The following is a 144,179-nucleotide window of genomic DNA, read 5'->3' on the forward strand; positions in this document are numbered from 1 at the left end:
TCCGAATTAGTTTACATACACATTTTCTACTGCTGGATAGAATCTCCCGACCGGGGCACCTATTGTAGGCAGTATTATTCACTGCTACACTCAGGCATTTTATGCTCTATGTGCCTTATCGCACAACAACTGTAATGCAAATCACAGAATATAATTTGTTAAGCCAATCGACGAACGTTTATCCATTTGCGCCCAAGGATTAGTATGCGTGTACGATTTCATATATGTGTATATATATACATGTATGTCCGTATGCATGTACGCATCTAGTATATATCGTGTTTATACACATGCATACATATATATGTGTCTACGTATGTATATGTATATACGTGAATGTGTTTTATGGAGATGATAAGTCGGGTAGGTAGGTTAGTAGATCGAGGTTGCTGGTTCGTGATGAGACAACATCCAAAGACGTTATTCTGCTCGGATGGAAAAATCAAAAATGCAGCGATATCTAATCGGTAAGCTTTGGATGATACCGGACACGAAAAAAGTGCGCCGTGACATAAATCGTAGAAAACAAATCGTTCGCAATTTTATCGTGAATTCTTCGCAATGCGAACTCTTTAACATTTTCTAATCATATTACGCTGTTTATAGATTAGAACTTTCCACGCGCGATATTATAACAAAAATATCGATTATCTTGTATATTTGTTTTCTATGAGCGAGATAGCTGACATAGAATACATGATTATATTTGTATCATACAAATGATATCCGCAAAATATCAAATTCACGCATGTTTGATTGGATCCTTTCGATAAAAAATAGTTTTTATTATGTTCTTATATTCCCATTTTTTAAATTTTAATACATGGATCCGATATTTTATTCTGATTTTAATATTACAGATTAAAAGACAAAATATAACAGGCGGAAAATAGAAATAATAATGAGACTCGATTAATAACAATCAATATTTTTAATCCTTAGAATGCGAACAGATTATCGTTGACTAAATTTACTAATTTATATCAGCTTCATTTATTCTCGTTTTTTAAGTATTGATTTCAAACTCATATGTTTCGTACTCTAGTATTAAAGTGTGTTAACTAAACTCTTAGGTGTGAAAAAATTCTAAGTATCTTAGAATGAATCTATTTATATCTTGAAAAAAGCGCGCAAGACACAAAAGCTAATGCATCAACAATGAATGACATTGACATAATGCGGGTAATGCGGTGTGTCGTTTAGTGAATTCATGTCCCATGTAATAAGAAGCTCGAGAATCTCGCAAGTCCGCAGAAAGAGAATACAATAATACCGGTCTCTTTATCTGACCCGAGTGGACTCGAGTGGAGTGAAAACAAAATTATGCATCCCTCTTTATCTGCGTTAACATAACCGCGGTATGACACATGTAGGTATTTATCACTCTACTACGACTGTGCGAGTAGATAATGTATAATCGCCGTTGCACAGTCGTCATTATTTCTAACTGTCATTTCCCAATAAAAATATCTGCAAGGATGACTAAATGGTACGAATTTTTATCACCACGTATCTTGTCGCGATGACGCATTCGCTATGTTTTTTTGAAACGCACGTAACAATATAATCGATATGCAACTGCGAACGAGCATCGCACAAAGCAACGCTTACCTAACACCAGTTATTATTCGCGACATTCGCGGTAAACATTCTAAGTGCACGTAGTCAAATTAAAAAACGCGAAGAATTTTCAATGTTTTGTATAATCGTCGTAATCTTATCATTCTCTATCCATTACGATAACATTGTTGATATGTCGGTATATCTAATACTTTTGATTCGAGAAACTCGCATACGATTTCGCGCAATTTACTTTATTCAAAAAAATCTTGTCTCACTCGAAACTGACCCTATCAGGAGGCAGATAATTTCCCAAGGGGTAGAATCGGGCAGAAGGAGGAGAGGGGATTGACTTGAATGGAATTGCGGAAAAAAAAGGAAAGCGCAAAACGTTCAGAGGCTGCAAATAATTATACCATTATTATTCCACACAAAAATTAACGACAAAGAGCGCGCATTTGCAAACCGCTCTGTTACGAAATTTCGTCCCGTGCAAGATCCCAGGGGTTGAGGTATGATTCGCGCGCGGGGGCTTATTCCGCGACTGGATCGAAAGAGTACGATGTGACGCGCGATCAGCAATTATTTCCCTAATAATATAGTAACGCGACGATTGATATGTGCAATTCAAGCCTGGACGGGTGATAAGAGAACGATGCCGTATCGCGAACTAATATCGTTGACAAATGGAAGCGCGATGGGAGGGCTAGAAAGAGAGGGAGAGGAAGCGCGATCACGATAGGAGACACCCTTACCGTCGAAATATTGGGAGAACAGAACTCTGGTGTACGCAGTCATGGCGCTGCCCCAGCTCGGATTCTCAATGTTGTTGCAAGTGCCGTCGATGCTGCGGTACTTTGACATTTCGTCGCATTCCACGCTATACACCGTGGCGCAAGATTCACCGAGCGGGGTACCCTGCAGACCGAGCGTCGATATGTAGCGGGCGCAGTCATTCTTATCTAAACCAAACCTGCGATAAAATCACATAAATTCAGATACGAATGTCGATTAATTTCGGCCTGCAAGGAAAAGGATATCGAGATTCGATAATGATCGATAATAATAAATTATGTATTAACAATATTGCAGAATCCGTAATCTCTGTACAGTGGAATATCGTATTTGACGATTAATAAAGATAAAAATATTTGGAAGATATCTCAATTAATTAATCAAATGCGTACCTGCGGCAGTTTTGGTGCACGAGATACGACGATGCTTTCGTCGCTACGATGGCACCGATACTCCTCTCGAAAGCATCTGTGGATGGATAAGAATCCCAGAATTGTTTCTGAGCCGGACTCTGTGCCTGGAGTTCGATACCAGCATTCGCGATATTTCTCTCAAGAGTCCTCATGTGATTGATCAGCGTTTGCGCGAATGCGATCGAGTTGTTTAGAGTAGTTCCATCGATCCTGGGCAATCTTCGATTTCCGAAACGGCCCGTGTCCACGACGGCATCTGAGCCGTAGTTAATGGTTGGTAATCCTGAAAACGGTTCTTTGGAACATTCCGAGATAATGAGTGAACTATAATTTAAATAACATGCGATGTAAAATAAATTAAAATGCGATGTATCGAAAAATATCATTTAACAAAACTTTCGACGTTCAACTTGAACCTTTATTCCGAAATAAGACCGATCGAATATTGTCTGGCATGTCTGGATCATTTCCAATAATTGTTAAATCGACGCGAGCTTAAAGATAGATAGTACACGTAATAATGTTAAAATTACGAATTTATTTTTTCGCCGAAAATGTGCGATTCTGTAGAAAAAAGTAGTACAAAATATGTAAAATGTGTTTAAAAACAGGCCATAGAAACACGTTTCAACATTCCATTAATTATACGACAGTAATTTCAACCGAGATTTCTACCAAGATATTTATGGAAATATTTGCGGGAGCTAAAATCATAAAATTGCTCTCTCGACCTTTCATATTTCGCGGCGTGAGATTTTTGATTAAATCCGATTGCAGTGGATACTTACCAGCGGCAAGATAATTCTGCAGTGAGTCGGGCACCTTGTACGTGCCGATTGAATGAGAGTGCCCCAGGAAGCCCAACGTCTGCAGGGACACCCAGAGAATCGCCAAAGTGGCAACGGAGCCCGCCATAACACCACCGGCTGCACAAAACGAAATAACTTAACTAATAAAATCATTGAGACGAGATGCTCTACTCTATATCCCAACATGTGACTCACGCACCGGCCCTGCGTTTTAATTCGTACGCGCGATGCGCAAAGTGAGCGTCGTTGGCTCTCGTCGCGAATGAAAATGTGATATTAATATCGCGTAGCTCGTCCGAGAAAGGATGTCACCGCGCTTCGTTTGGCTCCCGTCCCGTTAACGAATACATATATACCAGATATGTATACATACAGTGTATTGAGTGATCGTTAATTAACGATGAATTCATGAAGTTATGCTTTCTTATTATACATTATTTATCACCGAATAATATTGCCATATTCATGTCGCACGTTTGTGAAAATGTATTCGATAGTCGGACTTTGATTCTTATCTCATGTTGATATTGAACGCAATTTCAAAACACTCCGATTAAATATAATTAGTCCGACTTGATTGCTCTAATCATCTACAATAATAAGGCTGACTGTATTTAACGCATCTAAAACATGCCCACGTGTATGTAAATTTGATCTTCAGAGCAGAGACTTTTATTTTCTTATTCGTAGTACTTAAAATAAAAATATCCGCTTTGTGTTCACGTGCTCGCTGAAATGTTACGGTTCTCATCGGTGTGAACTGAAACGTAAGATATTCTAAAAAACTTTCGCCGAGACAGTTACCGCGAACGCTTACCGACTTACGTCGTTTCGATTTTATGTTATCTTTGATGTTTTTCTCATTACGAAAATCATCAATATTTTTTTATTATCGTCAACATATTTTGTTAGTGTATAGTATGCAATATACTCCATGTGGTATTAAATTTTATACGATGCGATGCTGAGACAGACAAACTTCTAATCTTATCTTAATGAATTTGCAACGAAATGTATTTGCATTTCAATGAAATGAAAATGAAACATTTCATAAATAATATCAACATTTCAAAGATAAAGTGTAAGTTTCAGAAAGATTTAAAAAAAAATTCTGTAAATAAATTCATTAAGAAATCGCGAGAGTATAAAAAATAGAAATGCATCTTACAGGATGCAAAGTTAGGGTTTATCAAGTGCATAATGGTAAATGCGAGCGCTAAATGATAAACGGCGTATTTTTTCACGTTCCTTTGCGACCTTCGCGTATGTTGTTGGTTATTTATAGGCCGTGTTTTAGCGAGACTATATCGGTGAAATAGCATGTGTCTGTATGGAATTCATCCTATTCGTATCTCGTTAATACGGTAAACACGCGCTGTTCACGTGCATAACACATGGCCAGATGTACGAGTAATTCTATTCGTTATCACGTTGATAACACGCTCCTCCTTTACGATCGCATATAGCGAGTGTTTTGACGAGGTGACAAGGCAATGAGAGCTATTTCCGCCTGTCTGGAATACCAGATTAGACTAAAATTAGATAATAGCGGGCCTTTAATTTGATTAAATTATTAATAATATTTATTGCATTATGATTTTCATTTAAAATTATTGGATTCTGATTCTCTAATATTATATCACCACTGATATTCTTCTCGTAATTATATCGATACGATTAAGGATTTATTTTGATCTCGAAAGCGATAGCAACAATTTATGCAAAAAAATATTCTATAACTTGAAGAAGTTATTGACTCATAACACGTATGCAAATTGCAGCTGCTTGATGCGCAATCATCATCGGATCATTTCTATGTATGTCTATCGCGAGCAAGAAAACACTATAATTGACCTTTACGATCGCATATAGCGAGTGTTTTGACGAGGTGACAAGGCAATGAGAGCTATTTCCGTCTGTCTGGAATACCAGATTAGACTGAAATTAGATAATAGCGAGCCTTTAATTTGATTAAATTATTAATAATATTTATTGCATTATGATTTTCATTTAAAATTATTGGATTCTGATTCTCTAATATTATATCACCACTGATATTCTTCTCGTAATTATATCGATACGATTAAGGATTTATTTTGATCTCGAAAGCGATAGCAACAATTTATGCAAAAAAATATTCTATAACTTGAAGAAGTTATTGACTCATAACACGTATGCAAATTGCAGCTGCTTGATGCGCAATCATCATCGGATCATTTCTATGTATGTCTATCGCGAGCAAGAAAACACTATAATTGAAAATGCAAACGTTCATTCGTGAGACACGTGAACAAGAATCGCGACATGCTGGCACCACTAATATTAGCATATTCTGGTAAACAGATTTAACTCGTGTGTTGTCAGGAACGAAAAAAATATATATATAAGAAAATATTATTTTCTTATCTATTTCTTATCTACTTTTCTCTACTACATATTTGACGTGTTTATGAGATAATATGATGCATTTTCACGATTCTTTAAGCATACTTTATGCCTTTTAAGCATGTTCAATGATAACAATATCATTTCAAAATTTGTCGCGCTGTGAATAGATTATATATTTTTTTATTATATATTTTTCCAATTTTAAGACATCGACCCTCTACAGATGAAGATACATATCCCCTATCAATACTTCTAAATACATCTGATAAATTATTACCGGGCATATGATCCATAGGCTTCTCCAATCCGTGCATTGCGTAGACCCAACGATTATTATCGACCGGTGCGATGAGAAACATTCTCCGAAAACGCAAATAAATGCAGCGACAAGAAAATTCGCTATTTGTCGTTTTTCGTTGCGTATCAAATAAATCGCCAGGACAATTCGCAGGACGTCTTTCACAGTTTTTTATTCACGGCAAATTGCCGCAATTCCGCCGGCTCACTAAGAGAACAAATGTCAAAACTCACATAGATCTCGCGACAAGAAACAACACGAGTTCAGACTTTATTAACACCCCAGGTTGTGTCAGGTCAGGTGTACGCGTGGCGACCGACAGAAACGCACTTCGACGATGGCAACAACGACGGAGTTTCGTGCTGGAATACACGGATTCCCCTCCCCGTTCCTCCTTCTCTCTGTCTCGCTAAGTAGCCTATCAACTATACCTTCTCACACTCATTCAATTTCTCATTTAATTATGCGAGTAATCTCTGTCTCGTTCCTTCTTTTATCTCAGGTTCGACGTGAGTGTATGCGAAATTGCGGTATCGGTTAAGATGCTCAAGTATATCTATCGATTTCGCGAAATATACGTTACATCTTTGCCCCTGGCCCTGATTCATTCAAGATACGTTACTGAATATTCCGATATACAGTGTATCTTTCATCACGTTTCCTCTCACATATCTGTACGCGGCTCCGCTTTTACGTCTCGCTCGCTCCATTCATGCTCTCTCTCTCTCTCTCATTAATTCTAGCCTTCTCTCTCGATCACGTGCACACGCTACGCACATTGATTCCTCAAAGGTATTCTCCAGCTCGCTCTTTCCTTCAGTATTTTTCATTCATCTCGCTTTGCGCGCTGACTCGCCCGCATTTCCATTGGTTCGCCAACTTCCCCACCAAGAGTGAGTCATCTTATTTAGCTCGGAAAAAAAATTCTATCACTCGGTGAGCACGTGCTCGTCCACCTCCTTTCCTCCATCGCGCCCCGTTGTATGCCGGTTGTCGAAGCATTGCCGTAGGATTATAGTGTTTCTTTCTTCGGTAATAATTTAATTCATTCAATTTTATCCTACGTTTTTATCAGCATAGCCACGCGTTTGTGTGTACGATTGCAAATAGATATAATATGAAAAAAGTATCAGAATATTTATCCTGGAGATACTGACCCTTGTATTTTTTTACGCTATCTAAATGTGCAATTATTATTTATCATCGACTTTGATATTATGTAGGAATCTTGTTTCACATTATCATAATTGTATTAAAATTACAAAGATGCTTCGAATATAGCTGTTATTAGTCACAAATATTATAACCAAAGAGAAGAGAGAATGAGAATCTTATCTTGGATAGAAACGATAAAAGAGCAATAGGAGCGTGATGAGAAAAACATATGTATCTATCTATTTATATGTTAATATCTTTTATCTCTTTCTTTCTCAGCAGGAGTACAATGTCATTCTTATTATAGATAAGGATTGCAATTGCACTTTATATAATGTAACAAACAGAATTTTTGTGTATAAAATCTATATATATTTTTGAAGATGATAGGTAATTATATATTAATATATTTCTAAGGGTCTTTACCTTAGACTTCCTTGTGAAACTATACAGTTCTACCACTTCTGTGTAATCTTCTATAGATCTCGCAGTACTTTTCCATTACTTTCGCCGTAGCAATATATAGGGTGTAAAAAAAAACATGATTCTTTCTCTTTCTCTTTCGATTAAACTTTAGTATTTTTTATTAAATTTTGCTAGAGTCTTTTCTTTAGTAAAACTTTAATATAATACATATGTATATTATTAATGTTGACAAACAAACTTTTAAAATAGCAGCAATCTCTTTGCGTATCGAAAAAAGATAAGTTCGACAACGCTTCTGTACATATATAAATCTCCGGCACCAAAAAGAATTGCTCTACACGTGTATGGCACTTGGTGAGATTGACCCAACAAACCCATAATTAAATTACAGATAGAGTTTATTAAATTACTGCTGACAAGCAATTTGCGCAAAATAATACCGTATGTATAAGACTTACGAAACAAAGATAAACAACTTAATTGAGAAAAGTATTATTGTGAATAAAAGATAATATAAATGATAGATCGTATAAAAAACTTTTGCCACTCATTCGATTAAGCAAAACCTTGATAATAAAATTGTTAAGGTCAGTCAAAGGAAAATTTATAAAAAAAATGAATCGATCGATGCAATTTACTGAAACTGTAAGTTTGAATAAACTGCATATTTGGAAAATATTCTTTAAAATATCCTAAGGTATTCTTTTTTTATTTATTTGCATAAAGCTTATTGCAATTATTTATATAATTGTTCGGTAATTATTTAAAATTATTAATAAAATAGATAAATTAACAATAACAATAATAAAAGGCACATTCGCGATATCAATTATATATTTTATAATAGATATAATGAAGACATATCACAAACAAAAAGACTGAGATATTGCTTTTTTCTTGTTTTTTACTTTAAATTTATTTACTTGTGCATTTGACATAAATGCAAGATAAATGAAAAGAAAATAACCAGAGATTTCTCTTTTCTCTTTCAAAATATTTGGGCACATGTACCTATATATAGCCAAAATGCCGGATGTATTTTTATATTGTATATATCTATAATACAAAAGATAAGGATTTAATAAAAAATAAATTTTTTAAATTTGATGATGTTAAATTTAATTCTCGTTTTATCTTTTTTAAAGAATAAAAATTATATACTAAAAGAGATTAATTGCAAGATTGAAAGATATCTCTCTTATCATTTGAACTGTAAAGTAAATATCTTTTTTCCAACATTGCACAGTGGTTTATTTCTAGAACTTTAACGCAATTTAGATCGATCACTACAACTAATCGATGAGTATTTTCTCATTAAAATGCACGCAGAACTTTCATCGTGGCGTTCACTCGCGACGATGCCCTGCGTGTCATTCAGGTCGACGAACGCGGTTGTGTCGGGCTTACCTAAATACGATTTCTTGCAGCGTTCTATTCCCAGATAGTCATGTAGGCAGTAGAATATCTCAACGCCCATCTTTTTCCCTCTGGAATGAATGTTGAGAGGGCCTGCGCGGGAGAGGCCCTTGCTCGCGGAAGTTACACCGATGATCACGGCTATTCCTCGCGGGGGAATACGCGGCGCGCACTCTGCTTATATGTATATATACATATATCCACCCGTCAAATATCCACCCCGGATCAATATATACCCGAATATATCGGCTTACGCGACTTCCCTCTTTCGCGCTTCTGAAGAATCGCGATTTCGGGGCTCTTTTATGAATAAACGAATTCTACACCGGCACTATCATACGAATTTCTTTCGTGTGTTGAATTAACGGAAACGAACGGAGTCCAAGCACGGAGCAGCTGATTCTGCCGCATTGACTATCCGAATTCGGCTTGCTTACCCCTACCCTACTTTTGCTCGGTCGATCGAAGTCTTCTTACCCTCTCTTAACGCATGCGCTTTTCGGTCGCGGAAGTCATTGTGCGTAGGCGTGCGTCGCATTTGCGCCATAGACATAAGAAACGCAGATTACTCGTAAGCGAGAATCAGATATAGGAATGCAACAACAGGGATAGCGATATTTAATAAGCTATTTCTCTTTTTTTTATGAAAGATACACAAAGGACTGACTTACGTCCGAAAAGATAGCGAATTTTATTAAGTAGTTTTGTTCTTTCTATTCGAGTGAATACTTTCCGCTATAGATTGGATGAAAGCAGTTCATGCTTTCTATGTCTTTGATTTTTGCTAATACTCCGTATATCTTGTACTAGAAATGCGGTCAACATCATTTAACAATATGTTCATGCTAATTGCATTGCTTATTTAATCTTGCGACTTGTCTGGCGATTGTGTCTGAGTATTCAATGATGTAATATTAAGAAATAAGATTAAATCTATTACACAATGAAAATGTAGGTTCTCATGCAAAATACTAAAGATGCATCACGTCAATCACGATCGATGACCTCAATTTTAACAATAGATTTTCTGATCAATATGAAATCGATTTTATCTTGGAATGGCGAGGCATTAATAATTTTTAAATTACAAGCAATTGAAAATAAAGAAATTTTATAAGAATAAAAAATTACGAGAATTTCTAGGATACATTTAAGTGATAAATATTATCGTTTCTTCAAATCACAACAATAATTTTAAAATTTTTAATAAAAGCTTAGTACTTAGAATTCTTGGATTTTTTTAAATAGAATTATTTGCATAGAGATGAAAAAATGGCAACAAAAAAAATTTATATAAAATTAACTCGATACAAATTATTGCTAGAAGTGAGATGAAATGACGATAAAGCAGATTCGAGATAAACCGAATCTCGATCCGAATGCTTCGCAGATGCTCGTAGAGCGCTGAGAATGGCAAGAAACAGTAAATACGTAGGCCTAGCAGTTAAACTAGCATGTGATATGAACGTGATAATGAATCATTTCGTGCAATGTTCTTATAGATCCCGTTTCTCTCCTCATATCCTTCCTAATCTTGTCTTCCTAATTTTGTTTGGATATAATTTTCTTCCTTCCCTTTTGATGTCCCTCTCGATTTTGATTTTCCTCTCGATTTTGATAATCGAGATATATTAAAATTATGAATTTATGATAACTCTGATTTCTATTTTTCAAATAAATTTTTTTAAATATAGCTTTCTAATTGATACCAAAACAATATGTATTTAATTTTTTATTAAAAAAGCTTATATTAAGAATATAAATTTTTTATGAAGGAATATTTTATTAAATTGGAGAACGCATATAACAGTGTTAAATTTTAGTCTGATACAGCTATAATATGATCAGTACATACAGAGGCATCTAAAGACACAAATCGCAACTCTCTACTAATTTACATCTATCAAACAATGATAATAAACTGATACCTCCATGGTTCTAAATTTTGTAAGCATATTATGCATTGTCCTATACTATAGACAATATAATTTTAATAAAGGATTTAATATGAACGAGCAAATAATAAAAAAATTGTGAAGATTTTAGATTGTAGAATTAATATTCGACTATGAGAATTAATTTGAAGATAACACACACACAAGAATTTAAACACTTTATAAACGTTCATTTTTGATACAAATATTATATGCACATATTATATCGATTAGCCGCGAATGAATTTTTGGTGCAGATCTTGGCACAAATAAAAACCGGTTTTTTTTCGTATATTGATACACACAATACTAATAAATTATATGGTACTGAGCAATTTTTATTGCTTGTATCTCACTGAAGCAAGAGAAAATATCTTCTATTTTGTCGCAGAAATGCGTCTTACTCACCTAGCATTTCAAAATTGCGTCCAGTATTTTTGAAAATTCTGTATATTTTACTGTATATACAGTTTTATCGAATGCAAAACTATAATATAACCGCTTAGCGTTCTATACTCTCATCAGCACAATACACGTTACACACTTCAGAAATTACTGTCCTTTTTCGCACCACCAAACCGTTTCAAGTGCATACTGCGTCTACCCGAGAAGCGCATTTGATTTATTTATATAAGTAATTGTACTTACGTAAAACTATATTTTTCAGTTGATATCTTCACGAAAGAACGCTGATATTGTTGACGTGATAAACTGGTCCGTTTGCTGAGTAACGCGGTTTATATTGGCCAGTAGAAATTCCAGAATCACTGGCAACGCCGCTTCTGTTGCACCCCCTTTTTTGCGTTCGAAAGCAACAGTTATCTCGAGTTGTGACGCTTTCGGATAAGAAGATAGCAGGGTCGTTCCTGGTCAAATCTTTACCCCGAATCGGAAAGTTTATCACGACTTGTGATGCGGTTACATGCTTATATAGTCTTGTGAAATTGACGACAATGACGCCACGATGACAAATTGGAGGAAGAGACGCATAGAGAGGGAGATACTATTCGTAGAAGGCAACTGCGCAAACAAAGGGTTGGAGTTTTAATTATAAATGAATATAGCACACTCGCATACATTTGGTTAAAGGAGAGAGTTTTTTTTTTTTAATATAAAGATGAGGATCTTTTTCTCTCTTCGTTTAACTAACATAGTTTCTGTTATTTTTTCAGTTATCGAATAATATTAGCTAACGATATGGCTTTATAAGCAAATTACAATTACAAAATATATTTTTTATTTAATTTTAATAAGCTTAATTCTTTACTACATTTTTGAAATTTGTCAATCAAAATATAATATCAATCAAAATATAGTAAATAACGAAATAAATAAAACTACCCTCACTATAGTTGATATTTTTGTAAGCATTTATCTTTACTATTTTAAAGGATATTAGACGGAAATATGATACCAGAAATTAATAATATCTTAATAATGCGTGACGATTATAAACAAGAATAGGAGTAATGGAGGAAAAAGCGGTGGAATACATTGCATGCTTTGGTGAAAAACACGTAATCGTGAAATCCCAGATTTAATCGATATTTCCTAGTACGTAGCAAACTGACATCGTTAAGGCAAAAACATAATTAATCTGTGTATACTAGGAAAAACATTTGTTATGTTGACGACAATAAAATTATTCTAGACACGGAATGTTCCGTTCCATTTTATATTGCATTCGAGCGCATGACCAGTGACACATATCAACAATGGGGCCAACGATCTTCTTGACACTCAATCTTAGAAGTTATATTTATTCGGTGCAAAGTCTTCTTATGCTTTATGGGAAAACACGTGTTCTTTCGCAAGCCGAGAGTTTCAGAATAAAACTGCTACGCAATACTGATTTTAAATTGGAATTAAATGGCTTAATAGTTATTTATTATATAATTTGATGTTACATGTACATATATATCTCAATTCTTTAAAAACCATGCATTGTAATCGTATTTTTTTCTGATTTATTATTTTTATAAGACGTGTTATCTTATTATACGTATCATGAGGAATATATATTTATCGAGTAAATATATCTTTGTATTTATTTGCAATTCTGTGACATATTTTCTGAATATTATTTTTTCACAAAATTAAGAAGATTATTTTAAATTATACAAAATATATTAAAATTATTTTGCAAGTACAACTGTTAAATTGCAACTGTTAATTTACAACTGTGAAATTTAAAGTTGATCCTAACTTAGCCAAAGATTCTTTCATTAAAAGGACATTTTGACTTTTTCGATTTCTTTGGAACATCTTTTGTATGTTTGACGTTTTCAGTCCGCGAGATAAAATGTCGGGTGATTGATACTCTTTTACAGATAGTGCAAATAACGACAGGATTGATGTCGGAAATAAATTGCGCGTTCGTCGGATTAACTATAAATTATGCGGCGCGTGGCATATATTATCATTTGACGCACTTGCAAATGCTGCGATAGTTAATCGCGAATTAGATGTTCTTGTTTACGTACAGAGAGAATTTGCTTGAATATGTAATTCACCGAGCAGACATTGTTGAAACGATAACCGATTATAAGCACTTTTTCTATAAACGTTATTAATAACGGACATTTCATATGTTGCTTATTTGTTGCATCTTTTGCTAATTACATAATTCTATAACGTATATGGATTATCACTGATCACTGAATGAGTATTGATGGTTCGCATCTAACCAAGATAAATAACATGTTTACTGAGCAATAATCTTATTACGAGATACGCTTTAATGTCGCATTTGCATGTTTCTGTTTATTATCGAAGTAACGTTAATCAAAGCGAAAGCGAATTAAAAATGCAAATTTGTGAGCGATAAGCGAAAAGCTAATAAGTTTGATTTTTCCGTAGATGACAAAAAGGGCAAGAACTGTATACGTTAACATAAGTTAGCATACTATAACATACATTTCCTCAATTATGAATAATTCATCTAGTATAAAGTAATTTTCATCGATAGTTTCATCAGAAATACGTATAGAGAGATAGAGAGAGAGCTTGTTTGGATCATCCTGTACGAAGGAAAAGTTTACGACATTACGTGCTCTTTTTGTTCAGTCGCAATTATGATAGCGCGGCGCGGATCGTCATTTTGTAACACAATCATCGGTTTTTAAGCCGATTAAACCGAAGGTCACACGTAACTAAAGTCGAATAATGCGTTAAAATCCATTCCGTTTCTGTTTCTTCACAAATTACTAATCACATGTTTTATTATTATCCCAATTTATGTTCATAGATATGGTATATCATATCATCACACATTTACATATATCATTATATATTTGAAATACATAATTATCTCTATTTGTGTGTTTCTATCATGTGCATATTATAATGTTATGTAAATTTTTCTTTCCCGATTTTCTGTTTTTACACATTTATTGTGATTAAAAATATCAAAAATATTTTTATAGAAATTAAAACGCGCGTATTTTCGTAAAAGAATCGAAATTATTAACAGATATTTACTTGTTTATATAAAAGCATTTCATAAAATTTAAATCGTATTATATTTCAAAGATTATATTTTATATGCAAGATATTTTCGATATATATAATTATATTAACAATAAACAAACATTTGTAATATTTATCTGTGTAATAATTAATGCACAGATGTAATAATGTTTTTTTCTCGAGAAGCTTGTTCTCTCAAAACTTTTTGACATGACGATGCTGATTTGTCATATCTTGCTTCATGATAATAGGTAGTCTTCCGAATATCAATATTCAATTAAGCTCGAGAAATTACGAGAAATTGTGTTTGTACGTGAAGATAAGATAGATTATTATGTGTTATTTTAGAAAGCATCTCAAAACAAATCGTGAGTGATAGCTTTGCAAGTATAAATTTGGAATTTTACATTAAATTGTATTATAATTTATACGCTGAAACAATTTATATGTTACATATATAAGCGCGCTATTTAATCAACAATACATTCTGATCATTTTTCATTCATCTCATTTAGCTCATTTTTTTAACAGACTGTTCACGTACGTTATTTCGTCAGCAATAGGTGTTAATCATTTTTCATTTAACCAATCCATTGATCATTCTTCATTTAGATTATTTAGCTTGATTTTGACAGGTTGTCTCCATGCGACGGTTATTCCATCGCTTCTACGGCAGTTGAACACGAACTTTGGAAATGTACACGTTTCGGTATTTTGTATCTTTGTTTTCGGTATCTATGATTGTGACACAATCGTAAATGAAAGAATATAAGAATATACAGTCGCGAAGAAGATAATCACAATACAAATTTGGTGAAAATTGTGCGGTTATCATCGTTTTGTATATCGAGTTTTGATAGCACGGAACATCAATAATGTACAAGATCTATAACGCGATATTGATTTCGGTATTGTTGCTGCGATGGCATTCGAGAAAAAGTTTACGGAGAAAGAAGGATCCGCCGTAATGTGTTCGAGCGGTAAGACATCGATGAGAATCAAACGTATGTAAGATATAAATATCCATTGGATCCCTTCGTTTCTCTTGCTTGTACATCATTATAATATAATCATTATGCATCATATCCATTATTATAATATTTAAAAGAAAATTTTGAATTTTTACTACTATAATTTTTTTTGCATTCTTTTTTGATCGACATAATGTTTCGTGATAGTGTTTTTATCCATGAAATCTTGCCATCCTCGGCAGAGAATACACACCATGCACCAAGCATTAATTATCGGGTCGAATGTCGATTCTAAATCTTGTAACGCGAAATTCCACACAAGATAGTACAAGTATGTCTAATAGAGTTATAGAGACACAAAGTACTCTGTTAGAAAAACAGACGACACACACAGGTATCTTAACCAACATCCTAATTTCTCAGACACAGTTTTTGTATCTTTTAAAACTCTTTTGGTTCAAAAATTGATTATTATAAATGCACAATCCGGTGGAACCTGTAGATTTTGCGAGGCAAGCAAATGTTCGCGCTCGCTCTATCTGCCATCGAACGTTATTCGCCTGGTGATTTATGAGCGATAACAAGGAATCGCGTTGCAGTTTTCTTACCTGATCTCTCCTTCCTCCCCGTACGTGTACGTGCGAGACATGATTTCTTCTCGCCGATACGCGAGATTGTACAGGTTTTTTCAGGAAGCTGTTCCTGACTATCGCCCCACCGTCGTCAATCGTCATCGTTTTCTTCGCGCTTCTTTCGCCTCGGCTGCGTTTTTCTCGCGAATCGGCCAGTTTAGTGGTTGTCGCGCACTACTGCCAACATCCTAATTTCTCAGACACAGTTTTTGTATCTTTTAAAACTCTTTTGGTTCGCTCAAAAATTGATTATTATAAATGCACAATCCGGTGAAACCGGATAGTAAGGAATCGCGTTGCAGTTTTCTTACCTGATCTCTCCTCCCTCCCCGTACGTGTACGTGCGAGACATGATTTCTTCTCGCCGATACGCGAGATTGTACAGGTTTTTTCAGGAAGCTGTTCCTGACTATCGCCCCACCGTCGTCAATCGTCATCGTTTTCTTCGCGCTTCTTTCGCCTCGGCTGCGTTTTTCTCGCGAATCGGCCAGTTTAGTGGTTGTCGCGCACTACTGTACATGTACGGTTTAGGAAACATACCCCGAAGAACGTTCTCGAGGTGATGCATGCGCGGATTTTCAAGAAGACGAATAAATGGTGCGATAGTGCATCGCAAACTTGCACTCCCGATCGCTGCATATCTTGTTTTCTTATTCAGCAAGTCTTTCACGTAAGCGAAAGAACGATAGACGAAAACATTTTAATGAAGTCGGTGAAATCTAGAGGCAAGTTATCGCCAATTTATCTCAGACTCTATCTTAATGTTTTCCATTTTCTAATGTTCTATCTATCTATCTTAATATCTTCAAGCCCTTCCTGGATAACAAAATCTTGTTGTCTCTCTCTAACTTTCTCTGTATTAATTAATAACAATTTAATTTATATTAACGATTAATTTCTAACAAATCGTTGAAAAAAGTTATGTCTTTAATTATTTACATTTTTATTTATTATCTCTTGTATCTGATGTGTACATATTTTATATTAAGCATATATTTAAATAGTGAAACATTTTTATATTATAGGACTATCGAATTTTTTCGAGACGGTAACTTCCGCTTTTGCAGCAATGTTATTCGTCGCTTTATTAAATAATGTATATGATTACCCAGTAAGCGTTATTATTGGACAAAATATGAAATTGCACGTTTAAAAACATTTTGTACTGTTATGAGATAATATTGTCTGTTCCGGCATTTGAGGGAGTTCTTATAAATTATTGACTAATCGTTTACTAAATTAGTCCACAGGTTGTAGCGAGACTAAAAGGAAATCACAAATTTTAATTAATCTTCTTTGTTACATCAATAAATTTGTTTGATAGTACAAATCTTTTTTAATTAAGCAATATAAATATTTCAATATTCTTTCGGCTATTTATTTTACAGGCAGATTTTTTTTCGATTTTTCTTTGCTCTGAACTGTGAATCATGTGTAATTATCTTTTACATAATTATGCGTGTATTCTGATTGTAAAAAATTTAATTTACAAATGCAGTAATAAAAATGTGTGGGTGATACGTATTAATCCACGCACATCGCATAATATTTTTTCAATTGTGTGCGAATGTATAATGATCACGAGATACGTTACTCAAGTGTAATCCATTAATCACAATCGTTCATTATATGATAATGCGCGTAATGTTAAAACAAATATTGGTATTAATATTAATTCCTTTATCTGCATAAAAGCGCGGTTAGATATCCTTATATAACAAATTATTTCTATTATTTATTTTAAATTATTTTGCATTTGACACATTTTTGCAATAATAATATAAAATTTGCTTAATATATTTTAATGTATATAAAAATTGACGCTATATATATTTAATATATCATTTAAATCGGCCTCAAGATATTAAATTTATATTGCAAAGTATCGGACTTATTACTTAATACAATAACTCTAGTTTTCTATTCTATTTCTCTTTTCATTGAAAAAATGAATACGTAATAATGTGAATGTCTAAATGCGTTAAAAATACTTATGCGTTAAACAATTCTTAATGTTTGCTTTGTTTTTATATTTTATATGTATTTCAATATTTTTTAATTGTTCTACGAAATTCACGTTATGGAAACGGACACTTGTCTTAAGATTGCTATTTTTCTTTGCATTTTACTGGCAGTTCATGATGCAAAACACGAATTGTTGTTTATAGAACACAATTCTCCATGAAGGATGCATTAGGGAATGACGCAATTTTTAATCGGAGTTGTAACGCAATAGTTATGGACACGTTGATATACTCTTTAATAAATATTAATTGCAATGTATTTAGCATATGAGGCGTGGTTTAAAAATACTCCACTTTTTTATCCTACAAGAAATTAATACATGCAAAGAACAGGTTAGTAAGAAATACGTTAGCTTATAGATGTGACATGATTAATATCGTATACGCTGACATTCGTATGATGGAGACATATGCATTTTGCCGGAAACCGCGTCACGCTTATCAGAGTAATAGTCTCAAAACAAATTTGATTATACAAATGATACATATATTTTTATATCTATTAGTTGAGTAAATTTTTATATGTAAAATCATACTTATTTAATTTTAACTTTAATTTTTTTATTGTAATTTTTATTGTGTATTTTTATTGCACATTTTTATTTTTATGTGTGTATTATTTTATTATGCCTTCGAACAGTTGCGTAAACGTAACGTGATAATATTTTCCATGAATATAGCATGGCAATCAATGTGATAACTAATTAATTAATTATTTAATTATCTAATTATTTAGTAATATTTAAATATTTACAATATATTTAAAATTATTTTTTAATAATAAAATATATAGATTATCGTATAAAAAATGTTGTGCATGATATTTTGTTACTTATTTGCACCAAAATTTAATTCATAGAAATAGTTCAGCTCTAATGCATCTTAATGGCAAAAAGTACATAGACGTTGTCGATTATAGCTGCGATTTTTAAGTATTACTGTTAATGATAATAGAAATGAACATCTATCACTGCATTACATGCATTATATACTTAAATGCGTCTAAAATTACTTCAGTGTAAAATTATGTCATTGTTTAAAATATTGCAGCTTTTTAAATTAATTTCAATTTGTTATTAATTAAATAAATCGATTTTTTAAAAGATTTAAAATTTTATTTTAAAGAGAATTTTTAATGCTAAGGAAATTTTCGAAGAGTATCAGACAATTTCGCTAATGCTTGTAAATAATGGTGGGAGATTCTTAAGTAAATATTTTGGCAAGGACATTGATGAATCGCGTTAGTCGATCTCGTCCCGTCTCGCGATGTTCGCGTCGTCTTCTTGATGGTGCGTAATTTTCAATATCAAGATAATTACGACGTGCGATTGCTCGCGAGTGTTATCACGAAAATTGAAAGCATCTAATAAAACGTGCATTAGCATATTTTACTAATCCTACGGGGTGCGCTTTTCGCGAAGCAAGATTTATAAGACTCATGCATGTAGTGCCTCGGGTAAAATACGTTTATCGTAATTATATTATTTGATTGGTATATTGTGAGAATATATTACCCAGTTTTGTAAAAGAGCGATTAACTGTGCTTGCATTACAACGATTTATTATGTCTCTTATTTAATTAAAATAATAAAATAATATCGCATTAATGACGAATAAAGGAATAGATATATTGTGATACTATGATAACATACGATACCGAACGAAATTGATACAGGAAATATTAATAACATAAATATGTTATTAATACTTCCTATATCTATATAACATAAATATGTTATTAATACTACCTTTGAGAGTCTTAGCTTAAATAGAAATATTGTTTTCGACATTTTCAAACGTTGTGTGGCAATATTGACAGTTCCTCGTGATCGTATAAATATACCGAAGTATCAAAGTGAATATAAAACTAACTGCGAGAGAGTGACTGTACTGGGTGATAAGTGACAGGAAAAATGATTCTTGAACGACTTATTCATTTGTTTACACAATATACATCGGTTAAATACAGACGTATGCGTCGTAAATCAGGTGTAATATCAATTTTAATCCACATCAATCTGAAACAGGCTACATTTACGCCAAGATTTATCATAACTCAGTGCTGTGACTGTTTATAGGTGAGGACGCAAAATCCGAAGATCCGAGTCCGGCAGATTTCGAACGGGCAATTATAGCAACAGGTAAGTAAAGGTTTTCGTATAATTGCCTAAGTCTCAATATTTCGCGATATCGCTTGTTTAATTAACGTTTACCGGTGCGCGGATGTTCATTAACTTTGCGAAGAACAAAAGGTGTATGATGTATGTCTAAATTATTTAATTCAAATGCAATTTTTGATGAACCTTTATATCATAGTTGTTTAAATTTTTATTGGCAATGCATATAAGTATTGATCGACGCGATATTATTATATTATAATAGCAAATCATCAATGATCCATCATGTATCAATATGTATATCTTTGAACGTTTGACTCAATGTATCGGACAGAACTGATGAAATATACCAATATGTGTCTTATATTTGTTGCCAGGTTATGGAAAATTTAATTACTTGTTGCTTCTGGCGGTGCTCCCGGCCAGTTTCTCCAGTATTTTCTCGTCATCGGTAATGTCCTACGTGCTACCGTCTGCCGAATGCGATCTCCAGCTAACCATGGTTGACAAAGGACTGCTGAACTCGATGGCGTTCGCAGGTTGTATTTTCAATTCGCATAACAATTGCATAACAACAATTTATTACAGATGTGAGGGAGCTCGATGAGAGCCCTAGAGCCTCAGAGTTTGGCATACTTAAAGTGTATGATTATCGCGCGGTGTACACTGCCGGTTCGTTGTAGGCAATAATGTGAGGGCAAACACGAACCTACGGTAAATACCGTATCATTTTATTTATTGTCGCATGCGATTTCCGACCGGCCGAATTATTTTCGACCGGTTGTTTTCGTCCGCGATCGCTTACGATCCGCGCAAGCAACTTATCCAGTGGCGGATTAAGGTTCTTCATAAGCCCAATGGTACAGCCATCTCGGGGGCTCTCCTCGCTTGCAGTGACCTCGAGAGAAGTCTAAATCAATGACGAGATTTTCCATCTTGTATTGTTATCTATCTTATTAATAGCAGGAAAATGCGAGTTTATTATTGCAAAATTATTTTATTAAAAAAATTATTATTAATATTTATATAAGAGAAAAAAGAGAGCTTTACAAAATATACATCCATTCTCGTTTATCATTAATAAATGTCATTAATATACTTGAAATTTTATTATGGGAAAAATATAAGATGAATTATTAGGAAACAAAACATTTACATAAATATCTCTCTTGAAATTTAAAATATAAGAATGTCAGACGCAGTTGAAGAGTAGTAATTAATTTAACACTACACTCAAAGAATATATCTTGCGTCTCACGATTCCCGATTATAGAATTTCTTATGAAACAGAAAAGTTAAACATTTTTAGTTAAAATTCTCAGCTTGGAGGCCCCTAGGCGTGTGCCTATCGAATAATCCGGCACTGATCTTGTCGTAAGTTCACGGGATATCATAAATACGGAAACAATATCGTTTAACAAAAATAATGCACTCTATGTAAACGATTAATTTTGACTGTACGCTATCTTTCTCACATCTTCTGTCTTAAGATCCAATTTCTGGAAAACTTATACAAAGGCAGAATCGATTAATCTGTTAATCTGTTTCAGGAATGATTAGCACGGCGTTTTTCTGGGGTTGCATGGCCGACATGTTCGGTCGTAAAAAATTAATGTTCTACGGTTATTTGGTTACCGGTTTAATAAGTCTGGCGACGTGTTTTGCACACACCTCCTGGCTTTTAATAATATTCAAATTTCTCGACGGCGTCATGTAAGTTGGAATCGTTGGAATCGATCTGACCATGCCACATATATTATGTATAAGCAAACAGTAATAATTAATTACCAAATATTAACTATATCAATAATAACTGTAATATTAATTCTTTCGTAATTATAGATTGGAATATTTAATAAAAATTTTGTTACGTTTAATAAATATTCTATATTTATTTGCTCTGCATTTCTACTGTAGTAACACACACATACACACACACACACACACACACACACACACACACACACACACACACACACACACACACACACACACACACACACACACACACATGAATAAGAAAAAAAAATAAAAATTTATACAACACGAGAGTGTTACACAAGAGCTGATACCCTGATCAATAAATTGTAGCATATCTGGCCCATATGCAGCGCTTATGTCGTACTTGGCGGAGATACATAACGAAGTCCATCGATCGCGCGCATACATGTGGCTTGGCGCGTTCTTCTCGCTTGGAAACATTTCCCTACCATGTAAGTACAGCCTTGACACACCTTATCTGAGAATCAACGAGGGTTAAATTATAGAGCGGCCATTTTTAAGTCGGCGATACGTACAGTTATAATATGCGCATTGCTGATATTGTGAAATTTATTAAATACTAAAAGAATTAAAATTGATTCAAAAACTTAACAAAAATAATAAAAAATATGCGATTTTGACATGACATAAATATAATATTTTATAATAAATAAACAATTTACATTAAATAAAATATGTTTAAAAATTTTTTTTATTCTTAGGTATAGCATGGCTCATACTACCTCAAAAGTGGGAAATTACATTTTTCAGCCAAATTATAAAAATACATTCGTGGAGAGTGTTCTTAGCGATCTGTTCGTTACCAGAATTTCTAGCATGCGCCGCTCTTCTCGCTTTCCCAGAAAGTCCGCGCTTTCTTATCCTGAAAGGTCGACACGATGAAGCGTTGAATGTCTTTAAAAAAATCTACTCAATCAATACCGGAAAAGATCCTGACACATATCCAGTAATTATGTATAACAATATATTTTATTCAAAGATGATGATGTATTTAGACACTTTATTATAGTTTGAAAACAGTTTGAAAAAATTTTTTAAAAGATTTGATTCATATATATTTTAGAACGTAGCTCACAATCAGTTCCGATTAAAATCAGCGTGAAATTAAGTTTCTTGATCAAACTATTTGTTTATTGCCATAACTTTGCATCAGCAATTGAATAACAAATGAAATGCGATTAAAAATGTGAAACTTTAAGTTATTTTGATAAGGGTATAAAAGATGCACAATAATTGCGCATTGTGTTTGTGAGATCATTAAATTTATTAATAGTATTGCGGCTATCGATCGAGTTTTGCTAACAATGCTACTTAATTGACAGATAAAATCTCTCGAGGATGAATATTCCATAAAATCTTCCGGGGAATGTATGCAGGACAAGATGCGTAATTGCTTAAAGCAGATGAAACCTCTCTTTTTGCCACCCAATATTTTCAAATTAATACTTATATCGACGATACAACTGGGAGCAACGATAGGGTTGGTTCGATTGACTTCTCTTTCTCTTCTTAAATTCAATTTAAAAAAGAAATAAACGCAATTTATGAGATTTCTCAATTGCAACTATCAGATCGAATTCGCTGCGCCTTTGGATGCCACAGCTGTTTGCGATGATCGAAAGTTACAAGAGCACTCTTATGAAGGACGACGATCACGTGTCAGGTCTGCAACCTTCATTTTGTTATATGTTAGGTCAAGAAAAATCATATCTTAATTCCACTCGATACGTCAATGAAACAAGTAACAGCACAGTTGCATGCGTTCCGGTAAGCTATCTTTCTGACATGAATAAACTTTGGTTGCAATTTATAGAAAGCGAATCCGGGAAATAATATACATATCAATTTCAGGCGGAGTTGAATTCTCGAGTCTTTATTAACTCCATTGTCATTGCCGTTACAGGCGTAATTGGTTATACTCTGGCTGGTAATTTAATTACCATAATTGGAAAAAAGAAATTGATGGGTAAGATATCTATAAGTTATAGTAATCGATGCAGTAATATAAATAGATGGCGATTTTATTCATGAAATGAGCAAAGAAAGATAATGTTTGCGATATCGTAATTTTACTGCAAAATCTATATAATTATTTGTAATTGTATTATAATTATTATACTTTTGCAGCAATTTGTTTTCTCTCCGCTGCTGCCTGTTGTGGTTCGCTTTATTGGGCCGAAAGTACGAACGGTATTCTCGGATTATCTTCGGTATTCGTTGCTATGTCGAGTATAGGTGGTGCGACTGTTACTAATGTTATCGTTGACAATTTTCCTACATGTCTAAGGTATGACAGTAATTTAAAGCGTTTATTATATATATATATATGCAATTTAAAGTATTTAAAAAATATTAAATAAGTAATAAATGAGAAGAAATCGTTGTTTATCTTGTATTTATTTTATAATATTCTTATTATATTGTTCCATAAACAGAACCATGGCAGTCAGCATAACTATGATGATGGGAAGAATAGGCGCAGTGATAGGCAATTTATTGTTTCCCGTTTTATTCAATTTATCATGCCTAGGACCATTCATTATGATTGGTTCAGCTTGTTTTGGTATAGATTATTGTTTTCTTGCATCTACATACAAGCAAAAATATATTATAATTGTGCATGAAATTTTTGAAAGATATTTAAAATTTTTCTAGTGTCTGCATTTTTGGTCGGTGCGCTACCCCGTAAGAAAAAGGATGAGGACAAAGCAAAGACTATTGCTTAAATCTTTTGCAGATGTATCTTGTATCTAGGTTTCTTTCTTTATCGTAGTATCAATATGTAAATATATTTTTGTTGTTATATGTTTTAATAACTATCGTTATTTATTATTTTATATATCCATATGTGAACAATATTTTCCATCATATAGATAAAAATGCTTACATACGTCTGTAAGCCTTATTTATTCCCACCTACTGTAATTTATAATATCTGTATTTTATATATAGTATATATAATGTAGTGAATAAATTATATACTCGCACAATGTATATATGAAAAATGTATTTTTAAAGAACTCAGCGTCATTAAATACATCAGAATCGAGATTTCAACAATATTTATTTAATTTTAACTCTCCAAGCTTATAAAACTTATTTTATCCTGTTTAATCGATAATTCTATTTTTTATTTAATTATTGACTTACAACAAACTTTTGCCTATCCTTTCACACTTTTTTTTCAACATCATTTTTTTTTATTTAGTTCCCTAAAAGTCCGACTTTCGAAATATAAAACTACGAATTACAGTATAGAATCTGACTTTGTAGAGTTTAGAGTAAAACAATCTATATATTTTATACACATTTTTGCATTATATGTATAAAAGAATGTATATATAATGACAAAATAAATATATTTTATAAGAGTAATAAAAAAAAAATTAAGAAAAAGATATTTCTTTGTAGATTTTTAAAAATTGTAATTGTATTTTTGACATGTAATAATTTAATATTTTTTATCTATCCTTTTTATTAAAATTTTACTTGAATTAAATCGTAAATTTATAGATTTTATTACAGGAGGATTATAGTTAGTTTCTAGTTAAATTGAATATGTTAATAACGGGTTTATTTCAATTTTATTGGCTAATTATAAGATAATAATTTTTTTAGATTAGAGTGTAATTTTTACACATTTATTAAATTTTCTTCTTTATTTATTTCTTTATTAGTTAATGGGTTTTACTATTCTTTTATTTATATTATTATATTTTATATATGGAGAGGCATCGGGCATCGGTAGAGCAACCCTGTGGTAAGTAAATTATGATCTGTATATTAATTACTAATTGCATACGTGCAATTTAAATTGAGCAATTAATCGCGTAATTTGATTTGTTTTTTTTTATATATATGTATAATTTAAACAAGAGAGAATTAGAGGAAAAGATTTTTATAGGAAAGCTATAATCTTGTAAAAGTTTCTACTTTTAGATTATAGCTTTAATATGAAATTATTAGTTATTAGTAGTTTTTTTTTCAAAATTTATAAGATTATTTTATTAATCTGCATATTATTATATGCATTGAATATAAAATTCAATGCGTATAATAAATTTTTTGGAATATTGATTATTTTAAGCGCTGCTACAATTTGGATCTTCTATTTGTGTTACAGATCAACCTAGCGACCCTAACATCTTGAGAGGAGGAGGAGGCCTAGGAGAGGCATCCTGCACCGGCGGAGCAACCTAAGGGTGAGTATTATTATTTGTATATTAATTATAAATCCTGTACATGCATTAATTCGATTCATTTATTTGAATAGTTTAAACAAGAAAAACTCACATTATAAAAGCTTTTATTTAAAAAATTAATTTTTTTTTTTAGAATTTATAATATTATTTCATATTTATATACCTGCTTATTATTGTACGCATCGAATATAAAATTTGCGTACAATAATAATTTCTTGAAATATTAATTATTTGAAGCGTTGCTATAATTTGGATTTTATATTTGTGTGTTGCAGACAACGCAGCCTCAAGACCATCAACTCCGCCGTTGCGCATCAGTGCCGGTGAGTGACAAACTTTTATTTAATTTTAAGGTAATGGATTTGTATAGATAGTAGATGTAGATTCTAGCTTGTAGATTGTAGATGGATCCATTATCTTAAAATGGATGGACTAGAATAAGTGAGATCACACATATAACTTTTGACATATTCTTTTAATATAACCAATTTGCATTAAAGCTATTACAAATACAAGTTAAAACATAAATAAAGAAATATAGAAAAAGGTTTCAATTCTTTATCAATTCATTCTTTATCATTCTATAATCAATTATCTATCCATTATTTATTTTATTTAATAAAGAACGTGCCATTAATTTTATTAATATTATATATAATAATTTATTTTTGTAACGCACGCTAATTTTATTGTAATATTTTATAGTCTATCCATCTATGTAGTATAGCATATTATAAAACTTTGTTTTGACTGATACAATTTTAAATTATCGATTGATCAAATCATGTATAATATTTAAAGAGATAAGTGAATGATATTACAAAGTAAAAATATAGGAGAATGAAAAATATATAAGTCAATGTTTAATTAATTTTATTTTATGATAAAAATATTTATTATAAATTTTATTATGTAAGTATAATATATATTATATATTATACAAATTTTAATGAATCACAATTTTTAATTAATGACGACATTGTGTATCAGTTAAAGCAAAGTTATATTAAGACAACGTACAACAAACGGTCCTAACGTATTACGACCGTCAACGAGCGTAAAATTACGTTCATACATCGGCAAAATTAATTAGCGGGCAATGAAAGGAGTTTTCCTCCTTTTTTGATCTCTGATAGAGATCGAAACTGTTTTATTTCTGGCTAAAAGTAGCCAGATTAAATGCGGCCAGGAAAGATAACTTCCGCATTTTTACGTGCAATGGCACGTAAATAAAATTGCGATTAGGCCACATCATCGAGAACGAGCGTAAAATGTTCACGCTTACCGGCGATGATAATTAGCCGGCCACGAAAGGAGTTTTTCTCCTTCCTCGATCTCTGATAGAGGTCGAACCTACTTTATTTCTGGCTAAAAGTCAGATTGAAGCGACCAGGATCAACAAAAGGTAGGTCCAACTGGTCTGAAGAATGGATCATCTAAGCTAGGTGACCATTATTGGTCAAAAGACGTTAATGATACATATGAAGGAAAAGTTCATGTGTTTTCGCGTTTTTACGTGCAATGGCACCTAAAAAAAATCTATATAAAATAAAATAACGGGTCCGCGTAAAATAAACAATCATATATAAAAAATATATGGAGATGCGAAAAATGCTAACGGTGCGTTTGTAAATTAAATCCTGATTAGGGCACATTCCCCAAAAATCTCAAATAAATCGCGGATTCCCGCTGGCTTAACCAGTAAGTAGGGCGAATAGGGCTATTAGGATTGCTAGGGCTATTAGGATTGCTAGGGCTATTAAAATTGAGGCTATTAGGCTATTAAGAATATTAAGATTTTTACAATTATGAATATTATTAGGCTTTTCATAGAATATTAAAACTTAAGACTATGATTTAATCACAAAGTTTAACATAGTTTCAAAAAAAGTTGTACATTCAAGATTGATATATAATTCTATATATTATTCTTGAATTTTTTTTTGAGTAATATAAATTACATGTAATATAAATGTTTAATTAATTTTATATTGTATTTTTTTGTATTATAAATTATATTTTGTATTTATTATAAATATTATATTATAATTTCTTATATTTTTTAATTTGTATTATATATTTGGATTGTGTGTAATATTATATTAATCAATTTAAGCAATAGAAGTTTTGATACTATTGCTGTTTCTGAACATTTCGTGAATTATTTGCAACGTTAAATAGTTACATCAAATTATTTAATACTGATAGCATCAACTGCATATTGCTATCTGTATTATGAATTTATTTTATTATGTAACATATATTTATATTGTAACATATATTTATATACATATATCTCTGTATTGCATTTATATTATATCTACATTTATGTTCTAATCTATAATATCATAAATTGTAAATTACACAAAACTGTAAAATACGTGCGATAACACAAAATTCGTTAAATTACTATAATATATTTAATGAGTAAAATTTACTCTTTCTCTCTCTCTCTCTTTCTTTTTCTAGTAAAGTTTCTATTTTAAAATTATCTTAAAATTTAACATTTTACCGAGTCATCAATAATTACCGAATCATTTAATATTTGACTTTGATTAATGTCTTCGCGAATTTCATATCAAAATTAAATATTCGCTAAATGAATTAGCAAATTACATTGCGAACACCGCGTTTTTTTTTGTATTCTTGGACGCGATCACTGTTTCAACAAAGGAATTTTATTGCTGTTTTTCATATCAGATAGACGTTAGCGAATGCGTAGACGAATTCGTACGGACGAGAAATCAAAACGATCTTCATCGCGTAGAGTTATATATTTCTCGTCGGTTCTTGTGGGATCTATTCATGACGTCTAGTTCGGTGCTCCGTGGAAAACTAGGGATACCTGTTGCAGGGCTGGAATTAAACACGGATTTTTTTGACGTTTCCCGAAAGCAATGATTTCGAGAATGATTTAACGATGATCACCATACGATTCTTTAAAATCGGATTACGAAAATAATTAAGTAGTATATTTTAATATTATAATTAAATTATATATTTTGAAAAAAGAGTTCTTTTCTTGTTAAGAGTGTTCTTCCATTATTAATATTATTAATATTAATATTGTCTTTTAATATATAGAAAGAGACTCACATTATTAATAGAAAATGGATATAACCATTCTGTATGGATAAATTTCAATTTATTAAATAGTAAATTTAAATTGCAATCTATCTGCCTCTTTTTGGCGAATTTTTTAACAAACGGTTACAAACAAATATATTTTATTAATTGTGTTAATAAATTTAATTTTTAAGGAATTATTTTTAGGTATCGGACATCTCGCATTCCAAAGCATCAATATTTATAAGTATATTACATTAGATATTTTATATTAGATAATAAAATATATGCGCAAATTGTGCCATCTTATTTGACAAAATTTTTGTATTTTTTTAAAAATAGTATATTACTAATACACACAAATGCATAAAACAAGTGTACAAGTACTTAAAAAATTAAAGGCAAGTCAAATGGGTACCCCCATATCAGTAAGATATCGACAAAGTAAAAAATATCCAAATGTTATAGAAAAATCTATAATTTTCTATTTTATGTCACGAAATATTCAAGTGCAAAATTTTGCAAAATCTTGCTGTTATCGGGTTTGACTTGTCTCGAATCAGTTGGTACCCGAGAATTATTGTATTTGTACATTTAACAAGTAATTAAGGCGCATATATCTCATTATCCTTAAGTATACTTGTTTGTAACCAAATTTTCATAAAATTTGTTATATCCGTTTATTTTTCAATAAAAAGAAATATTTTTTAATAGTGGAAAACATTTTTTTCTCGCGCAAATTTTGATCTTGTGAATTGAGGATGATGTAATGATAGTAACTGTCGTTGATTCATTGAAATGTTGAAATCATTGCTATTGGGAGCAGTCCGAAAGATTCGGGATTCGTTCCACCCTGCAGCGGGATCATGGTTTGACGGGTCGCTTAACTTTTCTTCACGCATCGATCCCGCGGGACCCGATGTGAAAGCAAAGCATGTTGAGATCGCTCTTCACGTTTAAGATCGTTTTTTTTTTCTGTCGGATATTAACCGGCTTGCCATTCGGCGAAAGGATATTGATTTAATTTTCTAATTTTCTCTCAGATCAGTTATATCGTCAAATTATCCACGACTCGAGATATTTTATCTTATTCTTTTGATCGCGATTATTATTTTCTTATTTGATCGTTGATATATCTCAAAACTTTACCTATCTTATTACGCGTCAAATTCTTTTGAAAATTAAAATATCGTAATTTTATACAGTAGTCTAAATATTTTTTTTTACGATTGAGAAATATAATTGGTAAAGTTATTGATGAACTTTTTTTATCACAATTTGTTTGCATCATTTTATAATTATATTATATTTTACAAAATGAAATAACTTGTGTATTTAAATAAAATAATTATAATAAAAATTTTTTACCTCCTCGATGGTATCTCCACCTTAACGAAGGCGTTTGGCCGGGTGAGGAGGTTTGAGTATTCTAATGAACCTGAGAGCTATGCCGGCGGTAACGTAGTTACCGGTAGGGTCACCCATGCCGGACAGGTCTATGGCGAAGAATCAGACCAAGAGAGATACCATAGTTATATTTATAATAAATATTAAATTTATTATTAATATTTTTTTGAATAAAATGGAAGCAAAACAGACAATGATCAAAAGAATAGAGAATTTTTTAAGAATACATGAAGAGACAAATGAAATACCGTAGAAGATATTCCAATGAACATCATAGGAAGGAAGAAGCGAGACAGGCAATGCGACAGGTCATAACAATCTGAGGACTTGAAGAAGAGGATGCTATTGATTTCCATATCTTTTTTATAATTTTACCAGTTGTAATTTTTATCTTTTTTTATCATGTATAAATTTTAAATTGTAAATTTGAAAAAATTGAATTGTAAATTGTAAATTTGGTGTTTTAACCTGGCGCCTGAATTCGGGCTCGATTCTTGGTTGGATTGCCGCGATCGTGCGCAATGTTATAGCTTGCTTTTACCAGCTCTCCGACCTGCCAGTGTCGATACAGCAGCGGTGGTCGCTGGTCGGCCTCGAGCGACCCAGACGTTATGTGAATAATTAAATCGGAGCCCTGCTGGCTTTGGCTGGGTCCGTAGGTAGTTGTACGCATCATAAAAGGAATCATGGAAGAAGTGTTTCAAAACGGGAACTATCAGAGGGAGGCTAACGCCAACAACATGACCGCCGTAGAGACGCGAAAAGAGGTAAAGAGAGTTCCGGAGCTTGTTTTCCACATTCTCCTGGCAAATCGATACATAGTGCTTCGCCTTTCCAAAGTCGTGTCGCGTCTCGTGCTCGTCGTTGTAGAATCGTCGTATGGCTCCAGAATTTCAGGAAAAATGAGTGCTTCCGGTTTAGACGAAGAGATATTAGATTGATTGATTAATTTTTTAATTAAATTAGAGATTTTTTAATTAAAACAAATGTATGTCGCGCAGTGATCATCAGAGTTACTGCGCAGCGTTTCTCAATCGGTGTCACTGACTTGCCTCGTGTACGTGTATATATATATATATATATATACACACATAAATTCATACATACATATTCGTTTCTCAATCCTCTCGTATATCTCTGTATGTTCTTGATATGAGTACATCTGTTGCCTATCAATGTTTGTATACTTTTGTATCTCCAAACCACGGCTTCCGTGAATGATAACGAAAGGATAAGCAGTGTCTTTCAAATCTACATAACTATTTGGAGAAATCGAATTTATATTATAATATATTCCAGGACTGCTTGCTGGACCATATGGAGATCTCAATAGTAGAAGCTGAAAAAAGAGCAAATAAGGCGCTTAATCTAAGAGAATTCTACACGGTATATCTCATTGAAACTAAGTGAGTAAAGAAGTATAAAAATATAAATTGCATACATAACATTTCATTGCAAATTAAGATTATATAATAATATTTGAGCACATTGTTATATGCGTGTTACATTTTATCTTTTCTTTTTTTATAGAATTACTGATCCAGATTTCAAAAACGCTCTAACTAGGATAAGCTCATTATGGCGACGATATACCGAATTTGAATTGCTTCGCGCTTATTTGGAAATTTCTTATCCTTATATTGTATTACCGCCGTTACCGGAGAAGAAAGTTCTTTACGCGTGGCAAAAAGTGACGACTGATACATTCGATCCCGACTTTGTCGATCGTAGAAGAGCTGGTCTTGAGGTACGTTTTCGATCTATATTTCCAACGATAATATTACAGTAAGAATATTGGATAAATTTAAAAAATACTTTTGTATAGAATTTTCTTATAAGAGTGGCGTCGCATCCTATCCTTTCGCGCGATAAACATTTTATGGGATTTCTCCAGCAGAAGGATGGTTGGAGAGAGAGTGTTAAAGAAACAGGTATTTTATTGCTACGAATTATGCAGGTTAAAATTAATTAGTGGATCATTAGATTATTATATCTAATCACATTTATTATTTTTGCATAGGGTATCTGCAGATTGCAGAATCAAAACTAAAAGCGCTTAGTGTAGCAGTACGATTGAGAAAACCGGACAAACGGTTCGAAACTATAAAAAATTATGGAATTGAGCTGCAGGTATGCACTGAAAATTAAAATAATATTATTTTAATAATAATATTATTAAAATTAAATATTATTATTTTATTAAATATTTAATCAATGTATTTTAAAATACGCTTTTGTATAATTTAATATTCCGTGTATATATATATATCGTTGTATAGTATAGTATATCATATTATACGTAAAATATTTCGGCAATGAATTATCAATAACAGGGTATTCAACTTTGGTGGGGTATACAATAGTCAATAGCGCGCTAATGTTTATGTATCTCGGTCTTGTTATCATTCGCGCGGCGACACTCGAAAGAGAAATAGTGGTGCGAGACGCTCCGTCAAATTTCTTTTCTAAACGCAATCGCGACTAGTATCGGGAAATTATTCGCTGTAATAATATAATTAATGAGTAATTAACTTTTATAAATAATAAGTAATTACATATATCGTGACGATAGTTCTCGAAGCGCATAATGGGCGTTATTTATTTAAATAAGTATAAATCGTAATGACAGGAATCCAAAATAATAAATTATCGTTTCGTTGCGATCTTTACAAAAAATAATTATTTTTTTAATGTTACTTGGAGTTAAATATATTTCGTCCGCGATGCTTTATCGTTCTATTTTTCGACACTTTAGATATAATTTGGATTGAGAATGCGCAATAAAACGATCAAATCGCAGAATTGAGAAATTAATATATAAATTAATACAATTAAGAAATCAATATAATTACTATAATTAATAATTGAGAAAATAATATATTAAGATAAACTCCGTGATATATTAATCGTTTAATAAGTAATTGATTTAATTTAAAATACTTGTATAATTTAATATTCCGTTTGTATATACGTCATAGGACGTAAAATATTTCGGTAGCGAATTATCAACAATAACATGGTATACAATCTTGGCGGCGTAAACATTCGCGCGCTATTTTTAACATGTTACGGCTTTGTTATCATACACAGCAACACTTGAATAGTATTGTAATATTGGGGGAGACGCTCCGTCAAATTCCTTTCCAATTAATCATTTGCACGGTAACACTTGAACAGTGATACAGTAGTTCGAGACACTCCGTCAAATTCTTTTTTTAAACACGATCGCGATAAGTATCGGGAAATAATTTGATATAATTAATAATTAATTCTCTCTCTTTTACTTTCTAGACAACAATTATTTAAGAATACTTAAAATTAAATATATTTCATCCGATTTATCGTTCTATTTTTCGACACTTTCAGTATAATTCGGATTGAGAATGCGCAGTAAAACGAGCAAATCGCAGAATTGAGAAATTAATATATAAATTAATATAATTATATAATTAATAATTGAGAAAATAATATATTAAGATAAACTCCGTGATATATTAATTGTTTAATAAGTAATTGATTTAATTTAAAATACTTATATAATTTAATATTCCGTTTGTATATACGTCATAGGACGTAAAATATTTCGGTAGCGAATTATCAACAGTAACATGGTATAGAATTTTGACGGCGTAAACATTCGCGCGCTATTGTTAACATGTTACGGCTTTGTTATCATACACAGCGACACTTGAATAGTATTGTGGTAGTGGGGGAGACGCTCCGTCAAATTCCTTTCAAACTAATCATTCGCACGGTAACACTTGAACAGTGATACAGTAGTTCGAGACGCTCCGTAAAATTCTTTTCTAAACGCGATCGCGATAAATATCGGGAAATAATTTAATATAATTAATAATTAATTATCTCTCTTTTACTTTCTAGGCAACAATTATTTAAAAATACTTAAAATTAAATATATTTCGTACGATGTTTTTTCGTTCAATTTTTCGACGATCTAAATATAATTCGGAGACACTCCGTCAAATTCGAAACGCGATCGCGACAAGCATCGAGAAATAATTTGATATGATAAGTCATTAATTATTTTTTATATACATTAAATATTAAATAATATGTAACTATATCGCGATGATAGATCTTGAAGCGCGTATTTCGCGTGACGTGTTCATTTTATCGACTAATTATAAGAATCGAAGTGACAGGAACCAAAATTATAAATTACTATTTTATTGCGATTTTTATGAGCAATAATTAATTTTTTACCTATATTTAAAGTTAAAAATATTTCGTCCAATGCTTTATCATTCGACTTTTCGATGATTAAAATATGGTTCGTATTGAGAACACGCAGTAAACCAATCGAATCATAGAATCGAGTAGTTAGCATAACGAAAGGCTCCGTGATACATCACTCGTTTAATAAATAATTCGTTTATAATTTAAAATACTTGTATAATTTAATATTTCGCGTATATATATGTTATAGTACATAAAATATTTCGGCAACGAGTTATGGATGAAATTGGGAATTGGAATTCGGTCTTTGCGGTATATAACGCCTTATTGTTTACGTTTTTTGTTTATTGATTACGTATTGTTATTATTCGCATAGTGATCCTTGAGCAATAAAGTAGTGATAGGAAACGCTTCGTATATTATTGAATTCTATTCCTAAATGCGATCGTGATTACTATCGGAACATAATTCTATGATAATATTATAATTAACTTTTGATAAATGGCACAAAACTGTATTGCGACGATAAATCCTATCATAACGCGATCATTCATTTACAAGTAAAAATCGAAGCAATAGAACAAAAATTATAAATTTTGTTACGATATTCTTCGATTATCGATCTTTACTTTAGCTAATAATGCTCTCATTATGAATTAAATATATTCCAATATTTCAAGTTTTCCTAAAATGCAAGTATAAATTAATTATTAATTAAACGATTGCTATATAAAGATTTTTTATTACTTTAATCTTTCGATTCACGATTTATATTATTGCGCATATGTCTACATACAATATAACAACAGAGATAGCATTGCTGTCGAGTAACGCATGATTTTGGCTTTGTGTAATCGTCGAACGAATCATACTTTTCGTGTTGCTATCTCCTATGACTTATGATATAATAAAGTGCATATCTCGTGTGATTGTTCCATGATCGGGAGTGTTGTGTAAAGTGTTTTGCGATCGCATATACGACTAACCATAATTAGTCGTGTTTTCGTGAGTGAGTGTGAGTGCCATGAGGAAACAACAAAAGATGAGCAAGATTGGAAAAGAAAGTTTGGGCGACGGACAGACCAAAGATATGAGGTAAATAATTCATAAATTATTTATTAACGCTGTTAATGATTAAAACTCCTTTAAAATCAAACGAACACTATTTAAACTATAAGAAAATATAATAATTATAATAGATCTCTGCGTTTTGGAAATCACAATTTTTTGTATATCGTATAAAGATATATTCGTCTCAAGAGAGATAAATTTTTTATCCAAGAAGAAACTTTTTTTGGTAATTAAAGTAAAAAGTAATAAAAAATTTGATTGCGCGTAATAATTAGTTTTTCAAAATCAATTATTGTGGATTCTTTGCTTGATACAGAATAGATCTGTGAAAATATTAATTGATTGTATTTGCACTTAATTTGTGTTTGATCTTTGCGTTTGTAATTTTTTTTATTTTTCTCTCTTTTCCTCTCTCTCTCTCTCTCATATTAATGTTCAAATATAATCTTTTATAATTCTGGAATTATTATGGAACACCTTAATAATCAAGTATTGAGAATCGAATCAAATTTCCGATTTAGCCGTTATGTATCGATATTTTTCTAGCTTACGATTTTTTGGGAAAGTTTAAGGAGTTACAGTCTCTCAAATTGAGATTTTATATTTATTGGTACCGATTAACAAAGAAAAAATGTGCCAAGTGGATATAATTTACCAAGAAATTATAATTAGTTTTCTTGAAAAATATTCGCATTTTCGCGGTTGGTTTTTATTTGCCAGATATTTCTTTAATCGTGCTTTATTATACCGAAAAGGGGACATCAAACAAATGCGATAGCAAATAGTAACAATTTTTAAAAAATTAAAAGATAGTACACATGTAATTTCTTGTATGATTATTTTAATCAATTAATGTTGCATAAGTATCGTTAGTGCTGTCATGGTGCCGCGGACGGCTTTGTCGCGTCGTCGGTGCCGTCATCGTGCCGCGGACGGCTTTCGCGTCTTTCGCGTCGCGTGTCAACATTATTATTTTATTAAAATTAAATATTATTATTTTATAACATAACGTTGTACTATCTTGCAGAATAATTTGTGCAATCTTCTGCGAGTGCGTGCACGCCTCGTGGAGAAACAACATAGTCTATACAAGTTGCACGCAAATTACGGACGCGTCTTCAGCGAATGGAGTGCGATAGAGAGAGAAATGGGCGATGGATTGCAGGTATTATTTGTTGCATTATAGAACATTGTAGCTGTGTTGATAAACGAAGAAATCTTGATTTTACTTATTAACGTTGCAACTATAACAGTACGATAATAAATAAAAGAAAAGAAAAGAATAGGAAAGAAAAAAAACCTGTATAAGTATAAAAATTGCAAAACACCGCATTACAGCCTGTTTTCTTAGAAATCGGGACACTACTTGGACTCATTAGCGGCAACGATAGATACCACTCTCGAGGAGGAAGAGCTCATAGCCGATCAGTTGAAGGAATGGCTGTTTGGTGCTTCGGCATTGCAGGCTGTGGTTAGACGCAGGGAAGCCCTGCAACTTGCGAAGGACGAAGCACACGATGCCTTGACCGCCGCGTTCGAACAGAAGGAAAAAGTTATGCAAGGTATTGGAAAATGCTTGTGTGTTCGAAATAACATTAGAATTTTATTATTTTATTTTTTGTACGAAAATAATGAATTTTCCAGGTAAAGCCGGTCTGATGTCACGCTTATTCGGCTCCGTGGACACGGAGGAAGTTCGCGAGCTGAAGATTCTTCAGTTGGAACAGCGAATCGCGCAGCACGATGAAGCTGTAAAACAAGTGGACGAAGATTTAAAGTAAGAGACAGAGTCCTGATGATTATCCTGTTCGAAATTCATTCGTAAACGTGTAATTTTTAGTAAATCATTGATCCCTCCACAGGTCTTTCTCTATTAAAGCAATGATGGATATCGAGAGATTTCAACACCAAAAAGTCGTCGATCTGAAAGAGACTTTGGCAGCTTACTGCGTCTTGCAATTTAAACTAGTTAGGAAGGTTGATATTAAATTCAATAATATTCTTTACACTTATTTCACTCGGCGCACTTGAATTTGGAACGATTACATTATCTTTTTTATTGATACAGGGTCTCCAAGCTTGGCAGCACATTAAAGGTTGTCTCGAAAGTATGCCGTAAATGTGTTTATGGTGAAGCAGACTGTCACAGAACAATAATCGTTTCCGCATCTCTCGTGTGATACACATTCCTGTATCTGTAAGTTTACTCATGCCCTACGCTTATTATCATATCGATGTATATGATGGTTATTATTTAATGTTTTAGATTTATGTATAGGGAATATTATGTATGTATGTAATTCATGTTGGATATACATAAATATGTCGCAATACATTATTTAAATATTTATGCGTTTAATACACCGCTTATGTGCGGGCACGAATAATCAATTACAATCAATGATGCGCGAAAAAGAGATCGTACTTAATCGTGTACATCAAACCAAAACGCGATACGAAAATTTATCGTATCTGATCTGCTATGTGCAAATGATCGTAATATTGATGTCATTTTGTGTAAACTTTCTTTCTCTCTCCGTTATTAAATCGCACTTTGAATACATTTTCGCTATTAAATCCGATTTAATCTTTCCATGCAGAATTATATTAATTTTTGAATAAATGTGTACAACATATGTATTTGCGTTATCGAAAATTAATATGCATTATCAATACAAATTAATTATATTTATTACTACTAATAGTATTTATTACTATTATTAATAGTAATTATGGCGTATATTTTCAGTATTATTGTTATTATCAGATATTGTTGGTGTTTATTATACACTTTTTTCAATTCATCATATATGATCTCTGTCATATATATACATATATCTGGTAAGCTCTCTCTTTTGAATTTTAAACATAGGTATTTTGTATATTATTTTCTATGATATTATTATGCACAGATAAATGTATAATTATTTCTTCCCGTCGCATTTAAATACTCGAAAAAATGTACAATCTATATACACTTACTTTGTATTTATTTTCTGTATAGGCACGATTATATATTGTCATATATTATATATTTTTATACATAAATTTAGCTTTATGTTATGAGTAAATAATTAAATATATATAGTTCTATCTGTATTTTTTATTATTAACAGGCATATATACATATATGGTGCATTCTCTTCTTATTTCCTCTAAAAAAAAAAAATTTTTTAGAAGAAACTTTTTTTTTGTTCTGTATGGTAGAAATTCGAACGTGAACTTTGAAAAGTGCAATCAGAGGTAGAGCATTATACGGACAATAAACTTAATGTCTATATAAAGATTTTATCTACATGGTTGTATTAGTCAATTTGTATTTGTTATTTTCTGTGCAGAAGTATGTATTTTGTATTTTTTTAATATTCCACAGGAATAATAGAGAGATACACTCTATAGAATAGATTTTCCATTCATGTGAATTACTTTATATTTATTTTCTTTACAAGCACGATATTATATTACTATATTCTAGACATTTTATTAGACATATATCTGGCTTCATGTTATGAGCAGATAATAAAATATATATCTGTCAGTTTGTTTTTATCAAACATAGTGCTTACTCTATTTTATTTTTTAAAGTAAAAAATGTTATTTTTTATTTATTTATTAATTTTTTTTCGTTACATGTTACAGAAATCCACACGAGTGCGCGTGGAAAATTAAAAAAATGCTACTATTAGCTTTATAGAGAAAAAGCATTGCAGAGAATAAATTTAATGCTTGTTATTACGGATATTTTGTTCATATATTTCTATTAATCAGTTCGTTTTCACCACTTAATCATTCAATGTAGCAAAACGTGCGCGTTGTATATTTTTAAAATATTGCAAAGATAATAGAGGAATTATATCGTGGAATATATTTTCTATCGTTTATATGCGGTTTCAAAAAATTATTTCCTGTCAACTCAAATATATATCTGCGCATCTGTCAAAATATTAAAGATAATTATATCTTAGTAGCGAACTCCCGAAATAATTTTCAGGGATACGAATACGAAAATAGGTATGATCCTAAATACGGTTGCGTTATTTATGAAATTATAGATAGCTGTGTTATGATGTGCAAAATATAGGAACGCAGTAAAATTATTTTTACCGAGCAGGATTCACAGCTAATTTAATAGGAGAAAAGAGAATGAAAAAGCAGAAATTTTATGACATAGATGTCTACCTGTGTGTGTAATTATTAAAAATATCGATACTTGAAGTGTACATGCAGTTATTAACAAGTTTAAATAAAGGACATGCGATTAAAATTAATAAAAAAGACGATAGAGAATTTATTACAGTTAATTATTTACACTTATATCATTGACATAACAAATATCACATTTTCAAAATTCAATCGACATAAAGAGAGCCACAATATCTTACACCAAATTATACGTTACAAGATTACATTCTATACAATTACATAAAGTTGTCAATGCACTGAAAAAAAAAAATTGTTGATTTGACTAAATCCGTTCAACTAATTACTATTTTTTTAATTGAAATATTTATATATTTAAGGTAATCACATTAATGATTGATTGCTATGTATAATATGATGCGTCCATGTTTGATGATAATTATTTATTATATTTGCGTATTTAGCAAAATATTTGGCACTTTGTCACTCTTTGTTTCAGAAGCAGAGAATAAACGACGAAAAGATTAAATAACATTTTATTAATTCAGTTTGATATTTTTTATAGAGCTTTTTGTTTAAATTAAATATTTTTATGTTCAATATTTCAGTTATCCATTAAAAACACTCTGATATCGAAAATACGAGAATTCAAAAACAAAATAAAAAAACAGGATGATATATAATATGTTTATATCATCCTATAGTATGTACATATATATCATTCGTGCTCTAATAGATTGAAGTAATATAAAAGAAAATGTTTGGTGATCAATGAATGCATACTTGACAAGAGCGCATTCCGGAAAGATTTCTGAGTTGGAGAGATCGTAGTGTGCAATTTGATTTATTACCATGTCACTACGATATAAGACCGCAATATTTTTGACATTTTTATCATTTTAATTGAAATATTTATATATTTAAGTCAAATAAGACATATTAAATCTAACATGACGTATATTTGACTCAAATATATAAATATTTCAATTTAAAAAATGGTAATTAGTTGAAGGGTTTGATAGGTTTTAGTCAAGTTAACAATTTTTTTTTTCAGTGTGCAACCGTTTTTAAAGATTTCGATTTGCAATGGATTCGATATACAGTATATTCTGATGATCAGAAATCAACAGAAATAGCTTTATATAGATATATATATATATATATTTTTTATAGAGCTTTTTGTTTAAATTAAATATTTTTATGTTCAATATTTCAGTTATCCATTAAAAACACTCTGATATCGAAAATACGAGAATTCAAAAACAAAATAAAAAAACAGGATGATATATAATATGTTTATATCATCCTATAGTATGTACATATATATCATTCGTGCTCTAATAGATTGAAGTAATATAAAAGAAAATGTTTGGTGATCAATGAATGCATACTTGACAAGAGCGCATTCCGGAAAGATTTCTGAGTTGGAGAGATCGTAGTGTGCAATTTGATTTATTACCATGTCACTACGATATAAGACCGCAATATTTTTGACATTTTTATCATTTTGATGCTCTAAATTTATTTGTAGATGCAGTACGTCGGACGCCAACATTGAGCGATAAAACTCTCGTGGCAAATGTGGATGGTATATCACCGTGTCAAATTTTATGGCTTTTCTTCTGAAAATTTTCTTATCCTCTACGCTCATTGAATCCTCATTAAAACTTTTTTAAATTAATCATGAGAATCGGAGCTACAAACATTATTCTTGTTTCAGTCTTTTACATTAGTAAAGAAAGTTCTCAAAATCACAATCTTGGGAGAACTTTCAAGTCATAATTTTGGTCGTACTATCGTACTATGTCACATTATCTTTCATCAAGTAACGATTGTTAATGATGTTGCATCATCCACGGAAAATGCAGATCAAAAATATCAGTCTTCTCAAAGATTTTGAATCTTACAAAAACATTCAGACAGGTCGTTGTTCGTTGTTATCGCGGATATTCCACATTGTCATTGGCAGTTCCTCGCGAGGATTCCCGGTTTCGTCGAATACGCAATCCTCGGGCACGGTTGATCCACGAGAAAATTTGAAAACTTTAAAGCCAGGCAGCCACTTTAGAAATCTCGACCATTTTTTTCCTGAACCTCCTATATTGGACACGTGTACGCTCTTGTATATTGTTCTCTTCGTCCACGATGCGTCCTGGTTCTTGCGAATCGATCGATTCTTGCTACGTTTGCTTTCCTGCGACTTGTGATGCTCATTATAGAGCGGCCGCAAATTGTTATTGTTCCTCGTCTCTTTAGCATGTTCCTTCCGCACTGAATTCATTCTGGTAGACTCCGGCAATTTTTCTGGATTATTCATCGATTGCTTTTGACTGTCTTCCACAGAATTTCCTGAACCTTCCATGCTGTCCGCTATTATACCAGATCCTTCACCGGATCCTCCTTCAGATCCTCCACCGGATGCTCTTCCAGATCCTCCTCTCGATGCTCCACCGGTTCCCGCTGTCCTGGAACCATAAGCACCAATGGTTCTTTGTTGAGATCGCGACAGGCTTGAATATGAACGTTGCTCGTGACGTGCTGGCAATCCAGCAAGTCTGCAACTTTTCGATAGCGTCTCCTGGAACGGTTTGAACGATATTTATGACAAGTAAGATATATTGTGTAAAAACAGATAAAATTTATATATATATTGAAGCAATAACAATTTAAGAAGCTTGTTTATTATAAAAATATAAATTTGAGATATTTTTTTAAATTATTGTATCATTTTATCTACAATGTTGCAAAAAGTATTTTTATTTTTATTTAAATTTTAAATGTGTATGCATTGTTGTTATATTACTAATTTCAATTTCTTGTAATAAATGTTTTATAACTTTGATAAAAAAAATTAAGTTATCAAGTAAAATAATTTTCAGATAGCATCTAGTTTATTTCAATTTAGATTTCTTACCATAAACGCTTTGCGGAATTTGTTCGACATAATGTTGTAAAGGATCGGGTTGATCGTCGTGGATACATAATAGAAAACGCCCGATATATAGGTCATTAAGAGGTTGAGGAACTCCATCCACGGGCCGTTCGATGTGATATGATCCTCCGTATTAGTCCCATATATGGCGATTAATCGTTGTACATGAAACGGGGCCCAACAAATGAAGAATGCTATCACTACCGCGACTGCAACAATACAAACGTAAACGTTTGTATAATTTCCTCCAATCAGATGGAATTATTATTGTTTGACTATTTGTTTTACACCGTTGTAACAAATGTATGCGTCAGTATTATTACCTATCTCCTTTTATAGCAAATTATTATTCGCGATATAGAGATCGATCTTACCTCAGAAGCTTATAATAGTGAGTACAAGCTTAATGAGCTCAAGCTACTCGAGCTCTATCCAAGCCTGGAAGCTTTCAATTCTGGCTATTCAAATCTCTTGGGGATTTAAATAAGGGGACGTAATAATAACAGATAATGTTTAAATATTCGAAATATTAATATTACGGAGTCATTAAATAGTCTGTTTTGGATCATATTTTTTTTTTGTTTCTGATATATAAATTGTTTTTTAATCTTTTCCTTGATTTTATTACACTTAGATAGTTCAATCAATCACATATACACACACAATAATAGGTTGATGGAATGTAAACACCGGTGAGTAATGTATAATTTTATAATAAATAATTTTACTAACGCTAAGTGACGTCCAGAAGCAGAGATCAATAATTCATTGAATTAAATGTCATGGTTACATAATAAAAACATCCTGTATGTTTAAAAATTTCGTTAATTTCATATGCATTCTAAACATAAAAGAGCTAATTAAGGATGTTTTGGCTGTACAATAATAGCAAAAAACTGTCAAAATTAACAAAAAAAAGATATTTCTTACGTTTATACTGTTTGAAAAATCAAATGAATAAATCCGCATTAAAAAAAGAATTAAAGCATCACAAAATAATTAAAGCATCACAAAATAATATGGTTTTTGACGTCTTCGTAAAAAAAAATAGTTGTAATTAATATTTTTCTTAATTTATGACAAAAACTTTTGATCATGAATACTTCCTAAAATCAACTGCAAGAAACAAAAAAAAAAAAGTAATTTGCAGAAAGAGAAAGAGAGATAGATAATATCTTTCTACAATTTTTAGTAAATAACTTTTAAACGAGCAAGTGGATCTAAATCAAGTTTTGCACAAATATTTATTAGAGTTTTCTTAATATATGTGAAAATTTTTGTTTTGCTGGCAATGTTTTTTCCTTGTCAAATTTGTCAATAAGTGCTACAATAACGCGATTTTTCATAAGAATCAATAGTAACTTTAAATTTAAATAATTTCCAAACCATTAAGAGAATTGTGCTCAGGTTTTGCACAGATATTCAGAAGAAATAATAGAACAGCCTACGAAATTTTCATGCTTTTGTCAATGTTTCGACATATGACACATACATCCTTAATATCGCAAACATTTTTTTAATAAAAGATGGGAGTGGATAAATAATAAATCGGAAAAATTTAATTCGCGAATAAATTTAATTATGTTTACAAGATTAGAAATCTCTTTTATAAGACAGTTTCATAACGTTCCAAGTATCAAAGCATAATTAATATTGTCTGTATCAACAAATAAAGATTTACCGAACTAATGTAAATATGGGAGGAATCGCGTTAATAAAATTTGATATTTTACGACAAAAGCAGTACGATAAAGTGGATGCTATATGTACTTTGAATTTTTGCTTAATTACGTCGTTATTGAAACATGTTAAGAGAAATCTGTACGTTTTTCATTAATGACCTAGACATTTTCATGGAGCATAATGCGTTCGCTTTTTTAACAAATGTTATACTATGCTAAATTATTTTTTAATTAAATTTTTTAAAGGGGAAGAATTTATGAACGCGTATTAATAAAAATTTATTTCTTTGTCAAATTTCTACATTGACGTTTATTCATGCCACTCATACGAGATGTTCTGTTTTATTTTACTAAATTGTATGATAGTTATCTATAAATTTTATTATTATCTCAAAAAATATTAAAACCAAAGATAATATTGCGTTATTTATATTAAAATAACCGCATATTCCGCTCGCAACATAATTTGCAATTGCGCCGATTCGTTCTCTGAAGCTGGTTATCATTCTTCTGTATTATTAATTGCAGCATTAAATGAGTTATATAATACCTACTTGCTTTGTCATAATTAATATAACTTATTAAAAATAATACCAATGTATACTCTGATGTAACTCTGAAGATTGATTATATACTAAAAAAATTCTATTACGATCTATTAAAATCATCAATATGTTTTTCAAAAATATTTAATAAGAATATTGGCAAACAAATATCTTTTGATTTCTGAATTTTTCCGCATATCTTCCTTTGCAAATTATGTTTACAACTTTTTGAACTTCTTTTTTATTATTATATGAAAGAAAATGCGAGGTGCTTAAACGTGATTATTTCCTATTAGATGTAATTATATCTTATTAAATCTGCTTATTGCCCATTATTTTATACAAGTATAATTGTAAACGATAGAGTGTATCATTATAGTATTATATAACCTTGCAATATAGTTTTTTCTCTTTTCTTTTATATAGATTATTATAAATGTTCTGTATATATGTAAGAGTAAATAAAAATGTGTTATATGTCATTAAAATATGAAATAAAATGAAGAGGTGTTATGTAAAAATAATGTTTTTTTCCACAGAAAATAATTTGTTATAAAAAATTAAAAATTTTTTTAATAAAAATAATATATCTTTAAAGTGTAAAAAAATATATTTATTGTAAATAAAAATGTCTTTAATTAAGTTTTTAAAGAGAGAAAGAGATAAAAATACCTGAAATCATCTGCATGATTTACAATTAGTTTAGGTTTTGTTATTTTTTCTTTTTCTAATTTTTTCATAAATCATGTCATTCAGATCTGTGCTAAATATTTATATTTCACATTCTTCTTCTTATTATTCAAGATATGTAGTTTTTGTATTTTTACTAAAATTATTTTAAAATTTCTTAGATTATGTCTCATTTAATTTCTTCGTGTTATATATCGAATCATGTATTTCACATTTTATATATTGGTGATATATATCACATGTAATTTGTATATATGTGTAAACTTTGTTTATATATATATTTAATTGTTATTATTCTTGCTTTTTAGGTTATCATCTACTTTACATTACATATTAATAGAGAGCTAGTTGATATTTTATATCTTTGTATTTTTTTCATCACTTTTTCATTCGAATTTAACTTGTATTAGTTCCTATTACATATATATAATGATAGACTTTAGTAACAAAAGTATGGTGAATAATGGATGTAATGATTTATAAATTTTATATATTTTGACACGGTAATATATATCAAAAGGCAGAAAGAGAAGGATATCCCGTGACACAATCGATTTTCGATTTTATCTGCTCGCATGCTTTTCAGGGGAAAAGAAAAGCAGTGTCGTAGGAGGTGTGATAAATGTTTGGCATCGTTTGCTGAATACTTTACGTCCATTATGATTAATGCGCTTGTTTTGATTGAATCGATTATGCCTCATCTACACTGAGAAAAAAGAGTTGTTAACTTGAGTAACAAATGCGTTCAACTGATTACCATTTTTTAAATTGAAATATTTAAGTACTTAAGTCAAATATGTCATGTTAGATTTAAAGTATCGTATTTAAATACTTAAATATTTCAATTTAAAAAATGGTAATCAGTTGAACGCATTTAGTCAAGTTAACAACTTTTTTTTCTCAGTGTAGAATTTAATATAAGATCTTATAGCAAGCAATGTTCAAATTCGCGGAAAATTTAAGCTTGTGACTAATAGCATGGGGAAATACATCGTGAGGAAACACGTGTATTGAACGGCATAGCTTATTAAACTTGTACGGGCGGAGTTTGCTTTGTCAACACGATACGAATGCATTTGAGAGATACTGCAGCATGAGTACGCAATGCCCTTTGCATAAGCTCACCTACTTTGTAGCTTGTTGCAAGTTCTATGTAAATATCAAAAATTTGATTATCTTCTCGTCGGAAATAATATTTTATAATGTGATTGAATAATAATTTGTAGCGTATAAAAACAACAATTTTGCCGCAAAATTCATTTATGATTCATTTTCATATGCGTGAACTTATTATGCAAACATAAAAGGAACTAGATAATGATCGCGAGGCACGATGAAGAACGGCAAGATATAATTTATAAATATGCGTGAAATTGATTGGTGATATTTCCCGAAGAAACTGGTTTGTTTTTTTTTTTCCTTTTTTGTTTTTTTTTTTGCTGCGTCATGTGTAATATTCCGTAGTCAAATATATAAAATGCGACACTCATATAACTGATGAACTGATTCATAAAATTAAATACATAATATCTTTCAACATGACATAAAATTATGTTTGATATTATATTATTTAAAACTATAAGAAAAGAGAGAGAGAATGATATATTAAATTACACGGTTTAAATTACAGTTCCATTGAAAACTTTGAGGAAATTTGATTATTCGCTATTACAATATATTTAATGCAAAAATAATAATATGTATTTGATATGATTAGTGAAATTTTGCGGAAACACATCATCAACTGTTTAAATGCAAAGAGCCGCTGATGATCGAGTCAGTAGTGCTACATATAATACGAGCAAATATGCAAAAATAGATAACTTGCACTGTCATGTATTATATTATATTTTTAATATAATTTGTTGATTATGTTAAATTATTATAATGAAGCGATGATGATGAAGTGGTTTGTTTGATGTGATAAAGTGATTGAAGATGTTGGCGCGTATATTTTTCTTTTTCCATTTTAATAGACAACTAATTTATCAAGGTTTCAATAGTTATTAAAATAAATTATGCTTAATAATATATATTTTCTCTCTGTCATTATTTAAAGATATTGTATTAAATTATCTCCAATGCGCATTTATCATTGCAAACAATAACAAGTTAACGGATTGATCATCATAGGAAAACGCATTCTTTATTACGTTCAATATCTACGCCACATATGACGGATAATAAAAAAATATACTGCTGGAAAATCCATAGTAACTGTAAGAGACCCATTTATCCGGAAGGGCGCTTGGAGAATGATGTTAGATTCGTCAGAACACAATCAATCTATTTTCTTTTTGGATTTCTCCTCCAGCTAATTTAGGGCTGTCGTCATATCCGTGTTTTGCTTTCATCTGGAAGAGATTGATCGGGAATAAAGAATAAACTGCGATATTTTTGCTTTTGTTTCTTGAGATTGCGAATTTTGTATCTTGAGATTGCGGATTTTGTTTCTTTCCGTCTCGTATAAATATTATAATCTTGTGCGTTATAAGTACGATCAAAAATTTGAATTTTATTAAGAATGCATGTACGGCAGAATTCGATAAAGATTGGCACAGATATTAAATAAAACATTGAAATACAAATTGTTCGTATAAATGCGTTCAAAAATAAAAAATGTAACATGTATTTTCAAGAATGATATGTTTTTCACGATTGATATATGTTTTCACTTGTAACACAATATTATTTTTTTCATATTTACATTTATACAGTATCATTTAATTGATTTACTCTTTTTCCAATCAAAAATTAAAATTACAAGGATTAAATCTTTTTTTTTGCAATATTAACGCTGAAAAACAATTCATCTGATGATAATCATGCGTGATATGTTTGATTATTCGAATCACTGAAATCGAACGTTTCTCACGGCTATACGTGAGATATCTTGGAAAAACATTCACGATTGAAGATATCCTCCCTACCGTTTTCACAGCCGATAGTAATTCTTCTCTTTTACGACGATCTTCCGCAATTCATCCTTCTTGCTATTACCAGAAACCGACGATGATTTATCCCGCAGAAAGATTCGTTTTTCTTTAGACCACACCCCCCATTTTCCAGACGAAAATGATCGGTAGCATGTTACATTATATCCGGGACGCACATTGAATATTCAAAAGCGCGATATTCAGCGACGCCCGAAAAATATTCCACATCTTTGACATCGACGTTGACGATGTGCTTTATTTATCATGTTCTATTTCCTACAAATATATATTTCTACATTCGATCTCATTTTAATAAAAATGTAAATGTTAATTGTGTTGTAAACATTAAAAAAATATTTTAAGTATTAATTTATACGCAGAACAAAAGAAAAACGTTTTCTTTCTCGGCTGAATCATCAATAATTCTTCTATCTATGTTATCGAGAACATGTAATAATATTTATTATTGAGAATTGATGATGATGTCTCGTTGCAACATTTAGTCTAGGCCTATCAATAAAAATTCAATAAATCAATCAATCAAAATGATGAGCAGTGCGTATCCGTTCAGCAGAATGAGTTTGCCATTATATTGTCGGATATAATGTTCACATTATGCTCAGTTAGAGTGCGAGACATTTGGCCTCTGTATGTGTACCTGGTTATAAAAGAGTTTGCCATCAACCAGACGTTCGCATCAGATATTACCGGTGTTTTTGATAGATTACTAATCATAGAAGATACATGTGGCTCTCGTCTTCTTGCATCATTTTAAACATGCCGATCGTAAACATCGTCAGATTTTAGATCGCACATTAAAACGTACAAGTATCGTATAAACACGGCAATATGTGCGACTCTTTTATGCAACTGTCGATATATTGGTAACTCTTCAAGCTTAAATCAACTTTAAAAACTTCAAGAACTTAATTAAAAATCTACAAACGATATGAAAATTTTCCGCACTCGTTAGGAAAAGATCATAAAAACATATTAGATTAAAATCGTGTATGCACGCGCGAACATTCACTGACGAGTTCATTAACAAACTAATTACATCTTATCGCGCGATCAAGGAACTTCGATCACATTTATCATCCTAATGCTTGTACTTGTAGATATTATCAATTATTAGACAAAAGTATTTTTTCTCTCTCAAATACATATAATAAAATTAATTTCTAGTGCTAGATTTGAATTCCTATCGATCATCCTTAATTATTATATATAAATTTATTTGTATATTGTATAATATATAAAATTATATATAAAAATATTATATAAAAAAATACGTAAAATATATAAAAATAACTAAGGTTTCGATTTCGACATTGATAGTATTGTGTATTTTCAGCGATTTTGATAGAATTATTTTTCTTCGAGCGACTTTGATAGAATTTCAGAGAGGAGAAAAAGTTGAAGATAAAACAAACAAACGAGAAAGCAATACGTACTTTTTGTGTGTTCTTCTTATCTTAAATGTAATTTTTCTGAATGTTCGTGAACTCTAGAACTCTGAAGGATGATCGATGGATATTTAATTAGATTTCATTCGAGTGTTCTAATTAAATTTTCGTTTACTACAATCGTTTTACTTCTTATCAGACTCTATGAAAGAAGTACTTCTCATGATAAGCGACGGAATAAAAAAGTTAATTGAGCGCGTGAAACTTTCGATACTATATCGATAAAATGTAATTTTTTTCTCGCAGTATGTGTCTTTACTCGATGATTAAAAATTGACCGTGTCTGTCGGACAATATCTTATCAGTTACGATCAAATGATAATTTGTGATTATAGAAAGACATTATATATATATAAACTAAAGTTACGTTACCCCTACATTATCTCTTTAATGAAAAGGCTACGTTTTCAAGGATATGCAGTTGATATGGCTAATGTATTCGTGTATTATTAATTATCTTATTACAGATATCATATTATCACGAATAAATTTTTCATACATGTATAAAGTATGCATTTATTAATGAAAGATAAAAAATGTTGGGAAAAACGAAATGTATTATTAATAAGCAGCAGATTCTTATCATGTTTTTATTAAAAATTATTTCTTTGAATTATATAAAATCTTTCGCGAAATTTTTCATGAATTAGTTGAAAATTACAAAATATTATATTTCACTCGTAATATCTCGTTCATATTTTTCTCAGCGCATCTATGTTCTACGGAAGTAAATCCAGCGATTATTTCAATTTTCTATAGGGTATTGTCAATAGCTGACGCAGTTTCTCAGAGAATCGTTTCACATTACAGCAAAAAAGAATTAAATTAAATTTTTCGTCTATATACGTGTGTGACATATATCGCGCGTTTCATGTTACTGGCGTGTGATTACGGTGCCATTCGTCATGTTGATTGCTTTATTTATTTGAATTTGATGTATAAAAGTTGAGATGATTAAAGGGCACTCAAGGCAACATTAAAGTGACACAGTCATTGCATATATACGCGTGACAGCTATTAGTCCATGGAATTTTCCAACAATTCAAACAATTCAAACTTTGCTGGAACGTTAAATTGAATGAACTTTTCGAGAAACAAAATCGGATTATGCTCCACGAGCGGAAGAATCTGCAAGGAGTTGAAAATAACAATATTTACAACGTGAAAAGAATAAAAAAAATTTAATCATATCTGTGCGACGGATAGTAAAACTGTGATATCAAATGAACCTAAAGTCGCATTATGTCTAATTTGACACGACGTATTATGTTGCCATGTGTTTGAAATAAGTTATGCGAAAATAAATGTATTTTGAGACACTATGTATTCGGTGAAATGTTCCATATTTGTTTACTAGCTTTGAAGATGCCTCAAAGCATCGTACTAAATTCGGTGGGATGTGAACTTTAAGCTCTCCAGATCGCTCACGGTAGCGCCTTGCGGCTGTAAAACCACTGTGTCGCGTGATCCATGCGAGGAATATTGCTCTATGAATGTTAATTTTCTGTTACATGGTAACGAAGATATCAAGTATACGGAATTATAATTTAATATTTTAATTTGATAATATTTAATTTTAATTTAAAATTTATTTTGTAGGTGCAACGAGAAAGAAAGAGAAAGAAAGAGAGAAAGCTAGAAATAAGAAGCGGCAGAAACTCTAGTTCCTCCGATAAGAAGGTAAGAAGATTTTTGTATATTATGCAATATATATCTCTAAATATAAACAAATAGCATTTAATAAGAGAGAACGTTATAGATACAGCTACATCAGCGGCAGACGAATATATCTCTCGGAGACGTGGAAACATGAGCACGGCGCCATCATTCTTTCAAATATGTATGTACATAATAAATATAGTACGAATTCTATAACACTGCGAGCGAAATGATTTTTACTAAATTTTTAAATAAGTGAAAATAAACACCAGCGTTGAATTGCACGAAAATTTATTTAGCCATTGAAACTATGACGTAATAAAAGTTTAGATGTATAGGAAATAATATTAATGCTCAATTATACTACGAGAAGATCATAGGAATAAACATAAAAAAAACACTTATTAACGATCAAACAGTGATCATTTATTTTCGAACTTTTGCCCTGCTATGCGAATAATTTTGATAAAATGTAGAATTATAGGGCAGCCAATAAGAGAGCATTCAATAAGAACGTATCGACCGATGTAAAAATAACTGATACCATAGATTCTTCTTTCGAGTTTACACATTCGATATAGAGATAAACTTCCTCTGCTTGCCCGAAGAAGTAATACAAAGTACACAAAACTGTAATATATGCAGATGCATTTGTGTATTATGCAAAATAAATGCGGGCGGTGTTTGTTCAACTATAGTACAACTAACTGTAATGAAACGATTATCGCTGCGAATGATCTCTTTTTTTTACGCGTGACTTTTACACACGCAATTTACGTAGTAAATTTTCCGATTTGTGCTGAATTACGAAATAATTGAAAACGGAAAACGAATCGTTATTTTATCATCGATTTCAGTTAACGCGTTGATGACCGTGGGATAAAAATTAATTCATTCACAGACACATCAGATATTTTACGTCACAAAATTAAAGTCGCAGGTAAAAATTAGAAATTTAGATATGCAACTCGCATGCATAAATTTTGTCTCAAGCCAAATTAATCAGTCGAATCGAACGTGGACTGCATGTGTAATGTTATGATATAAAATTGTTACGGATGATAATTTCTCATTTTACATAACAATTTTGCGTTGCATGAAAAGCGAGTATTCTCGGCATATCTTTAATATTAATCATGCCGCATTTATATATCAACATTGAACAATTCATGGCAAAGTTTAATGTCTGACCTGAGATTTTCAATGGAAATTTTGAGATGGTGAAAAGTAGACATGCATATTTAAAACGCTGAATTAAACTCGCATAAGTAAACAGTTTTTTTCTGCCCAATCCTTGATGGTGATATATATTCATGTTGCGTAATATAATACTACGCCTTGTTATGTACTTGCTCAGACATGTGTAGTTTATTTCGGGAAACTTATTTAATGACGACAAGCCGATATTGTTTTTAATGAATCTTTAGGCAATCTTTTTTTTTCAAATATAAAATTTTTACCGTCTTGCAAAAATATTTTGACTTCTCTGGCAAATATTTAATTTTTGCTTTTATTGATTAATTTTAATGACAAACTATTGTTTATTTCTGAGCTATCACAAGCAGTTAATCGCTTTTATTATAATATGTTAACAATAATGATGAGATAATTAAACGAATTTAAGATATACAAGCGGCTGCGGTCTATTATTACGGATCGCTGAACAACATCGCGATATTAATTTGCGGTTTGCTGAATCATTAAGTGTACATATTTGTATCTAACAACGAGATCATTTATGAAACGATTCCAACATCTATCAAATGGCATGCAAACTACCAATAAATGATTCGCTCGTATCTTTATTTAATTGCGCAGTCGAGTATTGCGTGTTGTCGATCCGTTCTTCAATCGTCTCACCCAACGCAGCTCAATCCGAGCCGATAAATAAATTGTTTATTATCATTGCAAATTAAAAATCACGCCACGGATAAAGGGAGATACTTCACGCGGAAACTCACATAGCATCTTCAACACCCTCCTGGACGATCTGCCAGAATGTCTGCAGTTTTTCATCGACTCGGTTCTGCCCGGGACAGTCATGTTTGACTTCCTGAGCTTGAGGCCGATCAGCGCGTAGAGAAACGTGATGAGGCACATCGGCAACACAAAAAACAGGAATGTGGATAGTTCGAATGAGTGATCGATGATGATCCTCTTGACCGTGCACATGACCATGTCGGGGTGGTTGCTGTGCTGGACCACGCCGAATTGCAACGCCTGCGGTAGCGCGCACGCCACGGCCATCAGCCATATCACGAAGATCAGCTTGATCACGCGTGACAGATTTGACAGAGTCTGCGAGAGAAACGGATGACAGATCGCCACGTATCTCTCGACGGTGAAGGCGGCGATGGTGAGCACGGACGCGTTCACCGATGTCTCCGAGGCGAGGCCGCGTAGCACGCAGAAATCTTCGCCGAAGATGTACGGGTATTTGCACCAGACCATGTACATCTCCGCCGGCAGACCCGACACGAGTAGCAACAGGTCGGACATGGCCAGACTGAAGAGATAATAGTTGGTTGCAGTGTGCATGGACTTGTTGCGCGCGATCACGATGCACGTGCTAACGTTGCCGACGATGCCCGTGAGAAAGATAAGCGCGTAGATTATGGTCACTGGTATCACCACATATAGGGAATCCCGATATGGACCGAATGGCATGACGGAGAAATCAGACGTGTCGTTAAATAAGTATTGCTCCGATAACGCCAGGCCATCATTGTAGCTGGCCTTTGTGTAGGTGCCGTTTGAGAAGTTCGATGATACAGTGGGGGCCATCATGATCCCGATTATACGACGCGCACGAAAATACCTCCGTTCTTTGACATTTTCGGACCCCGAGTTCTTTCCCGACAGTTTGCGACGAAATTGATGCGAACTTTTTTCGTCTTTTTCGTCGACGGCTAGTTGGTCTCATACGAAGTAGATAAATGGAATTTTCATTGTTTTCATGCGCCGTTAGGTTCTAGCACTTCTTCTTCTTCTTCTTCTTTAGTGATAAAAGTTCTTAAGTTTTCCTCTATTTTCTCCTTATTTTGACCGCAGGATACATTGGCCTCTCACAAATAACAAGAGTGAGAGAAACTTGATCCCTGTTTGATTCAACTCCTGAATCAATCTACCGAAAAGAGGGTTGCTGAAGGAAATCACATATAGATTCCTCTTATATGTCAAAATTAGATTTCCTGGACCTCGCGTCTTTCGAAAGTTTGTTTTTCGACCGATAACTCGCGTTACCACTTATTTCATTATCGAAGCGATCACTTATTTCATTATTCAAGATCGCGAGGTGCTTCACGTAACTCGTTCGAAAACAAAAACAGAAACGCCATAGCGAAGTTTTTATTAAATATCACTTTTACCGTTTAATTTTTGCATCGACGAAACTTCTTTTTATTCGGACTTCTCATGCATGCGCGCGATCACGTGGTAGTCTCACTGGGGGAGAATTTCGCTTGTATCTTCATCGTGTTTGTTTTCCTCGGGCTGGGGGAGAGTTCGTTCACACTCTCGAGGAGCGGATAGTCTACCTGCCGCTACGGACGCTGGTCGAATCACGACTGCCGACGCCGCGACGCGCCGAAGGACGCCGGCTGTTCCTCCATCCGGCAAGTTCAGCGCTGGCGCGCCGATACGATGCCTTTAGATATCACTCAAGAATCGGTAAGATTCCCCGTTTTTACGTATATTTTCTTTTGACAATGCGAACAATGACTAGCTCCCCTCTTTTTTTTCCTTTTTTTTTTTTATAGCCGGCAGCTGTATAGCTAGGCTTATAGATCGGCCACGCTCGTTTTTCTTTTACGTTTATTTGCGGCCGAAATATTGTACGAGTTTGCAATGTCATCGCACATCCCTCCGGATTGGATTATATTTATATATTTATTTAGTAGCTGACATGTAAGTGTCCGCTCTCGCCATCTCGTCGTTCTCATTTTTTTTTCTTATAAAACTTATCTTTACCTTCTTATCACGCTATGCATTTATATCTCTATGATTTAGCTTTAAGAGGGAAAAATATCAAACTAAATATGCAAATATGTCAATTTTAAATTTTAGTTTCAACAAGGAAATATCTTTTCTGTTGGACGTTGAAAATTTAAAGAGCAAATGATTTTAGATATTTTTATATTACAGCAATAAACCTCTTGAGTGAGAGCGTAATTAATCTGTCATTTAGAAATGTTAACGTATTAATTAAACTCGATAAACTCGAAATATCAATAATTCCTATGGGAATTATTATTGGGAATAATCTTTGCTAGAAAAGTATAATTTTCTTGTCTCGACGAATTAATCTGATTCCCTGATTTTGGAGTTTTGCTTTTGCAAACCAAGAAATATTAACGAGTTCATACAAGTACTTTTTCATAATATATTTATGATTTATATTATATATTTCCTTTATTCTAATTTTTACACCTTTTTATATTTTTTTGTATTTTGTTAAAAGTTTTATTCACTCTTTGGATCATGAAACATTTCAATATATATTATAGTTTTATCGTTATATATATACTTTTATACATATATTTAATTACAGGAAAATACAAGTATCGCTGCAAGCATAAAAATAAATAAAGCTCGAGTTTAATCATATTTTTGGAAATGTATAGAAAGTAGCGACAATTGTCTCTAATATCGAATGACAAAACAATCGGTAGGTGGAATCATTCACAATTGCATGCACTTCTGTGCACGCCTCGCGTGCGCCTGGTTGTAATTTAAAACCGCATAAACTCAATGGAAATTCAAATCGCGCAAGACTCTTGAGTGAGAGCGTAATTAATCTGTCATTTAGAAATGTTAACGTATTAATTAAACTCGATAAACTCGAAATATCAATAATTCCTATGGGAATTATTATTGGGAATAATCTTTGCTAGAAAAGTATAATTTTCTTGTCTCGACGAATTAATCTGATTCCCTGATTTTGGAGTTTTGCTTTTGCAAACCAAGAAATATTAACGAGTTCACACAAGTACTTTTTCATAATATATTTATGATTTATATTATATATTTCCTTTATTCTAATTTTTACACCTTTTTATATTTGTAATTTGTTAAAAGTTTTATTCACTCTTTGGATCATGAAACATTTCGATATATATTATAGTTTTATCGTTATATATATACTTTTATACATATATTTAATTACAGGAAAATACAAGTATCGCTGCAAGCATAAAAATAAATAAAGCTCGAGTTTAATCATATTTTTGGAAATGTATAGAAAGTAGCGACAATTGTCTCTAATATCGAATGACAAAACAATCGGTAGGTGGAATCATTCACAATTGCATGCACTTCTGTGCACGCCTCGCGTGCGCCTGGTTGTAATTTAAAACCGCATAAACTCAATGGAAATTCAAATCGCGCAAGAGGCGATATTAATGCGTAAAGCGTTTGTCTTGCGTGCAAAATTTAATTATCTACGTTTTATCAAGCTGAAATTTAAAGGAGAACTTATTTTCACGCGCGTTGAAAAACGAATCAACGCAAAATTGCTCCTTGATCACGCACTTGTCACCCTTAAACGGATACGTAATTAATTTATCTCTCTTAAATTAATTTGCGAATATTATTAGATTACCGAACTTGTTATTACGCATCGAAATAGACTATCATCCTTCGTATTCGTCTCGATAATAGTGTCACGGGGTGCGGAGCGATTTGTACTCGAGGACGATAACGTTATCGAGGCAAACTGAAGAGCTATATCATTCCCCGGTGTGCTTTCACAATATTTTGCTCGCGACCACGAGAATGAAGCCCGTCGAGGATACTCGTGCGTTTAATGCAACACGACCACCTCTCTGCCGAGCCGATGGCTCGCTTCGTTTGAAGCATCAACCTCCGAGACCCTATCATTTACTCCACTTCGTTTCTTTTGTCTTTATTCTCATTGCCAATTACACTCCTCGTTTCCACCAACGGTTCCTGCTCTCAAGTGTCGACTGTTTACGTCGGCTTTAACGTTCGCAAACGTATAGACGTTGTTATGCTTGTCCTAGATTACCGTGTCGCGATGCACTTGAATACATCCTGTCGAGTGCAAAGTCGACTGCAAATAATAGCGCATGGCATGAAGAATGACAAGCGAACATTGAGTTGTGTGCGCGTGCGTGTCAATTTATTATACCAATGAACTTTACCAAGACATTAGCCTGTATATTATCCCATCTTGTTAATTAATATTCGCGCAACCATAGACAAGCGTTCGTACCGCGCGCTGTCATCCCTTGTCTTTGTCTTTGTTGTAATCTCGTCTTGAATGCGAAGTCCGGTTTATCCATATTACCTCACGGTTCGTAGCTATACAAATAAATAGTATTCAGTATTTAATCGTCGCGACATAGATCGAGTACATGGAAGAAGAGACGAATTAATCTTGGAGGACTCCGCAAGTGAAAATTGTATATATATATATATATATAAATATAAAATAATTATAATTAAATAATTATCTTTTTCATGCATAATTCATTTAGTTTATATTAAAAAAAGCCGCAGGTGGAATGTCTTTAAAATCACATCTCGCTTAAGGGAAAATCATTTTCTTCCAAAAGATCCAATTATGCTCGACGAAAATGTCTCCGAGGGAGACATGAACATCTTACAATACATTAACAAATGTTATGTTCTCGGAAATGAATTTACAATAGAATCTTTCTGATTTGCATCTTATTCAATGAGACGTAATTAGAGCATTAAACGTACTTATTGTTTGGAAATGAATTAAAAAATATAATTATATATATTTTTTAATTTATTATCTAAGTTAATCCTAAATATCTATTTTTGTTATATATTACTATAAAAGGAAGAAAATCGTGATAGTATTTCTTATTTGCATGCAAATCAGTGTAAAGAGACATTATACATATATAATATACGAGAAATACAAAGTTATATACGTATCTCTACAGGATACTCTGTCGCATTATGTGATAGAAAATTATCTCAACGATATTGCATTTCATGCCTCCAACATATGCATGCGGAATTGCAATATTCGAGATTACGAATAAATGTCATTATTATCTTGGTGCTCCGATGACACAAATTGCTTAGTTTTCTTTGCAGTGTATAAATAAAAATTATTACATATAAATTACTGTATTTATTCCACAGAGAATAATACGGTAAATAATAAATAACCATTCGTCGAAATTATTAAATAAAGTCGCTTAAAAATTAAACCATTTTATTGTTAATCACGTGTTGTAATTAGTTGATCGGTACGCTATCGATATTTTTCTATTATAAATTTTCTTAATTTAAGATTATTTATAAACACGGCGATTGTAATTATCACAAAAAAATTTGCATCGTTCAATTAATGTATTTATAGTAATTGGATATATTAATTTCATTATATTCAGCAATTAGAATGTGTCCCAGTGAAGTTTTTCTTTCTTCGGAGAGTCAGGAAAATTATTAGTTGAAGAAATTATCTTATTTCCGCTTTAAAGGTATAATTATTTTGTACAGATGAACACTCCACCCATAATCTGCGTTATCAATTACCAGTATACATGATATTGCCTAATAAAGTTCAAATGTACGTAACGTGCTGACACGGTAATGTGGTATGTAACATATGATACGGATCCGATGTACCTCAGAAGCACAAAAGTAATACCTGTTAATATGATATGTTCCCGGATTAATAAGTAGAATTATAATTTTGTATAATACAACTTTAATAATTATAAATAGAATAATTTCCATTGTGTACAGTTGCACACAAAACATTTCTGGCTTTTCTTGCGTGTAGAATATATTCCCTTCTTCTTTATTAAAGGTTTGAATGGTTTATTCGCAATTTTAACACATAACGTAATGAGCTCATTATATAAATGATAATATAAAACACGACCTTATTATATGAAATAATATAAATAGTTTTCAAAATAATATTTGAAACATATAAAAAAACTTCTATGAAAAGATGTTCTCTCTGAGCTTGAAGATTCGGTAAATGCGATATGCGTGTAGCAAACTTCTTGACTCAACTCAAATCGAAGTTGTCTTGAATTCCTAAAAATTTTCAGAAACAAAGATATTAAATCTTTGTAGTCTTTCGAATTCCTTTTAAATATATATTTTCAGAATTTTTCTGTAAAAGTATATTTTACTGTAATATTTTACTGTAATATTTTACTAACTTGTAATATTTTACTGTAAAATTCGAGAAATAAGATTCAATAAAATTTGATGAAATTCAAGAAGGTATATGAAATAATACACAATAATATATTAATTATTAAATTAATCAATGTTTTTACGGAAACAATTACTTTCTGTAATCAAGCTCGCGAAAATAATTTCAAATTTTATCTTACACTCAATTATGCGCATATCATGTGTAGTACATATTAATCATTCTATATAGAAAGATTCTAATAATATCACGTGACATTATTGAAAAAAGAAATACCACAATTATTTTATATATGAGCTTCCGTATATACACACACAAAGAGGCGTAATAATATTTTAAAAAAGATATATTCGCTCGTTCATATCCGCCATTTAATCAAAATAGAATATCTATTTACACATACGTCAATTACATGACGAAATTGATTCGATAGTAAATTAAGCGTAATGATTTCCTTATCGGCTAAGAAAGCACATGGGACGGTAAGGTATCATGTGGTTATCCATAATAACGTTTATGGATGTTGTGTAGTGCAGGAACTTCCACCTGTAAACATCATGATGAATAAAAGCAAATAAATGTATGCAATAAGCGATTATTTTATATTAACGCAAAATATAATAATAATACATTTTTATGACAATAAATTTAGTATATTAAAATATAAAATTGTAGAACGCAAATATGTATTTTTGCTTATCTTAATATGTATATATTATTTAATATATATATTGTAAAGAGACAATATATGTAAGAGAGAGACAGAGATCAGATGTATTTAACATGTTTTATGTTAACTTACTTGAAAATGATTGGTGACACCATAGTAAGGATACACGCCACCAAGGATATAACGGTAGTAACCGTTATGCTTAATGCGATATTCGCCCGGTTTAACGTCCTGTGGGATTTCCCATGTAATGGTCACTTGACTCGATCCCAATATCACGGAAGTTCTAGTCCATTGAAATCTAAAAGCATACATATACCCGATTGCGATTTAATACGATAAAAAATCAAAATTTTGTAGTTAAAAGAAATAAAATAATATTTTTTGTTTCAATTTAGAACATTTAATAATTATTATCGTATATGTCAGAATGATTTTTTATAAAATATGATATAATATACGTACTTGGTCTCCCAATCAGCGTCTGTGGCTACTGGCAACCAAACTTCATCGTCTTCTAATCGTTCCACAGTTAAGAAAGTGCTATCCGTCATTAAATTATTACGCGGATGCCCGGAGACCTAGAATACAGATAATGGAATTATCATTACATCTGATTGAATAATTATTTCATACTAATCTATTATTTCTGTTTCAGATATAATCAATAAGAGAGGATTTCGGCATTTGTACATCGCAACTACGTCACGACATACGCGAGTTAATTTGGAATAAAATCTCAAAGTGATGTGTTTTACCGCGGCTGATGCTGAAGAACGAGACAAGTTTTCTCGAATGATAAATAAAGTACGAAGGCAGAATAATTCTAAAATGACCTCGCACGAATCGCGTAAGTTACGGAGCTGTGATTTATTTGTGTCTGCTTTCACGATGCATCTCGCGCTTCCATCGCCGGAAATTATAGCCAGAAGGTAATTTACGATTACTTAATCCGTTCGCACACCGCGTCACCGAAGGCAACCTATTTTCCGAGCGTTACGCGAGCGAGCGCGCGGGAAAACGTCGCGTCGCTTTTTATCGCGTGACTCAATCGCGATCCGGTAAAAATGCGGATCTGCCATGATTAACGTCAAATGACGATTTCCGCCGATAAAAAACGTGACAATCGTTCTCCATTCATCCATCAAGTAAAAAAAATATAGTTAGAAAATATCCGGTATTTCTTTAACGTATAAAATATTAATATAGAAATAATTTTTTTTTTTTTTTCCATAAAATTTAGGACAAATATATTCGTAATATATACATATATGAGAGAAAGAAAGAGAAAGCCAGCATTTATATATTTAGATAATTACTAACTAGTTGAGAGATTAATAAATGCCATAATAATTTAAAAATTATTAAATAATAATTTGGAGTTATTATTTACAGAATTGTCAAGTAATGAAATAATTATATTCAACATTACATACAAATTTGCATTAATTTGTGGTAGATCGAAATCATTTGGCATATGTCTATTTATTAGTTTCTGCTAGTATGTAAGCATGACATAGCTTTGAGGGATAAAGAAGATAAGCAAAAAGAACAGACAAGCAAACGGCCTTCTGTATGGTTTTCTTTTGTTCGAATTTTTGTCATTATGTCTCATGTCATGTATGTAATATCGTGTTAGCAGTCGTTTGGTTCCTGTCAATCTCGGAAAATTCCGTGACAGAGAGAGAGTGAGAAAATCCCGATAAATATTTATGGTTTTATGATTTTTATATTTATAATTATTTATCCTTCCGTTCTGATCATTAATTTTAATTTGAAATTTGATTGCAACAACAAATATTGTATATGGCAAATTTTAAAATTCCAATGTAATCTTTATATATTTATAATCATGCTGAAGATGGATCAAAAAACGGTCCAAATCGTACATTTTTAATGCATGTGTTATTTGTTAATAAAATTTAATAATAATATGTTTACACACCAATACCCGTGCCTTGGCTCTTAGCTCTGCCAGTTTTCCTACTTTATTGCCCGATAAATATATTAATATCTTTTTTCAATATAAAAGTAATTTAAAAATACTCCAAAACGCGACTATATTGAAATTCTTTCGACAATAATATCGATTTGCAATACTGAATTTGCATGAAAAGTTGAAATATCCTAGCTGAAATATCTAAAATAACACGATTTAATTTACATTATCGCGGACTCGCAAATTTTCCTATTGTCGCAGCGACCTTGGATAACGGCATTAATTATTCACACGCGATTCAAAATGTGCTGCGTTATATCAAAGGTTCCTTGCGGTATTTACAAACAGTGCGCGCAAGTCGCATAGTAATCGGTCTATTTCGTAGCGTGCCATCGTTCAACGGGTCGTGAAACGTCATACCGTTATTTTCGAAGTGGAATTGCATGTATGCATTTTATGCAACCTATCAACCTATTCGAATTCAATTAGATGGCATGCCAGATAATATCTTTATACGACGTTGATACGAATTTCCGAGACGTATAGTCATCCCTTGTCGATTTTTCTATTATCGGAAGAACAGATGGCGATTTTAATTAAAAAACGTGAAAATTTTTTTCAAGCAGTTTTTTGGGATAAAAATCGCAGCGTAAAAATCTGAAAAAGAGATACTTACAAAGATTGCCGTAACCGTGTCACCTGGCAAAACGAATTTCGATGGCTGTTGGATCACATCGCCGAAGTTACGTCCCCATCTCGGAGTGTCATACAACACGGGGGGTACGAGAGTAATCAGATTGCTTTGCAGCAATTTCGAAGCTGGTGGTCCCGGTGAAACAGATTTTTTCTACAATACCAAGTTTGATGAATAATAGTGTATGTCCAATATCAATCTTACAACTCCATAAATATCAGCGAGTCCGATAACATAAAAAATAGTTTTCCGATGCAATAATATCGTGACGATAAAAATTGGTCGTTAAATCGTTTCTGAGACAGATATTGATATTTTTATATACATATATATACACACATATATATATACATATATATATATATATATATATATATATATATATAAACGTTATTTACTCACTTGAATAGCTGCTTGTACCAGCTCCTGGTATTGTCTCAAATAGATTGTAAGCGTATGCGGGCCATATATCGTTGATGCGCCTTCGTACCTCTGTATCTGAAAGTTAATAATTCAACAATTATATTATGCATTATGCATTAGAATGCGCTCCGCGAAGAAATAAGTTCGCGCGTCGGAATGCAATAAGAATCGTCAAATCGAGTTTTCTTCCTAATGATTTTACGCGTTACTTATTTTACCGCTTATATCACAAAAAAAAGCTGAATAAAGTTGGAAAATTTTACAAGAATTGTAAAAAATCGTCGTAGTAAATTTCGACGCTCTCCACGCGCCGGAAATTCTCAAAGTGATCTCGATGCTTTTAGTAGTGCTTTAGTAATAACAATGAGAATTTTACTTGATATTCCTCGGGCGTTGTTACGTAATCGCTGTAAGTATTGCAGAGCCCTGCGACTATTACGGATGTTTCGTCGGACGCATCATTCATGACTTTTTTGATAGTCTCTCGCAATCTTCTTCCGGACATTGTCGTGAATTCAGCGGGTACTCCGGCGATGACGACGTTTCCAATTATGGCTACTTGAGTCGAAACGATATTCGGCTGCCATTGATAGGGTAGCTTCATCTACAATTCAAGAGAGTTGATATTTACATTTTTTTTTTCGCGAATCATTATCCGTCGAGATGCGATAATTCATGTTGGATGTTATTGTCAGTATTTTTCTCTTCTTACACGGTATCTATGAGAAGAATCTGACACCTATCTGAGACGCACAGTGAAATCTCACATATCTAATTGCATACCAATGACTATGCTAATTATACACTATAACGAATTTGGAATCACAATGAAAAATACACTTTGTAAAAAAAAAAAAAAAGAGGCTTACCCGTCCGGTGGCTAGCAAAATAGGTTTCGCGCCCTGGCAGCGAATATCGTCTTTCGTCGGGGAGGCCAGAAAGTTTCGTACGGTATTCCAGAAAGGATTTGACGTTGTTGTCCCCTGCTCAAAAGAGAACGAACCTGGTCCGTCGGTGGTGCCAGCTGCGAAACTGTAGCCCATTGCAGGCGTGCAGCCGTGAACCTGTTAAAAAGCCTGAATAGATCCCGCCATTGTATCGATAATAATTCTCTTTCAGGCAGCGATATTATGAACGGCAACCGTTATTTACCTCCTCGAGCTTGCCCGTTGTCTCGTTGTAGAATTCCGCGGACTGTTCCGGCATATTAACGTATTGGTGAACCACTCGCACTGGTCCGGCCACTTCCATTGCTTTGTCGCTTCTCCATAATTTCTGCAAAAGAAAGGAGATTTTCCGTATGATCGAGATATACCGCGGATTTTTTATTCCATCAAGGTACTTTTATAGATGCGCCATGAGTGTAAGAAAAATCCTTTATATTTATACATTTCCGCGATTACGTGGAAAATATGAAGGCGAAATTTGATTATAGACGATCGCGAAGAAGATAGATAAGGGAAGTGTATACTCATGTCTGTTATAAAAATTCTCACGGTTTTCCAGCTTATCTCATGAGGAAAGCTGCTGACGTGAATATATGCGAAGGTTTTATATATGAATCGATCAATAGATTGATAGATTTGAAAGTAACAAAAAGCAATATCGTAATAAGAAGCCGACTTGGCGGACTCGCATGTGGTTGCGATTGTCGTGAGATTAGTGCTTATCTATAATTATGGTTATTAGATTTCTATATAAAAGCGAGACATTGTATAATCCATCATATTATTTATTTTTCTGTATTTATATCTGCGTGTGTGACTCGTAAATCTGTTTTATTGAATTTTCCATATAAATTAAGGAAATTGGATATTACGTTGTCCCAAAAACGAGATATTATATAATTCGTTATTATTATTAACTTACTGTAATTAAATAGTTATTTCAGCAAACAATTTGTAGATAAAATGGAATGTATCAAATTAATTAACTAATAAGTTAATTACGCCTTTTAAAGATTATGTATTTCAGTAGCTGTTTTTTTTTTTTTAACTATATAAAACACAAAACTGGATGTTGTTTGAAAATGTTGCAGATTATTATAAATTCCATGAATAACATATTCGTGTTACAAGATGATAAGAAATATTCTGCACACATGTATTTTTAATTGTAATTAATATTTAAATGTAATTAAATTGTCATATACAATATAATACATATGTGAAAACATTATCTTTTTATGAAAAATTTTTTAATGGAAAGTATTTGAAAAAATGAATAGAACACACACACACACACACACACACAAACACACTAAACTCTGTATTTTTATTAAAAATTTAATAATAGAAAGTAATCAAAAGAATGAATAGATGACACATACATACTCTAACACACATTTTACATTACACACTTATTGTATACGAAAGTAAAAAAAAATTATTAATATATTAACAATATAATAATATAACATAACATTCTCAATTTTTCAGCAAAAATCATACATCATCACATTCTAAAGATTCTAAACCCATTAACCGCGCAGCTCTGAAAGAAATTAAAAAAAGTTAAGAAGACTGTCGAGAGAAAAATCGATTCGCAGTTGACGCGAGGAATCTCGACGACGGAAAATAAGAAATGCGATTACGTTGGAATACAAAAAGGCAGCGGGAAAGTAAACCGAGACGTAAGTTTCGAAATGAAAAAGAAAAAAAGAAACATTGCTACGACCATAATATATCGCGCGAAATGCAGTCACTCAGCTACGCACGCATGCACGTACGCGTGAAACGCATCCGTATTCTCGAGGTAGATAGGTATAGCTTGGCTTATACACAGCGTCTTCCCCATAGGCAGCTGTGGAAACTATTTCTATATCTGCTTTGTGATGCTAATACCTCACGAAACTGACGATGGCTCCGCCAGTCCTGCACCCGGTCACGCTTAACGAGCATGCGAATATGTATGTTAATTATCACGGCGGCTTGCCGCGCATCTCCCAGCTTCTGTATTACGAGCGAAAGCACGCTGCGACGTAGCTCCGTTCGTCCATACCACCGAGCGAGCCATTCTCGCCGGCATGAATACGCCTGAATGCGTCTTTACCTGTGCCCTGATTGCCCGCTTTTGCCCGGGCGCGGTTTAGGTTTAATAATTTGTTTACTCGCTCAGCTGTTGCGTTGCTGATTCGGATATCTTATTACGACCTTTGAACGAATATTTTAAAGCGTCTTTCTCGTGGTATATACGCTGGATATTGAAGCCGACCATCGCGGGTGTTTAAGTCGTTCTTTGATAGCGCTTTCATACTGAAGTGGTTAATTTAAAGTTAATTTAAAGAACTTCAAAAAACACGTATATTTATTTTTCACTTGAAATGTACATATTTTTGTGTAATTGGGAACGAATGTTATACATGGAACGCATTTCTTCATCTACGGTTAATCTCAATTAAAGCTGCAAATAATTGAAATTTAAAATCTTTGTTAAATTCAGGTGGAAATTACAGCTGACATTGCCAAGTGAAAGTTTAATTTTTTTTTCATTTTTCTCTGCCTTGTATATATTCGAAAACGCGCGAATCGAGAATCGACGAATGATCCTGGTACATATATAACACCCTGACAGATGTCTTTACTATGTCGTGATCGTGGTCGTCGTCGTTGTTATTGTCGTCGTCGTCGTTGTCGTCAGAGAGAAAGTTAGCGGCGGAAAGCGGTTGCGTACGCGAAGAGATACGACGCGAGATATATCGGCCGCGCGAGAGAGGAAATTCGATGACGAATGATGTCCGTTGATACCAGACACACGGATGCTGCGTCCGCGAACGCGCACAGATATAACTGCGCTATATATAGCTTTCCCACCTTTCGGGCATCATCGTTTTGTCCATTTCACCTCGATGTCACGAACAGCAGATTAATACGACACGACGATACACCGCGAGATAAAAGGCCGTATATCCCATCAAGCCTGACGTTACGATAGTATCGTTAGCCGACCGCATACATATCGGTACGAATCCTTCGATAAACGGCGCTTAATTAATTTTAACAACGCGCGAAACGACTCGAACACATGATATGACACGTGGTGAGCTTTGACTAAAACGAGAAACTACTATAATCAATCATCGTAATATCGAAGTTGGCCTTTATTTATACGCGTCTGTACGCAGGCTGACGGTCAATATCCTTGTCGAGCCTCTCGCGCGACGAATTAGAATATCGATTAAGCTTCGGGATTTGGTATTTAACGAATCGGCTCCATGTGGACGCGCAACAATAAGAGCACCGACGATGAGAAAGCGCCATGGGAACACTTCGACTCGAAAGATTCCGTTGATTTTAATCAAAGGTTTTTCCTATTTGCATAAATGGAGATTATACATTCGGTTAGGGCGTCCGACAATCCCTCCGTATCGATCGCGACATTTAAAGCGTCTTACAATAAGTGTTGTTCAAATACGCGATTCGTTATCAAAACGTGATAACTCATTGTACTAAAATAAAAAATTTAAAAAATGAAGACTTGAAACACACAATTGTAATTATTGGGTATATAATTGCGTAAGTAATTAAATCAGTATTACACGAGTAAAATTAAACGGAGTTTATTACTTAACAAGTCCATGAAAGTTTAATTACGATATTTCGTCAGCACGATTTTAATCCTATTTTAATAACTTTCTTTCAACTTGAAGGAGCTCTTGAAACTTGAGAGATGAATGTAACAGCGCGCAATAAAATCGAATCGTTTGGAGAAAGCGAGTTACAACAAATGTGCGCCGAATTACATGGAATAGGTATTTTATTTATTATAGAAGTTAAGATATATCTCGCGTAATTTTGCATAAATTTAGAGCGTTTCTTCGATTTTTCAGAAGAATTTTTTCTTGAGAAATATGAGTTTTATAATATCATTCATCACGTAATATACGTCTAAAGGATGGTTAAGTATTTAAATTAATTGTAATAAATTATATATATAGACAAAAATAATTGAATTATAATATTATAATTTCAGATTACAAATATTTTTTTTAAAACGGGGACGTGCGAATATATATTTATAATTTTAATTTACGTATTACATACAATTTTATTTATTGATAAATTATTAAATGATGCAGTAAATAACAATGCTAATCATACATATAAATAACTATCAATATGTTAAAATAATTAATCCAAAAATAAGGGGTTATATATATTATCACAGAGGGAACTTTCACGACATGCGTAGCTTAGAATCGCGCGCGTAAATCGATATTACGTTATTAAGCACTAGATAGTATCCTTTTACTTGGGCAACATGTCAACGTTACATCGCATGGGCGCATTTGCAAGTGCCACATATACATGCAATCAAGAATACATATAGAGCTTAATCAAACGTTATACATATAAAGAATGCATTAAAATAGATCCGGCGCTATATAATTAAGTTAACGAACTTTTCAAGCGCACGGATTTTTCAGAGTTTATGAAAGAAAGCTATAGTTGCTGTTCGATAGCTTTTTGCATATAAGGAGTATAATTACGATGTTATTTCATTTGAGCCACATGCGTTACCAAACATGTAAATATATACACAATAATTATGTGTAATTAAAAAAAAAACCTATTTTTTTAAATTCTTTTAGCACACTGAGTTATCACGTTTTGATAGTAACTCGCGTATTTGAGCAACACCTCTTTTACATATTGTAATTGCCGTGAGTTTATATCGCAATCGAGATTTCTCGTAATAAATTTTACTGTAGAATAAATTTATAAATAGAACACGAAACAGAATCAGATATTTAAATCCGCTTTGAGGCAACAATTAAAAATTAAATCAGCTTGAAATAACTTGCATCCGTGTGTGTTGCTGCGAAAATGTGATGATAACATAGAGAATTTCGAATGCATGCAATACAGTCTGCATATAATAATTTCAAATAAATATTTAATTTGTTTAAAACCGATTATATATTTAAGCTTGAAAAAAAATTCTTTGTTTCGCAGAGTCCCTTGAGATACTTTCACTTTACGTAAAAATGAAAAGTGCTTGAAGCTTAATTCTATTTCCTAATAATTTTGAGCGGCAAAGAAATATATCAAGCGCGATTTTAAATGCATTTTCGGTGTAACTACTATAGTAGTGTAAAGCATACAGCATGATATTGCTTTTTAATGTAGAAAATGCATGGCTTTTTTTATCTCGTGAAAGCTACGTTGATTCGACCAATTCTCCCTTCGATGCCACGCAGATGATAAGAAGTCTCAAGGGGATCCATTAACTTATATAGGACAAAGAATAGCGATATCTGATGATCTATATGTCTGCTATATCGAATGCTTTTTAATATTAAACGCTACATAGAACAATTGTAACAATATGGTTAGAAAGAATATTAGTAATTATGTAAAGTTATAATATAAAATAAAAAATGAAGACAGCAATATTAATTATAATTGATTTTTTTTTCTTCGTGGTGCAGAGATCTTTCTTGCTCAAGCTCATCCTTCGAGAGTAATCGTCTCGTATTGGCTTCAGATTAATCATCTTGCATAAACATAATGCCGCGATTAATTTATTCATTTCCGATCGATTTAAAAATGCCCGTGGCTTCAAACTTTTAATTTAGTTTCCCGCTCGATTAATGCAAACTCCAGACAGCGACTTAGCGTCCAATCGTATATATAAAGTACATACTTTCAATATTATCTCGCACTTTTAAAAGAGAGCGAGAGCGAGAGAGCTTTTCGCGGCGCAGATAGAACTTCGTTGTTATATTCCGCCGTCACGAAAGAAATGGCGTATATCCCAGCAGCCAAGTAATTCTTTTTGATCAAGATGACAGAGCAAAGGCGAGAAAGAATGGCAATTGTAACGGAAGTGGGTAGATCGAGCGGAAATGCACACATGCGTCAGAAGTACATAAGAAATATATCTCGCGTCTTATGAAAGATTATTAGGTGACGTGCACATTGCAAATTAATATTCTCCGAATCACAATATCTCGTAATATTCATAATACATACGAGACTGATTTTAATTCACTTAATTGAAATTCGATAGTTTCTGAATATCGTATATTGAATTTCCTGCATATTAATTTGCGGTCTTACCGCTCGCACGTTCGATTACCGCACGTTCCTAATTATTTCCCCGGTCCAATGCACGCATATTAAAATATCGTTTACAATGAAGCTTGATCGAAGTAAAGAGATCGGTCATCTGCTCAATATTGAATCGTGAAACGTGTAACGTGTAAAAATGTCATCCGAGACTAGGTATCTATTAGAATTTTTAGCAAATCGTCTTCTTTCACGGTTTATTACGTGATCGCGTTTCCACATATCGTTCGCGAAGATAATCGACATGCTCTGCGGCAATCAAACGGAGATTTTTTTTATACGCATGAATTCTGTTCTTCAGAAATCTTGCGTGCACAAGGTACCTGCGTCAGTCGCGAATTTATAGATAAATGAATTCATATATAAGACGATTGTCAGAAAATCAACGCGAATGTCAAAGAAAACACGCGATAATTACAAACATAAAATGGTCAGTGAATTGCAATAAAAGTAGGACAACTATTTTATTTTGTGGAGAAACAAATGTTGTTATTAATCCCTTTATTAATTGAAATTTTGTGAGACCAAAAAATTGCCTCCTCAATTGCATTATCATTTCCTGTATATAAAATGAGATAATTATAAATTACAAACATATACGTATATAAAAAATTAATTAAATTAATATGTAAAATATATATTCACAATTTTTTAATTATAGATTATAAATTATAGATAAGTTTTTAATTATTAATTTAATTTTTTAATTATGAATTCTCTAACTAATAGTGGAATGATAAGCATGAAGGACTAAAGCTTCCGGATTTTAATTATGATTCTGTTACCTCTGACAGTTGTAAGAATATTTATAGCTATCCGCGGCATATTTTAACATTATTTATAGTACACATATGTACTTGGTCAGCTTGCAATTTATCAGCTGGTTCTCTCCTTTTCGAAGAATAGCACCGTCATAAAACTTTACTCACGATTAGTGAAATAGATAGGTCAATAAAAGATTTAATCGAGTGTCAACGTCATTCAATACGCGAGGTATATTATTTAAATCATTCATGTATCTTTGAAACATATAAAGTAGCGGCTTCATAAAATATCTTGCACTCTATCGAACTCTACAGATGAAACTATATGCGTTTAAAGATGTTTGCGAAACAATTTTGAAATATAAATATGACACATTCGCGATACATCGAGTGGTATTTTAATCGCTATAAATCAATTAAGGCATCCTCTAATTTTATTATACTGTCAAATTACGTGTCGTACAAAATGTGTTTATAATTGGGCGCGTGTTGAATAGCTGACGATTTATGCATTGATATCCGTCAAATTGCACGTCCAATCATCGCGTTACTACTATGCTTTGCTATGTCACGCGAACTGTACGTGATTTCTACTCGATAATTGACATCGTACGGTTATACGTAGCTGAGAGTTAATAAACGGAGAGTATTATTAATTGCTAAATTAATTAATATCGAGCGACGTGTAGCGCTCGACACCATCTACACGTGTGTATAATACACAAATATTTCTGAAACTAATTAAATTCGTCGATAATAAGATGCAGTATATGCAAAGGAGCCATTAATTTAACATGCGACGTTTAAGTTATAGTATGCACTATTTTCTATCCGCTAAACATATGAAGAAAAAAAGAAATTATCGATACCAGAAACTTTTTATGATAGTAGAAAGTTTCGTCAATTATGTGAATAGTATATGTATTTAAAAATATTATATGTATTCAAAAATATTATAATTAAAAATATTATAAAATTGTAAAATTGTAAAATAACGTTGAATAATAATATTGCTCGCGGTAGCGAACTTTCTCATTAAATATGCAGCAACAGCGACGATTTTGCCGCGACAACAGAATTCTTTCTCTCCGCATGTGTCATTAAATTCCGGTGTATAAAAGCGGGTAGGGAACCGCTGTAATATCCGCGGTAAGGCATTTTTCGACAAAATTTCGTAACACTAATCGCCGCTGCGAGCGCGGAATACTTTCCACGCAAATATGACAATTATACAACGTGAATGTATTTTTGTCGCAATAACAAGCAATAACTAAAATTTATGTGAGCATTATTTACCTATTTACTAGTCATTGAAATTTCGCTCCACATCGTCGTGCATTAATTTTTTTTTTTTTAATTGAACATATTATAATCCAACCGTATTACGATTAAACGAATGGTCGGTTTCACTTTTACGCACGTCTTTTGCATTATAATATATATTATATGGAAGCAAAATCTACGCGAAAAAAATTCCTAAAACGTTGCGTCAGTATCCTTGCGAATCTTGGCCGCGATACATTAATTAGCAACGTTGCGTGGACGCGTTTGTAATGAACTGGGAGTAGTTGCGTATCCGTGTTCGCACGCGGGGCAATTATTAGCATCATTTTATGATCTATTTTCATTGGTAGCCAAACGAATCGAAAGCAAGCGAGACATTGAGAGACACCTCGTCATTCTTTACAAGCTAGGTAAGTTCCGACGTAATTTCTGGAATAATATGGACATTTATTCGAGTATAATAATCGCGTGATGGAAGCGGGGGGCAGGGTCGTCCTTGCGTGCGTGTAAAAATCGCGACATGCACCGCAATTCGCAACACAGCGTGGCACGCGAGGCGTGGCGCGAGGTGTTGTTCTTGGAAGATCGCGAAACGAGCTGCCAAGGCTCTAAGGAACAGGTCTCGTTGGGTCTCGCTTTCCCACTCGGCTACATCATCATCATCATCATCATCATCATCGCGCGCCGGCTTGCCTTCGACAAACGCGATAATTGGACGGCGACGACGACTATCATCCGGCCTACCTTGGAAACGGTTTCCCTCAGCGGGACGAATCGCGTGACGTCGATCTAATCGCACTCGGGCGCGATCGACCGCTTGCCCATGCATCGCCGCCTCGATCGCCGGCTTATTAAGAACTCATTAAGGATAGATTGTTCGAGATATCGAAATGAGATTTTAGTAATTTGAAATTTTTCTGCGGAAATAAATTTATAATTGCAATTCTCTGTATATTGTATTATATTACTACGGCTCTTTTTTTTGAGGATTAACGTTGGGAAGATTAACTTTTTCCATAATTTAGCTAATCTTGTTTTATTCGTGTTCTAGATTCAATTCCACGAGTTGCTAGAATGACATAAATTGTGCCGCACTCCGGTAATCAAATGTATACAACACGTTGATCCTTGATTCTCTCTGGCATATGCAGCCAGGACTTTCAGCCGCGGAAGCAGAGTCTGTCTCTGTCGATGTAAGATAAGGTGCATAATGAGACTGAGATGTTGTGCGATTGCGGAGCCCTGTTTTAAGACGTGGGAACAGGAACGTGTAAACACGTAGCTCGTTCGTAGTGACTCGTTCCATTTTTTATCCCTCTCCTTCTCTCTCTCTCTTTCTCTCTCTTTTCTCTCGAGCCACCTCCTCTATCTTACTCGCGATGACGACTCTGCCCCTTCTAATCGACCCTTGCATAAACGGTAATATCAGGGCGTGTAGAACTATTCTGGCGTGGGATAAAATCGGCCGCGACGATTAAAACCGTCGCGGCCATTCGTGATGAGAAATTACCCGACTAATGCCAGGTTAATGCATTCTCGATACGTCCCGCGATTAATAAACGATGAGGTGTCGCGAGCACGCGCCGTGTCTGGGGAATTATAATAACGCTTCTATAAATTTGCTTTGCTGTTTCTTCTCCTGCCGATTATCCCGACTTTATATAAATTCGCTTACCAATATTTTCCTTCGTTATTACGTTAAACTCATCGTGTTATCGCGGACAGATATATCGATTGTTGCTCTATTAAAACTATTTTCTTTAAAAATACCAAAATCGGCTCATCGACGAATAAATACACAACAATCACAACGAATACCAACAACGATCGACGAGCCAATCGATTTCGCTGGCATACGCCAGCCGCTTGATCCAATTTGATCCGCGTAGAATAATAAGGATACTCGCGTATCAGGAAGAATGTCTCCGGTGGAGAAAAATTTCTAGCTTCCTGACGGTTACGAGACGGTTATTCAATCGGAGAGGTTTCACTCTTGTTTGCCATTGAATGGCAAATTGTGTGTGCGCGAAATTCGAATGCAGGAACGCGTCAGCTACATATATTACCCCCTCGCGCTTACGCCGCTCCGGAATAACAAGCGCATCCGTCGCGACGCATTTTCTAAACGACCATTCTGGAAAACATGTCGGAACACTTTTACCCGCGAAAGGAACGTCACACTATACTCTACGTACCGTAATACACGGCACTTCTCGCCTTTCCTCGCGAAACGCAGACGCGCTACGTAACGACCGTAAGTATTCCGCTGGCAGCATGCCATTGAATCGCGAATGACAGAGCCGATCGTCGTTACACATCGTTAGAAACCGCTGCTGAATCACTTTGTCATTTAAATAAACTTCCATTTATACATTAGCGCGCTCCACGTGTCAGCGTGGGGACTGTTCATTTGACTACCGCGAGAAAATTATATAACGTTTCAATTATATGTAATTAATTGCAAACTCTTTGTGCGGATAGAGAAGAAAACATTTTTATTTTCAACCAATTCATTTATTCGTTTAAAATCGTACAAATTTAATTACTGCGGAGAAGGTAAATTGTTTGCGTTTAATCCACAGCTCTCTCGCGGCACGTTTCATTCAAGTTGAAGCTCCATTCAAGCTACTGCCATTGTCTGTAAATTCCGGAGTGCAGCTAAAGCCGCTACGGAAACCGGGATAATTAGCCGATCGGCTGATCTTATATTAGACTTATCATTTTATACCATTAGCGGTTTCCATTGTATCGCGCCTCGTGCTTAACCGCCTGGAAAATTTACCGATGCTCCAATGTCATGCGCCTTATCGGATGCACGTAAATTATTACGTTGTACGTCGTATGTTAGAACGCTCCATTACATTGTAGAATGAATTTATTTACTTCAAGGTGAGGAAACGTGCGTGTGTTTATCGGGACGTTTAACGTTTAACATAGTACAACTTTGTAATACAAAATTTCGCGCGTATTGTTAAAAGTTTTGTATTACTAAAGTATTAAATTGATGCGAAAGTTGTTTGCGTTCTTCCTATTAAATGTTGTTTAAAGTAAAGTTTCCGAATTAAGTTTGGTCTTTGAAACGCATTCTAGTCAGCTATGCAATTTTATCTGCAATTGAACAACCCGAAGACACATCCTGAACAGGCATCGTTTTACCGCGAGCCATTTAGATAGCACGAGGAGCAATTCCGCCGGAATTATCGTGTACCGTAAAAAGATTACGAGAACTCCGAGGAGACGTGGTAGCAAGTATAACTACAAGGAATGCTAATAAAATCGCGGCGTCGGCGGGTGGATGATGGATCGCTACATACGCGAGGAAACTACTTATCCTTGAGTATCCGAGCCGGAACAAGAAGGACTTGCCGAATTAGGTTGTGAGTCGAAAGCGGCCTCAGAAGAAAGAGAGAGAGAGAGAGAGAGAGACGCGAAGCCACTAAGTACCGAGCGTAAGTTCGGGGTGTGCCAAGGATACGCCGGGACATTTCTTCCCCACGTTTTGCTGGCGCGCGAGCGCGCACGTTTCTCACACGATTGTATTGAAATGCGCCTCGTAAACAATACGTTGCGTCACGTATATCGCGGGGCCACGCCACGTAAAGCGCCTGTGGAATTGACACAGACGTGACAGGAGGAGAGCAAGCGAAAAGGACGGGGAGAACGAGTCTCTCTCCGAGGGCTCTTTGTATACAGAGCCGCAACAAGTCAAACGGAGGTCCACCGCGTGCAAATTGGTTTCGATAAAACGGGGGACAGATTAATTAAAACGAGATGTGGGCGTCGTTTGACGATTCGGCGAGTAAAAACAGATTTTGACCTGCCTTTGCTTTAGCTGATAAGACTTAATTAAAGGCTAATCCAACGTTGCCGGAGATTTAATATTGATATGTCCCCCCGCGCCTTTTCTCATTTTATCTCTCAAAACGGTCCGTTGTATAAAAAAAAAAAAAAACCTTAATGTTTTAGCAAACAAGATCAACCCTGAACTCAATCTGTTTAAACGAACTGTGGGACTTAATTTGATAGAAAGTCTCGCTCAATACGACGTTTCTCAATTTTATATTGCGCTATATTTCTCTCGAAGTTGCCATTATATACATAATAAGGGTGCCATTCATTCCATTACAGTCTACAGTACATTTGTTCACGTATCATCGAGCGTATCTGCCGAGCTCTTTGGCATTACGGTCACGAGTAAACCTTTCACGACTTCACGGTTATTAGAATCGTAACGGAGACGGTTTGTAGGTCTCTTCCAGGTCACGGAGTGGAACGCTAGACTTCACCGATGACAAAATAGACTTGCTGAAAGATCCATCTTTCGAAGAGACGCGAAAAAGTAAGAACGACATATTTGCTGTCGCATGGCTATTGCGTGACGAACGTGATTGTATTCTTTTCTCTTTTGGCCATAGAATTAGGCGGGAAAGATAAATAATTACACACGTGGCATTTGCCAAAGAATTCCTGCGATCAAATATTTTCGAGAGAGCGGGAATATTGCCACAATGTTCTGTCAATATATTGATATAACAAAGAAAGTTTGTCAAATTTCTGTTATGTGAGAAGCGGAGAGAAAAACAAAGACATCACACGATGTTTAATATCGACTTAATATTGCAAAGCGCGTGTTCTGCAACTATTTTGATTTAAAAAAATATAAAACTGATATAAAACAAATTCCCATAGTTTTTCTTCTCGCGTTTTTGTGATGATCTGCCACAGTCGCAAAAACAGAAATTTAGTTGCATGCCGGTGAAAATAAAAAAAACTAGGTATGTTTTACTAATCCGAGCGTGTGCATGACTGAGCATAAACCCGAAAAGTGCACGGATTCAAATAACAAATAATTCAAATTGTTTACCGTGGCGAAAATCTTGAAATTGTATTGCAAAAATGTAAATATAAATTTTTCATTGATTCGCAAACATGTTTATTTTTTACGTGACAATAAAATCTCACGTAAATGGAATGCGTCATATTATATTTACCGTAACGAATCTCCTACCGCGTTGGCGGTAAACCTATAAATCTCGTCGAAGATAGCTCGCCTTTTAAAAAATGATTTTGTAGCGAATGCGTTTTATGAACGGACAGATAACATCTTGAATTACAGAGGCGGTCAAAAAGGGTCGTTACGACAGTATATCTGTTACTCTTACCGTTACGACCCTTAGACAAGTCTATTGTTACGTGTCAATAGTCACGCTCTGTTTTATCATCTAAATTGGAGTCCACAAAGAATATACGATTGCATAATTCACTCACTCACAATCAACCAGCGGATGCTGACACATATTACGCGATCGGGGATAAACGAATTGATCTCATCGCGATCCTGTCATCGTTTCTTGCACACTAGTTTTTGTCCTTTCGAAACGGATGGGAAACGGTAAATATAATACGGTATAATGTGAGATTAAGACCGTTACAATGAATTTTCTATAAAGAACCATAGGCTATATATATAATAAAACTACTTTTATATGTAAAGCATGTATTTTGCATATTAATTTATATTCTTGTGACATTTTCTTTTTTATTTTATTTTATTTATTTTTTTTTAAGTATTTATTAAGATATGATATAACTGCTCTTTTAGAAAAGCGTTTCTTCTACGGGTCACCCTAATTATGATTTCACTTATCTTCTCAAGTATTATAGATACGAAAAGAGCATTAGGTAAGTCCCGCTTGGAGAATAAATTATCTGTGAAAATCTACTTCATTGTCGTCATCGTCGTCGTTATCGTCGTCTTCTCGACAAACGCCCAAGTAGATGACCGAACTTAACTCAGCGTGGCACCAGATTCCCTTATGAAATTCTGTTGCCACAGTCATCGTGTCGAGTAATAAGCGACTGCGTAAGAAACGGGGCTGGCTTCGCGAAGTCGAAAGAAAGCGGAGATATTTCGACGGTTAACGAAATGGTCCGCGCGGAAGCGGGTAACCTTCAATTATGCGTCCAGTAAGCAATGCCATTGGTAGAGCAATAAAAAAAGAAAAAGAGAAGAGTTGGAAAACGCACCGTGTCGCATACAAAAATCTGAATTTGGAGCGCGATTCCGCGTCGATTGCGAAATGTCCGCGAGCGTGACGACGATCGGGCGATTCAGCTCGCGCAGCATTACATAGATCCAGCCTGCGTGATAAACGAGAAGCGGATCGGATAACAGGAGACATTGCGTATTTATTTTAATAAATGTAACGTGAAATACGCATTGATTATAATTTTACATATATATATCGTAACTTTCTTAGGATAAATTTATTTGCCGTAAGAAAATAATTTTTCTGCGCGAAAATATAAGTTTGTGACAAGCTAAAAAATAAATGATGAGAGAGAAGCTTTAAGTGATCGATCAAACTAATTTCTTATTACTCCGCGAGCAATCATACAAAAAATCGCGCGTTATATACACATGAAATTATTAAAGTAATAAATTTCGTCACATCACACGAAAATAATGGACTCACGCAATCTCAGGGAAACATTGAATAATAACGTCCGGTTTAATATTACGTAAATGCGCAACAAAAGAATTTGGGCTGAGATCGAAAGGTTTTGTCGCTTATGATCTTGATCCAGATAGGTCGCGCCGGTAATCATTCGGGCGGGACCGATCTTTTTTCTTTTAAAGTTAGTTACGTTCATGGAACGATGGTGATGTGTACCTTACGTGCGAGGCAAGAAATAGCATTACTCGTTGCGAAGACAAACGGGCTTTGTCGAGAATTGCGTAAGCGAGGAATAGACCAGAAGTACCACGCCTTTGCCGACCAAAACTTGCAAGAATTAAGACGTTTCCTTTTTAAGAACGTCATTTCCATCGAAGAATAATATTCTATAAATTTTTTCCCATATTGCAATTTTTAAATAAGAGAGATCGTATAAAGTAAAATCTGTGTAAAAGAAAATATCTTTAAAAAAGCTGATACTATGTTTATTTCTTATAAAAAGCACACAGCCGTTAATCCTGAATTTCATAAAAGTCTTACAAAAATTTCTAAGCATATGGTAATGAGTTTTTCGTAATAAAAAAATATATTTTTAGCTTTTTCTCAAGATATTCTGTAATGCGTAGTGCGATTTTATGTCGCGGCCAATAGAATCCGGTGTAAATTTCACCATATAATTACGTACGCGTTCTTTTCGCGGGAAAAAAAATGCGTGAGCTGTTCCACAAAAAAAAAAAAGGACGGTTTTAATTCGGCTTCGAACAGAGAAGTGAAAGAGCATTTGCTACTGTTACGCTAACAAGTAACTTGTAGGAGAGAGAAACGTGGCGTAATGTTTATACGCGCAGAAACAATGATGCATAAGTAATCGGGCGCTCCTTCTGCAACCCTTGCGCTGAAAATTGTAATTAAACCGAGTAATAAGGGAATGTAATATGTAAATATAATTAATCTCAGAAAGATGGAATAAAAATCCAAATCTCTTTTTAAAAGTGCAAAGTTTGTTGAAAACTTAATTTTTAGTAATATAAAATTTAATATAAATAAAAAATTTTCCTCATCCTGTTAACGACAAAAATATTTTTACATCTGCATTTTTTTAAATTAGAGAAAAGGATTTTTAATTTCTGTTTTTTTTTTTCAGTCAAACTTAGATTTTTGAATGTAAATATGAATTAAATTTTGATCCAATATTATTGAATCTTCCTTTTCAATAATTATTATTCATAAAGTGCACGAGTTTGCCGCGGTTAAAATAATTAAACGCGAACATATCTTTCCGTTAAGATGACGATAAAAGATACCGAATCATTTAACGCTCGCATTCACTCTTAAATTGATTCCCATTCAATTTCACGTTCACTTGACTGCCTTCCGCCGTTTCGGATTTCATTAGAATGAATTATTCCTAAACACACAGTAAGAACGCGAACAACTCGAGAAATAAGGTTTATCCGCCGGCGATTACCTCTCCTATCCTTTCAACATAATCGTCTCTGACGGTCAAATCAATCTGCTACATCTTTAACGACTAACTGCAGGATTCGCACGAGTGACGTCCGTGAGCTGGAAGAACAAGCAGCTCTATCCTATCCATCCCGTTCAATTAACCAGCGAGCCGAACTCTATCCCGTAACCTTTGTAACGGCTATCAATCTTTCTTTCGTTCATACGTTCCATCGAATCGATGAGCGTGATGACCGAATACCAGATGATCGAGTCCCTTTCGAGATTTTCGCACAAGCTATTAACGTCGGTGTATTCCACCACGTGGAGATCGCGACGTGTGCGTTTTCTCACACATACAAACAAAAAGATCCGGGGAGGGTATGACTACACCAACCTGAAGAGTGGTGGCACCCGAGGCCGAGAGCTTTTGCCCGGAACGGACCCATAGTGAGGTGGGAGATGAATATAAGCCCATCGTCTGTGAATAATGCTATCAGTGACTTCGCGACTCGACGGTCTCGCATACAGTAAAACGTGGTGTAAGCGGAAACGTGGAAACACATCATGCTGAAGGTACGGAGAGAAAAGGTCCACGCGACACGGTTGTGCGGTATGAACGGGTGGATGGTTGGCTCTCTGTGTGCGAGTGTATGTGTGTGTGTGTGCGTCGTTCTTTTCTATCGGCCGCGTTCGAGAGAACCTTTTTTCTGGCGGCGCTTATCGTGGATTTCCCTTATCTCTCTCTTATTTTTTGCTCGCTAGAATACTCGTTGCAATCTTGCTCCGAATATCACGTGGAATAGCCGGATAGACATTTATCTAACTTTCTGAATTCTTTTGCCAAAAGAGTAAAAAAGATGAAACCAGAATTTTGTTTTTTATTAAACTGATGATATACAAGACATTTCAAAATTATTCCCTTAAGCTTTAATTAAGAAAAAATATCTTTGTTATTATAATATCAAGAGAAAATCAATGATATAGAATGATATATAGATTTCGAAAAAGTTAGATGAGAAATCATTTATTTGTACGTATTCAATAATTAAGTTTAATTTTTAACTAATCTGTAGCCTTTTAGCATTATATTTATATAAGACTAAATAGAGTAAAAGTAATCATTTTTTATTTTCATGAAATTACTCGGTAAATCATTTTCTTATCATATTGAATATTGAACATTTTAAATTATTGCTTCTTTAAACATTTTTATAATTTATTAATGTTTATAATTTAAAATTTCTTATAATTTCATAAATTTTTGCAATTTTGAAATGTCGCCTTCACGTAAATGTTTGTGTTAGCATTCTAACAATCTTCAGAATTTTTCGTAATATTAATATTCTTCTGTGTAGCTTTTTATTTAAAAAAATATTTGCTTAATAAATAATCTATTTGTATAACTTTAAATGCAACATTTAATTTATTAAATATTGCACACCTTTAAAATCATACGTTTAAAAAAATGTTGCTATCACATTTCCAGTGTTCAAATTTTCAGCTTTTGGATACTTCAGAATTCCGATATCTTCTTCGTTTCATTTCGATTCTCTAGTTTATTCTAAAGTATCAAAAAATTCACGTTACTTTTCTCGGGCATGAATTTTCTTGCCAAGGGTGTAATAAACCTTTTCCTATTCGCGATGTATCATTTTCATTGCGACGGAAATGAGATTCTTAACCACTTCCGCGACGTTGTATTGACTTATACGATCTATCCCTCCGGGTAACACAAGTCGGCGTGAAAGTGAAAAGGGCGCTCTTGATCCAAAGATGTAATGAGACTTTTTCAGATAAATCAATTTCGATGACTATCCAAACTCAATTTCTTTCTCTCTCTCAATCGAGATCTCGCATCGATCGATAAGAATCTACGGTGCACAGAGAGATTCAATTGTATCCGCGGTTGTACTTTGTACGCTTATTCCGCGCATGAAACGCGATCGGAAAATATCGAGAAAGTATCGTGAAGAAGAAAAAGAGAGAAAAAAAAAAGAAGACAGAAGACGCTGTAGAATCCTTGACACACAGCTTGGCATAACTTCGTTAACAATGTCGTTTTCCCACAGAAGAAATTTACGATCGCGTATTGCGATTTTCAGACGGTTTCTCTCCTCTGCGCCATATTGGCGTGCGGTAACGCGGTTGTTCTCAGCGGCTACAATGGCCATGGCCTGTCCTATAGCGATTACACCGATGTCGCTGATGAATACGTAGGATCCGATGGATACGTCGGATACAAAGTTCTGCCGACAGTCGCCGTCCCGGTGCACGCGGTGTCCGCCGCACCCTTACACGTGGACGCATCCCTGGATCATGGCTATAAACACGTCGAGCAGGAACACGATTACTACGTGAGTATTTTTTTTTTTTTTCATACACTTTTACAAACGCCGTATTTGACATTTACTCGTTATCGCCAGTAATCGCGAGAGAGCGTGTAACGATTTTTGTGAAAATATCCCGCGATGTTTCGCGAATCTTTCAAAATTCCTGCGAAAAATTCTTCAAAATTCTCTCTAAAAGTTCTTTAACATTGACGTAATTTAATTACAAAAATACTTAGCGTATCTGGGTTTCAAGGGAAAAACGCCTGTATTTTTTGTACAGATTCACGTTTCAACTCGTTTACTCGCTAATTAGCGTTTAATATAAATCCTCGCACGCACGGCTTCCTGAAAAGTATTAAGATGTTTCAAGTCTCGTGACCGCTAGACCGTGTTTTATGGGCGGAAAGATGTGTTTCCAGGCCACCTGGGGCGCGTATGTTAATTTAGATTCCTGTCTCTGAAAAGAGGCGTCTGACGACGGTATTTCCTCGCCGTATCTCATTGTCGACTCTATTTCCGCAACGCTTATTGTCGTCGCTTTCTCGCGATGTTAATTGTCACTAGAAGTGGCAACTCAACGGTAATATCGCGCGGCGGCACATTTTCCGTTCAGACATAGCAAAATTCGATTCTATGTATGATCCATATTATGATTACGAAAAATCAAAATTGTTGCCAGTAACATGTAAAAACATGTAACACAGATCGGGAAATACAATGTAAATCCGCAATTCGAATAATGCCAGCTCCTGGCGTGCAGTATATTAAGTGGCTAAAGACCGCTTGCGCCAGACAAGGCAGTATACTACTTGTCGTAAACTCGCGCTATACGCATTAAAAATAAAATTTCTTTAAATCAAATAAATACATTTTGTTAATATTGAATTTTTTACTTACAATTAGATAAATATGTACTTTGTTTCCAAAAATGTTTTGTTATATTAAATAAATTATTAGTTGCATGTAATAAAAATTATAATTTTTAAAATATTTAAAATTTTAATATAAAAAAATATTTATATATGTGAAAATGAAAAATTATTTATTAAAATAAAGAAAACCTGCATTTTTAAAACAAGCAGCCAAAAATTAAAAATGTTTTTTTAAAGGAAGTAATTTAGTATAATAAAGATAAAAAAATAAATTCTGTTTTTATTTACAAATAATAGCATACTTCCCTTTTATTTTATTATATTTTATTAATTCAAATATATTTGCTGCTTGATTGAAATAACTAATTCCTTTGCAAATATTTAAATAAACAATTTTTTTAATAAAAAATATTGTTTTTTTAATTTGGTACATTTTTTTAGTGTAATAACACCGCGTTGTTGTCATTGTTGCAGTCGCATCCGAGATACTCGTTCAATTACGGAGTGCACGATCCTCACACTGGCGATGTGAAGACGCAGCACGAGGTGCGAGACGGCGACGTCGTCCACGGCTCGTACAGCGTCAACGAGCCCGATGGAAGCGTGCGTATCGTCGAATACACGGCGGATGATCACAACGGTTTCAATGCCGTCGTGAAGAAGGTAGGACCGGCGATACACCCGAAGCCGGTGCCGATTGTCAAGTACGTTTCGCCCGCGCACTATAACAGCTACGACTACGAGAAGCATTATTAGCGGCACGGTCGCTATAATGTGTAAATAGCGTCGAAATAATCAGTCTGCTAGTCAATGCGACAGCGAACTTTGTTTTCAATTGGGCTACGTTTAATTAGGTTACTGGACATTGTGGTTGACGATAGCAAAAAAAAAAAAAAGAAAATTTTGGTTCGTCTATTTTTAGACATAAAAAATTTTTTAAAGGTGTCGTCGAGGATTACGTGTTTTTGATAAAAACTGCGATAAGTATTTACATAATTTATATAATTGAGATTATGATGAAAAATATCGATCTTTCTGCTGATACAATATTTCATCTTGCCTTGTGTCAAATGTAGTCTTGTCTTAGTTCTTAATCTTATTATCCGACAGTCTAATTCGAGAAATGCCTGATTGCATTTAATTACGCCAACGCGCGTAATCCGATTATTTCTACGGATAACTGAAATCTAGTTCTCTATCTATTTATTTTATATTCCATCAGAAACTTGCACAAAGGCATTTTGCATCCCTTGAAAAGAGAATTATTTGGTATTAAAATCGAATTAAAACCGCGCATGTCTAAGGTATTGATTTATATTTACGATGACACTACGACGTAACAACATAAATTTCACCTATCCTCAAGACGCCCCTTTTGCGTTCAATCTTAGGTATATCGTACAACCGAAATATATAGATATATAGTATCACAAGTAATTTATATAGAAACCCGAGGAAAAATGGACTTATGTGATTATATAAAATCATATATGGCCATATATGATCTTATGACTATTTTTTCTCGGGAAGGATAAATGATTTTCTATCTTATATTTGAAAATGTTTACAATCCATGTGCAATAATGTATAGTGATTTGAATTTCAAATTAGAGTTGAATTTTAAGTTTATTCCACAGAACTGAAAAGTTTAAAATAAAAAATTAAATTAAAATAAATTAAAATAAAGCAAAAAAGAAAAATTAAATATATACATCCAGAAATTATACAGGCAACATGATCAGCAGATCATAAAATGGATTTTCTTAAAAGTGCGAAAAATAGTTGTTAAGTTTTTTTTTGTAACTCCACATACGCATAAAAAATATGTCATATAATAAACTTAAAGAGAAAAGAAAACTTGTATAAAAAATTGATGATAATAATAATGATGATACAATTATGTAAAATTGATTTGCATTGAAATGAAAATAGATATACAATGAATTTTATATTCTCGCGTTTAATCTAACTTTATTTCTATTCACGACGCAGAATATCACAATCGAGATTATTTTTCATCGGATATTGAATTTCCGACCTAGCTTGCTGTCATTCAACTTCTATTCAATGAAGAGGAACTTGACGATAAGGAGGTAATATGTGATTTTTCAAAGAAAAATGAAATGTAAACAGTATTGTTTTTCTAATAACGTCTAAGTTGTTTCTTCAATAATGTGTAAATAGCTTTATTTCTCTCTCCAATAACTACTAATATATCATTAAAAAGTTTTCAAAGGAACGAGAAGAGACATGCTAATTGTAATAAATCTCAAAAAAGATTACGAGAAGAACAGTTTTCTTTCCTTATTCTCAATCGTATTGATTTAAAACTAGCGAAAAAAAAAGTGCTAGCGGTTGCATTTTTTTGTCATTAAATTCTTTTATTTTATTTAGCTATATAATTGATAAGTAAAATATTAAATTGTTAATCTTATTTAATAATCATAATGTTATTTTTAGATTTTTGGGAGGTAAAAAATTGATCACTTTGTGCGTGTATGTAATTAAAATTCTCTCTTTTGTAGTACATTAATGTCGTGGCCTTTAATGAGTTAATGCAATACTTTCAGTGCCAATGCCTCGCAGCGCTCATTCTTAATTAGCGTATCGCTCTTAATGGATCGCGCTGCGCGTATAATGTTACTTAATTCACTCGATAACTATCTCAATGCGTCGGTGGCTTCGTTTGTACAGCTAATAAGAGTTTCACTAGACATAATTAACCATACACACATATATAGAAGGAAGTGCGCAAACAACAATGCCCTATCAGGGAGCAATAACACGTTCAGTTCCTGCCTCTTTGTTGGAGCGCTTGAACTTACGCGCACCGCCGTGAAATTTCATGAAGTCCACGCTTTCCAATTATATATCATTTTCACGCTATATATAGCGGCATTGCTAATCAATGCCTTTATGTTCAATTAACATTTATTTTTGGTATTTATAAACGGCACGTAGCTGGAGAAACCGTCGAATCTTTTTGCTCGACTTTTTAAAGCGGATATCGCGAGCCATTTCAGAAAGTATTCGACATACCATCGTTACATTTGAAATTATAAATGGCAAGAAGCGGCGCACTTACCGCGGCCTCCTGGTAAATCTTGTGAGCGATGATGCTCGTGCTCTCGAACATATTCTCGCCAGGACCGGAAGCGAAGCACATCTCCTTTTTTCCGGAACACGTATACTGGTCGGAGCATTTCTTCCCAGAGAATTCACACTTGGGACCACGTGTGTTTGGCGAAACGTCACCGAGGTTGGTCGAGGCGAAGGCTGCCACGAACTGTCCCTAAATAAAGATATTATGTGAATTGCAAATACATAAAATTATTTTTCTATTGTAATAAACATTATTATTTAAATAAAATTAATTTAATTCCTATAGTTTTTTAAATGTAGATTCACGTAGATGTTTGGAAAAAAAAACACGCTTTCCCACAGACAACACGTGTACAATAAGTGTGAAAAATGAATATGCTATGATGTCATAAATATATTTAGAATTTAATTGCACGTACCACGATGGGAAATGCAACTTATATTTTGAATGAAAATAAAGTAACGTTAACTCGTAATTGTTTTGGTAGAATTCCCGCGTAATCCCGCAAGCGAAAGTATGATTCATTGTGATATCGTAATACGCTTGTATGAAACGAGCAGCTTGCATTACATTAATGGTTCATATTTTTGCAATTTGCCACCAAACAGTACTTAACCGAGAATTTTTTATTGAAATTCCGATTAATGCTACATGAAATGTAAATGTAAATTGTTATCGCAGTAGCAACGCAACGTTTAAGGATTAATAACGTCGAATGATAAAAAAGAAAGAAAACAAAGAGAAAAACAAGCAAAGTATGCAGCGCCAACATGACAAGAAGGACAAATGGAGTCAGCCTGATAACAAAAAAGGAGATAATAATAGTAGACGCACGCAATCATCTGTGCACATAGAGCAAGAGAACAGAAAAACTCGTAAAACTACTATCCGCACGCGACCTGAAATATTTATAAGTGTGCACATTTATTTGAACGTCGAAACATTCGTGTATTTAATTTTGCACGATTCATTAGGATCCGCCGCAAGCGCATACAATTTTTTCATTATTATGAATTTTACTCTTACAATAGTATCCATAATACAGGATATCTTACGAGAAACTGCTAACTAATTAGCTGTCATTTTTAAAGGCACATAGAGAGCAGAGACAGTAAAATATCTTCTAATAGAGAACATTTATAGCAATTTTATTTATATATCAATTATATAATATATAATATGTTTATTACAAAATGCCAAATATTGGCAATCTTATAATATCGATATATAGTTTCAAAGTGCGTACCATCAGAATTAAAACAGAAATCAAATTTTTTTCATGGTGAGTGACAACTCAAAAGAGATGTTCCATAAAATTCTTTATAGTTTCTGAAAGAGATTATCAATACTTGGCATTTTTTAAAAAACATTTATTAAATGATAAAAACATCTCCAATTGTTTTTAATATATATGTAAATAAAATGCCCACTATTAGAAGATATTTTACTTTCCCTGCTCCCTATACACGTTTAAAAATGACAGTTGATTAATTTCAGTAATTTTCCATAGGACACTATGTATATATATATATTACTGATGTTTTGTACAGAGCACCGGTATAACTCTTGCAGTGTGTATAATGTCGACATAATGTATGACAACGACATAATTTAACGATGCCTATCCATTAACGGAAGCTTACCTTGCCGATCGTGGTATTATTACTCATCATTTTCTCAAAGAGAATTGAAGCATAGCCCATATTGTCGCTGGAAACTAGGCGATTGGTATTGTTCATGCTAGTCGGATGTACGGCGAACCAATTTATGACGCCGAGAGGCTTATCGTCTGCTCCGATAAATTGCATCTGTGTTAGTATTTTGTCTACGTCATGCTCGTATCTGGTAACAGAACAGGAAATATTAATCCTCAATGCAAGCTTTTTTCGAAAAACGCATTACCGACGATAAATATTTCAAAATATCAGTTAATTGAAATCCACGTCTGTCAATAAGTGAACGTTCGCATATTATGTATATTTACGAGAATGTAAGCGCTTACATAGACTTGCAAACGGGTAAACGTACATATATTGTACATAATGTAACACGCATTAAACACGAATGCTTTGAATATTCTGAGAATTAATAGTCCGAATATTCAACGTGCGCTTAATGCAGTCTGTAATCCTCTTACTAACAATAAGCAATTGCAGCGTGAATTGATCGCTCGTTATTTGAACATACCGCTATATTTATATTCTTATATATCTAATGCCACAAATACCATCCGTAATAATTATATAATAATTCTTTTATTTTAAAAGTGTCTACTCATTGCATCACTTAAAATTAACTAGCAGATAACATAATGTGTGCGGGCGATTATCTAATTAAGCATTTGGAGCAACATAAATTTGCTTGGCTCTTTTAAAACAGAAGATACTTTTATCGATGTTCTCAGTAAGATATTACATAACAAATCCTTGTTTTCATTCTGTGAAATAATTGCAGCCACTTTATCACTTACTTATCTCTTTCTGATTTCGGGTTGTTGCGATACGCCTGCGGACTCCTATTAATATTAGCGTCTAAAACTTGACCGTGAGTAACGAGGATCCTTCCAGGCACAACGGCATCGTGAGCACGTTCGATGCTCTGCAATGTCAAAATAAATATCAGTCATTATCTGCTACTTTAATCTGCTCTTTAATCAAGCGAATCGTCCGTGTAATTACGTATCGACTCACCTTCGTGATACCATTGACGATGGCGTCGAACGATTCCCGGACGAAGCCGAATGTGGTCAAATCGAAAAGCACGTCAAGCATGAAACCACCCGGGCTCGAGTGTGTGTGCGTGCTGCTAATCATCACGTTCCTCTCCGTGTACATGTCGCCAAATTGGATATGCAATTTGCGCAATACCTGTGGCAAAAAAATAAATCGCGATTAATATCACGCGATAATCGTGTGTCTTGCGACAAAAGCGCATGCTCTCGTAAAACGCAAATCGTACGGTTTATCTGTGCAATAAGATGCGCCAAAAGATGTACAATTTTTGATTTTTACATTATATAATATGCGAAGATAATGTAAGCAAATGTGAATTAACAGATACCCACGTTATATGTCCTTCTATCAAATACGTGAAATAAAAATTGCAAGACAAATATTCAACTCTTTTATTCTAGGTTATATGAAACCAATGTATTAGAAAAATGAAACCTCTCTGCGTAATATTGTGTGACATAATAATAAATATAATGTTACCTCCTGTCGGATGTCGTTTCCTATCATCGCGCTATCCACGCTCACGAACACGAATCTTTCCATACCATCGTCAATTATGAAAGCTCTGGAAAACGTTCGGAGATGGAGACCATTTCCTTTCTGATCCATTTTCGCATATCCCATCTGAAACGCACACGGCTATTTAATCTATTTGCTTTATATTTATTGTCCGCTTTTGTCAATTTAGCCATAAATATATTTTTAATTATTCTTGATAACAGCTTAGATATACTTTGTTATATTTTATTTTCCAGTATGACACTTCAGAGAAGGAAGGAAAGAGAGATTATTTCATTAAAATAAATTCTTCCTTCATTTTTACTCAGAAAATTAATTCTGTACTAACAAAAACAATTTCCGCCGTAGGTCCTGTGCTGTCAGCTCTTCCGAAAGGCAGGTGGTAGTAACAAGAGAAGCCATAATGTAGATAAACCCCGAGTTGTCAGAAGCAACGGCACCAAAGTATCCATTCAGCTTTGTGAGCCTCTTGGCTGATCGAACTGAAAACAGAAACGAAAATGAGCAGGTAACGACAGGAGTATCCCTCTCGAATGATTGAAAGTCTCGCCGTCATTAGGTAATAGCTTTTTTAGCTTTATTGCTCACAATCAGTAAAACAAATAATCGTCAACTTCGATCTTCTCTTTCGTCAGGATGCACGCGGCAATGCGATCAAGATTTGTCATTATTGTAGATAAGGATTTTTACTCTGCGCGCGATAACTCTTCAAAGAAAACCACGTGAGAAAGATCTTATACTGAATCAATTTATCATGAGAATTCAATTGAATTCATTGCGTGTGTGTTATCATCGCAAAATATTTTGATAAGCTTATCGTTGTTTATCAGAGATAATTATTATACACGCATACACAGAGAAAAAATAATGCGGAATATTAATAATAAATATTTTACGTGTAGATCATGTAATTAGTGGCTATTCTTTTAGGTTGCCTTCAAAGTTGTTTATTATTTTCGATGGCCGCACACGTGTATCAATCGCTAATTAGTACGTTAAGAGAAGAATATTGATCTTCGGAGCCGCTCAAGGATAACCAGTGGCACTGAAACGACTTTCACTGATCTGTGGTATTTGAGGACGAAAAAGAACATAAATAAAACTTTCACGAGTATTCTACGTTACATGACTTCACTTTCGGTTAAGCCTTTAACTTATGAGGCTGCTGTCGCTTACAGTAAGAATATATATGCTTCTTTACGAGAGAACTACGTTTATAAAAAAATGTAGAGGGAACTGATGCGGAAGTTAATATTGTAAAATTTAGAGTGTACCACATTTTCTCTCAGGTAGAGAATTTTCGAGATAATCTAGTAAAGAGTATCGATCGGCAACCGTGACAGCTGTCAAATCCAGAAACAACAGTCTTCATGCGTTGCTGTATCGCAAATGCACGGAAAACCGATAGAATTGTTGCGCAAACATAGCATTAAAAAGATTACAAATGATATGAGAAAAGACATGATATATGAAAAAAGATTACACGAACGCGTGCAAAAAACATAAAATTCTAAAACAAGCATATAAAAACGAGAAATAACAAATTGTCATCTTTCCTGCTGCTTTAAAAAAGATATAATAGACACGTCTACTGTATACCGTTAAGACTGAGTCTTGTACGAGTAGCACGTGCGACATGTCAGTTGGTGTAAACGAGTGCATTGCCGATGGCGAAGTATGTATGTAACGCGGTTTATGAGTAAGGCACATATATAGGTGTATATGTCGGAATAGACTCGTTATTCCATGCTTTTCAACAAGCGTCACAAGTGCATCGAGGGATGTATGTGCGCTTAAATATGTCGAATACGCGGAAAATCCGTATAATTTACATTGTGATTACGCATATGTGATCACACAATCGCGCGCGTTTTGTAACACTTGTCATCTGTTGGAATTTTCATTATTCACTCTTGTTGAATAATCGTCGAAGTCTCGACAACAATGGCAACGTTTTTCGATATAACGTTAACCATAAATTCTTTTATTTTATTTTATTATTTTTATAGTTTTATATTTTTTTACTTTTATATTTATTTTATTATTTTATTATTCTAGTCCAATATCTCGCAATTGTGCAAGATATACGTGTAAATTTTATTTTATAGCTACAAATATTTTATCCATGTATTCATTTATTTAAATTTTTATTTTCACTATATTAAATTTCAAAGGGATTTTAAAGAGAAAATCAAAAAAACGTCGTGAGTTTTTTATAACACTTTAGATATCGTTCACTGTATATTTTGTGATAAAAATTGCGTCGAAATCACGATGAATCAGTGCGTATAGAAATATAAAACAATGCCTCTCAGTAACGGTAAATATTGGAATACAAAGTTGGATAAAGCCGATAAAATATAAAAGAGATGCACACCAGCATGGTATTTGTTCACTTGTGAAATATGCGATACGGAAATGAAGGCACGAGTTTTGTAACGTTAATCAGAAGAAGTAATTAACTTCTCTTTACATATAACGTATTTTTTTTTTTCCCTCATATATAGTCGACTAATATCAGGTTGCTGCATGTGAAATGTTAGTTCTTTTATATCAAGGATTCTCATAGAACTTCCGCGAGAATATAATGTATATATAACTTCGTAGTATTCTTCAATATTCTCTTTTTTGTTACGTTTTTTTCACGTCTCTCAGAATAAAAATTCATTTGCATAATCTGATTTCGTTTGAGTGCATGGAAAGTTTAAAAGAGTTAAAAATGAAAAACATGTTTTTAGTTTTATACCGCTTATTAGTATTGCATTAAAAATAGATGTCATTGACAAACTGAAAACCGAATATTACACAAAAAATTGAAAGCAAAACATAAATCTCTCATTAAGCGCATAGCGATAAATTGCTCAGTCCTTTCAACTGAATATGTGTGACTAGATGATAGAAACTATAAATTAAAACTGTGATTAATGTTAAATATTAAAATAAAAATACGTCGAATCAAGACATCGACGCGAGACAAGTGTAGCGATAATATTTCACGAATGTCTCCTGTGTGACGTCTTTTACTTTCGTAGAGTCAATGCTCGATAGAAGTTTGGCGCTTCCATGGCCATACTAATAAATCCTGCTAATAAATTTAGTTGCCCTTGTATAGTTTGTGTTTCATTAAATTTAAGCCTTTGGCTCAAATTTAAATTATGGCAAGCATGAATTACAAACAAATTTAAGTTTCCTCGTAAGATTTACGATAAACTCCGAGATTGACAGTTCAGATAAAATATTGGAGCTAACCTATTCAATTTACGCTCTTTCTTTCTTGATATTTTTCTTGATATGTTTTGATTAAATATATTCTAGAGATGAGCTATTTGAGCTCCCAACAATTTAGTACTTCAATTCAGCCAATTCATCTTCTAATGTCGATTTTAAAGCTATTTTCTCCTTAACGTTATTCTTACATTATCTCTGAACTTTTCATTAAATCATTTCTATCGCTTCTTTTAATTACCGCCGATTAATTAAACGGTCAACGATGATTAAAGATGTCATAATTAAAGGAAAGATTCAGATAAGTGTCTATATGTATCGCACACATAATTATTCTCCAGAAAGAACGTTGATCTCATCAATTGTGACCCACTGCGCCACTTCAAATTACGAAACAATTGCGTTGCTAACACAGATTATAAAATATAATTTTTATATATACGACTTTCAACAAGTGGTGCTTAATAAATTAATGCTAAACTGCTGTATTCAATTATGGAAATTACGGTCTCTCTCAAACTACCGAATTATACCCGAGACTAAGCGAGAGCCGGATGCTCTTTTTTCGAAATTTTGACAAGATGAACTCTTATATCAGTTATATCAAGACAGCACTTTCACTTTTCACGAAATATCTTGACATTATTCTGCATTTTTTTATATTTTAAGGTAGTTACATTTTAATTTTACGTATATTTTATTCATTTTTAACTTTTATGTCCAAAAAAATATAATAACTTATTTTATGCTATAGAAAATGAAAGTCACACAGTAAAATATGTGGTATAAAATGTCACGTTATTTTGTTGTAAAAAAATATATATTTGAACTTTCGGTACTTTGCTAGATAATTTTATTGTATGCAGCAAACAGCCGAGTTAATATCTTGAATGTTATTGGAAAAAAAACGTAACGCTTTTAATAGATTATGTATTTTAAATGCTATTATTTACACTCTAATCACGTCGATGTGTCATACATATCTTGTGATAAGATTGTTTATCACTTATCAAACATTGATACGATCAAAAAATAAAAGAGACGCTAATAATAAGTAATTATCTCAAAGAGAATATCTTTCTTTCGTTATCTCACTTGAAGCATAAAATATAATATAAATAAAAAGAATGGATAAAAATTTTTTTTTTTAATATCGCACTAATAAATATAACATTTACTTCAATTTTAGCCAATGCTGACTGTACCTTTGCAATATAAAAAAATATTAATAAATTGATTATCACCAAATCAGCACACTCTCGATTTCATAAAGAGGAAGCGTTGCCACTTTGGATTATCATCAGCGTGATCGTCATCACCGCGATATCGGGAATAAAGAGAAATATAACACTGCTGTTATGAAATGTAACACTGTTGCTTTGAGTGGTTTACTTGGAACTGGCGTACTGTTTAAGACTCGACCAACTACGACTAATCTAGAGAGGCACGCACCACTTAACTGAAACATGGACACGTATCTCCGAGACGAACGATCCCGATCGAGATATGCGCACAACGACCGCAGAAGTCGGTTGATCCTGGTGAATACGTCCAGCAGCAAGAAAAAGGAGCATATGAGAGCCAGTTGGGACCACGTCACAAACATACCGTCACCGGTCCAACGTGAAGACTCCCCGTTTGCCTACCAAACCCAACGTTGGGACTCACATGGTCGGTGACGAGACAGAAGGGGAAACGGAAATGATTTTACGGCTATTCTTATTCAGATACACACACGCACACACATATGTTACAGACTGTTTTATCCTCTCGTATTCTCGGCTCCGTACCTCTGTGCCTTTCGTTCTCCCGTTTGCTCTCTCGCCTTGACACAATATATGAGAACTGTACACCTATAGGTACACGGGTCGGAGTAGGGCTATCACTGTGTATGTTATGATTGTGATTAGAGGAACAATTGCCACGTGTCGTGATCAAAATGCGCGTTGGCGGAAGAATATGTTATGTACGATTTGAATGTTAGTGGAACAAATTAGTCATATTTTGCACAAGAGAAGAAAAGTAACTTTTACGTAGTATATAAAATTCACTCTCTTAATTATCATTATTCGAGGTACGGCTAAATTAAGAGTAAAGTAGCATACAATCGACGAAAGTTAAATTCGATTATAAGCCACACTAATTACAGGAGCTTTCAATCCTCGAGATAATCGAGTTTAATTTGAGGCTTAAGACTAAATCTTTTATATTATTGATTAGGTCACGTGCCGTATTAATAATCGGGGGAGGGAGTGTTAACATTTGATTTTATCTCTAGAAATATATATTTCAATTTATGAATCAGCTATAATGTGTGATAATCTAAATGTAAACGCAATTGATGCGGTGATTATGATTTAATACATAATAATAATTAATATGACAGAATCTTTAATAAGCTTAAAACAATAATATTATTTTAATTGGAATATTATTTTACACATTTGTATAATGTGTAAAATAATATTTCACATTAATAATCCAAACAGCAAAAGTTTCATTAAGTTTTATTAATCATTAATTTGACCAATTAATGATTAGACTAGCTAACAAGATTACTGATTAAAACAAAATAAAAAGTGGAAAAATAATTCTTTAAATCCTTGTTAGAATATAAAAAATATATATAATTTATATCTTTATATTAAAATTATTATTTACACGCGTAGAAGATTACTGTGTACATTATTCTTGGGCTGCAGTGTATGAAATTAATTGCAAATACCAGAAAAATTCCAGGATATAAAGCGACAGTATTTTAAACAACTTTACGGTTTATATAAACATTTTCTTGGACGCAAAAAACACACACCCGAACTCTAAATGCATGATTTCATAATTCTGCCAAGAGTAATTAAAAATCTCTCGCTGAATATTCAAATGCAAGGGAATAAAAATGTTGTCCACGAGAAATAGTCGGTAAATACGGAATGTACGTGAAAAAATTAAATGAATATACCGAACGCTCTTATTTTCCTTGACTCTGACACGAGGATTCCGCGCAAAACAGTTCAAGCATTATTTTCCCGACTATCTCTTCCGTGATTTTTCGAAGCGAGAGCAATCTCAAATCTTTCATGCCGAAAATATATACGCACATTAATCATTCGTGCGTAATCGCAAGGCAATAATATTTACCCTTGTACGAGAAATATTGCGATACGACGTGACCAGGAAAAGAAACGATACTATCTTCAATACGATATTACATTTGCATATAGATATATACATATAATACCATGATATAAAATATGTTTATATTAATGCAAGTTAATAAATAGACTATATTTTATGAATACTTACAATAGCGCGTGTCATTAGGATTATTCTCTTGTGGATTCTCGGTTTAGCAGCACAAATTGTAATCATTTCAAAAAGATTTATCTCGTATCGTTATTTCGGAGTCTCTCTTTTTATTTCTCTTGCTCGATAAGCGAGATTTTTGCAAAATTTATATCGTGACGTATTCTGTTGGACTACAAATTTTCAGGATAACACATATACGAAAGATATCGCGCTATTATTATAAAATTACACATAATTTTAATGTTTTATTAAATTTTAATTTTAAAAATAAGCAATAATATCACAAAATTTTTTACACTTACATAAATATATTACATTTGTCGATTATTACGTTAAAATCAAAATTCATTATTTCTATTGCAAATTAATTTAATACACTTGACAATTTAAAAACATTGCGTCAATGTTTATTCTCACTGCATTACATTATTAATATTGTATAATAAATCTTTTCGAAAACATCTCTTCGATGACGTTTTCGTGTATCAAACGCGTAAATCGCGTATCAAACAAACCATGAATATAATCAATCTATCGCGATTTCTTTGAGCACTCGTGATATGTACCACAAGGGAATTAGCAATAATCGCGATGATTTGCGCCTCCTTACAACGTTCGATTGTACAATTGCCATCAGATCGATGCAGGTTACAATCGCGAATCACCGGTAAATAAATAAAATCCGATACGTTTATACGATTGTATACTTGGCGTAACATTGGAGCACAGACTGTCACTTTCATCGATCCACAGGTGGCTCGAGCACGAGAGAAAGTAAAAGGAGACGGATTGTGCAATTATCGTCGCTATAATAGCTCGAACAATTTCAATTCGACAAACAGCGCTGTATCGATAGCGTACGCGTACTAATTGGATTATCGACTCGCCTAATGATCGTGATAATGAGAAAAATAATTTTAATCGTTTTCACGCTGAAATTATGTCACATACATGATTAATATGAGACATGTTTTTGAACTCGTTTTTTATTTCTGAGCAAAAAAAAATAAATATATAATTGACAAGCCATTTTCTTAATCTCATTATATAAATTTGTTTTTACTTCTGGAATGAAAGAGAAATGTATAATTGAAAGTGAGCGTTTCTCAGGATGATAAGCCATTTTTATAATCTTATTTCGAGATTAAATGTAAGAGTTTAAAAATGGGAAAAGTTAAAAGCTGTTTATACTTTTTAAACAGCTTCCTATAAAACTGAAAAGCTTTTTGAAATTAAACATTTCGTATGCAATGACTCGTTACTTTTGGTTTAAACAAGTTTCAGGAAATATCACGTTACCTGCTTTCTTTGCCGCAACGGAAAAGCATCGTTTCAACTTTGCGGTATTCGAATATATGACAGCTTAGCACATTGTATGCTGATGCGTGTACACAAAATTGGAACGCGATGATACAAAATATCGCGTTCCATCGAAAACAATATTCTATTATTTGAACCGATAACGTTATTACCGTCGGTTTCCTTATTTTACGTATCATATCATTGCGTCTCAGTTTTTAGTCATTACATCTACCTTTTTCCATGCTTTAGAAATATTTTATTTCATAAAATATATATATATATCAATTGCTATCGTCGTAAAATGATTCCAAAACATTTCAAATTTTATATGATCCAAACAATTTATTTATAAATAAAAGTCATAAGAAGCGAAAAGGTATTACAAAATTGCGAAGACTTCTAAACGCCAGACCCAGACAGCACATGTCCCTAGAAGACGTCTAAAAGAAGATTTAATTAAAGACGTCTTGTTGTCCTTTAGACATCTTTAAGATGTTTTTTAGCCTTCTTGTGCTGTCTGGGGAGATTTACTAGTAATGCCATCGTCACGTGTGTTGTCTTTCGCGCCGCTTTGCAACGATCGATTCGCAACCAATTTGTAGCGCAATATGAAAAAGCATGACCTGTATCGATAGAAACTTATCTCATTAATATTTTAGTAAAGTATATAATTGTAGTTATTGATTCGAAGCACCAATTGTCTCTTGTTCGATTCTAATAACAATTTTCAGCTTTGAGAGTGGTACCTCATCCTTTGTACAAACGTCATTAAAATAGTTTTTATTACACAAAGAAATTTAAACTACTATAATTTATTATAATTTACTATAATTAACTACTATAATTTACTATAATTTATTCCTTTCATTACGATATCTATTTCTGAAATATTGATATATATACTTGTTAAAAATACCTATTTCGTTTGCATTGGACAATTTCCCGCAAATGCTATATTCAAATTAATTTTTATACAAAGGAAAACGTGCATAAATTATTCAAACTATTATGCAAGTGCATATATTCATCATACGATTTTATCTGCTTTATTTTTTTTGCTAACACAGAAGTAACTTTGCAAAATGTGGAACTTTTTCCATAATGAAGAATAATAGTTTCTCATTGAAGTCAAGAGCTTGCGGGAAAAAAAATTTCATTCAATTCAATTTGAAAATGAGAGACATTAATCACGAGAGTTGTTTGCAATCTTCTCTTGAACGTAATAAAAGACTGCGAGACTAAGAAATTTAAATTCTCGAATCTGTATAATGAAAGGCCAATTATATCAATTAATTTTGTGCAATAACCTTGTCTCTGTATTTAACTTTTTTTTGTAAAAGTCTAGAATTTCATTTACAGTTTTTTTTCAAACTCTGCGACAACACCGACACTTATCAAAATGTGTGTAACAGGATTCATTCACACGGGTGTAACAGGAGACGAAATAAGTTGTCAGCAATTTTTCGCTGACACACCGTTGACGATTCTGCCTATCGAGTCCTGGGTTAGTCGTCGCCGGTATGATCTAGTGTGAGGATCGGTAAAGCCATAAAAAAAAACTTCTTACGAGAAAATTTAGTCTCAAGGAACAGTTTAAAAAAATTCGCGAAAGTAAGTAATTACAAAAATATATTTTTTTTGCATCGTATATATTCGAGATTTAATGTAAATTAGTTAATACCAGGAGAATACGATTAATTCCAATCATAATTATTTTGTTAACAATTAGTGCACTTCGCGAATAAATCGGATAAAATGCATAATCAGAAACGACTATCGCTAAAACATCAGATAGTCGATGTTCCAATTTATTCACCATGTCACACCGTGTTGGTGGATTCGGGAAACACAGGTAAATTTTGTTACTCTACAAGTAATATCTTAAAAACACAGATCTAATTTATCTTTGCTGAAAACTTTAAAAAGTATATTGATAATATAAAAAAAAAATAATAGAAACATATTGTTACATTAAACTTGTATTAAAAATTTGATAAGTTCTTCGATAATAATAATATTTTATGGCGTATATTTTATTATTTTTATTATATATTTACGATATTTCAGGATTAATATTAATTGTGTAATTTTAGGCGAAACACTAGACAGATGTGAGACAAAGTCGGACAAATGCGATCGTTTAAAATTTTGCGGAAAGGAATGCATTGCTGTTACTGTAATAATCTCTGTGGTGCTGATCGTGACTTTGTTGAGGCTTGCTCTTATTTTTTTCGTGAATAAAACTTTAGGTTAGTAAATGTCATATATGTAAAGAAAGCTGGGCGTGTGCGCTTTATTTTCGCCGAGAAATTCGTTCCACGCGATTGCCGATTTCCAACCGATGTCTTCAAAGAGTCATCTCTTTTGCCATGATTCACTTTTCAGATCCTCTTCATTGGGAATCAAACATGGATCGGTTCATCGAGCTCAGCGAGCTTGACGCTAAACCGATGGTGGAAAGAGAGTTTATTGAAAATCCATTTTTCAACGATCAGATGAACCTCACGAATCAGATAATGCAAGCAGAAAGCGATGCGCTTTCTTACATATATAACATTGATGCGACGAATGAAGGTGACACGCGTTCCAAACGAGAGATATCACGCGCGAGGAGAGACTGCGAGATGAGCGCTGAACGTTGCGGGATGCTGTTACACACGATGGAAAGTTATTTAAAGAATCTCAAGAATAATGTACTAAACGACGAATATCCCGTGGCCGTATCGGACATTTTAAAATGTCTGAAATGCAAGGCGCAGTTGACTGACGCGAATAAATTCAACGAGGATCCTACGCCGCGATCGCAAGATCAATATTTCTCTCATGACTACGCCGAGCAAAATCGCTCGAGCGATTCCGGTATCACCGCTATCAAATTGCTGGATAACGAAGAGGCTAAACGGACGGAAATTAATCGAACGGAAGCGGCGAAAATTCAAATGACGGTGACGGAATCGCTTATAAACGATGTATCGCAGAATTCTGCGAATGAATCATTAAAAAACATCGATATATCGAAAATTACCACTATATCGATTGATCGTACAAATTACAACGGAAGTCAGCAGGTAGATACAAATACGACTGGCATTAATAACAGCTCGACGACGAGTATAAACGACGAACAGCCGGACGATGATCTAATCGACTCGCGTACGATGACAACCCAAATCGATGAAAGCAGTTCTTCCGCTGTATCAAACTCCGATCAACAAACTGAAAGCGAAGGTGCAACAAATGAAACCGTAACGCTGCAGTTTGATACGACAGAGTCGAGTAGCACGACGCAATATAATGTTACGGAAGACGATGCAATATCCAAAGGAACCGTAGATTATTCGGTAGGATCAACTGAAACGAATACGCGGTATCCCGTCGATCTCGCAAAACAAATTACAATTGCTGAAAACGTGACGAGTATGCCAGCAGGATACGACGTGACCGGAATCGACAGCGATGATGACAGCACGGGGCATCCTTCGGTGCAACCTTCGTTCGAAGGACACCCGGAAAATCAATTGGCTACAACGGTAAACGGTATGTCGTTGCATAAAAAAAGTAATAATGAAATAATTAAAGGTCGAGACATCAAACTTGTTAACTATATTAATACTTGCGTTCTATCAAAACAAGCTTCTTGAAATTAAATACTTTCTTCTTGTTTTTCCAGTCCATTCCTTTTTCATTTCGTCACGCGAGATATTTTTTTTTTTTTTTTAAGTCTATTGAAAATAATTTATAATGTATGCGGAAGAGCATACAATAGAAATTTATTATGAACTGCATAATCTCGTGAAGTTATATGAATGAAGTCTCGGGAATTTATTTATAATGAAAGAAGTTTGATGTGATTTAAAATGAAATGTTCAAAGTTTGTTTAACTTTTTTTACTCATGTAATCCGAAAATACAATAACTAATTTTTTTCCTGACCGTCATAATTCTGGAGTTGCTTTCGCTCTTCGTTAATAACAGAATATAAATAATTTTTCCAAAATATAATAATGCAATTTTTAATAAATATACGCACAACAGTTTCAGAATCGACGGAGGATCACAGTGTTTTCAGTGAATTCACATCGGACGATTATTCTGAAACGGAGAACAGCAGCGAGTCGATCCAAGCAACTACCGAGAGTACGAAATCCTTCCAGCATTTGCAGATGTTACATCCCGTCTGCATCTTTGATTATTCAGTTAGCCAATCTTCCAATATGCCTCCTCCAGCGTCCTCTTATCCAGATTCGTCCGATCCTTCCATCACGCAAAATCGTGAGTTTCCGTTCCAGAAATCTCCTTATCGTGGTTTCCCGTCGTCGAATTACATGCAATTACAGGCAAATACGATGCAATTTATACCGGGATTCGGTTATGCCGGCAATCTGCCGCAAGCTCAGCCGGCGGAACAAGGTCCTATGGGATCCGGCGCATCAAAGGTATCGCCGATCACGCTCGATCAACAGTCGATGGCAAAGACGCCGTACTTTTGCGGCTACATGTCATTGCCGATTCTTCACTTTTCGTCGATCTCCGACACGTTGCAATCTGATCGCTCCTCTGTTGATAAAGCGAAGGATTCTCCGCCGGAAGAACCGCGAAAGCTTTTTCAAAAGGACGGAACTGTCGTATCGCAGGACTATTCAGGTATAAACGACATGTCGTAGATTTTTCGTGGCGATTTTTTCAAAGAATCTGACCTATCACTTCTCTTTTTTTTTTGGTATTGTTAACGACATATGTTTGCTATGGAAATTTTAAGTTTAAATTGAATTGAAATTTTCTAAGAAAATAAAAGTAAATTAGAATGTTGCTTTTAACAATATGATAATTATTTCAGCGTACAAATGTCCCCAAAATTATTATCAATGCGATAATTTATTCTGCATTCCGGAGATGAATAGATGCGATGGCCGTGCTAATTGCTTTGATGTCAGCGACGAGATGAATTGCTCTTGCAGGGATCGGGTATTACGAGATCAAATTTGTGACGGTTATTTTGATTGTCCACATGGAGAGGACGAGCTCGGCTGTTTCGGTAATTTATGAATATTGTATTAAATCTTTTTTTTTGTATATTTGCATTATTTTACAATTGATTTATTTAAAATATTTATTTATTCGATTAAAATATAACGCTATGTAAGCATTAACAAGACAAGATTGGGACAATGTATATGACGTAGCAGAAATCTAAGCGATCAACTGAGCATTTTTTCACATTGTTTCTCTTATTGGATTTTTATTAAAAAATTAAAATTAATTATTTATTATTTAACAAAAATAATGTGAGTTTAATAAGTCTATTGTTAAAATAATAATAAGAGAATTATAAATGTAATATTTTTTTCTCAATATTGAACGATCACCAGATGACGCTAAATACTAGCTACATTTATATAAGATACTTTACCCACGAGACTTTCCTCCATTCACAAGCGCTTCATGCAAAACGCAATATATTTACCATATTACTAAGAATCTCATACAAATTACAGATTATTTAAATTTTAAATTTATATATATTTTTAGATTGCCCGGCAGACTCTTTTAGTTGTAATTACGACTCGTACAATCCTCTACGGCATAATTGTGTGCCACTTTCGCAACGTTGCGACGGTATTAAACAATGTTCTGACGGAAAAGACGAGCTGGACTGTACTATACTTTCGGAATCATACATAAGTCCAAAAGATGTACGAACAAATAAATGTGTTCACTATTATAAATTATTTAAATATATAAAATTTTTTAATTTCTCCGATTTATCGTTCATCATTTATACTTGGACGTATATTATTCACTTTTATTATTACTTATAAATTATGCGACGATATTGTTTCATTTTTAGATATCTACCGTTGGTTATACTCAAGGATATTTGCATAAAAACGTACAAGGACAATGGTATCCCGTTTGTTCGGTCACATCTTCCTGGGCGATTGATGCTTGTCTTTCGGAAATTGGTCAACCGCTAACGTACGTCATCAATTGTTATAAAATTTACAGCATACGTACATCGGACATATTATATTTAAAATTGAGATGAAAAAAAATATGCTAACAAGAATCTCTGATGTAAACCTTTTAGTTAACAATCGACGAATTCTTAATATATCGATGTATTTTTATAGAGCAATACCGGATATACAAATCGTACGTGTGCCTGAAAATGTCTTTCGAGATCCTTACGTAAAAGAAATCGACGGTCAGATAAAATTGACATCGTGTTCGGGTACAGCAATATTCGTGAGGTGTCCGCCGTTACCATGCGGCATAAAAACTATCCCGTATCAGGATTCCTTCCGTACTGTCGACGCAATGAGAAACGATTATGTATACAAAAGACAGGGAAAGGAACAACACGTCTTGTATAAGTTCAATAAGCTTTATCAGGAAACGCTGGGGCTATTGGACACGAAACATTCGGCGTTCGAGAAAAAAGAGCAAAATGAAAACGATACTCTCGTTGGAGCGCAATCGCGAGTAGTCGGCGGTCGAGCTAGTCAGCCCAAAGCCTGGCCATTTTTGGTTGCCATTTACAAAGACGGTCGTTTCCACTGCGGTGGTGTTATTCTCAGTGAAATCCACGTACTCACCGCGAGTCACTGCATGGAAGGGTAAGAAGTATTTTTAAAGGAATTTTCAAAAAAGTATTTTTAGCTCGTAACTTTATAATAAGCATAAGCGGTGGATACACACATGCGATTAGATTTTTTAGATATAAATATTTTTTCATGGAAAAATTTTCCGATAAATTTTATAAATTTAGATACGAAAAACACTATTACGAAATACAAGCCGGCACCTTCAGACGGTTTTCATTTTCACCGACGACTCAATCGAGGAAAGCGAGATTTGTGATTACTCATCCTGAGTACGAAAGTGAAAATATGCAGAATGACATATCGATTATCATGCTGGATAAACCATTCCTTTTCAACCGATGGGTCCGTCAGGTTTGCTTACCGTCTTCAAGCATCCTGGGCTCTGAATGGAATGAGGAACCATCACCACTATCTATGTGCATTGCTATCGGATGGGGAGCCTTAAGAGAAGATGGACCAAATTGTAAGATAAACTTTCAAAATCCGGGTAATAAGTTTGCGTATCTTTCAATTAATAAATGTGCATACAATACTCGCACATTCTATCAACTGTGTATGTAAAATTATTTAATCGATTTTTTATCTTTTTAAACAAAACCTCCGTCTAGTATTGTATCTATGTAAGATATACAAATTTTTTAAAATCTGATGACAAGAAACATGGAAAGTTAGAATAAAACTTACGTCTTTCATTTTGTCTTGAAGCAATTTTATTAATTTATAAACTATTTGTTTAAATTATTGAAAACTATGGGAACATTAAAAATAAAGCTACAATAATTTACAAAATGATACGCAAGCTTCACATACATTTATTATTTCAATCAATATATTTCAAGATGTACCTTAATATTTCTTTTATATTTTGTAAGATTTAAAGACATTTAAAAATATGATCCTTTTCTTTATTTAAAAATAAAATTTTATTTTAGCGGATTATTTGCGAGAAGTAGAAGTACCGATTTTGCCAGGGTGCAATCATCTGCCCGATCAGAATAACGCCACGATCTGCGCAGGATATCCTGAGGGTGGCCAGGATACCTGTCAGGGTGACAGTGGTGGTCCTTTGATGTGCAGGTAAAAATTGTGAGGCAATGCCTCGATCAAAAATCTCTTTTTGAAACATGTCATAAAAATATTACTCCCATAGAAATCGAAATTTTGGCTCACAATGGTATGTAGCGGGCCTAGTCAGCCACGGTGAGGGATGTGCACGTCCGAACGAGCCTGGTGTTTACATGAAAATAAGTTATTTCTTGGACTGGATTCATCAAATGTCTAATATGTTAAGTAAGTGTTTGAAAATTTTTTAAATAATTAAATGGACGCGAAATATTCTCACATGATTTTGCATGTTATTATAAATATTTGAAAAGGGATTAAACATAGATTTTGCGCATTTTTTCTCTTATATTTTTATTTTAAAATATATTATTTTGCAGATAATTTTACGGAACCCTTTAACAATGATAAAAGACCTTTGGCCAATTGTCCAACATTTAGCTGCGACGACGGAAGGTGTTTGCCGATAGAACAACATTGCAATCGAATTATAGATTGTTTGAACGGAGAAGATGAAATCCAATGTTACCCGTTTGAGGACCCGTTTGAGGTATCGCCTCCGAATATGAATAATGGCATGTATAGACAATCGGATAATAATTTCAATAAAGAGATTGTGAAATCACGAGCAGATGAAACATTCGACAATAATATGAAAAATCGTAAGTTAAAAATTTATCTTTTTATAATTTTATTATAGGTCATAAGTTTTTGATTTTTAATAAAATAACAAGACATAATTGGAAGAGTGACACACAGGAATCCACATGTATATATATATATATTTTTTTTTATTATATTCATCGTGAAAATTTTGTATCACAGAAATAACCACGGAAGCAATTCCCATCTCTACTTCTTACCGTTTCTTCTACAAAACGCAGACTGATATTGACGAAGATTCTAGTACGTCGAATGTTTTTGCAATTAATCCTAAAACAACAAACGTTAGATTAACGTTCACGTGTAAAAGGCGAGTTATGAGAAATATCATAATATCTATTATAACTATCAATAATTTAAATCGAAGTTTTTTACAAGAAAATCAATACCCGTCTCTTTTTTTTAGATTGATTCAAACTATAACGATCGATAAGAGATGCGATAGGCACTTAGATTGCGAGGATGCCACCGATGAAGAGGATTGCACGTGTCGAGATTATCTGTCAAATCTGCAATCAACGGCGATTTGCGATGGACGTGTTGATTGCGACGATGAAACGGACGAAAAAGATTGCGGTATGCGATTAAACATAATCCTGTCGATCTTCATCTATCTGACGAATAATTAATCTCGTTTCAGATATATGCAGAGACGACGAGTATTACTGCAGCAGGAGTGAAGGGTGCATCCCGATAACGAATAGATGCGACGGCAATTTTGATTGCCCTCTGAGCGAGGACGAACTCGATTGCCGTAAGTACATGATTTAAATTCTAAATGATAATTAAATGTGTGTAAAAATATTAACTAACATCGATTGCCATTTTCTTTTCAGTTACACTGACCAACGGAGAATACGTGAACGTAGACAGCGATGATCAGACAGTTTTAAACAGGGAGGGTTTACTCAGTAGATACTACAATGGGGCGTGGCATGTACAGTGTCTTGAAGCAGAGATACTGGATAATAATACCGTAACGTCGACAATCGGACGGAACTTATGCGAATATCTTGGGTTTGCGTACGTTTCCCTAGATTTTTGATAATTTAATAAATTTAGCATTTTTCTTTTTTATTTTACAAGCAATTTTCCAAATATTATATTGTAATAATATTTGTTCAAAATGTAAAAAAATTTATTTAATTAATTATAAAGTAATTAAAATTGTAATAAAAATATATCTATGTCGCATCCAGAAATGTGCAATCAACGCATAAAGTCGTCGCGAACAAGACAATGCTGGAAACGAGATCCTGGCGAAGGTGGGATAACATTACAAGTTACGAATCTTCGTCGTCAAGCGAGGAAGACGGGACCTGTACGACGTTACAGATTCGCTGCAGACAGGTTTTAAGCAGCAGTGCCGACACGCACCTGATCGTCGATCCAAGAACCGGGAATTATACCTACCTGTGGCCATGGCTGGCCGCTATTTTCGTCGACGGCCGTTATCGCTGCTCGGCCTTACTCCTGGAACCAAACTGGCTTCTGTCCAGCTCAAGCTGTACGAAAGATATAAAGTGAGTGAACTTCTTGCCTTCTGTCCAAGATTCTTCTTTATCTTAAAAATATTTTTGCGATACGTCTATTAAATATGGATTGTGCAAAATTTGGTGAATATTTCGTTAACCTCGCGATTTTTTTCAAATTAAAAATTTGATTTTTTCGACGACGAATGAATAACGAAAAATAAATTACAGATTATCGATGAATTATACGACAGCCCTGCTTGGACAAAGCCGCTCGTATCTCTACGTCGACGGACCTCATCAACAGATCTCGGTCGTTGACGAAATCAGGAACGTGAAAACATCGGAGGTCTCGTTGTTCCATTTGAAAACTGCAGTAAATTTTACCCGTCATGTCCGGCCACTATTTCTAGAAAAGAAGTGCGTACATGCTTAATTACACATACACATTCGTTTGTATATACCTTTATTATAATAAATATAATATTTACTTACACTAATTATATTTGTCGAATTTTTACAGAATCTACCCGCCAGCGAGCAACGATTTATGCGTTGCTGTCGCCACAGACAAGGAACACGTGACACAATCAATCTTTCTACAACCGGTCCTTCAAAATTGCAACAATTGTTATCGCTGCTTCGTTAAAACTGCAAATTTCGAATGTCCGGTAAGTGACCTTATAATACTAAACTATATAATTATTTAATTATATATTAAACTATGATTTATTTATTAGTGTTGCATATCTATATTGATTGCATCTAAAATCTTATTTCTATTAATTTCCTAAAATATATAGATTATAATTAAATTTTAATTTCTAATATTTTCTGCATTTTTAGATCAATGAAACTTCGTCGAATTGGAGCGGAACGGTGTTCTGTCGCAGCGAGAAGGGATGGTATCCCGCTGCAGTATTTCACGAAATCGACGACTTGTGCAGTTTCCGAAGCATGCGAAATTTGACAAGCATCGATTACATCCACGCTTTCCTCATGCATATTCTGGGTAAACTGCCGTGTGGATGTTTTATGCCAAAATATCTTTATGTCATGTCACAATCCGATCATCGGATTAATATCCTCGTCGCGTTAAAGAAAACGAAATAACTCTTTTGTATAATTTAATTTTTTCACCGTTGCAGAGACGGACCCGGAGCCGACATCTGAACCGATGTGCAACGGGGTTCGATGCAACATCGGACAGTGCGTTCCTTGGAGTCAGGTATGTGACGGTGTAGGTGACTGTCGAGATGATTCGGATGAGAAAGACGAAATGTGCATGGGTGAAGTGCAACAGACTAGTGGTAGTGACAAATTTAAAAGTAAGTAATTTTATCATATTTTTAATTTTATTTTTTATGAATTTGTAACATAATTGGATCTCGATTTAAAATCTAAGAGACTTAGATTATTGATTAACTTGTTAAATTTATTAAACTATTGCTTAATCAATTTTTCTTAACTAATTGCAAATTAGTTTTTTTTTTTATATAAATCCATGTTCTTTTAATGTTCTTTTTTTTTATGTAGAATGCGCAAAGTCGGAGTTGCGGTGCAGGAATGGCGAGTGCGTCTCGAAGAGCGCTTTCTGTGACGCTAAAGTAGACTGCTCAGATGGAACAGACGAACCCATAACGTGCACGTGCGCGGAATATTTAAGGCTAACAATACCGGAACGGTTGTGCGACGGTGTGCGACATTGTCTCGATAAAAGCGACGAGTCGCCGGAAATGTGTCAATGCACACAAACCAGCTTCAAATGCAACGCGTAAGACACATGTATAAATATAATCATGATATCACCCATAAAACATCATCTCAATTTTTTTAAGAAATAAAAAAAAAGATAAATTTTAAAGAAATTATTATAATCAATAATATTGTAAAAATTGTAAATGTACTTTATATATACACAGAGTAAGCGACAATATTACCTGCATCTCGCAAGATTTCGTGTGCGATGGTGACGAAGATTGTCTGAATGGCGAAGATGAAATGGAATGCAGAAAGATCGAAAAATCGACGGATGACAGGTCAGATGCAAAATCTTATAAATTTGTAATATAAAATAAAAATAGTTACATAACATTTTTTTCTAAATTATTTTGTAGGCCTGGCACAGGAGAAGTGATGCAACGATCCTACGGCGTATGGCATTCTCAATGCTTTTCGTTACCAGTAACATCGCAGGAAGAAGCAAAGATTGTATGCCAAAAAAATGGCTACACAAATGGAAGTATCGATTCTGAAAATCAAACTTTGAGCGAGCCTGTTATTCCGTCTCGCGATGATTTTTATATGATACGATTAAATTCGTATACGTGGATAACAATGCGCGATGATAAACCGCTTATATCTTTGGTCCGACCGAAAGAATCTTGCTATCGTCTCTTCGTCACATGTAATTGATAAAAGGCATAAAAAGTTAAGGTAATCTCGTTAGAATACTTTCATCTCCATATTCTATTTACGATGACTGAAGGAAGATAACATATTTTTTTCATTTTAAAAATTAATGTAGGGAACGTAAAACATGATCCAATTTCATACATCTTTAATTTATTTAATTAATGAGATTACAAACAAAATGAATGAGTCATGTTAAAAAAGATTTTTTTAATTAAATAAAAATAAATTTATTATATTTATATTTTTATGTTTATCTCTATATATAACATTAAACTATGTGATATTTTCCATAATTTGCAGTTTAAGTATCTTAATATCGATTTCTACAATTTCGTACATTATATAAGATAAAATCTATGTTTTCTATTTCTCTAAAATAGTGAATATAATGGTCTTAAAATGTACAGATATACATATTGTGTCTGTATTAATGAATAAGAAGTGTTGTATATAAAATATGAAATATACATTTTTGTGCCTTTTTATCCCACAACAAAAAATTCAAATATCTGTGTCGCGAAAGTAATATTCTCGAACGATGTAATTGAATTTTCTAATACCGTGATACGATCGCTATCGAGAACGTATACGTGTATGCGTAGGAAATAATGCGAATTAGTCATTTCGGGAATGCGAATTAGTCACTTCAGGCACTCTTTTCCGCCGTTCCATAACATTCAAAGGAGCCGGGGACGCAGTCGTTTACCAGCAAATATTTTTATATGCAAGATATTAACCTTTTTTTTTGTTACATAAAGGTATGAGAGACAATTCGGATCTGTTTATATATTGACTGATGTTTTGATATAATCTTATTTACAGACTGCACAATTACATAGGTGTTATAGGACAATATCAACAATGGCGGGAGAACAACAGCAGTTTTTTTTTTTAAATGGAACGACTTCCAACCGAACATGATATTGTCGTTCAAACACCTGCGAAATGAAAAAATTTGCACGGATGTGACGTTGGCTTGCGATGGTCAAACTTGCAAAGGGCATAAAATAGTCCTGTCTGTCTATAGTCCTTATTTCAAATCCTTGTTAGAGATATATTGTTTATATTACAGCAAAGTAAGTGATGGAGAGAATTTATCTTTTAGGGGCCTGTGCTGTCTGAGATATTTTTCATTATACATAATACGTATTATTTATTCGTAAAACGTGATACATTCATAATCGTAAATAGAGTATGTTATAAAGTATAAAAATATACATGGTCACAATTTATACGTAAAAACAACTAATATTTGAATATATTATTAGGTAGTGATCACAGAGTTTGCATTTTTCTAGCATGCTTGATTGTGTATTATGCGGCAAGCGCGTCAAATAGAAAAAACTTTGTCGGTGGTATGAGGTATATTCCTCTCTCCGCTTTATCTATGCTTATTTTTCGAATGGATATTTCATCTTATTTTCCAGGTGGATCTATGGAATAAAATATGCGTAAGTATGCGCATCGTTTTCAAAATAATATAAAACTTTTAGCAATAACTCTATGTTTCGTTCTTACAAGGCGTGGGAAAATTAAAGACTGGATATCTTGGTGCGAAAGGCTCGTTAGCACCGTGCACGTAATTAGATTCATCGTGATCTTTAATACTATCCGCTCTTTGTATACATTCTTCATATGATGGCGGCGCTAGATAAAAATATTAATTTCTTAAAATTATTTTTCTTCATACATACGCGCACACATACAACATATCATCAACTGATTAAGATAATAATTTTCCAAGATGAAATCGATATTCATTTATACGGTACAAAGTACGATTCAATATATATTTATTTTTAAGATTAATTATATTCAATTTATAAAACGATTGTTATGTGTATGTCAATGGAACTTTATTTATAAAAAAAAAGTGGCATCTACTCACGTATATCCCATTGGTTAACCGAAGTGCTAGGTTGATCTGCAGAGATAAAATCTATGGGTTCAGGTCCTGGGTAAGGCAAATTTGGTGGAGCATAGTCTGGAGACATCGGCATTGGCGGGGGCGGGTCATTGTATTGCATCATAGGAGCTGTAGGCTGTATGGTTTGTGTATAAGGTACAGATGAAATTATTGGGCACAGTGGGATTGTCCCGATCAAAATCGGATAAGTCTTGGTGATGTTGCAATGCCTATCGCAGAAATTAAATTGATTTTTTAAGGAATTGTCTCAATCAATATAATTTTATTTTAATTTAATTAGAATTTTAGAGTAGAAAATTTAGAAATCTAAAAATCTTAGAAATCTTAGAAATTTAGAATTCTCGAGTTATTTATGTTACCGAGTTATCCAATCACATGTTTTTAAATTCTTTAAAATTATTAGAAATTATTTTATAGCTACTTGTGCAAGAGAAAAATTTGCCTATTTTTAATATATATATAAATTAAAATGCATTGATTATACCGTGCTTTTGAGAAATATATACGTACATTCCTGAAACGTGAATTGTAATGCATAACGTATATTTCTGATCTATTATGCTGCAAAATTCCAATTGGGATGGTGGTATCGGTGGAACTTGTAATCGTGACACAACGTCGACTTGTTGGTCAAACGGTCCTATATTTTCATCAGCCTTTACGACCGCTTTATCCTTTTTAGTCGAAGTATACGGCGTTTTTGCATGGAATTCCAAAGACTTCGTAAAAGAAAATTATAAAAGAACAATATTATAATTATATTGTATAGATCAAAAATAATTTGATAAGCAAATGATATAGCTATAGCCGTGAAATGTCACGATGACAGCGATTAAACTTACTCGTTCCAGTTTGACGCAGATCTTTCTCACATTGATAGTGCTGATATTATTCAAATTGATCGTCGTATCTATCGACTGTCCTGGAACGAATCCCGTTGTCGGTATTTTAATACGCGCGTTTATCGTGCCTATGTTGCAACAGCAGAGATTATAGAATTTTTCACTCGTTTCGTCGTCTACGCCGAGCTAATAAGAAACCATAGACATATAAAAATATATTGTACATTATATATTTGTGTGAGAAACAAATTGTCCACAAGTATATCATATTATTTTGCGTATCATCATTTTGTAGTTTGATCGCGAAGTTATTATTGCTTAATATCGAGATAAAAGAAATGCATACGTATAACTTTCGCATACTGATTTTACTTACACATTGTTGACTATGAGCGTTCAAATCGTAAGATGCGACGACGGTAAATGCGATCTTGCACTCGTGATTGAATCTCCATGGTCTATCAATAATCGCTTTCGTCGTATATCTGATGTGACCGTTTAGATGTTCCAAGCTACATGGTATGTTATAGGGTAGTGAAAAATTAAAAGGGTATTTATGAAACCCTGCTGGCATCCGCACTTCGCCATCACCTGTAATAATTTATAACGCGTGTACGGTATATATTTGATAAATTAAAAATATTTTATTGCATTAATCTGCGATTAATTCGAATTAATAATTGACGAACTAATCCTATTCAACTATCTTATCGTAATCTTATCGTATCCAGTTATAGATGCAATTATTATTTGGCAATGTCAATCTTATCTTATAAATATTACCTGTTGTGTTCGCGAACAGATAATAAGTCAGGTTGAAATATTGCTCGTTTGCTCGGAGATGATCAACCTGGGTGCGATTGCGAGATTTTGAATCGTTGACAGTTCTTGATCTCTTCCAGCTAACATTAGCTTCTCCCTTAACTGACAATTTCAGTGCTGCAATAAAAAAAAAGAATATATATTCCTTTTTATTGTTATCTATTTTTTCATATTAAAATGTGATACATATTAAAAATTAATTAATCTTTTCTTTCTTTCGCTCTCTCTTCTTCAAATATTAAAATAAATTCGATCATCACTGGTCAAACATAATAATCATTCAAAATTCTGTGTCAGCTAAAACATATCAATAGAATTTCTAAATGCGTAGTATATACATGCATAATCAGCTATAGCTGGTATATAAAAATAGATGTAAAAATGGTAAAACTATGCTGTATCTCACATATTATGTAGCGAAATATACCACAGTTTTTTTAACAATCTAACGGATTATAATAACTGGAATTATTTTTTAATAAATTTATTTTGACTTTAAAGACATACTGTAGAATGTGCATATTCAATTTTAACGTTCAAAAAATTAAGTCATTTAGAAATGCATAGGCGAGAATTATTTTATAATATGACTTGTCTTTATCACACACGAACGATAGTAAGAAAGTTTTGAGAAATATAATCCTGATATATTTTTTACTCCAATATTATTCGGAAAATAATTATGCATTTTAATCATTATGATTTCATTCTCAAAACGAATGCGAGATTAAAATATGTAATTTTAGTAGCTTTATTTACTTAAAACGTCGTCTATCAGAACGTCGTTTCTGATAACACTTCTGTGAATCGATAACTGTATACTGTATATTTAATTGACACTTCTCATTCGTATTCAATATTTAATTTGCTACGTAATTCTTTAATGTATTATTTCGCTTTATTTTTACAAAGTGTGTGCAGGATAAAGAAATTTCACAACATTACTGTTTACTATATTATACAATGGCCAAAAAACATGAGCATCCGATATGTTTTGCATATGTGATTTCAGATTATGTTGGTAAATTACGTCATACCAACAAGCGTCTGATAGGAAGTTATGACTAATAGAACTCTATACAGGGACGCACACACATTTGAGCATTCTTAGTAAAATATTATGTAAAATATTTGTATAATATTTATAAAAATAAAAAAAATATAGAGTATAAAGACATATCGTGAAGGCGTATGTTAAAATGTATGATCGCACAGAAACTGTTTCTATAAACACGATTTAATTAACAGTATTTAATTATCATAAATGCGTTGTATTTTAATGTAATAGAAATTTCTGATATAATTAATTTTTATTGCATAGTGATTAATGTTTTTCATTTAATTAGAGAAAGAATTCAATTTTTCATCCTTTCTTTTCTGAAACTACAAAGTTTGAAGTTTAAAAAAACAAGGTTTCTTTCAAGATGCTAGTACTTGTTCAGTCTTTCCTGATTGAACTTCTCAATTATTTGAATTTTATGGATTCACAGAATAAATATATTCAAATGTTCGTTTATCACATGTGTAAATCAAACAATAACACAGTCTTCGCGAGATTCGGCGTCTCTTTTTTACGGCACTGTTTTCACACTGTCACACATTTTTGCATATATATATGTACGTGAGTACTTTGGCGCCCGACGCTCATCCGACATGGCGCCGGCGGTACAATCGCTCAATAGTACTTGATCTCGTGCCGCAACATACTGCGATACGTGTATGCTGGACGTTATTTACCTCTGATGGATTTCTCCCTGACCAGGTCGACGATAACGTTGCCGGTGACTAGCTCGCCGGGCGCGTAAGTAGCACCTGGCCGATCAAACTCGACGCGAAAAGTTCTCAGCGACGGCATCTGGGAATGTGTCGAGATCTCGTTTTTTATCGAGTCGGATCGAGGTCGAGTGATCGATCACGCCGGTGCGGGATCCGAAGCGGGAAACACTAGATGTAACAGGTAAACGGGACGCTTGACGACTGAGTATGAATCCTTTCGCGACGTAGATACCGTATATTCTGACTAATTGCCAGTCGAGCTAGCATCAAGACCGTGGGTGGGTTCGTATCAGCACCCCACTAGAAACGTCATTAGGGTGCGTGCCATATCGCTCCCCTCGTGACAATACGATGGTAGTAGGAGATTTTTCATTCCTGATCTTTTTTGTCTAAATAGGGGTAAATCGCTGGAGAATCACAGTATAATAGGATGAGGATGTCAATATAGATGATATTAACAGAAGATACAATTATTTAAAAATAATAATTTTATGAAGTATTTAATGCATTTAAAAATATTCGATATAAAGTAACGTTATTCCCATTAACTGCGGTAACAAAAATATGTGTTATTCCTATCAATTTAAAAAAATTTGTATGTGAACAATTGGATGAAAAATAAGCGTATATAATATGCAGTTTGGATGTGCTTTGAAAAATTTTAGCGAATAGGCTTTAATGTACTTTTTAATATATATATTAATATGGATGTGTATTTATAAGATCTGAATGTAGAACTGCGAAACACTTGAGTCATCTAATAGTCATCCCACGCATAGGAAACTTAAATTAAGTCCTATAAAATATTAAAAAAACATGCGTCAATGTACAATTATATACCGTATATATCGTATATATGTGTGACGTCTATTGTAGGTTGATAAAAATAGAAATCTTCAAACGTCAACGTTTTACGGAGAATTACTATAACGCGGCATAAAATAATGTCAAATGCATGGTTACCGTTTCTTTGTATATGATACGTCATAGTAACGTGAAGATTATCAATTAATTATACGAATTATAAAAATCAAATTTCCAACTATTTTATCTACAAAACAGGCCATGTAAATATAATTAAAAAATAAAATTGGGTGATATTTAATGCATTGCGTGGCATGTATCTGCTTCCATTTTGGGAATGTCGCGAGTGATGTATTTTTATTCTTCGTCGAGACATTGGAAATGTGCTATTTTAAATGATTTTTGTCAGACCTACTATGCTCAATCGATGATTACGCGGAATTATATCGCGTATTGCGCGTTTTTATGCAAGTTTATTAAGTTGTAGATTGCGGACTGTCTTTCGATTATCTTAATCGATTGATTATCGAATTAAGATAGTCGAGGAAATCAATGAGATAAATTATCAAATTATTCTTTTGAATTTCTATATATACTGTGACATTTTTTTATTCTTTTGAAATGGATTGCTTGATAATGGCTTTTGTCAATATATGCCACGTCATTAAATTCGTATTGTATGCATCCGCTATCTTACGGTTTCTGATACTACTATGTAACTTTCATACATTCATATGGTATGGTCCGGACAATATCAAGTTATATAAATGATTACATTATCTTCTTATAATAATTGGTTTTTTTTTTATATTCGTACATTTTATCAACGCGCCTTTCTTTTCATCTTTTTTTCAGCGAGAATAAAGTTTTGAATTTATATTAAATAAATTATATATAGAAATGATATATAAGGAGAAATTTTATATGATATATGGAAATTTAAATAAATTATATATAATGCAAAAATATATAATTACAACTATACACATTCTTCATTCATTAGTGTATCTCTTGAATTAAAATAAAAATCGAAAATAAGGAATCCTACGCGAGTTAATGCAACGTATTATTATTAAATACTTATACAGATTATAAAATACTTTTACATATCGTTTCGAATAAATCACTTTATGTATATATCATATTTTCAAATCAAATTTCCAAAGTATTTATCATTAAAAGATTAGTAGCGTGACCAAAGATAAGATCCAGTTATATTTAATTAAGAAAAAATTGTGTGATTATGTTAATTAAACCTTATATTTAAAAACTCTCTAAAAACAAAATTTTACAAATGTATGATAACGCATAACAGCATAAAAAATATATGTGAATAAGAATGTTGCAATATATTTGTTTCCGCCAAGTTTTAGAACTTTAAAAATAAAAAGAATACATAATATTGTCTACACATTTCCGACACATGTTTAACATTCTCTTACATAATGTATGAACATTTTGCGTCAATCGATATATTACTTATCCATGTGTATAAGACCAAAAGAAAAACACAAGACGCAGATGTTTAGAATTTTTCTAGGTAAAATAGTCTAAACAATTTTTAAACTTGATTCGTTCCCTTCACCTTCTAGAGTGCGATAAAACATCAGTGGATTAATATGGTTTAAAACAATGTATTACAAAATTCAATTTTCTGACTATATTAAATATTTATTATGTATCTTATATATTTTCACAAAACTAAATACTTTCCAGTCTACACTCATAGGAAACAAATTTTTTTCCGATCTTTTTAAATTCGCAACAATTAAATTCGATTGTATATCTCATTGTAAGCCCCTTCCCATTAATTTCTTGTTTATTTTAATACAAAATATAATTATTTTACTATTGTAATTTTTATTTAATTCAATATTATATTTATTATTTTATTTAATTTGTGTATATATAAACTTAGATTTTTAACTTAGATCTCGGACTTCTGTTAACAGCTCTGTTAATAACGCAAATATTTGCGTTCTATGGCTTCGCTTTTTATCTTTTTTTTCTACATAAATGACTATTCAACAACATTATAAGAAGATATTTAGTTTTATGTAATCGCATATCTTAAATTAACTATTCATCATCTATTAGCATCGAATATAAAAGGCGAGAGCAGAGTAGCTTCAATAGTTTGCGTTAATACGTGTGAAAAGGTATTTATTTTTCTTGCTCTTCTTTCCTTTGTACATATTATTTATTTTTTGGCAAAGAGATAAAACAATCAAAAACTAGATTCTGTGTTGTATTTGAGGTTTAAATACTTTTTCCCAATCTGTTTAAATTGTAAATCTTTGATTTGAAATACTTAAAAATGATGTAATGTTTAAACTACACAAAGAATAACATAATATTTTTGTAGTACAGATAAATAAAATTTATCGATTTGCTCAATTCAAGTTGCACACCTTATATAATCATCAAAATTATCATTATAAAAATAGGTAAAAACTTTCGTCGCTGGAATTACCATATTGATAATTATAAAAAAGCATGATTTAGATAGTAATTGTAGTAATAATAATTATAATAATAATTATAGTAATTGTGTATAAAATCTTTAATTTATTTTTCCCATACGCATGTGTTTTGATTATGATAGAATTTGTTGTAGGCAGCACATCATTCGTTGAACATCAAATCCCGAAAATAATTGGAAACTTTGAAATTCTTTTAATTATTCGCATAATAATGTTCTAATAAGCGAATTAAACTTATGCTGAAATTGTTTTATTTTTAGAAACATTACAAAAATATCCAGTAGCAGCTATGTTAGGAAGAAAGTCATTATCAAGTTACACTTTTAGAGACACTAAAATAACCATACCGAAAGGTCAAACTATTATTATACCAGTCTATGCAATTCATCACGATCCAACAATATATCCAAAACCAGAAGTGTATGATCCAGAGAGATTCACAAAGGAAACTATACAATCCAGAGATCCAATGCATTTCATACCTTTTGGATATGGATCAAGATATTGTATTGGTACGTAAAATCAATATTCAGTTTTTTATTTAATGTAAAATACTATATGTGCATAAAACTCAAAACTAATATTTTAACAAAATTATCGTTTATTTAGTAACATTACAAACAATATTTTGGCAGGTGAGCGATTAGGTACTCTTCAAACCAAACTAACACTCATCACTATTTTGCGAAAATATAAAGTAGATGTTTGCCAGAAGACAATAACTTCATATATATTTTACTCTAACCCGATTGTATCAACTTCAGTCAAATCAATAATCCTTAAAATAACAAAAATCTGTTAACTTTGATATGTATATATCACAAAGTATAAAATTTATTGTTAAGTATAAAATTTACACAAAATAATCAATAGATAAATATATGTATATTTTAAATTGGCACATTCAAATAATAAGTATTATGTAATATGTATTACATAATATTATGTGAATATTATATAAATATTATTTAACCACATAAATATTGTATATAATATAAATATTGTATGTAACATTTGAGACATTTACATATTTTCAAATATCTTAGCTTTACGAAATGGTAATATATATCTATGTATTACTTACATTACAAATACTATCGCATAATTACATAATCATTTTCTTTTGAATGTTCCGTGTCATCAGATTCAAATATATTAGGACCTCTTAATTGAGATGACATCGGAACATAATTATTGTCTGTGAAAGTAATTTTCTGTATACTTTCTTCAGCACTTTCTAATCTTGCTTCAAGACTGGACATTTTTGCATAGGAATATTGTCCTACATTGATCCTGTTTTAAAAAACATTCCGATGTTGAATTATTTTTGAAAATTAGTCTTATTTCATGTTTATCACCTTTTTCTCAAGAAACACCCGAAAAAAATGTAAAGTAAAACTAAAATTTACAATCATACCTGTCTGATTTTTCTCCCTGTCGTGGTGGTAATGCTGGAGGTTTAATCTGCAGATTGTATGGAATTTTATCTGCCTCTTTGTTGGAAATAGATGTTTGTTGCTTAGAAGAACATATATTGTCTACAATTTCTTCATAAATTCCAGAAGCAATAGAAGTATTTGATATCTTGGGATTATAAGAATCAACTTTCTCGCTGTATATCAGATTGGGTTCTGATTCATATATACTCTCTATGATTTTAGTGCAGGTTGATGCCCTTAAACTGTATTTTCCGCATATTATTCCAGAACTAATTGTTTATCATTACAAATAATACTGTTATTTGTCTATATATATATATATACATTAGTATATACCAATTAGCCTCTGTGTCAAGAATATGAAGTGATGTATTATTTTCTAGCTGTGAAAGATGATTATTAATTTTATAATGGTGCATCACTGGTTCAAGATCCTCTGTGTCAAAATTCAAAGATTTTTGTTTTGGACCACGACCCTGTGTCACTAAATCTTGTAATAATTTATTAGCCTCGAGACAAAATATATAGAGTTCTCCAATACCACAACGAGACTCTTTAGTGGTATGCATTACACAAATACGTTTCACATCTTCTGGACGGCCTGCTGTCATTAAGTGAAATTGACTAAATTCCCTCCATTCGAAAGATTCAATCGTTTCACCGGTATAAACATCTTTGATAAAAATTCCTGTATCGTTGGCAATCAAATCTCCATACAAACCTTATAAATTAAAGAAAAAATTAAATCAAAATCAATATATGAACTTTATAATTGACAAGAGAATATAATTCCAAATATATATAAAAATTGTATTAACCAGTTAAACCTGATGCCTTGGAATGCGCGTTATCAACCATGGACACGCTATAAAACTTCTCCATGCAACAATGTCTTCTAGGTTTCAACAATTGTCTAATATTTGCCATCCAGTGCTGTGTCTCAGTTTCCGAATTAGCGGACAATGACAGCAAGGGATTTCTGTCTTTCGCTGATGATACAGCAAACGCATATTGCTTCGTTTTAGACCGAATGCGATATACCACCGCATTTGGCGGTATTATGATGCAACTACCTTTTTCACCTTGTTTTGCAGAAGCACTGCCACCACAAATGAGCTTAGTGTCAAACTGTACTTGCACGCCGAGGCCGGGTTCTAATTTTTTTATAGAACACCACAATCGTTTCCAAACCTTCGACAACGTCAAAGTCTTCTTCCTTACTTTCTGCGCGATAAATCTACTTCCCACCAATTTCACACTCAGAAAACCGCAAATTTCCGTATCGAGTGTATCCATTTTCTACAAATATGCCAAAGAATAAGGAAAGATTCTTCACAATGAGAACCCACAAAAAATCTCAAAACTCTTTAGAGAATTTTAGCAGAGATTATTGATGTAAGAAATAATTATTTCGACTATAATGAAGCGTCCCGAGAACAAATCAAATAAACGTAAAGGAAAATAAACACTACTACTACGCCATTATTGTTGATACGACAAACGCGCATAGAATGTGTTCGAAAATCCTTCTCGTGAGATGGAGTAGCATTTAATTGACCAATCAGGACAAAAGAGACAAAGATTTTTTTTCGAACGCACTCTTGCCAATATCGGCAATTAATACTTCATCTATATATTTTATATATCTATGATAAAAAGTGACAGACATATATATGTATAGTACAGTTGTGGCATTGGCATAACCTCATGTATTTTTTTTTCCTTGATATTTTTCATGATTTAAAGTAGTGGAAAGATATTTATCACATTCAAATGCAACAAATTGTTCGAAATATTGTCTGATGGAAATTGTTACGTAGTTCATTCATTTTGTTGCTTTACATAATACATATAAAAATGCGTAAAGTTATATCAAATTTATTTTACACTGAGATTATTCGTACTATTCGCAGTACAAAAATTTTCAAGCAACAAAGGTTATCTATATTTTATTTTATATAAAGACTTTTCTCAATTTAAGATAAAAAAGAAAATTTATAAAAGAGAAAGATAGATAGTAATGTGTGTTTGATTAATCTTATATTTTGTTTTAGAAGGTGGATATATTCATCAAACAAGTGTTTTTCCGTACGAGAGACAACTAATGTAGAATATGATATCCCAGTTGAAAATATCCGTAACTTCAGTATTGTTGCACATGTTGACCATGGTAAAAGCACGCTTGCAGATAGACTGCTGGAATTAACTGGGGCCATAAAGGCAAATTCTGGAAAGCAAGTTTTGGATAATTTACAAGTAGAGAAAGAACGTGGAATTACTGTGAAAGCACAGACAGCTTCACTGTTTTATTCATATCAAGGGAAGAATTATCTTATAAATCTTATTGATACACCAGGTCATGTAGACTTTTCGGCAGAGGTCCATCGTTCACTAGCTCCTTGTCAAGGAGTTATATTGTTGGTTGATGCAAACGATGGTGTCCAAGCACAAACAGTAGCTAATTATTACTTGGCGCGAGATAAAAATCTCGTAATAATACCAGTAATCAATAAAGTGGATCTAAAAAATGCCAATCCTGAAAAAGTGAAAGATCAATTGCAAATTTTATTTGATGTAGAACATATTGATGTTATCAAAATATCTGCTAAATTAGGCACTGGCATTGATAAAGTTTTAGATGCTATAGTTGAAAGAATTCCACCACCTAATGTATGTAGAGATCAATCTTTTAGAGCACTAATATTTGACAGTTGGTACGATAAGCATAAAGGTGCTATTTCTTTAATTTATGTGAAAGATGGAGCACTGTCAGTTGGCAAATACATCACCTCTTTACATATGCAAAAATCGTATGAAATTCGAAGTATTTTCCTTCTTAGACCTTATGCAGAGAATGTGAAGACAATGTAAGTGAGTATAACTTGATTTTTTTTTAAAGTATGAAATATATACATAATACAATATTTTTCATCTATAATTTGTACGCAATTTAAAAATGTATCTAGATTTGCTGGGCAAGTAGGTGCCATTGCATGCAATATGAAGTCTAAAGAGGCTCACATTGGTGACACTTTGCATCTGCGGCATCAATCTGTTGAGTCTTTAGAAGGATTTAAACCCCCAAAGCCGATGGTATTTGCAGGTGTATATCCAATGGATCAGTCACAATTTGTCTCTTTGCAAGCAGCTATCGATAAGCTTACATTAAACGATAGTGCTGTGACTGTCACTTTAGAATCAAGGTACAAATTTTATCAATCTTCCTAATAACATATATTAAAACCATTTTCTTTATATGTTATCAATGATATAAAGTTTATTTTAAATGATTTTGATTTGGTCGATTATATATATAATGTCAACTGGATTGATAAGTTTGTCGTTAATACAAAAAAATTACATGTTGTAGCATTGCACTTGGAAGAGGATGGCGAATTGGTTTTCTAGGCTTATTACATATGGAAGTCTTTATTCAGCGTCTTGAACAGGAATATGGGGCACAGCCAATAGTTACAGCACCCGCAGTTACATATAAGGCAAAGATTTTTGGCAGTAAAAATATAGCAAAATATAAAAAAGACGTTATAAGTTTTAATAATCCAGCGCATTTCCCAGACATACAGATTGTTAGCGAATTTTACGAACCTATGATTATAGCAACTATTATAACACCAGGTATGTATTTTTCATTTAATGCATTAAAATTTATTTTTACTCAAAGCAGAATTTAAGGATTACACAAAAAAGAAAAACTATAAATCCAATTTTACATTTGATGAAAGATTTTAAGATAGCATTTCACATTTTTGTCACATTTTTTAATTTTAATATTTATTATTATTATCTATAGAATAATTAATGCTATGTAATATGTACAGTTAAATATATGAGTGATATTACGTCACTTTGCCGAGAAAAACGAGGCGTAGAAAAATTAAACAAGACTATTGGCAATGACAGACTCATGCTGCAATATGTAATGCCATTGAGCGAAGTAATCCTTGACTTTCATGATTCCTTAAAGAGCATAAGTTCTGGTTATGCTAGTTTTGATTACGAAGATTATGATTATCAATTGTCAGATATAGTAAAGGTAATTATTAAATATTATTGCGGCTTTAGCCTTGCTTGCACTATCATGTGTGACTTTAATTTTCTTAATAAATTGAAAACCTTTATATACTTATAAATATTTAATACGAATGAATTATACCTTTTATACAAATTTCAGTTAGATATTCTCTTGAATGGAAAACAGGTGGAAGAATTAAGTACAATTGTACATAAAGCGAAAGTGTTGCAAACGGGCAAGAAATTATGCGCTAAGCTTCTCGAAACAATTCCTCGACAACTTTTTGAAATAGCAATCCAAGCAGCAATAAAGAGTAAAGTAATTGCAAGAGAAACTTTAAAACCATACAAAAAGGATGTAACAGCAAAATTAGTAAGTAAATATGTATATTAATACATACAAGTAATAAGTAAATTTTTAACTCTTAAAAGTAGTATTATTATTTTTAATGATATCTAATCTATCTAAAGTATCTTTTTCTTTTTTTTCCTAGTACGGAGGTGATGTTACTAGAAGAAAAAAATTGTTGGCACAACAAGCAGAAGGAAAAAAGAAAATGAGAATGATCGGAAAAATTTCTTTACCACGGGACACTTTTATAAGCGTACTGAAAAAGTAGTGAAAGTAGTAAAAAAGAGTGATTTTGTACATAAGATAAATATAAACATCGAAAAAAAAGATTTTGGATTTACTATCTATTATTTATTTGTTATTAATGCTAGAATAATAAAAAGCTCCATTTATTTTCATATAATATATTATTTAATAAAACTCAAAACAAAAAATATATTTTGATGCATACAAGTATCATATGCACACCGATACACATAAATATATCACATTTCGTTTATAGAAATTACATTATCGAGTTGAAAGCACTCTACAAATTTATAGGAGAGAATATATATCTCAAAAATAAGACTGCACATATTTACCGATTGATAACGACATATTCTCATTTTAGTTCTAACCTTTTCGAGAGTAAACTTTTAGATGGCGCTAAAACCACTGAACCAAAAAAATAGTATGGAGGTTTGACGATCGTTTCGTGGTTTCGTGATTTATTCGTCTAAAAGTCTTTTATTTTATAAGTGAACGATTCTTAAATCCTGTAATCAACAGATAATCCGTTTAGAATGGTGAGAGATGTAAAGATCGTTTGATTTCTATTTTTTATAATTTCAGCGATTATATATCACATTGGTCACTTCAAGAAACACTGTTTACATCAAATAACTTATAATTTAGTATTTCTGAATTTTAAATATTCTTAGAATTTTCTAAGTTTTTTGTTTCCATAATATTTTGTATTGAGATATGTTATAGGATGGTATCAAATGTAGTGTCTCTGTGTATAAGCTTGCGTTAAAACCTGTTCGCAGTCTGTTGCTGAGTTTTTGAAGGGTCTCCCATCACATGACGAAAACAACTTTGCAAACTTTCATACTGACAATGGGAATCGGACATGCGTCAAGAGACCTTCAGTTTATCTTCCAACTAAGGATTATCCTTCGGAGCAAAGTATATATAGATTGTAATTACGCAGACTAATATACTGTATATACATATGGTAATTAATTATTTTATACTTGCTCAGTTATTGTTACTGAGAAAACCACCATTCTATTGAGATATCTGCATCAACAGTGGGATAAAAAGGTAAAAAAGATTATATGACAAATATATAATAGATTAATTGATAAGATACCATGAATATTGCTGAAATAAAAATTTACATGCCTAAAACAGAGCATATTACATAATATTAATTAGAGAAGAACCAACTTTAAAGTAATATTTTGTTAAATAGAGATATATTTATAAAGATATTTACAGATATTTAGTTAAAAGTGCCTTATGATTATGTTTAATAATGTAATTATAATATATTATATTATTAAATTATATTGCGTTAAATGATATTATATTAAATTACATTATATTACATTTAAAAAATTATATTATAATTATGTTATAGAATGTATTACTTAATAATTACATATATATTGCTGATCTTTTTTATCAAACAATCTAATTGTAATATTTTTAATTGAATATAAAATTTTTTTTAGAGCATAGACAGAAAAAGAGAATTCTTGTCCACCAATGGCGACGCCCAGGACGATGCATCAACAGTGCGCAGTAAAAGGCCACGTCTCGATCTGAATAACAGTCTTTAAGATATGTTGCACATTTTTCATACATACATATATCTATATATATATTCTTAAATAATCGACATTTATACATGATCTGTATCAATTATCCACAGACAAATATGTTTATAGTATGAAACTATTTCATTGATTAAATTTATGAAACTGAAAGTAAAGAATGTATCATCTTCGATAACGTTTTTTAAGAAATTTATAAATATTTTGTTTTTGATATGGATTTTATTTATAAATGTAGATGTATACAAAATACCATCACAAAATGATATATATATACTGTTTTTATTGATATATTTTTAATTGCGTCCACATCTCAATTACAGTCACATTAGATTTTAATTGTCATGCATTGTTAGGCAGAAATTTTAATTTCATTTTTTAATTATATTTTTTCTTTTACAGAAATTGTTTATTATTGAAAAAAAAGATAAATTTAGGGCAGATAATATATGTGCAGGAAAATAGATTATTATTATTTTGAATTTGCATAAGAAAGCATTTATCTTGTTGTAAAATAAAATAAATTTGTGTGAATCTGTTTTACAAAAAGTATTAAATAAATCTATACAAAATAAAATAAAGTTCCATATTATTAATTACGCAATTATTAAATAGTTATTATTACAATTTGGTGCATTTATTAAAGAAATATTTATGAATTTTAATTCTTAAATATTTATGAGTTTTAAATCTTTGTGAAGAATTAAAATTTAAATATACAATAATATACAATCTCTTTTTTTTTCTATATCGTTTAAATCCGCTACATCTCCCTTTCTATTTATCTGCAATTTATATTCAAAATTCGCAGTAAAAGTTTCGCGTAATTTCCACTTGGCGGAGTCACGTTTACAAAGACGATTCGGTAATACATCTCGTATCTTCGCGCATTTCATGCATGATGTAATGCGAACATAACCAAGGAAAAAAACTTGCGAAAAATATTTACAGTTTACGGAACGAGATGTAACAGCACGCATTATTTCAATGTTTATCGTATCTATTCGGTGGATTGTGCGACCTGAAATGGAAAGTCACGCCGCGCGCCAAGTAATCGCAAAACCATCGTCGCGTTTACAGAAGCCCGTGATTCCGTTACTAAATATAGGATTTATTTTTAGGTTGGAGCTAGCCGTAGTTTGAATCGGGAATCTGCTCCAAAATCAGATTTCTAGGAGGTTTGTAATGTGCATGAGACACTGGTCATATTTTCAGTTCTAGACGACATTGCTGTTCGTATCGCTTAAACGTTACACTTTGTCGACGGATTGTTACATATATTTTATTCAAATATCTGTACAAATAGTCAAGTTTTTAAAACATTAGAACTTCGCGCAATGATACTTTTCAATTTTTTATAGCTATATATATGTATATATATATATTTACATATATAATATCTGTACAAATAGTCAAGTTTTTAAAACATTAGAACTTCGCGCAATGATACTTTTCAATTTTTTATAGCTATATATATGTATATATATATATAAAAGTTAAAAGGACAACCTATGTTAGTTGTATGTAGTTGCAAATATTATTACAACATTAACTTGCTGTTATATTACAATTGTAGGGACAAACATGGCAAATGATGTAATAATCAGGGGCAAAGACAGGCTACAAGAGATTAGTATGAAATTGGAGCAGAGTCATTTGGTATATTTGCAGACGGATGATAGTCCATTGAAACTACAACAACGACACAAATTAGAAGGTAATGTGTATCAGATTATCTTATGTAATGTCAACTTCTATATTGTACATGTATTTTATATATTTTGATATCAATAATATATAAATTTTAGGCTTTATAAAGGAATATCTTTGCCTAGTACCCAATGAGAATAAATATGTGTTTCAAGAAACGGCAGATATTTTGCATAGATCAGCAGCGACAGTGACAGATTTCAGTGGATACAGAGCAGCTACTGCTTGGAGCGCAATTTCCTTATATGCAGCTAATCTTTTGGCACAGCCTTGGCGAAAAGAATATAGGACAGTGAGGGTAATTAGCTGAAAAATATTCTGTCATTAAAAATTATATTATAATTATGTTATAGAATGTATTACTTAATAATTACATATATATTGCTGATCTTTTTTATCAAACAATCTAATTGTAATATTTTTAATTGAATATAAAATTTTTTTTAGAGCATAGACAGAAAAAGAGAATTCTTGTCCACCAATGGCGACGCCCAGGACGATGCATCAACAGTGCGCAGTAAAAGGCCACGTCTCGATCTGAATAACAGTCTTTAAGATATGTTGCACATTTTTCATACATACATATATCTATATATATATTCTTAAATAATCGACATTTATACATGATCTGTATCAATTATCCACAGACAAATATGTTTATAGTATGAAACTATTTCATTGATTAAATTTATGAAACTGAAAGTAAAGAATGTATCATCTTCGATAACGTTTTTTAAGAAATTTATAAATATTTTGTTTTTGATATGGATTTTATTTATAAATGTAGATGTATACAAAATACCATCACAAAATGATATATATATACTGTTTTTATTGATATATTTTTAATTGCGTCCACATCTCAATTACAGTCACATTAGATTTTAATTGTCATGCATTGTTAGGCAGAAATTTTAATTTCATTTTTTAATTATATTTTTTCTTTTACAGAAATTGTTTATTATTGAAAAAAAAGATAAATTTAGGGCAGATAATATATGTGCAGGAAAATAGATTATTATTATTTTGAATTTGCATAAGAAAGCATTTATCTTGTTGTAAAATAAAATAAATTTGTGTGAATCTGTTTTACAAAAAGTATTAAATAAATCTATACAAAATAAAATAAAGTTCCATATTATTAATTACGCAATTATTAAATAGTTATTATTACAATTTGGTGCATTTATTAAAGAAATATTTATGAATTTTAATTCTTAAATATTTATGAGTTTTAAATCTTTGTGAAGAATTAAAATTTAAATATACAATAATATACAATCTCTTTTTTTTTCTATATCGTTTAAATCCGCTACATCTCCCTTTCTATTTATCTGCAATTTATATTCAAAATTCGCAGTAAAAGTTTCGCGTAATTTCCACTTGGCGGAGTCACGTTTACAAAGACGATTCGGTAATACATCTCGTATCTTCGCGCATTTCATGCATGATGTAATGCGAACATAACCAAGGAAAAAAACTTGCGAAAAATATTTACAGTTTACGGAACGAGATGTAACAGCACGCATTATTTCAATGTTTATCGTATCTATTCGGTGGATTGTGCGACCTGAAATGGAAAGTCACGCCGCGCGCCAAGTAATCGCAAAACCATCGTCGCGTTTACAGAAGCCCGTGATTCCGTTACTAAATATAGGATTTATTTTTAGGTTGGAGCTAGCCGTAGTTTGAATCGGGAATCTGCTCCAAAATCAGATTTCTAGGAGGTTTGTAATGTGCATGAGACACTGGTCATATTTTCAGTTCTAGACGACATTGCTGTTCGTATCGCTTAAACGTTACACTTTGTCGACGGATTGTTACATATATTTTATTCAAATATCTGTACAAATAGTCAAGTTTTTAAAACATTAGAACTTCGCGCAATGATACTTTTCAATTTTTTATAGCTATATATATGTATATATATATAAAAGTTAAAAGGACAACCTATGTTAGTTGTATGTAGTTGCAAATATTATTACAACATTAACTTGCTGTTATATTACAATTGTAGGGACAAACATGGCAAATGATGTAATAATCAGGGGCAAAGACAGGCTACAAGAGATTAGTATGAAATTGGAGCAGAGTCATTTGGTATATTTGCAGACGGATGATAGTCCATTGAAACTACAACAACGACACAAATTAGAAGGTAATGTGTATCAGATTATCTTATGTAATGTCAACTTCTATATTGTACATGTATTTTATATATTTTGATATCAATAATATATAAATTTTAGGCTTTATAAAGGAATATCTTTGCCTAGTACCCAATGAGAATAAATATGTGTTTCAAGAAACGGCAGATATTTTGCATAGATCAGCAGCGACAGTGACAGATTTCAGTGGATACAGAGCAGCTACTGCTTGGAGCGCAATTTCCTTATATGCAGCTAATCTTTTGGCACAGCCTTGGCGAAAAGAATATAGGACAGTGAGGGTAATTAGCTGAAAAATATTCTGTCATTATTCTATGTGATTTAACATACTAAAATCTTATGTATGCATATTTGATTTAATTTTAGACATATAGCGGTTATTACAAGCACGAAGTGGAGGCGAATCTAATAGGTGCAGAGTTAATGTTTGAGCAAATGGGATACAAGCATACTGGTCTGGGTGTATTGACTTTAGATGGACCGATTGATCCAGATAAAGTTTCAAATGTTAGCAGGGATGCTATTGTAGCCTTTGTGGAATGTCAGGTAATGAATGATGATAAATAACAAATAATCAATCAACAGATAATGCAATCATTTAATGCATGAATTAACTGCAAATACAAATTAATTTTACTTTTAAATTTTAGATCTTGAAACAAATATGGGAAAGCGTGTCACAGAACTACACCATCTCTTGGCTGGAAGTGTTGGAATTTCGCGAAAATCATGTCGGTACGCCTGAGCAAGCCATCCGAGCGCTAAATTATCGTTTCCTCGAGAAGGTGCATCAGAATCGGTGCGCGAAAATCGATAGTTACAAAGATATTTACTATCCTCAGCAAACGAGTGTGGAAACTGTACCGTTGCCTCTTCCCTATCATCATCCTGTCATGCACGCCAATTACAACACAACGATGCCGTCAGTTTGTCAAACGGCAGACTATCGGTGTATCGAGGATGCGACAAATGTGGCAGTACCGGCCAATTATCGATATTACCAACCTATCGATCACGGTTTTGTCAATTGTTGCAATAGCTATAGCTGCCTACCATCTCACGGGAATAAATTCTACGGTAACGCTGCGCAATCGAATCCGTATTGCGCCACGTTACCGGCATACGCGGCCCGAGTACCGACCGGCAGATTGATTGAACTCGACGTGCCGACATCCGTTGCGAATTACGCGGACAAGTCACACGCTCTCCGCAAACCTACGTCCCATCGGATATCAGACTTGGACGAAATGGACTTCTACAGACGGCAGACTTCGAGCGACGGAGATCATCATGAATACGGTAAAAATGACAAAAGGCAGATCGCCAGCAAGTTGAATTCCAGCGTTGGTAAGGACGGTTACGATACGTGGGACTTTGTGTACAGAAATCTCGAGAGTTTAGGCTATTATAAGGATCTTGACGATCGGGACGATGTATTGCAATATAAGAAGGAGCTGGATCCCATCCGCATGTCCAAACACAAGACGTTTAGACAAACGGAGAACGAAGACAAATATAGCGCGCATAGATTCGAAAAAAGAAGAACTAACAGTAGGACCGAAGCGAATGAGATTGACTCGTCCGAGATAAATGGGAGTCATCAGGACATTCTGCCCTTCAAGAAGAAATCCTCATCCTTCGACTTGTCAGACTCGAATAGATACAGTACTGAAACATATAACAGAGACAAAAGACATAACAGTCAAACTCTACCGATTCCGCGTACGCACAAATCTTCGGATCAGATAGCGAAAATTGCGGATTCGCTGAAGAATCTTGATGTCGCGCGGTTAAGCAAAGGAGAGAATGAAGAGGAAAAGGCAGAGAATAAAAAGAGATGGAATTGCGCAACGTGCACGTATCTGAATATGCCCGATCGAGATATTTGTGAAATGTGCGCCAAATCGAGATGCAAAGGGAATGAAGATAAACCGCTCGCCAGTGGTGGTAAGGAATGTCCGCAATGCACGCTAGTGAATGAAAAGAATGTTTCTATCTGTGATGCTTGCCATACCAGTCTGAAGGATTCTCCGACATACATATAAACAGACTGAGAGAGAGAGAAATGACTCTTCGTGAAAGAGGAAAGGAGTTCTCGCACATTTCTCCCAAAGGTTTGCACAAAGGTATTGCGTGTAAGATATAGAATCTTTGAACAAATAAGTTGTACGTGAATCTTTTTCAACGACCTAAAATGAGAAACATGAATACAGAAAACTTAGAGGCATACAATATATATTAATAACGTATATAAAGAAGAGAAAGCTCTATTTCTTTAAAATTTATCTCACGCAGGATAAGGGAGCTTGTAATAAACTTTCTTAGCATTATTAATATTATTATGTTGTGTTATGTGGCCTATTAAATGAGTATTGAGTAGGCATTGAAATCGCGTGCATCACTATCATTAGTACTATTATAGCATTCGACGAGACTTATCATTAAACAATAAAATTTAATCAGATATTAGGCCAAAGCTCATAAAACTATATCACTGAGATTAATTAAGAAATGCGCAAAACGCTGGAATGTTACTTATTAAAAAAATATGTTTGCTTCTTATATGCATATATAAGAATTATATAATTCTAATAATATAATATTTTGTGCAATTTATTTCTTAAATTAAATCGTCACATTCGAGATTTAAGATAAATTTTATTCTTTATGAATAGATCAATTCAATATAATTAATTTTTAAAAAAGAGCTTTGAAATGAATTGAAAAATTAGGTATACTGTTACTATAATAAATAAATTTTATATAGCTACTATGCAACCAACAAAATTATTTGAAGTTCATCATGCTTAAGAGAAAGAGAGAGAATTTTTTTACGGTATGCAAATGGTAGTCTATACAATGTTATAAACTAAAGGATTGTTTTTTGACAATATCGCTAAAAGCAAATTTGACAAAATACAAAAAAAAAAGAAGATAGAAGAAAAAAAAAAGATGTTAGATTCCGCGCTCTTTATCCTCTCCCTTCTTCCCAGAATGTACTATGTATAAAATTATTGCACTATTAGTTGCGGATTGTTGTTATAATAATAATACAAATGTTGCGCTATATTATCACAAGAAAAGATTATAAATGTAACGAGGATATAAAATATGATAGAAAAAAATGTGTGAATCCTATACTATAATTTGATGAAACTTTATAGTATCTATATCTGTATTAAAACTAAATGGAAGTAGCTATCTATTTATTTAAAAACAGTTATCACACAAATATTTATTTATACATTCCTTATTCATTGAATCGTTAAAAAATGCGATCTACTTATTCTAAATATCTTTTGGTAACATATTATTGCAGCATATGTTTTACCCTTTATTTAAGCTTGTTTTAGAGATATGTACTATTGTTGAAGATATATAATTTTATATGTAAGATATGTATGTGCAAAATGCTGTGTTTTCACAGTTTATCAATGTTGCATAAAACGATATTATGTACGTATATACATAGTCAATTAGCTTAATGTAAAATGTTTTGAGAGATAATGGAATTTCGCTCAACAGAGAATCTATAACAATGCTTGTGCTACTGTACTTTAATTTATATAAAATTTTTATTGTGTGACTGTACTGATTTAGCCTAATTCACATAATCTAATATGTCAACATAATAAGAAAAATGATTTATACTATTTAAAGTTATATTGTGCTTGATTATATAGGCAACACATTGAAATATTAATAAAATAACATAATTGGCACTTTTTAAAAATGAAGATTTAGTATAATATAATGATCTTCGTGCTTTTCTTAGATAATGTGTTTGTATTTCAAACACATATATACTCGATTTCGATACAAATAATTTTTAATACCGTTTATAAGTCTGATAACCATAATAGAATTGATAATATTTTTTCATGGGCAAAATATATGAGAGAATGATAAACAAAGTAGGTAGATAGATAATGTAAAACATGCATAAACAGTTACATTGTAACGTTTTGTAGAGTTTATGTAAATTGTATAATGATCTGTTGTATACAAATAACGAATTTAATATAGAGTATGCATATTATATTTAGATAAAATTTTTATTAGATGCTGATATATCAGAAAAATCACACTTTTGTACAAAACGCAGATGATTATTTTTAATATAGAATGCATGTAACATTTTTAAATTATTAATATGAATAAACATATACCTCTGGAAAACATTTTTGTTCTATTTAATTTAACAGAAGAGAAGTGATACAAGAGAAGTAAGAGAATATCAGTTATTGTTTGGCCATTCGCATGGCTTTTTCTAAACATTTAGAAGCAGCTTGATGAATTTTTTTATCCATTTTATCTATAATTTGAAAGGAGAATTAAACTTAATTGAAAATATATTAATCATAATTAATGGAAATACATTGCTACTGAAAATATATTAAGTAATGGAAATATATATTTCTTGTGACTACTTACAAATTTTATGTTTTCCTTTCATAGGAAAATGTACTGGTAACATGTAAGAATTCTCACATATAAAAACATATGGACTATCACTTTCTCCTTCTGGATATAGTTTTCTATATTCTGCCTGAGGTAGAACATCAGTCACCGTTACACAGCCTAACAAGCAACCCGTGGGGTAAGTCTCAGGGAATTTAAATGTTTCTAAAATTGTCAAGATAAATATTAAAAATATAGTTAAGATAAAAATATAATTGAAAATAAGATATACATAAATATTTCAAGATGAATACTTTTTACTAACTACTTTTTAATATGTTGTAGGTATGCTGTATATTGGATATTTCTTCAGTGGAAGGTACTTTAGCAGCCGATGCTATCCACAGTCTTCCTCTGTGCGAAGAATACCAATTTCTACCCTCATGACTGATAACAATAAATTTATATCAGATATTCTGACCGTGCAAATTAGTTTTTTGAATGTATCATGAACTCACATTTTTATTCCTGCCACTAGCAATGAAGCATAAGGCTGATGCATGCTCAAACACAAGCCTTGATCAGACATTTCCAAATATTCTTTATCTTGAATTCTACTTTCTGTGTTCCATGTGTCATTTCCCATTCTTCTACTTGTTCCAGATATTCCCATATCAATAAACTTGATGTAATAATGATATATAATAAAAAAATGTACACCAGGTTCAGGATTGTTCAAGATTAGTCAAAAGTGAGCTTCTGATGTAATTTACTATTATTAATTATAAAGAATTCGCGATCTTACCGTTGGACGGTCAAATTCTATTGTTGGACAGATATTCGGATTTTCAAAGTTGTCATACGACATTGTTTCACCAAGCTCTTCTGATTGTAAATTATTGAATTGACCATCATCAATTATTCTTCCCATAAAATCTATAGCAACTCTTTTATCTAAACGCGATGCGTGCTTGCGAGCAAGTGCTTCCGATTCTTGCTTCTGTAACTTTTTGCGGTCTTCAGCACAAAGCCAAACACTATTTGACTGATAATAATCTGACTCGTCATCAATCACTTCAGTGCGGCGGGCGCTATGTTTTATGATTATTAATTATATAATTAATTTATGATCATTAGTAATTAAAGCATAAATAATTTTGGAAGATTCAAAACATGTGCATACCTGTTGCGATCATATTCAAGAAGTTTGTCCCTCTGTTTGAGGGAGTCTTCAAAGCCTTTATTTGGCTTTCGTTCCATCAATTTATTGTACAAATTATCAGCTTGTTTAGTCTTACTCTGAAGAACCACTTGTTGATTCGGTGAACAAACGAGATCTCCACAAAAAAAGCATGGTCCTGCACCTTCTTGTGTACAAACTATTCTTCCACAATTGAGACAATTATTAATTAATTTATGTCCCTTTGCTTCGCAGTTACATTTGTGTCTCCCTAAACATTGTCACAAAAATATATCATTTATCAAAATTATTGCTTCATGTACATATGCATTACTTATACAGATTTTATTATCATATGAATACCTTTCAGGAGAACATCTCCATGAGATAATAAATTAACAAATTTAGTCTTCTTTTTTTCCATTTTTTCAGGCTTTGTTTCACATTTTGCAGCCTCTTGCATCTATACAAGAAAACAGCAAAAAGTTTTTATAATTATCTTTCAGTTACTCGTTAAATAATTTTGGAAAAGTATAAAATATACCTGAACATTTTCTTTTCCTTTTGCTTTTCCCTTTTTCTTTTCACTCTGTTTATTAGGTATATTGTCATTATTACTTGTTTTCTTGTAACCTGTTTGATTAGTATAAGATGCTGGAACAATAATAATTTAATAACCATGTGATAATCTGTCAAAAATAGTCTTTTAAAATTCATCTACATTTGCTCACCACGTTGTTTCTTCAAATCTGTTATAAATTGTTTGTGTTTCGGATTTTCATTGTCCAATAAAGTTGCTAAGTAATTTTCTAAATCTCTCTCATTTTCCATTTGCATAACATATCTGAAATTGACAAAATATATGTGCCATAACAATATGCAAATAAGCTGTGGAGAGAAAGATTTTTATTATCCTCTCTGCACTTACTGGGTTAAATCATCTGGAATTTGAAAATCTAGAAATTCGGTCAATTTCTCTTTTATCAACTTCTCCATGATAGCGACAATGTGACAAATGAATAATAATAAAATTCACGAATTTCTATATATTATTACTTGTTATATTAGACCAGACCTTAGACTTTAGACCTTCGGCTAACTTCGATACTACAGATAATCGATATGTTCGATACATATGTTCGATAGATATATCGATCATGTTTGACTACATCAGTTTAAATTTTTTATCTGTTTTTTGAGTTCTAATTGTTAACTAATATAATAATATATGTAATATGGCGATTTATCAGCTTTCTTTAATAATTGCTTAACATGATTAAAGTACATATTTTTATTAAACGTATGTAAAAACAAACGCATGTAAAAAACTATTTGTTTCGAGAGAAATATTATCCTATATAAAATATATTTAATATTTCAAGATAAAATAAAAGAAAAAGTTGCGCATGTCGGTAATAATCAAAATTTGTTTTACGTTAAAATACAAGTTTTAATCAAAGATGATAACAATAATAATAAAATAGAAAAATAAAAAGAGAATATTATTATCGATAATACGATAATGATAAAAATAACAGTTTTACTTTGCGAAATCCATTATAAGCCGTCACGATCGATCAATTGCGTGCATTATGATATTATATCTGATCGTTACAAAAATGTATATTATGGCGTATGATAGACATATATTACGCGTATGCACGCATTAACGTTCCCACACATATAAATGCAAACATTTATCAAGATAAGGCTAATTGTCATATAATAAGCAAAGAAAAAAAATGTACAAACTTTTTTTATTGTCTCCTTTATTTTTTTTTTCATTCGCCATGCAGACTATCGAAAAATCTTCTAAAGAAAAAAATCATCAACGATTGTGAGAAATTTCGCAGAGCGGTTTATTCATATAATCATTATAATATCTGTGAAAGATCTACACGCGATAAAAATAAATCGTTATTATTACTTTGTCGGTTCCGTTTGTAAAGAGACTTTTACTTCTTTTCTTTAGAGACAGACAGTTTTTTTAATAAGAAAACATGCTAGAAAATTGTCGATGGTTTCTGTACGCGTCGCGTTTTTATGGGTGTCACCCGCACACGATTGACGATGAACGATCTCGCGTGCCCGCAAATTTTCGCCTACCGTTATTGGCATATTCGCTAATTATGTGCGGTTTGTATTGTGTCGCGGGATATTATGCGAAAGGCTTTAGAGATTACTGTGACACTGATATCGTAACGATAGGTTGTGTTCTGCAGCAGGGCAATCGGTATAACCGGTGCTTTTACATGATCCTGACGCCGTTGCTGTCTTGCTTGCGATATGCAGAATTTGAACGGGCCGTAGCTGTCGCTCGTAAATTCGATGATTTAATGCGACATCATAATAGTCGGTGCAACGATAATAAACGAATGAATTGCTACATGCAATGGTTGATTATATTAACGATTTTCGTCGTTTGGATCGTCATCAGCATACTAATAATGTTTGCTGTACCTCATATGATTTTTTATTTGCTTGCGTTACAAATTATAATGCGAATTACATTCTCGATAGAGATTGCAAAATTTTATTTCTTGTACGACGCATTGTATCGTAGGTTTCGTCGTCTCAATGGACTATGTCGCAAACTGACTGGTATTATATATCATCAATCGATCAACAGACTTGATTACGATTAAATTAAATCAATCTTAAAATGATGATTATAATGATCAAATATTAATTTTTTAATTATTCACATAAAATTCATGCATGTTTAAAAACTTATCTAAATAAAATGGATTCTTTAACTTTTTGAGGGACCCTTTCTGTCTATTAAAGGCATTTTTATTAAAATTTGTATTTATACATTTTTCGGATCGCTAATTACGAATTTGAAATTTAACTGCCCCGCAAAAAGTTAAACAATTTCGTTTGTAGTATTATTTTTGTAATTAATTTTGACAATGTGTAAAATTTTTTTATATAGGAATGGGTGTCGGCATCGATACCGGTATATCTGTGATACATATTAATCGTCTTACAATCTCGAATCTTCAGCAGTTGCACAGCTGTTTGATCGATGCAACAAATCATTTGAATTCTTATTATAGTCTGCAGTTATTTTGTTGGATCGCATGCATGTTACTGGACATTCTTTCATATATCTTTGGCGTTTTACATAAAAGAGACAACGTGCTCCTGACTTGCGTCCAATGCATTTTGCTACTAATTTTTTCATTTCAAGTTATCACTATAAGTCGCATCTGTCATTTAACATGCGATCAGGTATGTATGTTATGTTCGTCTCTGACGAGCGAAATTATCACATAAAATATTTCAGGCAAACGCATTGGCCGGAACGATGTTTTTAGCGAAAACTCCCGCACTCAAACACACCGACTTTTCGACTGTGAGTAATAAAATAAATATTATACAGAGTAAGCTCTCTATTTCAATATGCATCACTTTCCTAAATTCGTCTTTACCGTTTAGTATAAAGATAAATTTTTAATCATTTGTACTCATTTAATAATTAAAAGAATATAATTGCCTTTTTTTATTTTTTAATAAAAGAAATGTTATGAACATATATTTTTGCGACGTTTTTTTGTTTTTAGGAAGCGATTGAGTTGGGAGTACGTCTTCGAATCTTTCCGTTGCGCGTTAGAGTCTGTGGCTTATTTAATTTGGACAACAGTCTTGCATTTTCGGTAATTGATGTTTTTTCTATAATCTATTAATTACTTGAACTTATATAAATATATTAGAACTATTATAAATATATATCGGCGCTTCTTGTCAGTTTTTACAAAAAACTGAGAATTAAATTTCGACTATATTTGAAGCTTCAACCAGATGTAACAAAAAAACAAAAACAAAACAAAAAGATTTTTAATTTTCCAAAAATTTTTTAATTTTAGAAAAATCAAAAAATTGAGTCTATTGGGTGTAGGAAACTGACTCGATAAGAATAATTGCTTTATTTTCTTTTATTGCATTGAATATATTGTTAATATCAAATTACTTTTATCTGTTTATTATTGTTACATCTGTTTACAGTTAAATATTATTTTTAATAATACAATAATACCTAAAACATTCGATTTGAATATTCAAGTAAAATTGAAGAGATTATCAAACGGAGAAATTATTCAAGCAAATTAAACCTGTTTACTCGCGGTTTATAATCAAAGCTAATTAATTCAAAGAAAATTAATTACGATTTCTTACTTTCTCAAAATAATTTGAATACTGATTTTCGAATAATGTGATTATTCAATGTTTTTGTAAATCTATTTATTAATATTGTATATTATATTAGGTATTTGGTATTATACTGATGTATGTGGTCCTAACTTCGTCCATTCATTGAGCTTAGATGATAATCTTAAACGCAAACAAATATGAGAAGGATGTATGTATTTTGAAAATGAAGCATTTCAACCTCGATTTAATCAAGTCAAACTTCGAACTTTTAATTCCCAATTTTTAACATCTACAGAAACTTGACAACAGCAATAAAGAAAGAAAAACAGAATAAATAAAGTTTTCCAGGATCCTGTAAACAGAAAATTACATTTCAATTTTTTTGTTAATATTAAATTATTTGTGAAATTATTAAATTGTTAATAAGATAAAATATTTATATTTAAGCAATAAATATTGTCTCAGTATTTGTAGAAAATGTAATAATAAACTTATTTTCTTTATATATTGAACAAGATAAAATGTATGGAATATAAAAACTAAAACATGAAAAGCTTACCATATAGTATTATGTTATATGTAAAAATATTACCAATTAATGGGCCCCCAAAAAAATAAAAATTAGATATTGCTGACATTGCTAAAAGAGGGCTTGCTAATATACAATGAAATCTCTTAATATTTTTTGGAGATAAATACATATTCTGCATTTTATGATATTGTTTGCTTTTGCCAATTGATACTCCTATACTTTCGATTGCTATTCCTATAAAATTGAACAGTGACCAAATAAAAATATTCACTTGTATTCCATGCCATATAAGAACAAAAGCAAAACATAAAAATGATGCAAACAATTTTCCAAAGCACCCATTTGACTTTTGTACAGGGATATAAATATATCTGGAAAAAATAAAGAGACTAATTTATTATAATAATAAAAAACTCCTATAAAATATATACATAGATGTTAATTATATACTTACTTTATAAGAAATTTATATAATCCTCTATCAAAATGTTTCCACATGTCGGAATATAAATGAATCCTAGCTATACATTTAGGTGGTGGTGGTGCTTTTACATTATCTAAATTACATAAAGTCTTGGAAATCCCATAGATTACAACATATTTGTTCAGAAAGAATTGTCCCATGCAATATCCTAAACCATACAGTGCCCAAGGATTTAAATTTTGCACAATCTGTAAAAAAAAACCACAATATATGCACTTATGCAAATATAATATTCTTACGATATTCTTATGCATAAATAAATTATTACCTGAGGATGATATTGAATAGCATTTACATAAATAAAGTGTAGCAACAATTCAGTAAAATATAACCAGAACATGTATCTAATTAAATTTAACACAAAAGTTTGTAGTTTTTGGTAATTCCAATATTGATGTGGTTGATTAATCTAAAAGATTCATTATTTTTGTCAACACTATATATTTTCTATAATATTAATTATTTTATAAAATTGTGAAAACTATACATACAGACTCAACAAACTCATGATACAAAATAAGTGGCCCTGAAAATAATGTGGGCAAGTATAAACAATATGCTAATTTCTGAATAAAATTATTTGAATTGAGAAGTTTGTCATCAATACTATCCATATTGTGACTGATACTTCTTAAATGTATCCAACACATTGTAAGTGTCAAAATATAATGCTGTTCATCATCGAATCCTAGCCAGCTTTGAAAAATACCATTCGGTATTTTTAATATATGTATTACAAATAGGAATGAAACATGTATTAACCATGCTACATTCTTACTATATTTATATGTTATTATATGTAAAAGACTAGGTTGCAGTAGAGCACATAATGCACCCAATAAACCAATATAATAATACAGAAAAGCTGTAGATGACAAGATATACCAACAACACAATATCTGAAAGATTTCCATGTTACTTCTTTGAATTGCACATTTTTTCTATAAAATATATTTTGTAAATATATATAAATGTGTTACCATATTGTTACTATTAACTTTAATAATCTGACTGAAAAAATGATGTATAAAAATGTATGATATTAGTTTGTTTACTAATGCAAGCCATGCACGCCACTCTTGATCAGAAATATCTCGTTTTTTTCCAATCCAAGTCCATCCTCTATCAAAATCATTGTATGCATCATAATAATTATCAAAATCTGAAAGTATAAATCGCATATGAGAGAGTGAAAGCATCAGCATTATAACATTTTACTTCTTGATTTCCTATAGCCTTACAATTATTCGATAAATAAAACTCATATACAGAATAAGAAATAGCACATGACCACGCAAGAAAATAAAAATAGCTTTCATAATTGTTACTAAATTTCATAATGGCTGTTAAATTCATTATATAAAGAAAACCGGATTTGTTTTGCATGCATTTTCTATACTTTTGCCTTGCATCTGTGCCTCTACGTGCATCGGCACGGTAGAAGGACGAAGAACGCGAGCAATGCAATTTGAATTCGAGAATTTGTTTCTTAGCGTTGGTAACCCTGAAACCCTGAAATGTCGTAGGTTACGTTCCAAAATTTACTCCATAGAGTAGAATGGCGTTTGATTGACCAATCAAGGAATAAAGAAATTTTTGTTTCTTTATTCTGATTGGTCAATCGAACGCTATTCTACTTCGTGGAGTAAATTTTAGAATACAATCTTGGATGCAGAAAAAACAAAATGGGTAGCATCTAGTTCCTAGACTATAGGATTGGTCAGCCATATTTTCGCGAAAAGTGTCTATGAAATTTTTCATTCACTCTATTCTATAGACTTGTGATTTAGTTGCAACTTTGGACTTATTAAAATCTTTTTTTTTTCAAATATTTTATATTTTACTGAAAAATAATTAAAACTATGTTCTCTTTCATCATTAATTATATATATGTTCTGTAATAATCTAAGAATTTTTGTAAAGTATACTTTATATATTTAAAACTTTTGTTTCACTATCGCATTCATATCGAATTGCCATGTTAAATTATGTGTGATTTATTTTCACAATATATATTAAAATATAATACAATCAATAACATAAAGAAACGCGCGCGTAATTATTGTAATTATAATTAAAACTATATAATTATATTATAATACAACTGCAATGCTAAATCAGACATTTCGAATAAAATATTATAAGAATTTTTCATTATCGTTATTAACTCGTTGCTAATACATGAGAAGCAAAAGAGAGAGAGAGAAAGAGAGTCAATTACCAAATTATGCCCAAAGTTGCAACTAAATTCCAATTCTATTCTAGAATCTTTTAATCTAAGATATGTTTCATTACTGTTTACTGAGTCCAAAAGCCATATAAAAATGGGAAATGTTTTTTACAATCACCATTGTAATCAATATTGTGCACATAAAAAAATTTCACTTCAACAAAACATAGCATGTTGCAAATAAATCAATCTCGTATCAGAACTGCATTTGTATCATGATTTATACGTGCACAAAGTATCACAATCCATCACGCACAATAGTTCAGTTTAGCAATCAAAATTGCACTTCAGTATTACATATATTAACAA

General features: G+C 32.5%; 16 protein-coding genes and 1 long non-coding RNA gene across 25 annotated transcripts in view; 9 read left to right on the forward strand and 8 right to left on the reverse strand.

The window, feature by feature from the left end:
• Window positions 1-6,614, reverse strand: part of LOC115236635 (peroxidase-like) — a 20,375-nt gene extending 13,761 nt beyond the window's left edge. Inside the window, exons 1-4 of the mRNA XM_029809222.1 lie at window positions 6,243-6,614; window positions 3,557-3,694; window positions 2,748-3,063; window positions 2,316-2,533 (exon numbers count right to left, since the gene is read on the reverse strand). Of these exons, the coding sequence (XP_029665082.1) occupies window positions 2,316-2,533; window positions 2,748-3,063; window positions 3,557-3,694; window positions 6,243-6,324 (754 nt within the window). The 5' untranslated portion in view covers window positions 6,325-6,614. The remainder of the gene's footprint in view (window positions 1-2,315; window positions 2,534-2,747; window positions 3,064-3,556; window positions 3,695-6,242) is intronic.
• A 10,136-nt stretch (window positions 6,615-16,750) lies between these two features.
• On the forward strand, window positions 16,751-25,245 carry LOC115236547 (synaptic vesicle glycoprotein 2B-like). 4 transcript variants are annotated; one of them, XM_029809074.1, is made up of 13 exons: window positions 19,524-19,745; window positions 20,053-20,278; window positions 20,368-20,430; window positions 20,784-20,945; window positions 21,957-22,119; window positions 22,498-22,619; window positions 22,890-23,134; window positions 23,511-23,668; window positions 23,760-23,955; window positions 24,040-24,154; window positions 24,316-24,475; window positions 24,624-24,751; window positions 24,844-25,245. In XM_029809074.1, the coding sequence occupies exons 2-13, from the start codon at window positions 20,203-20,205 to the stop codon at window positions 24,912-24,914; spliced, it is 1,659 nt and encodes a 552-aa protein (XP_029664934.1). In that variant the 5' UTR covers window positions 19,524-19,745; window positions 20,053-20,202; the 3' UTR covers window positions 24,915-25,245. The 4 variants fall into 4 exon arrangements, with proteins under 4 accessions (XP_029664932.1, XP_029664935.1, XP_029664934.1 ...); XM_029809073.1 differs by having other exon boundaries at window positions 20,109-20,278; XM_029809072.1 differs by lacking the exons at window positions 19,524-19,745; window positions 20,053-20,278 and adding an exon at window positions 16,751-16,990.
• A 681-nt stretch (window positions 25,246-25,926) lies between these two features.
• On the forward strand, window positions 25,927-27,177 carry LOC115236551. Its single transcript, XR_003884209.1, has 3 exons — window positions 25,927-25,948; window positions 26,312-26,390; window positions 26,666-27,177. It is a non-coding gene; the product is annotated as an uncharacterized LOC115236551 (long non-coding RNA).
• A 4,217-nt stretch (window positions 27,178-31,394) lies between these two features.
• Window positions 31,395-39,166, forward strand: LOC115236550 (sorting nexin-4-like). Its single transcript, XM_029809077.1, has 10 exons — window positions 31,395-31,630; window positions 32,163-32,269; window positions 32,394-32,610; window positions 32,689-32,794; window positions 32,884-32,993; window positions 37,159-37,296; window positions 37,483-37,693; window positions 37,776-37,908; window positions 37,994-38,108; window positions 38,200-39,166. The coding sequence occupies exons 1-10, from the start codon at window positions 31,550-31,552 to the stop codon at window positions 38,248-38,250; spliced, it is 1,269 nt and encodes a 422-aa protein (XP_029664937.1). The 5' UTR covers window positions 31,395-31,549; the 3' UTR covers window positions 38,251-39,166.
• Window positions 39,167-41,437: 2,271 nt separating this feature from the next.
• LOC115236548 (pyrokinin-1 receptor-like) lies at window positions 41,438-55,820 on the reverse strand. The gene is made up of 3 exons (XM_029809076.1): window positions 54,143-55,820; window positions 43,186-43,412; window positions 41,438-42,849 (listed from the first exon to the last, which is right to left on the reverse strand). The coding sequence occupies exons 1-3, from the start codon at window positions 54,966-54,968 to the stop codon at window positions 42,187-42,189; spliced, it is 1,716 nt and encodes a 571-aa protein (XP_029664936.1). The 5' UTR covers window positions 54,969-55,820; the 3' UTR covers window positions 41,438-42,186.
• A 4,887-nt stretch (window positions 55,821-60,707) lies between these two features.
• Window positions 60,708-96,121, reverse strand: LOC115236574 (neutral ceramidase). Its single transcript, XM_029809104.1, is given in 16 exon segments — window positions 60,708-60,900; window positions 61,157-61,325; window positions 61,490-61,605; window positions 63,640-63,810; window positions 64,060-64,155; window positions 64,457-64,684; window positions 64,950-65,144; window positions 65,233-65,355; window positions 87,393-87,599; window positions 89,054-89,252; window positions 89,881-90,008; window positions 90,101-90,277; window positions 90,623-90,766; window positions 90,990-91,032; window positions 91,034-91,143; window positions 95,339-96,121. Coding segments are annotated over 15 exon segments (2,124 nt in total). The 5' UTR covers window positions 91,114-91,143; window positions 95,339-96,121; the 3' UTR covers window positions 60,708-60,852.
• On the forward strand, window positions 81,541-86,589 carry LOC115236575 (cuticle protein 7-like). Its single transcript, XM_029809106.1, has 3 exons — window positions 81,541-81,678; window positions 83,208-83,459; window positions 84,782-86,589. The coding sequence occupies exons 1-3, from the start codon at window positions 81,670-81,672 to the stop codon at window positions 85,061-85,063; spliced, it is 543 nt and encodes a 180-aa protein (XP_029664966.1). The 5' UTR covers window positions 81,541-81,669; the 3' UTR covers window positions 85,064-86,589.
• A 3,886-nt stretch (window positions 96,122-100,007) lies between the features above and the next one.
• Window positions 100,008-111,603, forward strand: LOC115236595 (serine protease nudel-like). Its single transcript, XM_029809137.1, has 25 exons — window positions 100,008-100,105; window positions 100,224-100,346; window positions 100,588-100,743; window positions 100,880-102,031; window positions 102,529-103,137; window positions 103,331-103,528; window positions 104,023-104,186; window positions 104,342-104,469; window positions 104,625-105,110; window positions 105,263-105,561; window positions 106,031-106,175; window positions 106,249-106,388; window positions 106,541-106,822; window positions 106,986-107,133; window positions 107,230-107,399; window positions 107,464-107,577; window positions 107,660-107,846; window positions 108,023-108,346; window positions 108,527-108,715; window positions 108,819-108,966; window positions 109,142-109,307; window positions 109,444-109,623; window positions 109,832-110,069; window positions 110,218-110,334; window positions 110,413-111,603. Coding segments are annotated over exons 1-25 (6,162 nt in total). The 5' UTR covers window positions 100,008-100,104; the 3' UTR covers window positions 110,711-111,603.
• A 240-nt stretch (window positions 111,604-111,843) lies between these two features.
• Window positions 111,844-116,303, reverse strand: LOC115236600 (arrestin domain-containing protein 17-like). Its single transcript, XM_029809144.1, has 8 exons — window positions 116,039-116,303; window positions 114,263-114,418; window positions 113,856-114,070; window positions 113,480-113,665; window positions 113,148-113,356; window positions 112,599-112,846; window positions 112,229-112,357; window positions 111,844-112,143 (listed from the first exon to the last, which is right to left on the reverse strand). The coding sequence occupies exons 1-8, from the start codon at window positions 116,154-116,156 to the stop codon at window positions 112,127-112,129; spliced, it is 1,278 nt and encodes a 425-aa protein (XP_029665004.1). The 5' UTR covers window positions 116,157-116,303; the 3' UTR covers window positions 111,844-112,126.
• A 3,651-nt stretch (window positions 116,304-119,954) lies between these two features.
• LOC115236599 lies at window positions 119,955-122,321 on the reverse strand. Its single transcript, XM_029809143.1, has 5 exons — window positions 121,622-122,321; window positions 121,140-121,524; window positions 120,782-121,045; window positions 120,449-120,657; window positions 119,955-120,142 (listed from the first exon to the last, which is right to left on the reverse strand). Exons 1-4 carry the CDS (start codon window positions 122,097-122,099, stop codon window positions 120,459-120,461), a joined length of 1,326 nt encoding a protein of 441 aa, XP_029665003.1. The 5' UTR covers window positions 122,100-122,321; the 3' UTR covers window positions 119,955-120,142; window positions 120,449-120,458.
• Window positions 122,322-122,444: 123 nt separating this feature from the next.
• Window positions 122,445-125,514, forward strand: LOC115236596 (translation factor GUF1 homolog, mitochondrial). The gene is made up of 7 exons (XM_029809138.1): window positions 122,445-122,740; window positions 122,858-123,670; window positions 123,770-124,006; window positions 124,174-124,439; window positions 124,643-124,857; window positions 124,996-125,208; window positions 125,330-125,514. The coding sequence occupies exons 1-7, from the start codon at window positions 122,661-122,663 to the stop codon at window positions 125,453-125,455; spliced, it is 1,950 nt and encodes a 649-aa protein (XP_029664998.1). The 5' UTR covers window positions 122,445-122,660; the 3' UTR covers window positions 125,456-125,514.
• Window positions 125,515-125,824: 310 nt separating this feature from the next.
• On the forward strand, window positions 125,825-127,591 carry LOC115236601 (DET1- and DDB1-associated protein 1). Of its 2 annotated transcripts, none has more exons than XM_029809146.1 (4): window positions 125,825-125,975; window positions 126,219-126,357; window positions 126,434-126,495; window positions 126,909-127,591. In XM_029809146.1, the coding sequence occupies exons 1-4, from the start codon at window positions 125,973-125,975 to the stop codon at window positions 127,014-127,016; spliced, it is 312 nt and encodes a 103-aa protein (XP_029665006.1). In that variant the 5' UTR covers window positions 125,825-125,972; the 3' UTR covers window positions 127,017-127,591. The 2 variants fall into 2 exon arrangements, with proteins under 2 accessions (XP_029665006.1, XP_029665005.1); XM_029809145.1 differs by having other exon boundaries at window positions 125,834-125,984.
• A 2,368-nt stretch (window positions 127,592-129,959) lies between these two features.
• Window positions 129,960-134,476, forward strand: LOC115236597. Its single transcript, XM_029809139.1, is given in 7 exon segments — window positions 129,960-130,319; window positions 130,391-130,447; window positions 130,738-130,878; window positions 130,970-131,169; window positions 131,255-131,434; window positions 131,539-132,873; window positions 132,875-134,476. Coding segments are annotated over 5 exon segments (1,884 nt in total). The 5' UTR covers window positions 129,960-130,319; window positions 130,391-130,447; window positions 130,738-130,745; the 3' UTR covers window positions 132,911-134,476.
• Window positions 134,477-134,916: 440 nt separating this feature from the next.
• Window positions 134,917-137,598, reverse strand: LOC115236598 (activating signal cointegrator 1). Of its 3 annotated transcripts, none has more exons than XM_029809141.1 (10): window positions 137,398-137,598; window positions 137,201-137,313; window positions 137,014-137,123; window positions 136,833-136,932; window positions 136,473-136,740; window positions 136,095-136,380; window positions 135,808-135,971; window positions 135,618-135,736; window positions 135,323-135,514; window positions 134,917-135,203 (listed from the first exon to the last, which is right to left on the reverse strand). In XM_029809141.1, the coding sequence occupies exons 1-10, from the start codon at window positions 137,463-137,465 to the stop codon at window positions 135,130-135,132; spliced, it is 1,494 nt and encodes a 497-aa protein (XP_029665001.1). In that variant the 5' UTR covers window positions 137,466-137,598; the 3' UTR covers window positions 134,917-135,129. The 3 variants fall into 3 exon arrangements, with proteins under 3 accessions (XP_029665001.1, XP_029665000.1, XP_029665002.1); XM_029809140.1 differs by having other exon boundaries at window positions 135,615-135,736; XM_029809142.1 differs by lacking the exon at window positions 134,917-135,203 and having other exon boundaries at window positions 135,382-135,514; window positions 135,604-135,736.
• A 405-nt stretch (window positions 137,599-138,003) lies between these two features.
• On the forward strand, window positions 138,004-140,166 carry LOC115236553. The gene is made up of 3 exons (XM_029809079.1): window positions 138,004-139,070; window positions 139,405-139,739; window positions 140,036-140,166. Exons 1-3 carry the CDS (start codon window positions 138,470-138,472, stop codon window positions 140,156-140,158), a joined length of 1,059 nt encoding a protein of 352 aa, XP_029664939.1. The 5' UTR covers window positions 138,004-138,469; the 3' UTR covers window positions 140,159-140,166.
• Window positions 140,167-140,867: 701 nt separating this feature from the next.
• LOC115236618 (protein-cysteine N-palmitoyltransferase HHAT) lies at window positions 140,868-143,223 on the reverse strand. 3 transcript variants are annotated; one of them, XM_029809180.1, is made up of 7 exons: window positions 142,882-143,223; window positions 142,621-142,802; window positions 142,132-142,539; window positions 141,909-142,049; window positions 141,611-141,828; window positions 141,184-141,545; window positions 140,868-140,976 (listed from the first exon to the last, which is right to left on the reverse strand). In XM_029809180.1, the coding sequence occupies exons 1-7, from the start codon at window positions 143,024-143,026 to the stop codon at window positions 140,873-140,875; spliced, it is 1,560 nt and encodes a 519-aa protein (XP_029665040.1). In that variant the 5' UTR covers window positions 143,027-143,223; the 3' UTR covers window positions 140,868-140,872. The 3 variants fall into 3 exon arrangements, with proteins under 3 accessions (XP_029665040.1, XP_029665041.1, XP_029665042.1); XM_029809181.1 differs by having other exon boundaries at window positions 141,184-141,527; window positions 142,882-143,213; XM_029809182.1 differs by having other exon boundaries at window positions 142,132-142,802; window positions 142,882-143,222.
• An 838-nt stretch (window positions 143,224-144,061) lies between these two features.
• The window catches only part of LOC115236621 (golgin subfamily A member 1-like), a 7,156-nt gene continuing 7,038 nt past the window's right edge, over window positions 144,062-144,179 (reverse strand). Inside the window, exon 6 of the mRNA XM_029809185.1 lies at window positions 144,062-144,179. This exon is cut by the window's right edge and continues 495 nt beyond it. The gene's annotated coding sequence lies outside the window, so the exon portion shown is untranslated.

Source organism: Formica exsecta, unplaced genomic scaffold (assembly GCF_003651465.1).
Source record: "Formica exsecta isolate Colony F162 unplaced genomic scaffold, ASM365146v1 scaffold258, whole genome shotgun sequence".
NCBI classification, from domain to species: Eukaryota; Metazoa; Arthropoda; class Insecta; order Hymenoptera; family Formicidae; genus Formica; species Formica exsecta.

Bases quoted from the DNA above. Each gene is read 5' to 3' on its own strand.
- LOC115236547 (XM_029809072.1), top strand. From the start codon at position 16,828: ATGCATGCGCGGATTTTCAAGAAGACGAATAAATGGTGCGATAGTGCA. The intron at 22,620-22,889 runs GTAAGTACAGCC...TTTTATTCTTAG, and splicing joins TGGAAACATTTCCCTACCAT to GTATAGCATGGCTCATACTA. The intron at 23,956-24,039 runs GTAAGCTATCTT...TATCAATTTCAG, and splicing joins GCACAGTTGCATGCGTTCCG to GCGGAGTTGAATTCTCGAGT.
- LOC115236550 (XM_029809077.1), top strand. From the start codon at position 31,550: ATGGAAGAAGTGTTTCAAAACGGGAACTATCAGAGGGAGGCTAACGCC. The intron at 31,631-32,162 runs GTAAAGAGAGTT...AATATATTCCAG, and splicing joins CCGTAGAGACGCGAAAAGAG to GACTGCTTGCTGGACCATAT. The intron at 37,297-37,482 runs GTATTATTTGTT...CTGTTTTCTTAG, and splicing joins AAATGGGCGATGGATTGCAG to AAATCGGGACACTACTTGGA.
- LOC115236548 (XM_029809076.1), bottom strand. From the start codon at position 54,968: ATGATGGCCCCCACTGTATCATCGAACTTCTCAAACGGCACCTACACA. The intron at 43,413-54,142 runs GTGAGTTTCCGC...GTATTGTTGCAG, and splicing joins GAGGGTGTTGAAGATGCTAT to TCGCGGTAGTGATAGCATTC. The intron at 42,850-43,185 runs GTAAGAAATCTA...AAACCGTTCCAG, and splicing joins AATTCCGCAAAGCGTTTATG to GAGACGCTATCGAAAAGTTG.
- LOC115236575 (XM_029809106.1), top strand. The intron at 83,460-84,781 runs GTGAGTATTTTT...TCATTGTTGCAG, and splicing joins AGCAGGAACACGATTACTAC to TCGCATCCGAGATACTCGTT.
- LOC115236595 (XM_029809137.1), top strand. The intron at 103,529-104,022 runs GTAATTTATGAA...ATATATTTTTAG, and splicing joins GGACGAGCTCGGCTGTTTCG to ATTGCCCGGCAGACTCTTTT. The intron at 107,134-107,229 runs GCGAGTTATGAG...TCTTTTTTTTAG, and splicing joins TTAACGTTCACGTGTAAAAG to ATTGATTCAAACTATAACGA.
- LOC115236600 (XM_029809144.1), bottom strand. From the start codon at position 116,156: ATGCCGTCGCTGAGAACTTTTCGCGTCGAGTTTGATCGGCCAGGTGCT. The intron at 114,071-114,262 runs GTAATATTTATA...AAATTATTACAG, and splicing joins TCTGTTCGCGAACACAACAG to GTGATGGCGAAGTGCGGATG. The intron at 112,358-112,598 runs GTGAGTAGATGC...ATTTTTATCTAG, and splicing joins GGTTAACCAATGGGATATAC to CGCCGCCATCATATGAAGAA.
- LOC115236599 (XM_029809143.1), bottom strand. From the start codon at position 122,099: ATGGATACACTCGATACGGAAATTTGCGGTTTTCTGAGTGTGAAATTG. The intron at 121,525-121,621 runs GTTAATACAATT...TTAATTTATAAG, and splicing joins CAAGGCATCAGGTTTAACTG to GTTTGTATGGAGATTTGATT. The intron at 121,046-121,139 runs GTATATACTAAT...CGGAAAATACAG, and splicing joins CTTGACACAGAGGCTAATTG to TTTAAGGGCATCAACCTGCA.
- LOC115236596 (XM_029809138.1), top strand. From the start codon at position 122,661: ATGCGTAAAGTTATATCAAATTTATTTTACACTGAGATTATTCGTACT. The intron at 122,741-122,857 runs GTTATCTATATT...ATTTTGTTTTAG, and splicing joins AAAATTTTCAAGCAACAAAG to AAGGTGGATATATTCATCAA. The intron at 124,858-124,995 runs GTAATTATTAAA...TACAAATTTCAG, and splicing joins AATTGTCAGATATAGTAAAG to TTAGATATTCTCTTGAATGG.
- LOC115236601 (XM_029809145.1), top strand. The intron at 126,358-126,433 runs GTATATATAGAT...ATACTTGCTCAG, and splicing joins GGATTATCCTTCGGAGCAAA to TTATTGTTACTGAGAAAACC. The intron at 126,496-126,908 runs GTAAAAAAGATT...AATTTTTTTTAG, and splicing joins ATCAACAGTGGGATAAAAAG to AGCATAGACAGAAAAAGAGA.
- LOC115236598 (XM_029809140.1), bottom strand. From the start codon at position 137,465: ATGGAGAAGTTGATAAAAGAGAAATTGACCGAATTTCTAGATTTTCAA. The intron at 137,124-137,200 runs GTGAGCAAATGT...TTATTGTTCCAG, and splicing joins AGATTTGAAGAAACAACGTG to CATCTTATACTAATCAAACA. The intron at 135,972-136,094 runs GTAAGATCGCGA...TATTACATCAAG, and splicing joins TAGAATTTGACCGTCCAACG to TTTATTGATATGGGAATATC.
- LOC115236553 (XM_029809079.1), top strand. From the start codon at position 138,470: ATGCTAGAAAATTGTCGATGGTTTCTGTACGCGTCGCGTTTTTATGGG. The intron at 139,071-139,404 runs GTATTATATATC...TTTTTTATATAG, and splicing joins ACTATGTCGCAAACTGACTG to GAATGGGTGTCGGCATCGAT. The intron at 139,740-140,035 runs ATCACATAAAAT...TTTTGTTTTTAG, and splicing joins CGTCTCTGACGAGCGAAATT to GAAGCGATTGAGTTGGGAGT.
- LOC115236618 (XM_029809180.1), bottom strand. From the start codon at position 143,026: ATGCAAAACAAATCCGGTTTTCTTTATATAATGAATTTAACAGCCATT. The intron at 142,803-142,881 runs GTAAGGCTATAG...TTATACTTTCAG, and splicing joins GTTTTATTTATCGAATAATT to ATTTTGATAATTATTATGAT. The intron at 142,050-142,131 runs GTATGTATAGTT...TGAATCTTTTAG, and splicing joins ATCATGAGTTTGTTGAGTCT to ATTAATCAACCACATCAATA.